The 139,253-nt window shown below is 52.7% G+C and overlaps 6 protein-coding genes across 6 annotated transcripts; 4 read left to right on the top strand and 2 right to left on the bottom strand.

Moving 5' to 3' along the window:
- Positions 1 to 12,088: 12,088 nt before the first annotated feature.
- On the bottom strand, positions 12,089 to 39,871 carry CHRDL2 (chordin like 2). The gene is made up of 11 exons (XM_075726916.1): positions 39,790 to 39,871; positions 30,620 to 30,732; positions 30,061 to 30,154; positions 29,083 to 29,225; positions 25,409 to 25,502; positions 24,221 to 24,276; positions 22,841 to 23,009; positions 21,727 to 21,921; positions 18,760 to 18,942; positions 14,006 to 14,098; positions 12,089 to 12,168 (listed from the first exon to the last, which is right to left on the bottom strand). The coding sequence occupies exons 1-11, from the start codon at positions 39,869 to 39,871 to the stop codon at positions 12,089 to 12,091; spliced, it is 1,302 nt and encodes a 433-aa protein (XP_075583031.1).
- A 16,701-nt stretch (positions 39,872 to 56,572) lies between these two features.
- On the top strand, positions 56,573 to 82,659 carry RNF169 (ring finger protein 169). The gene is made up of 6 exons (XM_075727622.1): positions 56,573 to 56,909; positions 69,910 to 69,986; positions 76,391 to 76,537; positions 77,470 to 77,582; positions 78,907 to 79,006; positions 81,424 to 82,659. The coding sequence occupies exons 1-6, from the start codon at positions 56,573 to 56,575 to the stop codon at positions 82,633 to 82,635; spliced, it is 1,986 nt and encodes a 661-aa protein (XP_075583737.1). The 3' UTR covers positions 82,636 to 82,659.
- Positions 82,660 to 88,513: 5,854 nt separating this feature from the next.
- XRRA1 (X-ray radiation resistance associated 1) lies at positions 88,514 to 106,854 on the bottom strand. Its single transcript, XM_075727752.1, has 17 exons — positions 106,746 to 106,854; positions 105,517 to 105,671; positions 104,473 to 104,544; positions 102,777 to 102,849; positions 101,960 to 102,057; positions 99,840 to 99,973; positions 99,122 to 99,220; positions 97,738 to 97,997; positions 95,809 to 95,849; positions 94,908 to 95,027; positions 93,968 to 94,061; positions 92,390 to 92,508; positions 91,284 to 91,544; positions 90,534 to 90,699; positions 90,300 to 90,412; positions 89,591 to 89,696; positions 88,514 to 88,755 (listed from the first exon to the last, which is right to left on the bottom strand). The coding sequence occupies exons 1-17, from the start codon at positions 106,852 to 106,854 to the stop codon at positions 88,514 to 88,516; spliced, it is 2,262 nt and encodes a 753-aa protein (XP_075583867.1).
- Positions 106,855 to 109,659: 2,805 nt separating this feature from the next.
- On the top strand, positions 109,660 to 121,939 carry SPCS2 (signal peptidase complex subunit 2). The gene is made up of 5 exons (XM_075717578.1): positions 109,660 to 109,698; positions 117,557 to 117,640; positions 117,981 to 118,141; positions 119,879 to 120,013; positions 121,636 to 121,939. Exons 1-5 carry the CDS (start codon positions 109,660 to 109,662, stop codon positions 121,820 to 121,822), a joined length of 606 nt encoding a protein of 201 aa, XP_075573693.1. The 3' UTR covers positions 121,823 to 121,939.
- Positions 121,940 to 125,061: 3,122 nt separating this feature from the next.
- Positions 125,062 to 127,266, top strand: NEU3 (neuraminidase 3). Its single transcript, XM_075723451.1, has 3 exons — positions 125,062 to 125,094; positions 125,203 to 125,436; positions 125,564 to 127,266. Exons 1-3 carry the CDS (start codon positions 125,068 to 125,070, stop codon positions 126,521 to 126,523), a joined length of 1,221 nt encoding a protein of 406 aa, XP_075579566.1. The 5' UTR covers positions 125,062 to 125,067; the 3' UTR covers positions 126,524 to 127,266.
- Positions 127,267 to 132,328: 5,062 nt separating this feature from the next.
- P4HA3 (prolyl 4-hydroxylase subunit alpha 3) lies at positions 132,329 to 138,811 on the top strand. Its single transcript, XM_075722406.1, has 13 exons — positions 132,329 to 132,534; positions 133,005 to 133,147; positions 133,535 to 133,755; positions 134,775 to 134,924; positions 135,021 to 135,072; positions 135,263 to 135,420; positions 135,506 to 135,682; positions 136,122 to 136,186; positions 136,368 to 136,527; positions 137,223 to 137,285; positions 137,572 to 137,640; positions 138,444 to 138,540; positions 138,741 to 138,811. The coding sequence occupies exons 1-13, from the start codon at positions 132,329 to 132,331 to the stop codon at positions 138,809 to 138,811; spliced, it is 1,632 nt and encodes a 543-aa protein (XP_075578521.1).
- Positions 138,812 to 139,253: the final 442 nt, after the last annotated feature.

Here is a 139,253-nt window from a genome sequence, read left to right as displayed (position 1 = left end):
CAGCCTGGAAGGGGATCAATGTTTCCGTTCATTATTTAGTACTGATCCTCCTGCCACGGAACGGGAGCCGGAAGCCTGACGGGGTTTGGAGGAACCTCAGCGGGTCCCTCTGCAGCCCCCTGCCAAACCCCACTTGCAAACCGCTGTCTCGGGCAGCCCACCGGTGAGCAAAACTCTGCTTTACAAGGTTTTCCTGTGCAAACTGCAGCCTGGAGCACTTGGCACCAAGCAAAAAACAGCCAGAGAGACAGGCAGGGGGAAAAAAAAAAAAAAAAAAAAAAAGACCTAAATTTGGCCTGTTTGGATGGACACTGACATGGTAGGTGTTGGCGGTGGGGGATGCTGGTGGGGGATACTTGCCTCCATTTCCCATTTAGATAGGTTTCATAGAATGATAGAATCACAGAATGCTTTGGGTTGGAAAGGACCCTTAGAGATCACCCAGCCCAACCCCTGCAGCGAGCAGGGACAGCTTTAACCAGAGCAGGGTGCTCAGAGCCCCGTCCAACCTGGCCTGGGATGTTGCCAGGGATGGGGCATCGACCACCTCTCTGGGCAACCTGTGCCACTGCCTCACCACCCTCAGTGTAAAACATTTCTTCCTTAGATCCAGTCTAAATCTATTCCTCTTTAGTTTAAATCCATTATTGCTTCTCCTGTCACAACAGGCCTTGCTAAAAAGATTGCCCCCACCCTTCCAATGGGCCCCCTTTCAGCACTGCAAGGCCGCACTAAGGTCTCCCCGCAGCCTTCTCCTCTCCAGGCTGAACAACCCCAACTCCCCCAGCCTGGCCTCGGAGCAGAGGGGCTCCAGCCCTCGGATCATGCTTGTGGCCCTCCTTTCTTGGAGACCTGCCTGTCCGTACCACTCTGGACCTTGGGGTTTAATATCTTGTAGTTCCCTTTGTTTGCACAAACACCTGGAGGTTGGAGGACTCGTTGCTGAGGTTGTCCTGGGGTTTAGTCCTTCCTGCATCCCCGACCCAACTCACCACAGCCATCCCCAGGGGAATAACCCTCTTGGGTCTCCAGCAGCCAGTGGCTGTGCTACCCAGTGTGGGAGAGATGTGGAGACAGGCAAGAAGGAGCTTCCAACAGTGGGAGTAGGGTCTCAGGACCTTCCTCCTCTGGGAAGAAAGCTGGGTTTGTGATTGGGAACAGGCGACAGGTTCCCACCTGGCAGGAGCCAGCATGCAAGCCCAAGTGATGTGTCCAGCTTTCTACAAGGAGGACAAAGTTCTAGAGGGCAACCGGATCAAATCCCTCCTAAAATGTGGGTGAAGGCCTTCATGTCATGCCAAAAAATGAAAAATGCATGGGATAGCAGCAACAGGACCAACTGACAAAAAACATTTCCCACCCAGTCCTCAGCAGCCATCGTGCTGCTTGGTGGGAGCCCCATGCCAAGAGCACAGCCCGTTCCGACCCCTAGGAGAGCCATTGCTGAGCACAATCACCTTAAAACATCTCATTTTCTGTTCCAAACAGGGACCACAGCCCCCGTTTCGGAGATGGACACACCCCCTCCTGGGGTGAGCAAGACTCCCACTGACATGGATCATTCACACACGTGTCCTTAGCATGGCCACTCTCTTAAAAGACAATCTTTTCCATCCCAAAGGAGAAGAGCTCCCTTGTGTTGCAGAGCAGCTCCAGGATGGTGCAAGAAGGACAAGGAGTTGGGAACGACATTGTTCATCCCCCTGCAGAGGAGAACAAGCTCATCCCAGGGCTGCTGGGTGAGGCTGGTGAGATGCGGTGCTATGGGGAGAGGAAGCCATCGGGACAGCTGTACCACGAGTTAGTGTCCAACGCACACTGCAGCATTCGCCCTGCTGCTCAGGACCGGGGAAGACCCTTGAGGCATGGGTCCCCTGCCTCACTGGGTTGTCTGGGACACCACGAGTGGGGTCATCCAGCCAAAAAACATGCCCAAATGCAATGTCCCCTCCCAAGCCTGTCACCTTGGCCTTCGCCAGTGACCTGCAGGGAGAAATGGTGCTGCAAGGGCAGAGCTCGTGCCACTGGATGGTCACATTTCACAGCAGCCCCTTCCATCACTTTGTTTCTGTCCCCTTTTGAACTCATATCTATGTTCTTGGCCATCATAAGAAGCCATGGTGCCCATTCCAGCCCATGGGTTGAACCTCACCACCCCAGCCCGGATGGGACCTGCACCTTCCCATAGCAGAGAAGGTTAGTTGTCTTCCTCTGACCACCCAAAATGCACCCCTCCGGGCCTCCAGACCAAAAATCTGTCAGACAGCCACATTTCAGGGCTGTCCAGTCAATCCCGAGCAGATGTATGGGTGTATGATCAGATCTGAGCATGAATCATGCTGCCATCCGGTCACGCAAGTGATTGCCCCGTTGATGAGAGGAGGCTGATGCATCCAGCTGGCAAAGCTCCTGGTGCAATTTGTGGTGGCCACAACAGTGCTCCAAGAAGGAAGATATGGCCCACATCAGTGCTCCTGTGGCTATGTCAGGGTGTAGAAAGCCGTGTGTCCTCTCTGCAGAAGACATGGTGGTGTCTATGCTTAGCATAGCCTCCACCAGGCATGGCCAGACATCCAGGTCCTGTGGGTACAGCGAGCGTGTTGCACAGCAGTGACTGCAGCAAAAACAGGGCTATAAATCCATGTGTTGTTCCTACCCAAGACCCCATGCACACCCAGAACCCCCCCAGCGTGGGGGAGATGGGGGCAGCGCACCTCACATGGCTGGTACGAGGTGGTGGTGATGGGGACACCAAAGCCCATGGTGCCACCACTGCTCCTCCCATGATGCAGGAAGGGGTTGATGCACCCTGAGGGTGCACACCCAGGCATGAGGATGGGGGAAGGTGCTGGAACCTCAAGGGAAGAACATTTGGGGACTGTAGAAGACAATGTTGAGGGGATGGACCAACGGTGGGCAAAGGCAGGGGGATGAAGGTGGTCTGGGGAGCAACAAGCATGTAAAAAAAGAGCGATAAGGGGATAAATGGGCTGATTCTGTCTAAGCAGGCGGGTGGTCACTGCACTTGTCCCCAGTCAGCGCAGTTTGTCTCATTAATTAGACTTCATTTCCTCATTAAGCTCCATTTCTAACCGTTTCCCTGGTTGAGGGGCTCTCTCCTGTATGTGCACACGTGTTTGGTGGTCTGGGTGCCAGCAACACAGTCAGACCATAGGTCACAGCCAGGTGTTGAAGAAGCCGTCAGTCTGGAACAGATACTGGAGAGACTTGGGGGGGGCTGCAATTTGGGACTGGTGGGACCAGGAGGTCCAAGACAGCTACTGGACAGACCACGGGACCTGGGTGTTGGCTGCTGGGAAGGGCATGCAGGTTGCACATAAGCTACCAGATGTGGCATCTCCTAACTTACACGACATGGGGAGACTCACTTCTCAGGTGGCCACCCAGAGATGACTCTGTCCTGAATTTCCAGCAGGCTCTGAGCCCCTTCTCAGTGCAGGTTTGGGCACGGTGAGCGACAATTCGCCCTTAAAAATCAACAGTGCTCCCCGCTACCCTCCCAGCTTGGGGAGCAACCCAACTTGGCAAACCTTCAAATCCATCTTCCAGCACGTACAGGAAACTGCCCAAACTCCAAAGTGGTCCAAGTCCTTCTGAGCACCAGCAGAGCCCTCTGCAAACCCCAGCATTTCCATGGGGATGGCTCAAGCTTCACCCGCTCAAACTCAACGCCCAAAGCCTAGAAGGAGCATGTCCAGGGCTCTTTGCTATTTGGACATGTGGCCAAGCTCTTCTCCCCTGCTCCCTCTAAGGCCACCACCTTCCCATTTGGGGACACCGACCTACAGCTCAGAGGGGCACAGTGAGATACGGGGTGACATTTGCTCCGCAGTCCCTCTCCCTGTGTCTAATGGGTCCATCAGGATTATTTTCATTGTCTGTGCAGCTGGGAGGCAAAAAGGGGTGTCCGGGCCAAGCAATCCTTCTTACTTCATTTTCAACTGTTTTCAAAGCCCCTGATCAGACGACCCAGATGGTGCTAAATGGCCATGAACAACCTTTAAACAGTGGGTTATTGTTGTGCTCATTGAGTTAGATAATTGTGATGGGCCTGAACTAATTAATTTCTACCCAAAAAAAAGCACTGAATCATGGTCTTTTGGCAATGCTGGTGAGAAGGACTTGTAAGCAGTTGCCTTTGGATTTAGCCAGCCCACACAAACCGGGATCTCCGCCGGGGGCTGCGTGCTCCCATGGGCAAAAAATAGGAGAGCAAGAACCACCCTGGAGCACTGGCAAGGGCAGCCGGAGGCAGCGTGGGCGACTCTCCTGCATCCCACGGGCCACCGAGCACGGACCACCGAGGATGACGAGCACCATGGGATGCTGCTGCAGCTCCTTTGTACCATCAGTCTGTCCTACCTTCCCTTTGGAAACCCCACATTTGGGGATGGTCACATAACATGTACAGGGCAGAGAGGCCAAGCATCATGCCGGACAAAAGAGCCCCCAGGGCTGCGGTCGTGTGGTGCCGATCATGTTTCCTCCACCTCCCATCCCTCCTTCGGCTCCAGCCCCACCAGCCACAGTCTCCAAGGATTTCCCTGTTTTTCTCATCACCCTTTTCTCGGCACCCGTTTTCCAGGCAGCCAGGGGCTTTTTCCAGTGTCCAGATAGTCCTGACTTGCTGGCAAAGCTTTCCTCTCTGGGATTTTTTTGTTCCCCAGTTTTGGGGGATGTCAAGCTTTGACAAAGCTGGAGGCAGGGAAATGTGATCTTGTTTCCCCAGCAGCTCAGACAACCCGCCAGATTAGGTACATCCTGAGCCACTCCGGCATCCAAAAAGGTGCAGAAACAGGGGAAAAGAGTGATTACAGACACATTTTATTGTCAGAAGAGACAGGAAATATTAGGACTGTTTAGTCTGGAGAGGAGACAGGTCCATGGTGGCATGAGAACAGCTTGTGAGCCGTGCTGCACGGACAGTCTTCTGGTTTCTCCATTTCTCATCTCTAAAAAAGAAAGGGATGTACAGGGGAGAGAGGATGTGGGGGAAATGCTTGCCCGGCGCAGTGTGTGCATCTCTACAGAGAGCTACAAGCACTGTTTTAAGACAAATCCCATCCCTCTGGGGAGAAATCCACCCACCCTTGGCTAAGGGAAGGTGATATGAGAACATCCCAATTCATTGGGAGATGCTTCATCTACAAGCCAAAAATTCAAACCATCTCCAGAGCCATGGGCTTCATACAGGACTTTCAAGGCAGCACAAAACCTTCCCTTATGTGACTTAATTTCCCCATGGCAGAGCACTTAGGGTGCAGTGACACCCCAAATTGAGCAGAGCAAGTAACCAGCCCCTGCTCTCCCATCTTGCCCAGTGGGGAATGAGGCTCCAGTGGATGTAGCCGAGAGGTATTGGCTTCCCCTTCGCTCCTGAGCTGCCTGCGGGGAAGGGGGGCTTCATGCAGACTAAGGTGAAAGTAGATATTTTGCATGACTGAAAATCCGATGCAATGGAAAACAGCAGGAGCCAAGGAAGTGAGTGTAGCTGGCAATTATATAGACATATAGTTTAGAGAAGTGTTTTGACTAACCTGATAATAGAGCATGAAATAGCATGGCTCTGACGTAAAAAAACCCTAAGACCCCGGAGGTAGAGCCAAGATTTCTGATGGTGACTTGCCATCCGTCCCGGAGCACACAGCCACAGGGTAATTCAGGTTGGACGGGACCCCAGGAGGTCCCTGGTCCAACCTCCAGCTCCAAGCAGGGATAGCTTTGAAGTTACATCAGGTTGCTCATGGCTGTGTCCAGGCAAGGGCTGAGTTTCTCCAAGGATGGAGATGCCCCCCCTTCCCTTGGTCCCTGTTCCAGCATTTGATCAGCCTGAAGTGGAAACTTTTTCAGCGTATCTTCCAGCTGGGCTGGGTCCAGCCTGTCACTGCCTGCCTGGTACTGGGGACCCAAACTGGACCCAGTGCCCAAATGCACTCTGCAGAGACCAAAGGTGTCTCAGCAGAGGTTGCACCAGCCATTGGAGATCTGATGCACTTATTGCATGCAAAATAGATCACAGCAAGAGGAGAGAGGGATTGCAGGGAGGCTGGCAGGAGATATGGGACCGATAGAAGAAGCAGCAGGAGATACGGGTCCTGCAGAAGTGGCAGGAGATGCTGGTCCTGCAGAAACAGCGGCAGCATGCAATTAGATCATGACATCTTCTCCCTGAGGGTTGAGAAGGGACTGGGGTGAGGAGACAACTGCCCCAGCCAGGGATGCTGCATTAAACACCCCTGTGTGTTGCTGTTGCCCCACAGAGACAAATCCCTTTTAACGGGAGAGATGCTGCCATAGTCCAATTGCATGGATGCACCTGCAGATACCCCGAGGAGCCCACAACAAGTTCAACGGAGGAGCTACCCAGCAGCACTCAGAATTAGAAGCATCTAAACCGCACGCAAAATGCTGGCAGAGGCCAGGGAGATGCAGGCAGGGTGGCAAAACCCATCGATGCCACCTCAGCCCTCATGCAAGAGCCCTTCTCCTTGCAGGGCTGGGCACGCTGATGTCCCCTGCTCCTCCTGGCTCAGGCCAGGGTTGGTGCCTGGGTCCCTGCCAGGTTCTCTTGGACAGGACGTTTGACATCCCAAAGCCCTCGGTGTCGTACAAGCTGCATTTGGGTGTTTGCTCTGTGTTTTTTTGCTCTCAAGACCTCAGGCAACCTCTGTGTGACAGCATCAAGACCCATGTTGCTCCTCCAGCTCGGTGGTGCCACCAATGGGTGCTAGCTTTCTGCTCACAGGTTTTATCCACACCAGAAAAGGTCCGAGCTGGTTGAATCTCCTCATGCTCTGTGGCTAATTCAAGAGAAACATGGGGAAGGCAGTCCAGAGCATGGGGACATCAGCCAGGTGATGCAGGGAGGTCTCAGACAGCTCCATCTTTCCCAAACCACGCATCACATCTGTGACCGCAAGCTGAGGTTTGTCCTTGCTCATAGATGTGCAAACATAGCCAGGATTGCAAGGTTTTTGTTCCCAACCCTTGAGCAGATCAGAAACGAGTCACAAACAGCACAATTGGACAATGACAGGGCTGCAAACCCTGTTAAGAAGCTGTAAGGAAGGTGGCCCAGCTGTAAAGAAAGACTACAAAGGTGCTGGGCTACCTCAGGGCAAGGGGAACAAATGCAAGCATCAGTGATGGGTCGTGGGCACTTGGCTCTATGCATGGCAGGGCAGGGTGGCCTCAGCCCGGCACACGCCAGGAAGGTCCCCAACCCCACTGGTCCTCCAGCCGTGGTGGGATGGGTGCCCACATGGTCAGGGCTGCAGCAGAAGTGGCAGTGAGACACGTGGGATGTCCCCAGGGAATGTTCCCTGCAGATCCTGGGAGCAGCCCCCTCAAACCCTCCACAGAAAGCCCAGCCCTGCCCTCCAAACTCGGTGTTGCAAGAGATTGAAAGGTCCCACAGCGCTGCGCCAGCTCTGCCCCCAAATCAACCCCGTCTTCACGGCTCGGGGTGGAAATGGGGTGATGCCTGCAGAGGCAAACGGACGCAGGGAGGAGGAGCAGGGCGAGGGAGGCGATGCCACCGACCGCGAAATGTTGGCTTCTGATCTGTGGCTGCTGATCCAATTAAAAGGGTTAATCCCCAGAGACGCCCCCGCGGGGAAAGCAGCCTCTAAGAGGTCCCCCGCGGGGAGGTATGGTCATTAGGGCAGGCTCCTGGGACGGACGGGTCTGGCGTATCACTGACACGATTGCAGGGGATTACCCACCGCTTGCAGCCCCGTCCAGCCCCACAGCAAGTCCCTCTGCCCCTCCTCAGCCACGCATCCCCAGGCAGTGCTACGTGCGGAGGTTGGTCACGAGCCCATGTGGCCCCGGTGCATGTCCCCAGCTCCTCTGGGATGGTTTTTTTACAGTCCTGGGAGAAATTAAGGTCTCTGACACTGGCCAGCATTCAGGGTAAACCAAGGTAAAGTTGCCTTCTCCCTCCCATACCACTGCAGGGAAGGAAAAGCCAGAGGGCCCAAAAGGTTATGGCTGGAGAAGGATGGATGGGAAAGGATGGATGGATGGATGGATGGATGGATGGAGAAGGATGGATGGGGAAGGATGGATGGGGAAGGATGGATGGATGGAGAAGGATGGATGGGGAAGGATGGATGAGGAAGAATGGATGGGGAAGGATGGATGGGGAAGGATGGATGAGGAAGGATGGATGGACAGATGGATAGATAGATAGATACATAGATAGATAGATAAATTGATGGCTGCGGAAGGGTGAGGAACCCACCTAAGAAACCCATGGTTGCAGCTCTGCCATCTGAAGGGAGAGCTGAGCCCACCCCTCATATCCCTGTTCATTCAGGGATCACTTTAGATGCGTAAGAGCCCTTCCTGCCTCACCGCAGCGAGCAGAGGGGAGGCTTTTGGGTCTCCTTGGGTGGAGACAAGCTGTTCTGTGCCACCTGTGGCTGTGTCCCTCGGACAGCAGACAGCGGTGCTGCTCCAGGACCAGTGAAAGGCGCAGTGCCTCCAGGCTTATTCCTCCAACCAAACCAGCAAAAAATCAAATCATCCTGGTTTTCTCTGCCAGGAGACGGCAGCCGAGATGCGGCGCTTGGCTCCTGCCTAACTGGAGCTCGCCCCTTTGGTCTGCGTTGCTGCAGCGAGTGAAGGGGAACAGCAGCCAAAGCGAAAATGTTTTACTGTTCAATATAAAATTTATGGGGTGCCTTTTATGACAGCGTCCCAAAGCAGGGCTGCAGTAAAGGGATAACTAAAAGGCAGCAGAAAGCCTGACTCACAACAACAGAGAGCTGGCAGTGGCGTAACGCCCGATGGCGGGGGAGAAGCTGACACCGGAGAAGATGAGATGCTGCTCGGAGGCAGCCAGGGCCTGGGGGTGCAATGGGTCTGGGAGACAAAGAAAGTTATAGGAGGATGGGACAGTCACATCATGCACATGGCATCTTTGGAGACTTCCACATCTTCCTTTCATGGTGAGTACGCTCAGCACCAAACCCTGTTTGCTGGGACCAACTTCAGTGCAAGGACCAGTGCAGCAGGAGCGGCAGAGCATACCCAATCCATCCCAGAGCATCTGCACCTGTGCAGCAACCAGCGCAATGCCCTCCGTGTTTCCTGGGAAAGGACCAGGCAGCAGCATCATCTCTTGGTGGGAAGCTCCTTGGGATGGGACTGCTTCATCTTGACCTTGCATCTCCATGAAACCTCTCTCCAAAGAGCCTTCCTCCTGTATATCACTGTTAACCTCCAAATCTCCCTGCCCAAGGTAAAGCTCAGCCAGAGGGCCAGGGCGACGCAGCACAGACAGGGGTGATGCAGCTCTGCAGGTACTTCAAACACACTTTTTAGAAGAAATATAATGCACCATGCTCTGGGTAGACATTACTCAGGGAGGGATGGCAGGGACCTCGCCTCAGGCTGGTTCCCCCATCGCTGCTCGCCAAAGGGTTTCTCCTGGCCGTGGAGCAGCCAGCACCATCCACCACCCTCCTGGAGATGGGAGAGGAGCTCTGTGTATGGCACTCAGTTGATTCGCACCCAAGAGGTCTCCTGCCTGTGTCTGGGCTCGGTATAACCTATATGGGCTCAGTATAACCTATACCAGGCTCAGTAACCTATAGATACCTGCAGAAAAGCCTCATCTGGGCTGGGCAGTGCAGGGTTTGTGCTGGTTTTCTCCAGGCCATAGAATCATAGAATCGTTTAGGTTGGAAAAGACCTTTAAGATCATCCAGTCCAACCAGTAACCTAACACTACCAAGTCCACACTAAACCAATTCAGGGGAGAGTAATCATTAACTCCATGTTTCCTGCCTTGGTGGCTGGATTATTTTTTAATTAAAGTAAAACTAGAATAGAATCATTAAGGTTGGAAAGGACCTCGAAGATCATCAACCCAACACCACCATGCCCACTAAACCATGGCCCAAAGTGCCACCTCTGCCCGTTTTTTGAACCCCTCCAGGGATGGGGACTCCACCACCTCTCTGGGCAGCCTGTTCCAATGCTTGACCACTCTTTCAGTAAAGAAATTTCTCCTAATATCCAATCTAAACCTCCCCTGATGCAACTTGAGGCCATTTCCTCTCATCTTAACTCTTGTTCCTTGGGAAAAGAGCCCAACACCCACCTCACTGCAACCTCCTTTCAGGCCATCCCTAGGAACCCAGCTGGGCAGCTTCATTTCAAATGCCTGCCGCTTCTGGTAAATGAGCGTAAATTGGGCCTCAGCTCTAGTTCAATTAGAGCACACAAGAGCAAGTTAATTAGGCTGACGAATGAAGGGTCAGGCTCTGCCTGGGGACTGGCAGCATCCTCCCTGCTGGGGCACGGCTGCAGTCATGCACACGGCCACAGGGTGAGAGGGTGGCTTTGCCCCTCTCCCTTTGCCCCACGCCACAGGGGTACATCCCCAATGCCCAAAGCATCACTGGGATTTTTTCCTGGCTAAATTTAACCAGATCAGCCCTGTCGCCTGGATCATCACTCGGCTCTGGTGAGCAGTGCCAGGTCAGTGCTCACCAGCTGCTCTGATTATCCCCGGTTGCTCCTTGCTGCAGGTCCGCTGGAGCTGCCGATGCTTTGCTCTCTGGCTTCTCTGTCCTTTGGCTGTGCACAAACCTGGTTTCCATCCACATCCTGAGCGTGTGGCAGCAACTGCTGTTTTTTGGGAGCATAACGAAGAGAGAAGGGGAAGGCACAGCCGTCCCCAGGGTAGGAGCTGCTCGTATTGATCCTTTTATAGCTCCACGTGAGCGGTTGCCTGTCCAAGAGCAAGCACCTGCACTCACTTAGCAGCTTGCTTGGGCACCCATCCAGCACGCCAGGACCTCCTGTTTCCTGGCCTGGGTTTGCCCCCAGCCTTCGCCTGACCCCCGTGCCCACCGCCAGCCCCAAGCTCCATTTTCAGCCCCGAACCAGCTGTGGACCGTAAGCAAGAGGGGCGGGATGATCCCCTGATGATGAGCAAAGCATCTGTGGGATGCTCTCTGCATGTCCCAATCCTGCATCCCAACCCTGAGGACTTTGCTTGAGTGAGTGCAAGGGGATCAGACCCCACTGAGGGGATGGGGGTCCCAATGAGGCCCCCCGAGTTGTAACACGGACCCTACAGGGAAAGGAGAGCCGGCACAGGAGGCTGAATCAAGAAGACGCTTTAATCAGATTTATCAGACAGATCTGGATCTCCAAATAAATAGATTTATCAAAACAGAATAAAACAAGAAACCAGGGATAAATACATGTACCAAAACAACCTGAAAATCCCCCAAAAGCTATTTCCAGACAGGGGGAGGGCGATGCTGCTGCACGCCCTCCTCCCCACGCTGCAGAAATGGTCCTGTTCACCCTTTGGGAGATGCCCCTCCTGTGAATACAGCCCAGTAAGATATTATGTAGGATATATATAAATATATAGCATAATAACATGCCTAGTAGCGACCTTAGTGCAGTGTTTGGGGTCTCAGACCCTGTCAGCAGGTGGGTCCTCCCAAAAACTACATCTTCAAGTGACCTGCAAAGAAGGTAAAAGAATCGTCCCAGCTGAAACAGAGGAGAAAAAAAAACCCCAAGATTTTTCAAGAACTACCCTTTGGAGAGTACTCAGCCAAAGAAACCCTTTGCAGATCACCGGGGCTCCAAGAAAGGAAATAAGGATGATTTTTCTCTCCTTGCAGGTCATCTTTATGCTGGTGGTGGTAAAAAGCATGGTCTTGTCCTGCTTTACTGCTAGCTCCTGATGCTCTTCAGAAATGCCAGGGTCTCAGGGACATATCCCACCTCACACCAGGTCTCACACCTCTGCCACCTCTCCTTCCTCCTTCTACACACCCGACATCTTCGGCAGCAGGAGATGACGGCCGGCCTCTTGCACTCTCCCGCTGGAGAGAGGCACCTCCACGGCTGTGGCTTCAACGCGGTTCAGTTTGGTTCGTTTGCTGGAATTTCTGTAATTTACACTAGTGTATCCTTTACTGCTGTGCCAGTCTATTTAATAATGCAACTTTTTTTTTTTCTTATATATGTGTATGTGTGTATGTGTGTGTGTGTAGATAAATCAATAGCTAGGTTAAAGTTTCTTTTTCCTTTACAAGCTCTTTGTTTCTTTCTCTGGGCTCTCTGTCATCCTCAGCTCTGACGTCTGGGCTCGGAAGATGTTCCAGTGACCTGGATGAGCAGAGACAGACACTCATCAGCAACAACCCTTGGAGCAGGAAAATTTACCCACACGTAGCACCCTCCACACTGGAGGACCCATGAGGACCATGCTGGGAGAGAGGTGGGGAGAGATGTCTGCCCGCAATGCTGGCCATGGCCAGAGCAGCTCATCAGGGGCCCTGTAATCTGGTCCTAGACTTTGCCATCTTGGAATTAAAATGGTATTTGAGGTCAAGAGGGGCCCTATATACCTTCTGCAATACAATTAACAGCACAATCAACGGCATTTCTGATGTTTTCCCTGGAAATCACTCACATGCTCTTAAAAGAGAAGGCGCTCAGTCTGAAACAGGGATAAATCCCCCTCTCTGCCTCCTCAAAGGATGCTTTAATGTGAGTGGTTAGGGCCATGCCCTCCCCAGGTGTCTGGGATTCAGGCTGACTCCCTGCCTTTTGGGGAGGCAGGCATTTTGCTTGTCCTCTGACTCATCAGCAGAAAGCCAAAATTCATGTTTCATGGGCCACGGGCAGGTATGCTTCTCTCCTCTCTTCTGTCAGCCCCATTTATTTGGGGTGGGTTGCTCAACCCATTTATACTCGTTTTTCTGCTGCTGCCCCAGCCTTTGCTCTTCGTGCAGGGCATTGCAACCACCTACGGTCAAGGAAGATCCTGCTGCAGAAGGAGAAGAAACCCCCCTGGGTCCCCCCACAGCCTCACCGGTGAGCTGCAGACTCTCTGCGAAGCAAATGAATCAGTGGGAGCTGGGCAACACCCCAAAAATGAGCACAAAGCTCCCCAATCTCTCTCCTTGCTCCCCCAAAACACCAGCATCCCTATACTTGCAGGAGGTGGCTGGAGGTGCTTTCCCTCTAGGTGGTCGCTTCCCCTGTAATCCCAGCAAGGATTATGCAGCCCTAATGTCGTCATCCCCAGGAGGGGCATATTTTCTAGCTGAATTAATCTCCTGTTGTGAAGAAATCACTGGCCAATGCTTTCCTAGAACTTGCAGCAACGGCAGAGGGATGGTTTCACAACAGGGTTATTTGTCAGGGGAAACTGAGGCAAGAAGAAGGTGGCAAGTGCCAGAGACCCGGTCAGGGTGTGAGACCTAACCTGCGAGCAGGGACTTTAAAATCCCCCAGGGTTTGGTCAAGAGGTGTTGTCTTGAATGGATTGGAGGTGAAAACAAATCTCCACCCTCCCTGGGGTACTGGGTGTGCTGGTATGCACTGGGCAGCAGTGCTGTTCCTGGCTGACCTGATGACCCATGGGTGCTGGACAATATGGGAATGGCTCCGATCCGAACCTAACCCATTAAACTCTAACCCAGCCCAGGCGAAGGGGCAGCCAGCGGGAAATAGCACAGCAGTTTCACTCCACACAGGCACTCTCGGCATGTGCACTGGCATTCCTGCTTTTTGTAACATTTACGCACATCCAAGAACATTAAGAATGATTTTTAAAAATATTTCAAGAGTTTATTTTTTTTCAAATCCCTCGCATCTTTTTTTTTTTTTTCCCCCCATAACGCCAGATGGATTAGATATAAAAATCAAACAGTTTTACAGGCTTTGGAGAGACAAAGCCTTTGGATTTCACAAGCATGCATCCACTTTTAGAAAGCTGGCTGCCCTTTCTGATACCATAAAGCGAAAATGTGACTGCTAACCAGGAGTGTTGCATATGTGTGTGAAGACAGGTCAGCACCGACCCGGCTATGTTTGCACAAGCCTTCTCCCTGCGGTTTGCTCCACACGCCATGCCAGGATTTATGCAGCAAAACACTGGGTTGTTTGGGGCAGGGTCTGCCAGAAGAGTGGGGAAATGGGATTTTTCTCTCCCTACCTTCGTTCGTCCTCGTAATCAGCCTGAAGTTCTGCGCTTCTTGCTTGAATTCCTGTTTGCTGATCTTCTTGGTCTGTATCAGATGAAATATCCCTGCAAAAACAGAGGGCATCAGACTCTGCGACGCTCGATTTAAGGCTCAGATGGGTTTGGATGCACACCTCTCTGTCCCCTCCTGAGATGCAAAAAGGGACACAGGCTGCACTGGATGCCCCAGGGTCCTGGTTTGGGGCAGGACCTGCTGCCGCTGAAGCCTGGTGGGAGTTTGGGAGCAAATCCAGGGCTGGCCAAGGACCAGGAGAAATCTCATTTGAAAACAGTAACTGCTTATTAAATCAGAACGCAGCAGGGACAACACTACAAAGTAGGTGAAAGCAATAAGATTTTGTTGCTCTGAAAAGCATCTCGCACTGGAGGAGGTCTGATCTCCCCCCAGACCATAATAGAAATAAAATGAGACCAACAGGATCCTGGGATCCCCATCCTCTCTGCTCACTCTTGACTACCTATCCTCCCCAACCGCAGATGCCCCTCCATCCTCGGATGCTTTCCTTTTCCTGGAAACAGCCGGGGACCAATGTTTTCCATCCCTCTGCCCCCAGCCCTGAAACTCCTCCAGGACAGAAAAAACCACAAATGACCTCAGCAGAGATTGATATTTCTGTCCGAGCCAGCATCGTCCCGTTAGTGGAGGTGCCTGACTCAGATGTTTGACCCAAGAAAACCAGAACCTGTATTTAGCAACGGAAGCGACCTTTCTGCAGGATTAGGGGTTACGATATTCATATTCGCCTGCAAAGCGTGACAAACCAGGCAAGTATGCCTAGCATATCCTTCCCCACCTCTCACCCAGGCTCCCCGTGCATCCAGCATCTCGCTGCCGGCAGATGTCAGAGGCAACATGGTCCCCCTTATTTGGTTAAGAGACTTTCCCTGATTCCCAGCAGCAATTACACATAAAAGAGTATGTAACGAATGGGAATAGGCTAGCAATCCATATAAATGAGATGTTATGGACTGTGGAAAATTAATACAGGAAGTCAAAGACACCCAGAGAAATATGTGGATATTTAGACTATTAATAAGTCCTTTAAATGGGTCAGGAAAAGAAGTCCTACCAGTAACAAAAGAAGATACTTGATGGAGATAATAAAACTGTTAATGACGCAAGAAATGCACAAGTGTTCAATAAATCCTTCTGGTCTATACTTAGAAAGGAGCAGGAGCGTGTGCTTATAGTCCCTGTGGCTGATGAAGCACTTTCCAGTACATTAGTAACCAAGAGGATATTTTAAACAAGAGCTACAAGAGATAAACATCTTTTAATCAACCGACCTAGATAATGTTCACCCAAGAGCCCTCGGAGAGTTGGCTGAGACCTTTGGCCCCCCGGACCGTCATTTCTGACACATGCCAGGAGCTGGGGAGCAGCAGAGGAATGCAGACGATGCTCTAGCACACACAAGCAGAGCATGAGGCGGCACAGATAAGAATAGCCCACTGCGCTTGCCATCCGCCGAAGGGGCAATACGGGATAGAGCGGGTAAAGGTTGATGCCATTTCCCAGCAAGCAAATCCTGTCCAACAGACAGGATCGTTCTTTGCAAAGTTTAGGATGAGATGGAGGGAGGTGGTGGGGCTGTTGGGTACTTACCACCTTTCTTGGTGCTTTAACGGGGGTTTATAAGATGAAGACAGACTTTTTAGTAGGGCTTGTAGGTACAGGACAAGGTGTTATGGCTTTAAACTGAAAGAGGGGAGATTCAGACTCGACATAAGGAAGAAATGTTTTACGCTGAGGGTGGTGAGGCACTGGCACAGGTTGCCCAGAGAGGTGGTCGATACCCCATCCCTGGAAACATCCCAGGCCAGGTTGGACAGGGCTCTGAGCAACCGGATCCGGTGGAAGATGTCCCTGCCCATGGCAGGGGGTTGGACCAGAACCACTGATCTAGTGGGTTGGATGAGATGGCCATTAAAGGTCCCTTCCAACCCAAACCCTTCTGAGATTCTATAATTCTATGCTTTAGGCACTGCCTCAGGACCGAAAACCAAGCGAGTCCAGTAGAGCACAAGGAATGAATTAAGGACCAGCCCCATCTCCAAGGGAGCAATTAATCTTTCCTAATTTTGGAGAGACAAGGGAGAGACAGGCTCTTCCACAGTGCCATTCTACCCATCCTAAAATGGGTGGACGGGACATATCGTAACTACTTCTCTCTGCTGACTATGTGGGGAACCAACATGACTCTTTAAATGTGGTATTTAACGCTGGGCTGGGGAGTGAGGAGAGTCTAATTCAAGAAACTGGTCTCAGGACTTGCTAAATCGTCTGCAAAATAAAGCCTCAGTGGGTGGATGGAGATGGGAACATGGGTGCACATGGGTGTATGAGACCCATCCCAGCAGGAGACAAGCATTGACCAGAGCCCCACACTCTGTTTTGGGCTCTGTACTTCAAGACAGACACAGACAGAGTCCAGAGCAGAGCTATGAGAAGGACCAAAGGACCAGAAATTTCTAACATCAAGGAAAGACTGAAAAAAACTCAACTGCTTAAACTGTGTAAGAGAGGACAGAGGCAGGAGCTGATGGCATCTTCAGAGGAAAGGAGTCTGCTCTTTGCACCCACAGTGGAGAGGATGAGAATGCATGAGCTCAAGCTGCAGGGAAGCTGCACATTGGGAAAAGTCTTCCCTTAGGAAGGGGTTTGTGGCTCTGGAAGCAATTAGATGGGCTGTAGAGTCTCCGTGGCAGGAGATCTTCAAGCACATACCAGAAGAGCATGGGGATGGCTGGTCCAGACCCCACAGGTCTCCTCCAGCCCAGGTGCGAGAGTATATCAGCATGGTAAACCACTGGGGATTGCTGAAGGTCCTGGAGCTGCAGGTTTTCAGGGTAGAAAGGAATATTTTGACCAATGTCTAATCAACAGCCTGGCAGGGTAAATGTGAGAAAGAGGTCCATGGGGGGACTGCACCTCCGAGTACAGCGCAGGCCTCCAGCGAGGCAGGGTGAAGGGCAGGTGTCAACAACAGCCTCCAAACCATGCTGCTCCCTCTCTGGTCCTGCCCGTTCCTCACTCCCCATGATAATTCCTGCTCTAAAATATCAGAAAGTCATTTAAAAACTCCTGAGGTGTTCAGACCCCTAAAAAAATGGGGAAGCCCCCACTGCCACTCATCTGGGGGCTGGTCATGCGCCACCAGCAAGCTGGGTAAAGCTTTTGGCTGGGTGTTGGCGCCGGTTTCTCCTGCCTCATGGAGGAAACCATCCCGGCACAGAAATAGATGAGGCCACGTAGGTATCGTAAGCCCATACAAAGGCAGATGGACGGGCTCCAGGCGTGACTTGCAGCCTCTTTTCTCCACACATGCTGCTCTGTTGGTACAGTGATGGACCATGGAGAGGTGGAATCCATATGTGACTGAGCTCATGCTCTTTCCCAATAGTAACACTTTGCTCTGCCAAGCAAAAGAGCTGTGTTGGCCTCGGGGACAAGGGCCTCCCCTGTCCTTGGCTGGCAGGGCTCGGGAGCTCCGTGCAGACGCGAAGCTCTTGGCCTCAGAAGGTGGCGAGAAGGTTTGGGTGGCGACCTCTGCCAAGGAGCGAGGAGAGGAAATGGTGGGGCCCAGACAGTGCAGGCTCAGAGCTGTCCTCCAGCTACAAGGTGCCATTGTGAAGGAGGCTTTGCCGAGGCGGGGTGGAGGATGGGGAGAGGGGCACTGTGGAGGATGGAGGATGGCAGGGGGAGGATGGAAACATGGTGGCAGTCAGGGCTCCATCTCTGGAGTTAATTTCTCTGGCTACTATCCAAGTATGCCTACCCTCAGCGGCTGGGAAGATCCAGCCCCAGGAGGGCTGAGGTCTCCTTAGGGACAGAGATGAGACACGAACATACCCAAGAGAGCAGAATATCTGCCTACAGATGTCCAGAAGACAGCCAGCTACACGGGCTGAAGGTCACTGTCTCCACAGGTGCGACCAACCTCAAGTGCTCAAGGCACAAGTTTTTGCAAGGGGTACAGTATGTCCAACAGAGACTCGGGGTTGGGGCCCTGTCATGCTTTCCTGAGCCCAAGAGAAACAAAACACAAATATCTACTGGACCAAGTGTCTCTAGTAGAGATAAGCTCCTCTGGTCCATAAGAGTGTTGCAAAGCTAAAGGTACAGGGACAGAGCAAGAGATTGGTGTCATTTGACAGTGTATTTGCTGTACTTTGACCTCTGGAGGACATACCAAGAGAAGCATCTAAATCTACCTGTCCAAAAAGTGGGCTGGGGGCAATCCATCCCCCCTGCATGCACCTTTGCAGCAGTTCTGCAAGTTTTGCTCCCAGTGATGAGTGGACAGGGGAAAAAAAAGAATAAAAACAAAAATATGGAATGACCAGAACAATTTTTTGTTTTGTTTCCCATGTGTGTTTGGCATGGACGCAGGCAGGTTTGGAGGAGCAGCTCCATGGCCTGTGCCTTGTTTGCCCACATACTGTGCCTCTGAATGGTGGTGTAGCTCATGGTGGGGTACACTGGGGCCAAAAGTGGTTTCCAGCCCCTGGTCTGCATGCAGCTGCAGCAAAAGAGTGCGAAAGGGGAGAGTTAGAAAAGCCAACCTGCTGTCAGCAGGTTTCAACTCACTACACAAGGTCTGGAGCACCACGAGAAAAGCCGGAGAAATTGAACAAAGCTTTGAAAGCACCAACTTTCCACACACACCTCCTCCATTGCTGGCTGGTTTTGTTACGGTACTCACCTTTAATCAGCTTCCAGTTGTAGATTTCCACCTCTTCCGCGGGCTCCTTCTCAATCGCAATCGTCCTGAGGATTTCCTTGGAGGTCTCCGAGCTTGGCGGCACGAACATGTACACCAGGACACGGTTGGGGTTCTTGCCACACCGGGTGGTGACTATTTCATCAGTGGGTTTGACTCTGGTTTCTGGGCAAAAACAAGGACAGAGTTCATTAAACAGGGGCAGGAAGGAGCTTGGAGGAGCTATTTCAGCACCCAAGGTGAGGAAAAGGCATCTCATGGGGTTTGATGCCATGTGGCATGGCCGCATCTCTGAATGGGACCTTGGCTCCCAGGGTCTGATCCCCAGCACCAAGATCAGCAGCAAAGGGAGGTGTTGATAAAGGATCTGTGAACCTGCTCATCCCCATATTTTCCATTCCTCTTGATTTTGGCAGCTTCTATGCCAGCAGGAATGGGGAAGTGGGATTTTCTCCACCTGGATCCCCCATACCCGCTGCAGGGACCTTGGTGCCATCATCACTGCAAAGCCCAGGCTGGATTCCCTGCTTCCCATCTTGCTCCCATTGCCTTCCCGGAGGAGCAACGTCAGCGAAGCAAAGGGATGAGCCCGCAGCACAGGAGCCAGCTCTGTGGCTGGGCAGCACGCCCGGCTGAGCCCCGCGGGTGGGCTCAGCCCCAGCCCAAGCCCCCTTCCCACATGGGGTGCAACGGTGGGGAGACCCACACCAAGGGCACCGGCGGGACCCTACGTGACTTTTTCAACATCCTTGGTAAAGAAGAGCTGCTAATTTTTTAATTTTTTTATGAATCTGGAGTAATTAAGAATCCCCCATGGTTTTGGAAGGAGATTTATTGCCTTTGGTTGTGGTCCTTGGAACGTAGAGGAGCCCAGCTCTGCTGAATTTAGCCTTGTTCTCTCCGTCATTTTGGATGCTGAAGCTTTTTACACTACTCGAAAGAAAGTTTGGCTATAAATAGACTCGTGGGGTTTATTTTAGTAGAACAGTTATTTTAGGCCTGATTCTGCTCTCCCCCGTGCTTTCTGGGGCAGTCCTGAGCTACTCTTCTCAGAGAGGGGATGGAAATCCTAATTTAAAGGGATGCAAAGCCAGGCTTTTTCAGCAATGGGAAGACAAGCGTTCAGCTCTGCAGGCTCAGTGTGACATGAAGAGGGACAACCACAGCCCACCACCCTCATCCCTGCCACCGCGGGGTCCCGGTGCAGGAAAAGCTCCATCCCAGACCATTAAACTTCACTCACTCCAGGGCTGCTCTTTGCATCGATTGAGGCAGCCCTACCTTCTCAACAGGGAAGGAACCACCCGTCCTCACAGGCACAACAGGTATTTAACAACCTCAGAGCTTCATGCTGGAGCCACTCAATGGCCAACAGCATTGGGAAGGAGGAGCAGGGACCCAGGGGTCCCAGCTGCTAGCTCTGGCCCCAGCAGCCGCAATGGTTTCCCCATCCGACCAATGCATCGCAGCAATTCCCCTTCGATCAGGATCCCTTTTGCAAATAGAAATCGCTCAGCGTTTCTCTCCAAGCTACTAGGTACAAAGGAGGAAGAGGACGACAGTCATGGAAACTGCCTGGAAAAAGAAGATGGGCAAAACCTCCGTGCAGTGAAACAGAGAACAAGCATGTAACTTGGCTGAGCAACGTGTGTGTGTGTGTGATTGCTATCTGTGAGTACTGGAAAGCAAGAAGAAAATAATTTTGGCTGGGTCAGAGTGTTTAACTGGAAATAAATGAAGACTGAACAGCAGACAAGAGATCCCAGCAGAGCAAGTTGTAGACTTTAAACCATAAAGACCCGCTATAATGGGAATGCAAGACTGGAAGGGCTCTGCTCAGTCATCACATCCCGTTCCCGCCAGGCACCACGTCATAAATCCTGCTCATAAACATATCAGAAACCTTATTAAAACAAGCTGAGCTTCTGCCCTTCGCTCCCCCGGGGAGGCCATCCCTGAACCTCCCTGCTCAGAGGCTAGAAAACCTTGAAAATCACAGATTAAATTATTTTGCAGCCTGTTTGCCCCCATTCTTAAATGTGGCAATGCCCCTTGCTTGTTCTCCCTGGTGGGGCCCCTCCACGAAACCACCTCAAAGACGCACATCAGAGGAGATCACACAGCAATTGCTGCATCCACAGTCAGGCTCAAAGAGACTCAGGTATCTTCAGTCTCTCTAGGGAAGCAGTGGGTGGTCCATCATCTAAACATCTACTGCTGAATGATAGTACAGAGAGGGATATCCTAGAAAACATTCTCCAGTGGGAACAGAAGAAGATCTCATGCACTGCCACATCTTTGCCAGGTCTGTGGTTTGAGCTAAACAGCTTTCCAAAGACCAAGAAGCAACTGAGAGACCCAAAATGCATTGAACGTGAAAAAAAAAGGTGTCTCTCCACCATGTCCCAGCCCCAGCACCAGCACAGTTCTACCTATACCACCCTAATAGTTGTGTGCCTAACCCTCCCCTTCCAGGGTCAGGGACCTCAACTCAAATTCAAACGAAACCATGAGTGCCACAGATAACCCCGCACTTGGAAAGCATCTTCCTAATCTCAACCCTACATTTCAGCTGCCACAATTTAACCCTATGACTTCTTGTTCCAGCTGGAGGTCTGGAGAACAGACTGTGCCCTCTCCCCAGAACGCATCTTCTACCTGTCTGAAGGCTCTTAGCATGTCCCTCCTTGGGCATCTTTTCTCCAGACTACACACACTGAACAGATGCAACCTTTTGGGATTGGTGCAGCTTCCTCACCTTGGGTCAGTCCTGCTGCCCTCCAAGACAGACCAACCCTTACATTAGTGCTTGCCCTGCTGAACTCATCTGGTGTGAATTCAAGTCACCAGCGATGTGAACCCCTACACATCTGTCTGCCCGGGGCTTTAAACCAAGGCTAAAGGAAGGAACTGGAAGGCAGCCGCAGGACCGGGTGGGATCCCACCTACCTGGACATATTTTACAGCATTTCCCATCTACTTTCTCTGGAGAGTCACAAGGATACTCCTTGGGGCATGTGATCTTCTGGCAGTCCTGGACACCGTCTCTGCAAGTGCAGAGGATGCAGGGCAGAAGGCCGTAGAGCCGGAAGACGGGGTGCCACACTTCCCCGTGGGAGTAGGTCTTCCCATTGTAAACACAAGCTGGAGGAGAGAGAGAAAAGAGTTGCTGGTGGAAATAAATCCTCCTCCTCTTTGTACACCCAGAGCTTGGTGGAGCTCAACACATTTCACCACCTTGCAAATGGGTGGCCCTGCTGTCTTGAGGAACATGGTCTTCTGGCAGCACATCCGGCAGCAGCGGACACAGGGGTATTGCAGCCACCCCACCCAGGAGGTGCTATGGGGCAGGGGGACCAGCTCCAGGAGATGGAGGCTGCTGGGGTCAACCACCCTGGTGGGGGTGAGTGGCAAGTGTGGGCAGGACCTCACCTGCCTCCAAGCCTCTGCAAGCCCAGGGTCTCTCCGAGGCTGTCACAGGCATGAAGCACAGTGAAGAGTGCCACCTGCTGACTCCTCCATGAAAATTTTTGGAGGTCCCAAAATTTCCTCCAGGGCTTCATCTCCAAGGACTGGAAAGAGCCCTTCTGGAGATACAGTGGTTGGAGAGCCCCCAAGAGGGGAAGGGACCTGTCTTTTCCCCTTTGGCTCCATGGGGTTGCCTCCTCATCTCTCTTTCCAACTCTCTCCTCCAGGAGGAAGACCACAGCACTGGGACAGACCCAGTACATGGTGGGCAGGTGCAAGGAGGAAGATCCTGTCCTTCTGCTGCACTGTCCTGGAAGGACCACATGGAGTCTTCCAGCTTAGCACCTCCCTTCCCAGGTCCCAGATCTCCAAAACACCCCAACGACCAATCTTCTTCCAACCCTTTTTGATTCATCCAGCCAAGGGGCTGTGGGACACCAGGGCTGAGATAGCCGGGTGAGGCTGGCTGTGGAGGAGAGGGAGGTGGGACTTGGTGGAGGAAAACTGCTGCTGAAACAGACTCCCTGGAGAATTCAAAGTCCTGGAGAAGTCATCTTAGGCCATGTACAGACTGCCTGACCCCTCTATCCCTTACCTTTCTTGTGCTTCTCTTTCAAGACGATCTTCACAGTGGTGCTACCTCCTCCCTTGGGTTTGAAGCTTCTGGGAATAAACTCCAGGGAAGAACTGAGAACAGTGGACACGGTGGCTCCGGGTGCCTTCCTGCCCATCGCTTCCCCCAAGCACTGGTCTTGTGAGTGCCTCTGTGAGGAGTCAGAGAAAAGAAGGGGACTCAGACCCAGGCAGTTGGGTTGTTCTCACTCCAAAGCATGCTGCAAAAAGCCATGCACACCTTCCATCAGGAGTGGAAGGTCCAGAAACCACAGGGATGAGCAATGACCTTGGAGCCATCTCGATTCCTGCCACCACCTAAGGGGTGCTGAGCAGTTTGTGTCAATGCCCCCACACTGATGTCTGCTGGGAAACTGAGGACCAGCATCCATGCAACCCAACCAGGATCAGAGAGGTAAGGACGGGCCGTATCCTGCCCTCTCACCTGGCTGGCACCAGGAGGGTTGGTGTGGGGCTGCCAGCCAGCAGGACTGAAACCCTGGGAACATATTGGGCTTCCAAGAGCAAACCGCTGGGACAAGACACGCAGCACAAAGGGTCCCCTTGTGTCTATTTTGGAGGTTTTATAGGTGGTGGAGGTGTGACGCTGGCATTTCACCCAGCAGTATGGAAAAGGGCAGGGTCAGGAGCTGTAAGTGACCTAATCCCACAGACCTGGCATGGGCCGCCCAGCTCTGAAATGTCACCGTGAATCAACCCTTGGCAGCCAAGGAGTCACTTTTTCCTTGCTGGGGCTGCCGATAAAAACAGCCTGGGGAAAGCATGCTGGTGGCCAGCTCCAGTGCTGGCTGCTCTGTGGGAGCTACGACTGGGAGGCAGGACACCTTTGAGCCCAGGGTGAAGAGAAGACACCATCTCCTGAAGCAAAAGACCCAAAGAGAGATTTGGGCCATCTGACTCTTGGGTAAGGGTCACGTCTGGCTGTCAGTCACCTCTGCGTCTGCTCTATCCATGTTCCTCAGCTGTTTTAACCTACTGGCCAACCTAAGCCAGGTTGGCCAACAAAGGAGAAGTGCCCAAGATTTCCAGTTCCCGCAGGTCTTTTGAGCTTCCAAAGACATCAGAGATGCTTCAGAGGAAGAGGACAAGAGTCTTTCCCTGGTGGTCTGAGGTCTCAGCCTATGCTGATAGCCCTCACCTAAAGTCAACTCCCAGACACGATTCATCTGCAAACCAGCTGTCTGTGGTTCTGCTATCCAAGGAACTGATTGCCCTCCTAGAGTTGCTGTGGGTCATTTCTTTGTAGAAGGCTATGGCCAAGGGCAAATGGCTTTCTTTGAGCTGTTTAATGGGGCTGTGCTAGAAGCAATAACCTGAGTTTTAAAATGCAAACGTCACGTACAACACCTCTGTTTAACTGCAGGGGCTCCTCTTCCGTGGACTTCTCGTATGAACCATCTGCAAGAAAAAAAACATTGTCCTGTGAAATGCTGCAGGGCTGAATGAGGTTTTGCTCTCTGGGGTCCAGCTGACTCAAAGCAGCTCTCTTCAGGGTGCTGGCCCACCTGCGAGATTTGGAGAGAGAAGAGCTTCAAATATGCAATTCATATCACCCAAAGCAAATGGGAGCCGTACCCCCAAAACCCTTTTATCCCCACTGACTATTAGCAAGAGCTCAGCTCCAAGAAAGATATGGCCTTGTAGCTTCTGAAGTTAGGTGACATGAAAACACCCCAGAGGTAGAGTATGAGGCGATGGGGATGATCTGGCATTCAAAAGAAATCCAAAGGCATTTCTCGCCGAGTCAGTGACATGCCCCAACTGCATCAAAGAAAACTAGGAGAGAGGAACAGAAATGGCAGAAGGGGAAAGTTTGGAGGATGCACCTGGAGGAGGTCATAATGTGGCCATGGCCAGGAGACCACCATGGCCTTTCAGCTGCATAAATATTTCTCATATTAAAGACTCATTTTATGCTGTAACTTCACTGTCAGCAAGGTGTGAACCTGCCCGTTCGCTCTTGAGTCTGTCTCATCTGGAGATACGGAGCTTGATTCTCTCCTCCCCCTCCCAGGTGTGAGTCAGGAGAAACAGCAGCAAATTCAAGAGTTTCTCCCCCACGGAGAGCTGTGGGAGTGAAACTCAGCCATGTTGTACTGGGGTGAAAGTGGGGAGAGGGGCAGTTCCCTGACTGTCCTGAAAACTTCCCTGGAGCAACAACAGCATGCACCATCTTTACGTGGTCCATACAACCATCTCCACCCTGGTGGCTGAGTGGTCTGGAGGACTTTGCCCTCCATGAAGGTCGCATCTCTTGCGTGATGCACCAGTGGCAGGGCAAAGAGCTCAGCCCTAGCCAGCGTATGGGCTACAGGGAGGCAGGACACAATTAGGTGTGGGAGGGGAAGCGTGCAAGAAAAAAACCTGAGCCCTTGTCTTCTGTTTTCCAGTGGGACCCAGACAGAGCAAGTGGTTTGATTTGCAATACAGGCTTCCAAAATCCTGCTAAAGTGGTTTGAAATGGCTCCTGCCAGCTAACACCTATGTCTCCCAGCCCTCACTCAGGAGCAGCTCCTGGGCCCCTCATTACCTTTGCAGACCTGGCAGCAGGAATCCGGCACGGCTAGGGGAGAAGAGCACAATAGCTCTGGGCAGGTCACCAAGCCGCAGTAAATCTGGCCTTCCTAGGAGGGCAGGAGATAAAAAAAACATTGTCAGCATTACCAAGGTCCAGACAGGGCTGTATGTCCTCCATGTTGGGGTGCCAGAACTGCAAATTGCAGATCTAGCATAAATCATAAGCACCCCAATAGTCCAACCTCAAATATCACCAGTCATCTAGCAACTGATGAAAGCTGAAAATCTGCCCCTGCTGTGCTCTCCATCCTGCAGGGTATAGCATGGTGGATGGTGTCCTCTCCTAGCATGGCTGGTTCACCGATTGCCAGTCCACAGGCTCATTCATGAGTGGAGTGGTCTTCCCCAAAAAGAGGGAGGCGGTGCCTTGCTCTCAGGCATCATTAGTGCTACCAGGTCTGAAACAGCCACCACGCACCTGTAAATGCTGCATAACACCCCTCAATTCAAAGTGGCACACAAACCTTTCTCTGACATCTCCCATGACAAGGACCTAGAGGAGAGAGGTGGAAAGGGGAAGCGTGATGCTGAACCCAGACCTAGGTCCAGGCTGCAGCTATGCCCTCCCTCTTTGTTGGGTTGTTCCATAACACCAGAGTCAAGCACGCAAAGACACTGGGTCAAGAGCTGTGGATGAATGTTCAGATGTAGACCTTCTTCCACTGGCTTGGTAGTTAGTTTGGAAAACATCATTGCTGTAGTGATTCAAGCTGAAAACCATGGGCCAAGACCAGTCTTGACCTTCGTGCATCGCAGTCCCACTTCAATGGATTTGCACCCATTTGCTGCACGGCTACGTTTTTGCTGCTTTGCAGAAGGGTAGAGAAGGATGTTGAGCAGCCCAGCAGCAGCCAGACCTCAACAGCAAGGTCCTCTTCTCCATGCAGCAATTTTCTCTGGGGTACCCCTAAGCTCTTAGTCAACCCAAACCAAGATGTTAACCAAGGATTTCCTTGGAAAACCAAACCTCAGCAGCTTCTACCATCAGGAAGCCAAGCTGGTGTGCAGGGGATGTGAAGAGGAGGAAGAAAGTTTGGTAAATGAGAGGATGTGGTGGAGGTCACTGCAGACCAAACCCTGCTCTCTACTTCAGGGACCTCCATGGGGTCCAGACCTGCAAGAAGCAGGGTTTGGCCATGGAGCCTCTTCCTTCTTTCTCCTTCTGACCAGCAGCTCACGGCGAAGACCTGCCTCAGGCAGGAAAAAGCAAATGTCATAAAAAGCCAGATTTATCCTGGAGGCTCTGGTCTCAGGGTGGTTTTCAAAGAGGTTTAGACCAGCTGTTCATGCAGCTGTTCTAGCAGCTGACAACATCAGACACAGCCCAGCGAGACCCTGCCACTGCAAGGCTCCACAACCATCCTTTTATTTTCCCCTTTGTATCCAAGGCATTATCCTGCCGAATAAACAGAGCCTGAGTGAGAGCCAGTGCCTCCGAGAAGGACACATAGGTCTGCAGGCGCCTGGGGACGGTGGCAGATGGGGTGGGAAAGCAGGGCCAGGTGAGTACGTACAGTCGGGTTCGAGGGCTCCTTCCTGGCGTTTGTCCCCAGCCTGGTGGGCTGGCATTCAGTTGGGGTCCATCAGAGAGGAACCAGCCTCAAAACCATATAATTTCTACATCTAAGCTATTCCTCTTGCCACCTAGCTCCAAGCCACCTAGCTCTGAGGCATGGTCAAGCACCAAAGGCTCAGACCAGCTATTCTGGTATCACAGACACTTCACTATCAAGCATCAGTGGATGGTAACCACCATGTTCATGCTCTTGGCATGAGAGAGAGAGGTGGTTTGGGCCCTCTCACCCCTTTTTCTTTCCTGGCCAAGCTTAGTCAAATTATTTGCTACAAGCAAAGCACAGACCAGTGGAGCCTGGTCCCATCCAAGGGCTCTGCACAATGGACAGTGAAAGCCAAGTCTGCAACCCTCTTCTTTTTTATGGCAGAGACTGTAGCCGCTGCAAGCAGTTCCCTGCAGCATCCATCTCCAGCGTCGGCACTTTCTGTCCCCCTTCCTCACTCCCTCTCGATGAGAAGGAGCTGCTCCATTTATCTCCCAACACACAGTTCCTGGCACATGTGACCCCACGCTCCACACACCTTCCCCGTTGCCGCCGGCCAGGCTGCCTCGTGTCTCCCAAGCAACGCGTCAGGACTCAGGTTTTGACAGTTTTTAGCAGGATCCCAGCCTGTGGGAGAGGGCTGGGCAGAGCAGAGCCAAGCCATGTCTCAGGGCATTGCTGGAGGCTCATGGAGAAAGAACATCCCTCTGGTGCTGCCAGTGTGGGGTGGATGGACAATCCATCATGGGGATACACGCTGAGGACCACACAGCACCCTGGCCGCTGTCGCAGCCCTCAGGTAGGGCAACCAGGACCATCAAGGAAGGTGGGCATGCAATGGTCCTGCAAAGGTCATTGCAACTCGGTGTGAAAGGCAGATGCTTCCTGCAAATGCTTTTTGTAGACAGCCTGGAAAGCACATGCACATCTCCAGGGCACAGCTCCGCACCTGATGGCCTGGAGGGCTGGTGAACACACCGCAGGAGTTTCCAGATGAAATTGGCTCCTGGTGCAGCCCAGCCACCCAGGTGCTCAAGCACATCTCAGCCCTGGGTTCAACTTCCACTTAAATCCAAGCAAGGGAGATGAAGATCACCAGGCACCTGCCCATTGCATTCCCCTGACAGCCAGGCTCTGCTGCGAATGTCCCCATCTCTCTGCCGTCGTCTCCCGGCTGTGTCAGGGGTGAGCTCCAGCCATGCAGGGCAGGAGCTGGCTGCTGGAGGCACCACGAGAGCCAGGCACCCAGCAGCAGTTGGGAGCCACCAAATCATTTCTGGAGCTCAGCTCAGTCCCATCAGCTCGACACTGGGCTCAATGTACCAAGAACATCTGAAGCCCAAGAGCTGGCATCTGCATTGCCTTGCAGGCACGCTGAGCTCTCCCAGGTCCTCTGGCTACAAACTCCACCTGCTTTGCAGCAAGCACGTATGGGAAAAGGCTCCCAGTTGTTCTCTCTGCCAGCTGTCTACCATACAATGCCTCAGTGGGGCAGGTGGGATAGCTGGATGCTGCGGGGACAGCACTGGTCCTTGCAGCAGGCAAATGCACTTATTGGCGTGCTCAGTGGGGACAGGGCTGTCCCCCTGCGCACCCCAAGGAGCCCCAGCTCCTTCTGGGACACAGATTCCTTCTGGGTCCACCCAGAACTGGCCCGTGGGATCTCCAGTGAATAACCCACCCTTGGAGCAGCTTGTTTGTGCTGTTCCCACTAGGGAAGCAGATGCAGGTGAGTGGTTTGTGCTCCGACCCCAGGGGCCCAGTGAACATTTGCAGCACACCTTGCTCTGGGTCAAGGCCAGATAACACACCCAGGCAGAGGGGGAAGCAGCCAGCTCTGCAGTGGTCCTTAGTCACTGGGCAGGGAGGACCCAACACCATTTCAGAGGAAGTTCAGAGGGAGATCAATCTCCTGCACTGATAACCTGATCCTGACAATAAACCATCCCACCATGGACTGGTACCAGCCAATGGTCCTCATCAGGTTTTTGACCTGGTGGGACACTGCTGCGGTGCCGGAGCAGACCCCAAGCCCTCCCCGCCTCCCATGGGCTTGCAGGTAGCTTACGGAGCAGCTGCACTGCACACACTGATTCGGCTGGCGGCTGGGAAAGAGCTCGCTGGTGGTGAACATCTCGCCTTGCTGGTAGGTCGTCCCATTGTACTGGCAGGACTTGACGGGTGCCCGGAGGCCAGAAGGGGAATGTGGCTCTGGAAAAGAAGATGAGAAAGCAACAGGATGAGAGCCAGCCTTTGCCTGGCCCTGATGTAGCACAGATGCTCAGCAGATTCCCCACCAGCCCAACCCAAAAGGACAAGGAGACCTTTGCACACTGCAGTTATCACAAAGAAGTGGCCGGAGCATTGCATGGCCCGTGGAGATTTATGTGCCCAAAAGCGTTTAGAGAACGGCGCTGCCCTGACTGTACTGAGCTCAGCACAAAGGTAAAACTGGAAGTCTGACCTTCTGGGGTCGTGTCCTCCCTGTGCTAGAGCGCTGGCAAACCTAGTAAAAAAACATCGACTATTTGGGAAATTAGGAAAAAAAAAAAAAAGAAAAAAAAAGTATTTTTAATTTTTAGCTAATTACCCATGGGAGAAGCCCTTTTTATGTGACTCCGTCTGATGTTGGAGGTCATCACATCCAGGGGAGGGAAAAATTCAAGAATTTTGCTAAAAATCTACAAATTTTTTTTTTTCCTGTATCCAACACATTTTGCTGGCAAATGATCTGAATAAAGTGCCAGCTCCTGGTTTGTCACTGAACTGTGAACTGACATTTTGTCCCTACAAGGCTTCTTGGGATGGGGTGGTAGTTGAAGAAAGTGGTCTGGTAGACAGCCCTTTTCCATCAAAATGACATTTTGGGGGGGAAAAAGCAACACAAGCAGCCCAAGCTGCCGTTGCTGCCCTGACCCTGTGAGCACGTCCAGACCCAGCATTGCTGCGCTGCCCCAGGCATGAGCATTCAAGCGATTGCAGTTGAGGTAGGCCCTACAGAACCACAGCCACCTTGTCACCACCTCCCCGTGGGATGTCCACCCACCGAGACACCGTGGGCAGCACTGCTGGGGGTCGGTGACAGGGCTGGCGCATTGCAGAGCTGGGCACTGGATCCGGTAGCACCTGATGTTGGCGTTCTGGGGAAAGAGAGAGAGAAAGATGGTTTGTTCAGCTACATGTTCACCCCTGCAAGAGGATGAAGATGTTGGATGATGGCCCCATTATCACAATAGATTGTGCTGGCGTAGCTCACCCAGTCAAGAATGTCTCCATCCCTGGCTTGGACCCCACTGTCAGCCAGCTCATGTTCTCATCTCTGATCATCAAAGACCACCCATGGTCCCACAGCAGCCCTGAGCCACCTCCACCCACAGCCCACCAACGCTACCGAAACAGCTCCCTCACAAGGTCAACCCAACACTCCCAGCGGGACGTGGGGCTTTTTCAAAAGGAGAGAGGTTAATCCAACATCCCTACAGGACTGGAAAGGGCTTCTCTGGTCAAATTAGACACCAGAACCGATCTGCTTAAAAGCTGCCAAAGCGATGCCCCAATGCAGCAGCATCCCCACCACCTCCCGCGGCCCCTCGCAGGGGACATGCCTCGGAGCAGCTGCAGCGGATGCAGTACATCAGCCCCTGCGGCTCCAGGTAGGGGTGCCAACTCTCTCCCGGGCTGTACTTCTTGCCGTTGAAGTCACAGAACATATCCGGCCCTGAAAGTCAACCAGGAGAAGTACGTGAGAGAAAGGGACGGTCCTTGGGAGAGCTCTCCTCCGTCCATGATGAGAAGAACAAGGACAGCTCTGTACCTTCATGCTGTCCCCCATGAGTAGCTGATGGCCACATCCCATCCACCAGACCCCAGACTGAACACGTTCCCCAAAAAGCCTTTTTTTTTTTTCATGATTTGTTTTTTTTAGACTGGGACCCATCTGACCAAATGGCAACTTCTCTGAGCAAGCTGGACTCAAGCAAGGAACAGAATGGGCATTTTTGAGGCAAAAATTAGAGTTGTCTTTCTAAAATAGGTCAGTAGAAGTGCTCGTTGGAAGACAGACAAGTGATTTCAGGGTGATGCTATAGGACTGAATTTTCCCCAGGGAGACCAGAAAGGCTGGGAGTGGTGGGGAAGATGGGAGAGCCTGGATTTAGGAGACATTTTCACTGTTACCCGAAAAAAGAAGAAAAAAAAAAAGACATTCTGGGGTAGAAACACATTCTGAAGGAAAACCTTTTGCTCCTCCTAAGAGCTTCACCTCATTCTCTCAAGGACCCCTGGACAAGCGCTATCAGCACACAGACAGCCAAGCATCAGCCCTAAGGAGCCGGACCATGCTGGCTTGCCCCATCCCACCAGGCTCAGCCCCTTGGCTTTTCCAGGTGTCGTGGCACTAGTCTGGCTGGAGTGGGTTGAACCATGCTCTTCATTTATGGGGCTGTCCATGGGGACAGCAAGTCCACCTCATCCTCTTTTTTGTCCCGAAAAGCACAAAAGCATGTATTTGACTATTCCTCTGATCCTATCACCCCAAGAAGAGCCAGTTTCCACTCGTGCTTCTGAACTGGAGGTGTCTGTCCCAGAAACAATATAGCTCTGCTTACACAGGCATGGGTTTAACCTTGCCTTAACCTTAACAGCACAGTGAGAGAGATGAGATGGTGCCCAGCATGACTGGTGAAGGAGATCCCCTTTGGTGATCCACCCTCTCCCCAGATTTATTAGGTCCCTATCAGCCCCCTCCATCTCCAAGCCCTTGGTTACACACCAACCCTTTGGCAGGATGAGGCCAGCCTGCAGCAGGACCTGTGGGACAAACCATGGCCATAATCACCAACAACAACCACTGGGCTGTGGCCAGAAAGCCCAATTCAGTCATCCTTAATGTTCACATCAAAAAGTATCCTGCAGGACCAAGCTCCAACCCCAGTCAGACCTGCAGGAACCTGGACCCTGTAAATCCCACCACAGCCTGTCGGCTGCTCCCGCTCTCCCGTGGCATGTCCCCAGGCCCCGACCAGCTGGAGGGACCGGCTGGGGCTTAAGCTTTTTCACAAATAAGCACACGTCTGCCCGCGTGTGTTATTAGTGGTTTAAGTGCTTACAGCCCCACTAAAAACTGAAGGTGACTTAAAAGGTTATGTCATCGAGGGGATTTCAGGTAGTTTGGACGATTACGTTGCTCGAAGGCAGCAGAGACATTTATGCTCCCTGAAGCATTTATGGGTCTTTTAAAACCTTGCGGTGCCCTAGGGATGCAGGGAGAGGGGAGAGGGTTGTTTTCTGAGGCATGGTGCCCAGCTCCCGCAGCCTGCTGCATGAAGTCAGGCAAGCTAGTGGGTGCTGACCCCGCTATGCTGCTGGAGGGACTCCTTGACAAATAGCAGAGGGTCCCCAAAATGAGCTTGGTGGCATTCACCACCCCAAAGATGCTAAAAGCCATCCCATGCTCCGCTCTGTCACCTGAGGTAAAGCAGTGGTTTAGAGAGCCTGGCTGGCGTTGTCCCACCTTGCCAAAGCTGGAGGTGCCACCTGCTTAATGCGAGTGTTTCTCCCATCAACCAGGCAAAACTCATATGAATACGCCATGGTGGGCTGCTGTCCCTCCTCCAGCTTCTGACCATCCTCAGGATGAACCTAAGTGATGCTCTACCACGGCCGGACTCTGTGGCCACCAGGAAGAGCAGCCCTACAGGTCTACAATGATCCTTATGGGTCCCTTCCAACTCAAGCCCTACAGGTCTGCCAGTGGCCCTGAGCTCCTCATTGAGTTAATGGCTTCAAGTACATGATTCTCCAAGTTGCATCTTCAAAGGAGGTGGCCACAAGCTGTCCAGGCTGCCTAGTCCAAGCACAGCAGTGTGGGACCAGCATTGCATCTGCAGAGGTGGAGATCTGCAATAATTCTGGGGCGGATGCCATCAGAGGGACAGGCAGGAGGCTTTTCCCTACTCAGGTCTTTACACCATGCCCATAGCTTGCTCCAAACCTCTGACAAGTCAGCAAACCCATATTCCTGGCCATGCACAACACAAGCTTATGGCAAAATACGCAAGAATGGGGAGTGTGCGGCTGGAAACTGCAGAAACCTGAGAGAAAGGGGAGGGGGGAAGAAAAAAAAATAATCATTTTGCAAAAGGGTGAGAAAATGACTTCATTTTTCCCTGCTTGCAGCATCTTCATGAATTACGCTGAGGGAGAAGAAATTAAGTTGCCTTCGTGTGACGCGTCTCCGCTCAGCTTGCAGGCTCCCATGCCAGTTGGCTGCTTTGTTCAAACATTTAATCACTTGCCTTTCACAAGTGGAGCCCTGGTTTGGGTCCAGCCCTCGAAAGCAGCCTGATTCATGTCTGCAAAGGGCCCGCTGGTAAAATTAAAGCCGACTGGCAGCACTGGGCAGCAGCAGACACTTGTCCGCATCTCAGTAGCACTATGCCGCGTATTTGGCAAGAGGTGCCGGCACGTTTGGTTAAAAGCAAGCTGGGGATGGATGGAAGGAGGAGGCTTAAAAGCTGGAGGCTCTGGATCATTTTTTCCCATGCCAGGCTAATAATTTCATTTTCAGAGGTCAAACTTTGGATATCTTCCCAATTCACTCGAAGTGAAAAGCCATTTGTGGCAGTAAATTGCTCCCGTGCCATTCAGTCTCCCTATTTATTGCGTCTTCGGCAACAGCATGCTCACAAAAGTCACTTTGTTTTAGTTTTCGTTTTCCAGAGAAGGCTCCTGAGCTGTGGAGCATTTTCAAGGCTGCAGTACCAAAAATCCAGATGAAGCCATCACCTTGTTTTCCTTCCCGAGGACCATGCAGTCCCTGGGTGAAGAAGACAGCAGGCGAGGCTGGTCCATGCCACCTTGGAGACACAACCAGAGCTTGCTGATTGCAAGCCAGAAGCTCCAAGCTTGGAGGTGGCCCTATGGGACCTCGAAGCAGGAGCAGAGGTGGGAAGGGGCAAACACCTCCCATTGCAAACCCAAGAACAGGTCCCAACTAAACAGTTTCTTCCCAAATACAAGAAGCCCCTGATACAAGACCCTGCTCTTCAGTGTACCATTATGTGTTGTATGAGCCAGGAAAAACAGCTGAAGGATGTGGAAATGATTCCTCTGCTGCCCAGCAGCAAGTCATAGAATCATAGAATCATAGAATCATTTAGGTTGGAAAAGACCTTTAAGATCATCCAGTCCAACCATTAACCTCACACTACCAACTCCACCACTAAACCAATTCAGGGGAGAGTAATCATTTAACTCCATGTTTCCTGCCTTGGTGGCTGGATTATTTTTTAATGAAAGTAAAACTAGAATAGAATCATTAAGGTTGGAAAGGATCTCTAAGATCATCAGTCCAACCATCAACCCAACACCCCCATGCCCACTAAACCATGTCCCCAAGTGCCACGTCTACCCGTTTTTTGAACACCTCCAGGGATGGGGACTCCACCACCTCTCTGGGCAGCCTGGTCCAATGCTTGACCACTCTTTCCGTGAGGGAAATTTTTCCTAATATCCAATCTAAACCTCCCCTGACACAGCTTGAGCCCATTTCCTCTCATCCTATCACTTGTTCCTTGGGAGAAGAGACCAACACCCCCCTCCCTGCCCCCTCCTGTCAGGAGCTGCAGAGCGATCAGGTCTCCCCTCAGCCTCCTCTTCTCCAGGCTGAACACCCCCAGCTCCCCCAGCTGCTCCCCATCAGCCCTGTGCTCCAGAACCTTCCCCAGCTTCATTGCCCTTCTCTGGACACGCTCCAGCACCCCAATGTCCTTCTTGTAGTGAGGGGCCCAGAACTGGACACAGCATTCCAGGTGCGGCCTCCCCAGTGCTGAGTACAGGGGAACAATCCCTGCCCTGCTCCGGCTGGCCCCGCTATTCCTGATACAAGCCAGGATGCTACCGGCCTTCTTGGCCACCTGGGCACACTGCCTCGTGCAGTGGCCTGTGCAAGCCCTATGGCCTCGTGCCCAGAGGCATGGTAGGAGATGCTGCAGAGAGTGACTCCTCCACTTGGGAGCTGCTCTGCCTTGCCCACCTTGAAGGGCTCTGAATGGGACATCATGGAGGAGGAAGGTTTCTCCCTGCCTCCCCGTCCAACAGCCATTTTCTGCCGTGGCTCCAGTGTTTTCTTCGGTGAAGACAACCTGGTTACCTCCAAATCACTGAATAGCCCAGGCCAGGGTCTGGGGCCAGTGGCCTGGCCCAGCTTTTGTCCATACCCGCTTGCTGGAACTGCCCTGGCCCATCTGTCCCCAGGTATTTGGCGAAGACCAAGCTGGCACCAGCCAACACCATGCTGGGGAGCACACCCGCAACAAGAGTCTGGATACCCCTGAACAATGCTCAAGGCTGTGGCCAGGCCCTGGTTTACTTTGATTATCATTAATTGTCATTAATTATCATTAATTGCATCCTGGATGGCAAGGAGGGTATGTAACATGAGATGGAAAATGCAAGGGGGAGGACAAGGCAAGAGAGCGCTGTTTCAAAGACAAGGGTGATGTCTGGCCATGGCAGGGACAAGAAGAGGCAATCAGTTTGGGGCAAAGCCTGGAAGATTTAGGACAGGTATTGCAGGAAGCTTTCCAGCTACCAGGAGATTTAAATCCCAGAAGAGGCTATCACGGAGGCTCTTAGACACTCTATGAACCTTCTAGAGCAGCATCCTCATGAGATGGTCTAGAGAAATCAGTCCAGGGTGGCAACTGAATGGTGTGGAGAAATCCGTCCTGAGCTGCATTCAGTGACTGCTGACGTCTCTCTCACACCACGAGAATGGCCTCGATGCCTCTTTAGGATGTATCTCAACAGCTTCATATACCAGCCACCAACAAGATGCCATCCTATGTCTTCATGACCTGCTCTAGATCCAGTGAGAGACCATGAACAGAGGGGAGATGGGCAAGACCCCACAGCCTCTTTGTTGAACCATCAAACTGGCCAATGTTGGTCAGACCACACCCGGACATCTGGCCTCAGATGCAGACAAGTCCCCTCGGGCCAGCATATCCATGAGACCTGTCCCCTGAAGCTCTCCCACCCGCTGACACAGCCCATTTGAACCAGTTCCTTGCACCCCTCCACATTTGCAGTGGGCTGTGAGGACAAGGATGTCCCCAGGGTTTCTCAGCATGGTGTGACTCGCCCCACTGCCTGGACACTTTGACCATGGCTGAACTAGGGGCCAATACAGGTCAGATGTTCTCCTGCACCGATCCCGAGCATGGCAGCAGGAACAAAGGTGAGCTATTAAACTTGCACACATGATGGCTACTGAAATACTATGTTTTGCTGCCAAATCCTCCTTTGGCTCAGGCTCAGCCATGCTCACTTCATCTCCCTCTGGATATAGGGACTGATGCTCAACAAAGTCAAGCCACGTACACACACACGCGTGCAAGACCCTGCCCCTACATCTCCCACTCCCACGTCGGGGTTTCCCAGACCTGAGCAGAGCATCCTGATGGGTCACGGGAGGTTTAAAGCTGCTTTTACACCACTGCTGCATCAGCCTGGGGAACGGCTTCCATTCACACACCCATTACCCAGCCAGGTCTCTGCATGCGTGGGATCACCGTACATCAATCCTGATTCACACTGGAGCTCCTCTACGCTACAGGACACCAAGGAATCCCCAGAGGCGAGTCCCTGCGGCAGGTAAAGCCTTGACCGGTGGCTAGGGAGGGGCTAATGCACCCGCGAGACCCCAAAGCATGGAAAGCCCCTTGCCTCAGTTTCCCTAGCAGGGACTTTCACTCCAGGTACCAAACTGGCTCTAACAAGGACGCTACCAAAACACCCCGCAGGTCTCACCCCACTTCTCTCTCGTTTCATCTCATCGCACAGGGGTTTCTCCCATGTCTGCGTCCCTGGGAGATCCACCAGCAGCTCTCCCCCGAGCAGGGCACATCTGAGCCGGGCTCCCGGCCCCGACAGCTTTTTCGGAGGTCATGCACCTGCCAAACAGTGCCGCACCGGGCATCCAGGGGTGCATTTATGCAAACCAGTTTGTGAGTTTTATGAGGAGCCATAAATAAAGTGTAAAAAGCACTACCTGGTATAGAAAGTCCAGGCACTCCTATGACAGCCCTGTATTTATGAAGGGCTTAAAATGTAACTTAGTTGAGAAGGGACTGATTAAAACACACAGGGCCCTTGACATGTGGCATCCTAACGACTCTGCTCACGTCCAGATCGCTTCCCATGCACTTGCCTCACTCAGTCCTGGGCTGGAAATTTCTTCTCGGGACTTTGGGAGCCTGGAAAACTCTGCAGCTCTGCAAATGCAGCCTCATGAAGTACTGTCAAGCTCCCCAGGGTGGAGAAGCCAAGCAAACTCCTGAACCCAGAGCATCACCACAGGCTCTGCAAGAAGCAGATAGTGCCCCATTTCCCTCCTCTCCTTCCCAGGGGGATGCTCTGTTGTCTAAAGCTGGGTGTGCAGCCCTTGCCTCTCCCTTACCGTGGCTACCAGCAGGATTTGCTTTCCATCCCCATCCTTCCCATCTTAGACCGTTCCTTCCCATCTTGGACCATTCTGTCCCTCGTCACACTGGATCCAAACTTGTAGGACAGACAGATCCCATGAACCCCCTTTTCTCCAGGGACCACATTAAAAAGAAATGAAATGGCAATTCCCAAGCTCCTGGGGAAAACCACTGCCCTGCGCTCTCCAGAGATGCTGGTGTTTAAATGCCTCCAGCCAAAACATCATTGTGTTCAACTATTGCCACTGAATTTCTCACAGCGGCCGGGCCACAGCACATCGGCCCAGTAACCTGTGCCTCTGATATTTTTTCAGCTGAGACTGTAAATCCCCTAAAATAGCCTGTTTCTGTGGGCAAATTCTTCTTTTCTGACTTGCCTTCAAGCCCGAGTATTTCTGCTTCTCACCTATTTTTAGCCATGACACTGTAGGTCTCTTGGCTGATGAGCCTGCTTGTAACTAATTTATTCCCATCTTCATTCTCCCTGAGTGCTCGGCCCTGAGAAAAATGTGAGGCAGCGAGCTGCAGAGGTGGATGGCAGAGAAAAGTCCACAATTTGATGAGGACCTTGTCACCCAGACCCCCCTGCCTTCGACCGTGGGGCACCTGGACCCCCAGCCAAGCCCCCCACACCATGGGATGTGCCCGGCAGCGGAGCTAAAGCGATGCGGAGCTGGGGGCAATCCCGGACCTCCCTGCTCCAATCCTGCCCCTGTCCCACAGTCCCCAGGTCTTTATCATCATTATAAATCACACAAACAGACCCCAGCGCTTCCTCCCAATGCAAAGCCATACCATCCCCATTCATCCTGATTTGTGCCCAATTTAGGGGCTCTGCTACCCTCAGCCTGAAGAGCAAACACCTCACCTAGCATCTGTTTCTCCTTCTGGAGATGTCTCCATCTTCCTCCTAACGTGGGCACCATGGTTAACGCAGCCCTGGCAGAGGCACTTCCCTCGTGCAAGAAACGGATGCCGTGGTCTGAGCAAAGCGGCTTTCGATGAGCCCCAGGGAAGGGAAAGCAGCCAAACTCACACAGATTTCGCTCTCCAAGGCTCTGCACAGCCCCATCCATCCACCTGCCTTTCCCGCCCCCAGCTCACCCCACCGCCGGGACAAGCAATCCAGCACTCACTTTTTGGGTCGGCGCTCCAGGAGGACAATTATTTGCCGGGTGCCTAATGCACTGCTGGCAGCGGGCAAGTCATAAATCACCCTAATGCAGCCACCGACAGACTCTGCCGGGATTTCGGGAGATTAAAGGAAAGAATAAATGTAGGGACACAACAAGTCCTGCTCTGGTTTGCTCAGCGTTCGGGTGGCTTTGCGATGTTGTAGGGGTGCCCAGCACCCGCTGGTGGGGTCCCAGTGCTTTGCCCAAGCCCAACTCACCTCCTGGCCCCGACTAACCCCTCCAGCACCCTCCAAGCTGCTAAACAGCCCTGGCCAAGTCCTTCAAGCTTTTTTGTACCAGTGCTGAACCTCCCTTCCCTTCCCCATCCCAAATCTTATCTGCCCTAGTCGGCCAGCTGGGAGCAGGAGCAAGGAGAAAAGAAGGGATGGACATGGAGACGGACAAAGGATGGACATGGAGGTGGACAAGGGATGGACATGGAGATGGACAAGGGATGGAGACGGGGATGGACATGGTGATGGACAAGGGATGGACATGGAGAGGGACAAGGGATGGAGATGGACAAGGGATGGAGACGGAGATGGACAAGGGATGGACATGGTGATGGACAAGGGATGGACGTGGAGATGGACAAAGGATGGACATGGAGAAAAGCCCCCAGCTTTGGTTTGGGGGAGGTCATTTCCCCAAATTTCCCAGTTCCCCATCCACCCTTGGAGGGGAGATGCACTCAGGTGGGGTGGGAACTGCGCAGGGGACAGGCTGTAATTCAACCTCCTGCCCTACGTGATTTCTAGCCCACGGGAGGAGAGTCCCACACTTTCAACACATCCCTGCCAGCCCACGGAACCCCACAGCCCCCTCGCCAGCACGCAGCAGCGTGCTCGGCGCTGTATGTCCCCACAAAGCAGCCGGGGACAGCAGCAGGTGGAGGGGGGACACAGCCACGTCCCCAACAGTGCAGGATGGGGGACCCAGCTTGCTGCATGGCCTGGGACATCCTGGCCATGGAGGGAGGACCAGCACCTGCCATGGCAAGGAGCCTCCCTGTGTTCCTCACCATGCCCACAAAGCCCCCACCCCGCAAATTCTTGGGGACCCTGGCAATGGGGAAACTGAGGCACGGAGGGACCCGGTGCAGGGGGGACTTACGAGCCCGGGCTCGGCTCTCGGAGGCAAAGAGGAGCAGCAGGCACCGGAGGAGGAAGGCGAGGGGACCCGCCCCGGGAAGCATCGCAGCCCGGTGATCGGTGCCTGGGGGCTTCGGTCCCGGTGCCCGGGGGTGCCACTGCCCGCTGTCCCGGTGCTGGTCCCGATGCGGTACCCGGTGATGTCTCAGTCCCGGTGCCGGGGGGCTTCGCTCTCCCTACCGGTGCCCAGCGGTGCCGCGGTCCTGGTGCCGGATGCTTCGGGGCCAGTGCCGGCGCCCGGGGGTGCCGCTGCCCGGGGGTGCTGCGGTGCCGGTGCCCGGGGGTGCCGGTGCTCGGGGGTACCGGTGCCCGGGGATGCTCCCGTGCCGGTGCCTGGGGTACCGGTGCCCGGGGGTGCTGCGGTGCCGGGGGTGCCGGTGCTCGGGGGTGCCGGTGCTCGGGGGTGCCGGTGCTCGGGGGTACCGGTGCCTGGGGGTGCTGGTGCCCGGGGGAGCCGCGGTGCCGGGGGTGCCGGTGCTCAGGGGTGCCGGTGCTCGGGGGTGCCGGTGTCCGGGGGTGCTGCGGTGCCGGTGCCCGGGGGTGCGGGTGCCCGGCGGGGCTGGTCCCGCTCCGATCAAAGGCGCCTCCTCCAGGGAGAGCCGAGGAGTTTGTTTGTTGGTATTAAAGGCGGAGATGGAGCGGGGGGGTGGGGGGGAGATCCGCAGGGTGGGGTTTTTGGGTTTGGGGGTTGTTTTTTTTTTAATTATTATTATTTTCCCACTTTTTTTGGGTGTTTTAGGAAATTCCTCGGCAGCGGGAGGGCGGAGGGAGGGCGGGCGGGGAGGGGGTGCAGGAGCCGCAGGGTTAACCCCTGCCTCCCTGCAGCCTGGCCGGGGCTCTGCGGGGGCACAGCCCGGGGAGCGGCGGGACGGAGGGGGGCTGGACCCCATCCTGGGGTGCTACGAGCCGGGAGGTGAGACTAAAGAGGTATGTCACCCCCCAAACAAGGCCCGGCTGCACCTCTTCTCCCTATTAAACCCCACCTGGCTCTGAGATGCTTGAGTCCCATGTGTGTCCCCCCGACCCGGGAGGGGCTGAAGCCCCCACGCAGGGGCTGAGCCCACGCAGACGCGGCTTATCCCACCCTGGGGCGAAGCCAGCCCTGGCCGAGCCCCGAGCATCCCACACTCCAAGCAGGGCAAAGCAGGAATCCCGGCTGAAGCTTCGCCTCCCAAGGCTCTGTTCCACCACCGAGTTCCCCACAGTGCCCTGACTCCCTTCCCAGTAAAGCCCAGTTCCCTTCCCAGTAAACCCCAGTTCCCTTCCCGGGGCAGCGGGGTGCAGCTATCCCCCCTGTACCCGCAGCACGCAGAGGTTTCAGCGAGACAAAGCGGTCAAGCTCACTCTCCCCACCAGCTGCTTTACATTCCTCCAGCTGCATAAAGCCATCTTAAATGACCAGTGTAGCCCTTGCCCGCAGGACAGGCCCCCCCCCGGCCCCCAGCTACGATCCCAAATCCTCCTCCCGCCATCCCAGCAGAGCGGAGAGCAACGCTCACATCTCAGTTGCCCTTCATCTCTGCAGCACGGAGCTGCTGGGCATGAAACGCCGGCAGTTGGAAAGCTACCAGTCACGCTGTCACCCCTGGAGAAGCCACCTCGCCTCCAGACACGTTGCTCCTGTTCCCGCTGCTCCCCAAATCCTGCATGAAGTGGTCCAGCTCTGCCTGACTGTGGGGCTCAGTCAGAGCTTCTGCTCTCCAGGACCCTTCATGGAGAAGTTGGGCAGCGCTGGATCCTCCCTGAGCAGCCACGTCCACTCAACAGCGCTGCTTCCCATGGCCAGTGTAACCCAGAGCCACCAGTCCATCATGGAGATGGGTTCCTGCAGCTTTCTCAGACCCTCAAGGCCAGATTTTGTGTGGGTTTTTTTACCCAATTCTCCTGCTCCACCTTCACAGCTCGCACTTCCAGGGGTGCTTAGAGCAAGACACCTCATTAGCACAAGAAATACAGGCTTCAACGCAGTGCTGAACACCTTCATGACCACGTTCCCCACCTTGGGAAGGCTTGGACTGAGGTCCCAGACCTTGCAGGAGCCCTGGGCTTCTCCTTTGCAAATGGCTTCATCTCTACACCACAGGGTCACTCTCTTCCCCTCATCTTCTGATTCTTCCCACCACTGGCCAAGGAGAGACTGTCATCACCTGCGATCCTTTTGGCACCAGGTGATCAGAGATCTCCTCCATCAGCCAAGTTATTTATTTTCCTCCATTAATTCAAGCTCAGGATTGGGCTTTCCAGGTTGTGAGATCTTTGTGTCCAATGCCAACCCACTTGAGAGTGGCACCAAGCCACCAGCCTGCCAACAACTCCAAGGTGGCCCCACACTCCTAATCCTGGTCACAGCAGCCACGTTCCCCGTTTGGCTCAGAGAGGAAAGCAATCAAGGAGAACTTCTGCAGGAAAACCTTGTCTTTCCATCCATCTCTTCTTTCTGTCTGTCTCTAGCCCTGCCCCAGGAGCCAAACACATTCCTCTGTACCAAACCATGTCTGTAGGTGCCTGCTCTTGGAGCTGGATATGAGAGAGGGAAATCGCCTTTGTAATAAGAAACCTGTTTTAAGAACAGTTTAAATCATCATCTTTGTTATTTTTCTCTTTACGTTGCTGAGCGCAAGAAGTCAAGATGCATTTCTGCACCCGCACGGGCTGGACACATCTTTTGGGAAGAAGGTGGCAATCACCGAACCACGGCTAGCAAATGCAGGCGAGTCCTCACCCCACCTTGACTCTCCCGTACGGGAATATCTGTGATCCTCAAAGAGCACAGCCCTGTGCGCAGAGCAGGAGACAGAGCTGGGTCATCTGCAGGGATTGTCACAGGTCTACTTGTTTACAAGCTCTAAAAATAATTCTACCGCCCGGCGCCCTCCCCTGAGAATTGCAAGCATGATTCTCCTGAAGGACCAAGTCACTACAGGGGAACGTACAAGCCCAGAACCCAGGGCTGCTCTGCACATCATCTGGCACCCACCCTCTACAGAAAGCACAAGCAGTGCCGTTGCTGTTGCATCTCAGGGCTAAGCGGAGCAATCCTGACATGACCACACACCTTCAAGACAAACTACAAAGCTGGTTTTTAGAGAAGGCAGCAACATGCCTTGTGGATTACAGCATCTGATGTGTCAGAGCAACCCAGAGCCCGGGATGGTCCACACTGCCCACTCCTCCTCTGAATGATGGGTCGGCACCTCTGCAGCCTCCATGTAGGTCTGGGCCGGGGATGTCCCATGCTGTGGTTGGAGGACCCACATTTTTTCCCCGTCTTACTGTCCCCCATCCATTATCTGTGCACTGGCAGGTCCATGCCTCCATGCAGTGCAGATTCACACCGGCCAGGTTCAACTCACCCAACGGTCCCCAACCCATCTAACGGTGATGGTACCATCTAACCCAGCTTCCCTTCTTTCACCACTCCACTCATTTCCAGCTCCCTCCAAATTTTTCTAGCAATGCCCCTCTATTTCTTCCTATGCCTCGATAAAGATTAAAAAATTCTGAGTAACCAGCAGGCTCCTTCCAGCTCCCACCAGGAACAGCCGGTACCTCCTCTCCCAGCTCTTCCCTTGCACAGGGCAGACTTGAAAAGCCCATTTGTAGCGTAGGTCTGTGGGCAAGTTATGAAAGTGCTTAGAAAAATGGGGACGCGAAGCCCAAGTCAATGAAGTTATTTTGTGTCTCTGCTGCAACAGCAACAGCTGAATTCAGGACTGTAGATCCTGGCCCCACATCAGGGCTAAAACTTATGGGAAAGTTCATCCATGTCTTAAGTGCAGACCCAGGAAATAAAGGCCAGCCTTGTCAGGAGCAAGGTGCTGAGTTACATCTCTGTTGCATCTCATAAAGAAAACATTCACCCTTTGGCAAAAACGAGGCTCTTTATCTTCATCTGTGAAGGAATCCGGTTGACAGTTCGATACTGCCAACATCAATCCATCTGCGATCATGAATCAGGCTGCAAAAACCATGGGATTGGCTTGCAAATAATAAAACTTGGGTCCTTTATATTTGCCTTCTGGTTCCTGAGCCTTTAGGTCAAACTTGCTTCATGTTTTCTGGGCAATCGAGAAGATGAGATGATTTCTTTTTTTATTTTTTTTTTCGAATGAAAACTGAGATTCTCCTACAAACTACTGAATAAACAGCGTGGGCTCCAATAACATCCCCCGCCACGCAAGCCTCGTGGCAGGATCATGAGCTGGCCAGACTGCAGGCTGGAGGAGCTGGCTGCACACCGCCCCTTTCCCTGGAAGTTTGCAGCCCAGCATCCCCAACGTTTGATCCAGCGCGTGCCTGTGGGCCAGGAGAAATGCACACATGAGGGCTGCCAGCTGCAGGCGACAGAGCTGGAAACCTGTAGGACCGTGAACCATTGCAAGCCCGACTAAAGAAATCTGGCTGTAGGAGTGAGTCCTGTCCCGGGGATGGAGGAGCTGCTGCCTCACTTGATATCGGGCTGCAAAAATATGTAGTCTGATGTGGTTTCTTCTGCTTGGGCGTGAGGGATGCCCATCCTGGGGAACGCAGGAGTAAATCCTGATTATCAGTCATCCTGCAGTGAAAAACCACAGTCCCTGTTCAAGCCCCACAGCCAGCCCACCCCACTGAGCCTCAGCCAGCTACACAATCCAAGCTGGCACCAATCTCCTTTCATCAAGCAGGGAAAATCACCTCCCCTGAGTGGATTCTGCTGCTTTTTTTTTTTTTTTAGCACAGGCTGGGACATGAGACCCTGAGCAAAACTGTCACAGCCTCATGGGAACTGTGGCCGGCAGGAGGGCAGATGCCCTGGCACCTGAATTTGGGGTTGGCCAAAGCAGAAGCGAGATTCCTGTTGTAACTCCATAGTCTTCTTCCATACCTGTTGATGAATAGTGACTATGTCCTTTATTTTTGGCGTGCATTCAAGGAGGAGTCGATGCATCCCACATCAGCGTGCCAGAGGTCCAAGCTAGAGTTAGTGAAGATGGAGATGGAGCCCTCCCATCCCAGCAAGATGGACATGAAATGGGATGACATCTCTCTGCCATACTCTGTGGGGTACCACTAAATTGAGCAAAATCCAAATTTTCTTCATACCACAACTTCACAAAACTCCCATCCTACACCTGGAGCCTCATGGGTTTCCTCTCCTCACCTGGGGGTTTGAAAGCTTGTTCATGCCACTTCTGCAGAGGGACACAAGCTCACAGTACCTCCCCAGCTCCAGCCCAGCCTCCCAGGAAGGCAAGAGTCATATCTTCAAAGACCCCAAGAGCAGAAGACATGCCACCAATGCTGGCAGCCCAGCCTGAGCCTTGCTGCAGAGTTCAAACAGGGCTGAGGCACAGCCCCGACTGATCCCCTCCATCTGCTTTCCCACACCACCTTGTTTCAGTGGGCTTTATCCCTCCCTCCCACTGCCCTCCTCGAGGAGGGCTCTTGTCACTTCTGTCACTTCTACGTTGCGCTGCCGTGCTCTCTCTGCAGAAGGATGAGGTCCTGCAAAGTCCTGCTTGGAGAGCATCAGCCACAAGTTGGATACCCTGGAAATGCTTCCTATCAGTCCTTTTCCTATTTGTCTCTCTTTTTGGCCTTTCCAGCAGACAGCAGCTATGAATTCTCCTCCATATCCAAGAGTGGCCACCACAGAGAAGTCGGTCTCCTCCACCTCTCAAACCCTTGAGCCCACACATGGGTTGGGCAGGAGTCTAAGACTCCTACTCCTGGCCCATTCTGCTTGACAGCCCTCCTCCCTATAGGCACAGAAGCCACCAGGAGGTAGAGAGGGATATTTGGATAATTAGGGCTGATGGCTTGGGTGGCTCTGGTCCCCACTGGTCCCTCAGGGCACCATGCAGAGATGGACAGCTGGATGGGAAGGCAAAACATCTCTCTCCAAGCTGCAGAGTCAATCTTGCCTCCCTGCACGATGCCCTAGGAGCTTCTCTCACCACTGCCTTTGCAGCTCCGGTCAGGGTGGGAAAAGGAGAGCTGCCAAGGATCCTTCGGGCTCAGCCTTGGCCTGTTTTTATCCTGTTCCTTCTCATGCATTAAACCAGCAGTGGAGTAATGCTGTAATTCACAGCAGTGAAACCATGGGAGAGGAGCTACCTCCTTCCCATGACTGACAGTGTAACCCTTGAACTCCTCGGTGGGCTCGTTGCAGCCACCTCTGCAGATGGTCTCCTGTGCCGCCTTGACCCAGGGCCTGGTTTTGGTTCAGTGATGGCAGGAGATGTGGCTCCAAGCTGGAAGTCAGCACTGAATGTCTCCTGGAGCTGCAAGGAGACACCTTGCCTGCAAGCAATCAGCACCTCCTTGTGACGCAGCAGCTCAGGGAAGCTGCCTCCGGCTGCAATTCTAATACAGACATCACCTCACACAACATCCGATTTCCTACTCCCATCCTGATGAGTGATTAACACCCGCGAGAGCTCCTCCTGAAGGTCTCTTGAAGGCAACTGTGTTCGGGGGATGTTCAAGCAGAGCGTTCACCGTGGAGCAGTCCCGGAGATTGCTCTGCCCAATGGACCACGCGTGAAACTCAGCCTCGCTCGGGAGCTTTATCATGTCTCGTACCACACCTTGAGCTACAAAGACTGCCTACAGAGGACATCACCCTACTTCTCCTGACTCATGCTGCAGGGAAAAGGAGGAGCAGCACTTACATCTATCATCCTACAGCGATCTAATGACCTGCAGGAGTCGTGCTGGAGGCAACATAATTTGTTACAGCACCTTGAATGCAAAGCATGTTCCCAAGGGCTTACGGAGCTGCAACAGGATCCAGTCAATCGCTGCGAGAGCACATGCCAGCTCTGGGTTGCCAGCATCTGAGAGCATCTGTTCCCCATGCAAACAGCCATAACTACTGCAGGCATGCAGTTTTTGCATGAATCTGAGTGCTGGAGGACTTTCAAGAGCTCTAAGGCTGTACATTTTGGGGGTTTAAGGCAGTAAATGACTGATGAGGCTTAAAAAGATAATTTACCAATGGAATCACATAGTCCAACCTGGAATGGGAAATCCAGTAATTTTTTTAGTGTCTGAGCATGTTGCCAGGCACAAGACCAATGCATGGTAAATAGTTTATACTCAGCGACATAGAGGGGACTGTGAGTAAGAGATCCCCCTCCAGGAATCATAGAATGCTTTGGGTTGGAAGGGACCTTTAGAGATCATCCAGCCCAACCCCCTGCAGTGAGCAGGGACAGCTTTAACCAGACCAGGGTGCTCAGAGCCCCGTCCAACCTGGACTGGAATGTTTCCAGGGATGGGGCCTCCACTGCCTCTCTGGGCAACCTGTGCCAGTGCTTGACCACCCTCAGCGTAAAACATTTCTTCCTTAGATCCAGTCTAAATCTATTCCTCTTTAGTTTAAATCCATTATTGCTTCTCCTGTCACAACAGGCCTTGCTAAAAAGATTGTCCCCATCCTTCCTATGGGCCCCCTTTCAGTACTGAAAGACCATACTAAGGTCTCCCTGCATCCTTCTCTTCTCCAGGGATGGAGATCAGCAACCAAGTACAGAGAGGCGAAGAGAAGCTGGGCAAAGCAAGGGGGAAGGACAGAGAGGAAAAATGGGGGAGCACAGTGCCCTGGGCCTGTCCATATCTCCTGTCTCCACTGTGACACATCCCCGCCTGCACCTCATGACAAGTGTCTGGCCAGGGCCGTCATCATCACTGGGAGGGCCACAAAGAGAAACAGCTGTGGCAAAGCCCTGCCAGCTCCTCGGGAGAGGTGAGAAGCAGAGAAATGTTCCCCAGCAGGCTGGGCAAGGCAGAAGTTTTGGCTTGGGTTGGCGGGATGCGAGGCTGGAGCCTTGCACGGGCTTAGGATACCCTCTGCAGGCCGGCGCTGAGCTCCGCACGTCCCAAACCGTACTGTCACAGGAGGGTTTGGGTTGGAAGGGACCTTCAAAAATCATCTAGTCCAACCCCCCTGCCATGGGCAGGGACATCTTCCACTACATTGGGTTGCTCACAGCCCCGTCCGACCTGACCTCGAATGTTCCCAGGGATGGAGCATCCACAACTGCTCTGGGCAACCTGTGTCAGTGTCTCACCTCCCTCATCGTAAAATATTTCTTCTTTATGTCCAATCTAAACCTGCCCTCCTTCAGTTTAAAACCATTGCCCCTTGCAGGGGTTTGCGTTGGAAGACAATCTGGAGACACAGAAATCAAGTTCTGTCCAGGATGGGCTGGATGTACAGGAGTAATTTGGCAGAATATCAGCAGAGATCCCTTTCCAAATCCGCTGTCGCTAGGACTTCTGCAGAGGGCGAAAGTTCTGCATGGTGGCTTGTCCCACGAGTGGCTTTGGTGGGGAACTGTCTCCTCTTCCCATGTTCTCTGTCCCTCCACGAGGGCTCCCCAGATCCCAGCTCCAAGGTCAGGGTGATCCCAGGGAGCAGGCAGCTTTGTCGGGGGCCAGGGCATCTGTGGGAATAACGGGCCCCATCTGACTCTGTCTAGCAGCAGCATCTACAGGACAGGCACCCGAGTTGCTGGACTAAGTCCAGACCTGGCACCAAACCGCAGCCTCCTTCAGGTCGTCATTTGTCTTAATAAAGTCACTACACTTTTTTTTGTTTCCTGGAAATTAGCTTTTTTGCCAACCGGCATTTTGTGGATCCCCAGAACAGGAAGGATCGATGCATGGATATCCTTTTAGTCATTTGACAGCTCAACTAGAGACAACTAAAGATAAAAGTGTGGGTGAGATAGCAAGTAAATTATAACCTCTAGCAAGCTCCTGGCACACATTTAGAGGCTGTTTCTTGGGCACAGATCTTCCCTTCCTCTCTCCAGCCGTGGGTCTTTCAAGGAAGCCCAAAGATGTAGAGCTTCACCTCCGTCTCTGCCGCCACATTTTTCTCTGCTACCAAGCCAATGTCTAGGGTAGCCGAGAGCCTTCATCAGAGAGGGACCTGACACTAAAATATGGTGAAAAGACAGATTGTTTTAGTGCCCCAGTAAATAGATGAAAAGCAGAAGAGAAGCACAAGAGATTTCCATAGCAACAAGAGCAGAGGCTCTGCCTCCTCTGATTTTTCTCTGATTTACCTTCCCTGCACATAGATAATCCAGCGGTGCTGGTATGATCGCTGACCCCACTGGAAAGGGATGGCCTTAAAGGAGATGCGGTGAGCACATGATGGAGCTGGGCAGACAGAAATCTCCTACACCGGCTCCTTCGCCAAAGGAAGAACCAAGTTCCTCTGGAGGGAGATTCTGAACCTAAGGCTGGCTTAAAAATGCCCCAAAATATCAGTTCTTCAAGCTGATTCAAGCCCCTGAATGTAGAAACCTGCAAAGCCAAGTCACGCTCTCAGAGGCCTGAGTACAATTGCCATCGCGGTGACATCCAGCCCGAGCGCTACTAACATATGCGTTTCAGGCAATACACAGGAAGATGAGAGCTCTGTTTGATGTTAAAATAAAGCCACACAGAGACTCAATGTACCTTTGGTCTTCCCAGGAAAAGTTAAAAAAGAAAAAAAAAGCTAAAGTCACCCTGGCCAAGCCGAGGAAGAAAGAAATTCTTGCACACCTGAAGATGAACTTGGTAGGAAGCAGTGTCCTGGGGGAAGCTGATGAAGCAGCTGGGCTGGAGAGCACAGAGAGCAGAGGGGCAGCAACCGAGGGCATGGAAGCAGGACCATGGCTGCGGCAGCCCTGTGAGAAGAAACACGTCTTCTGAGCCACGCTGGCTGTGGTGGGCTGACCCTGGCTGGATGCCAAGTGCCCACCAAAGCCGCCCTTCTCAACTGGACAGGGGAGAGAAAACATAACGAAAAAGCTCGTGGGTTGGGATAAGGACAGGGAGATCACTAAGCAATTACCATCACAGGCAAAACAGATTCGACTTGGGGAAAATCAGTTTAATTTATTACCAGGCAAATCAGAGTAGGATAATGACAAATAAAGACTAAATCTTAAAACACCTTCCCCCTACCCCTCCCTTCTTCCCAGGCTTGACTTCACTCCTCATTTTCTCTCCCTCCTCCTCGCCAGCAGTGCAGGGGGACAGGGAATGGGGGTTGCGGTCAGTTCATCACACATCATCTCTGCCGCTCCTTCCTCCTCAGGGAAGGACTCCTCACACTCCTCCCCTGCTCCAGCGTGGGGTCCCTCCCATGGCAGGCAGTCCTCCACCAGCTTCTCCAACATGGGTCCTTCCCACAGGGTGCAGCTCTTCACGAACTGCTCCAGCGTGGATCCCCCACAGGGTCCCAAGCCCTGCCAGCAAACCTGCTCCAGCCTGGGCTCCTCTCTCCACGGGGCCACAGCTCCTGCCAGGAGCCTGCTCCAGCATGGGCTTCCCACAGGGTCACAGCCTCCTTGGGGCACATCCCCTGCTCCGGCGTGGGCTCCTCCCCGGGTGCAGGGGGATCTCTGCTCCCCTGTGGGCCTCCATGGGTGCAGGGCACAGCTGCCTCGCCATGGGCTGCACCAGGGATGCAGGGGAATTTCTGCTCCAGCACCTGGAGCACCTCCTGCCCTCCTTCTGCACTGATCTAGGGGTCTGCAGAGTTGTTCCTCTCACATATTCTCACTCCCCATTCCAGCTGCAGTTTGCGTCTCGGTGGTTTTTTTGTTTCCCCTTCTTAAATACGTTATCCCAGAGGCGCTACCACCGTCGCTGATGCCTCGGCCTTGGCCAGCGGCGGGTCCGTTTTGGAGCCGGCTGGCATTGGCTCTATCATACAGAGGGGAAGCTTCTGGCAGCTTCTCACAGAAGCCACCCCTATAGCTCCCCTGCTACCAAAACCTTGCCATACAAAACCAATAAACTGGCATTTGACATTTCTTCCCCTACTTATCACAGAGATATGTAAGAGAAACAAATACTTGTTCACACAGGATGGCAGGTAGGGGGAGACACCCCAGCAGCATGGGACAAATCCCAGGCTTAATTTCAATATGACAAATTCAGGTAAAAGAGTGAGAAATTAAAAGATTGGGACTGATCATTTGGGAAGGCTTCAGGGTCCCCACTGCTGGAGATCTTTGAGAAGATCTTTGGGACATGGTTTAGTGGGCATGGTGGTGTTGGGTTGATGGTTGGACTGATGATCTTAGAGGTCCTTTCCAGCCTTAATGATTCCTAGTTTTTACTTTCATTCAAAAATAATCCAGCCACCAAGCCAGGAAACATGAAATTACGACTCTCCCCTGAATTGGTTTAGTGGTGGCCTTGGTAGTGTTGGGTTAATGGTTGGACTAGATGATCTTAAAGGTCTTTTCCAACCTAAACAATTAGATGATTCTAAGATGCTGAACATACCTGTCAGCGATGACATACACAGAGCTGATCTCACCTTGCACTGACGTGTAGGAGCAATCTGGACCGCCGTGTCCAGCCCTCTGGTAGAAGGCCACCAAGCAGTAGAGGTTTAGTTCCCATGGTCATCCGCACCATGTGCCGTGCTGGGACACAAAACACCTCCCAACATCCCGCCTAACAGACAGATTAACACACCAGAGGAGTGCCTCAGCTCAAAGACTTCTCCTGCACCTACAGCCCTGAAGCAGCAGGGAGTTTGAGTAAAAAAATCAATCTAGCACCCCTGGTTGTTTGGACTGGGGTGAAATTCCCTTAAACACGTTTGCTGCTGGTTGTTAAGGGCGTTAGGCATTGGAAAGCAGGATGCACAAACCCAAGGCATGGCTTTCCTGTGCTCTGTCCTGCTCAGCACACAGCTTTGCAAGAAAAAAAAACCTCCCCAAGCAGATGCCCCAAAAACACACGCACGAGCTGATGGTTTGATGGTTTGGTGGCATTTACTGATACTTCATGCATGTCCCATCCAAACCCTCTGCCCTGCCCCTCCACGATGGCTTCCTGAAGCCTTTGAATGTCCCTGTGTGAGCAGGTGTCTCTCCCACTAGCATTGTCTCAGCATTGTAGAGGTCCCTGGAGGCTCTCCCACCCTTGACCCAAAACCTGAGCGCTCTGCTCAGCTGCAGATAAATAAACTCCAACTATAGAGCAGAGATGAGGAACTACTGGAGGTATCAGAAGGATGGAGAGGCACCAGAGAGATCTGGTGGCCACAGTGACCTAAAACCAAGAGAGAACAGATCTCCTGAAAAAAATCCCTAAATCTCCATTATACCCATCTTCCCCTCATTCCCAGGGCTCATGAAAACAGTCAAACCCATGGCAGATGACTGACAGAGTCCAGATTGTCCCACGTCCCCCTTCCCTAGTCTGGCAGAAGCAGCAGCTTCTCCTGCTCCCTGTGTGAGTCCTAACACCCCAACCTCAGCCCCCACAGCTGATGCAGGAAAGAGCAAACTCACCCCAGGAGAAGTTTCAGGGCAACATGACCAGGATGGTTTATCCCCCTCTTCCTTCCCTGCTAACTCATCTCCCAGGATGACGGGATGTTACCAAGCATCCTGCACATTTGGTGCTGCACAAATATTGAAGCAGGGGTCCAGGATCAACTTAAGCAGAGAGACAAGACACCTTCCTGACCCAGCACATGCGATAATCTGGAAAGCAGAAGAGCTGGTGAGGTGGCCAGGCCTCCTGCCTGCACAGGAGCTGTGCATCTCCCACACCTCACATTCATAGAATCATAGAATCATTTAGGTTGGAAAAGACCTTTAGGATCATCCAGTCCAACCATTAACCTAACACTACCACACACACTACCACATCCACCACTAAACCAATTAAGGGCAGAGTAGCAATTTCATGTTTCCTGCCTTGGTGGCTGAATTATTTTTAATCAAAGTAAAAACTAGGAATCACTAAGATCATAAAATCATAGAATGCTTTGGGTTGGAAGGGACCTTTAGAGGTCATCCAGCCCAACCCCCTGCAGTGAGCAGGGACAGCTTTAACCAGATCAGGGTGCTCAGAGCCCCGTCCAACCTGACCTGGAATGTTTCCAGAGATGGGGCCTCCACCACCCTCTTTGGGCAACCTGTGCCAGTGCTTGACCACCCTCATTGTAAAAAATTTCTTTCTAATGTCTAGTCTAAATCTATTCTTCTTTAGTTTAAATCCGTTATTCCTTGTCCTTGATTGGAAAGGACCTCTAAGATCATCAGTCCAACCATCAACCCAACACCACCATGCCCACTAAACCATGTCCCAAAGTGCCACATCTACACGTTTTTTGAACACCTCCACAGATGGGGACTCCACCCCCTCCCTGGGCAGCCTGGTCCAATGCTTGACTACCCTTTCTGTGAAGACATTTTTCCTAATATCCAATCTAAACCTCCCCTGGTGCAGCTTGAGCCCATTTCCTCTCATCCTATCGCTAACTACATGGGAGAAGAGACCAACACCCACCTCACTACAACCTCCTTTCAGGTAGTTGTAGAGGGACAACAGCCTGACAAGCCATGACCCAACCTCACGAGCCTGCACGCGGCCTCGCTCATGCGAGGCCATCTTGGAGGCCTGCTGGTGGGCTCTCCAAGCAGATATCCCTCTCAGACTCATCACGAGGGGCACAGATTTTGAAGAAATTTAGGTGTCTGGAGAGGGATTTTGACAGCATGGAGGCAATGGCAGCAAGGTGCCCAGCATGGTCACCCTCGCCAACCCACCCCTTCAAGTGGTGCCACGCTGTTTGTGGTATGTGTCACAGAAATTCCTGGCTCCGCAGATGGAGCCTGTAGCTGCTGACAAATTAAATAGTCCTTATCCAGGCTAAAGCCATGCTATTAAGTGCTTTCTTCCTTCCCAAACAGGGTGGCTGTATCTGAACTACTTTTGAAGAACAACCTGTGGCCCCAGTAACCCCAAAACCATGCCTGGGGATGGGCTGGGTTAGGATGGGGCTAGTTGTTCAAGGCCAAAACTGTGCCAAGGCTCTTTCTAACAATTCACTGGGGACGTTTTGGGGTGTAACCCAAACCCCTTCCCTGGAATCTGGACTCACCCCCCAATCCCAGCGCTTCAATTCAGGGAGCTGTTGTGCCAAGGTAGCTCCTAGTCTAGACTCCTCCATTAGCAGCCTGAGGCAGGAGGAAGGGGTGCGGGTTAACAGGGCCAGCAAGGGCACCAAGACAAGAATTATGGATGATTTATGCCTGACAATGGAAAAATAGCTTTCTGGTGACTGGGATAGGCTCAGCCAGTGGCTGCAGGGCAGGTGGGTTGCCAGCGCTGGAGGTCTTTAAGAACAGGATGAACAAGCATTCCTCAGGAGTGACTCAAGCTGAGCTGATCCCACTGCAGGGAAAGGGGGTGACCGAATAATCCCTTGGGAACCTTGCCAGCCCGATTTTCCATGAGTCCTGCACCCCCTTGGGCAATGCCAGGGCGTGATATCACACAGATCTGAAACTCCACATAGCATTTGCCTTTAATAACCAGGCAGCTTAGTCCCCTGTCACCAGCAACATGGCACAGAGGTTTGCATTCCCCCAATTCCTGACAAAAGCCACGTGCATGGATGCCACAGCTCCTCTCCTCATCCTTTCCCTCCTAGAAGAACGTCCCTCTGCAAACCCTACCCAGAGGAGGAAGGGGAAAAGGGGAGCTACCACGAAACAGACCCCAGGAATCTGTTCCTAAGGTAGCCTATAACCCCATGGGGACAGAGCTAGGGTTTGCTGTATACACCGAGTTCATCCCGGCCGGCAGCCATCACCCCTTGCTCACACCCACGCCTCGCTGTCTTGCTTATTTTCAAAGCCTGTTTGCCTGGCTGTTCGCAGCCTCCTTTTCCCTGCTCACCCCACTCTGGATGCACATCCCCTCTACGCCAGCTCTGTTTTGCAACCTCTTTCCCACACCCTCCCTTCCCTCCAAAAAAACCCACGATGATTATATGTGATTTTGCATCTCTTCCTCCGAGGCTCCCCCATAGGAAACGGCACCTCTCAGGAGGAGAATAGTTCAAAGCCTTTCTCTCTCAGTAAAAGCTGTTTGTTAAATTGTGAGTCTGTTCCATGAGCATTGAAGCTCTCCTCGTCATTTGCTAATCGCTTAATGCTGCAGGCCAAATGCTGTCAGTCTTCCTTCAGCAGTGACTGTTCCTCATATTAAACCTCTGAGGAGTATTTGTTAAATGTTGTTAATGAAAATAATCCACCCCGCATCGCTAAACCTTCAAACGCTGACAGCAGTGGATGTACAGCAGCACTGTCCCTGCAGCTGCAAGGCTTCATATGGCGCCATAGGTAGGAGTGCAGCTTCGTAAGATTTCTAGCCTGGTGTCTTAGCTTGGGCTAAGGAGGCCTTGCAGGTCTAATCACTTCTTAATCAGCAGGACCTTTCAGCCTGACAGAGATATGGAAATCTCAAGGGTATTGCACATCAAAATATTCCATGCAAAGAGGAGCCGAGTATCGAAAAGAAACGCGAATTAGCGCCCTGCACTAATTTGGGTACACTAGGAGACACTAGAGAATCCACAAGGAGCAGGGCTTCGTGGGCTCTGTGTGGAAGTGCACCATCAAAATAATGTGATTTACTCAGCCTCCCTGCTCCTCACCTCCCAGCAGCTCACATCCTAATTAGGCAAGAGTAGGACCTGCCCCATCACCCCTTTTACCCCTCCTCAACAAGTTATTTACCAGACGTGGAAGACTTGTGATGAATTTCAAGTCCCTGTTTCAAGCAGCAATAGAAAACAATGGGTTGGGGGTGACCTGGAATTTTTGGGACATGGGTGCGGGGTTGAGAGGGAGGGGTTAGCCTGAGGCTGCAAGTTGGGGATTTGGGTTCCTCCAAACCCTGTGGCCACGGAACTGTGCACTGCGGTCACCAACAAAAAATGCTGAGATATTAATTACCCAGAAAGGGTTAAACTAAAGGGTTGGTGCAGTACTGACCCCTTCGAGCTGCCAGTTAATGGCAGCAGAGAGTTTATAACCTGATAATCTCTTCTGTGAAGCTCCTGGACCTTTACAGCTAGCCAAAGAGCCAAACAGGTGTTCTCCACAGCTTGGCCTGTTGACATCCGAGTCAAGCCGTGCTCAACAAGCACTGAGGAGTCCAAAGAGGACCATGCGCTGTGGATGTAAGGGAGAAAAGCCGTTAAGTAACAAGAAATCAAGATAGAAAAGGATTGTTAGTCCATGGGGATTTTGCGGTGTCATTTTGAAGACCCACCACTGGATCTTGAAGGAAGAGGGCCGAAGGGGGAGCAGGAGGCGGGCTGTGTCATGCCCACAGACGCTCTGGGGCTGCCCAGAGCCCCCATCTCCAAGAGGGAAGGTCCTAAACCCTCCAAGCAACCACAGGGATTTGAAGCAGCTCCACGAAACTCAGGAACAATCTGAGAGCACACCCTTCACCAAGGCATCCGGCAAGGCTGAAAGAAAAGATATCCAACCCTGACAAACAACCGCAGGGAGCCTTCACTATGGCGGGCCATAAAGAGCAGCAGTTTGCTGAAGGAGCGCGCAGCCACCATGCCCTACGCCCTCCCCGGGGCAATGGAGGGGGGTACAGGCCTCCTCCAGGGCCAGCGCCCCTCCGCAGGGAGCCCCTCACACCGGGCCCCCTGAGGGGAGCCGCCAGCTGCCGGGCGCGCACAGACCGCAGAGGCCTCACTGCTACTGAGGGAGCCGGGAAGCGGCCCTCGCTTTATACAGCCAGGCGTCATGAATATTCATTAAGAAGGCGTGGCCGATGCGGAGGCGGGGCTTGTGGGTACAGACGCGCCGCGGTGCTCATGAATATGAAGCGTGGAGGGGGCGGGCTCCCTTATGAATTATGCGGGCGGTGGGCGGGGCCTCCCGCCCCAACGTTCTGTCCCTTCAAAGTGTGAGAAGATGGCGGCGGCGGGGCCCGGCGGCCGGGCCGCGGTACCGGCGCGGCGGGGGCGGCGGCGGCGGGGGCGGGCCGGGGCGGCGGCGGAGGAGGACGAGGTGGTGCTGGCGGTGGCGGAGTGCCCGGTGTGCCGCCAGGCGCTGGTGGAAGCGGTGACGCCGCCCTGCCGCCACTCGTTCTGCCTCGCCTGCTTCCAGCGCTGCCTGCAGGGCCCGGGCCTCTGCTGCCCGCTCTGCCGCAGCCGTCTCTCCACCTGGGCCCGCCGCCAGCAGGCCCGCACCGAGCCCGCCGCGACGACGGCCGCCGGAGGAGGCGGGGAGCAGCGGCCGCCGGACCAAGGTGCGGCGGCGGCGGCGGCGGCGGCGGGCGGCTGCCCCTCCCCCCCTCCCCTCAACCGGCGCGGGGGGGGGGGGGGGGGGGTCGGCCCCGAGGGGGCGGGGCCGGCGGGCGGGAGGTGCGAGGAGTTTGCGGGGGCTCAGCCCCGAGGGGGCGGGGCCTGCCAGGAGGGTGCGAGGAGTTTGCGGGGGCTCAGCCCCCCCTCCCCCGTCCTGCGGGGTGGGGGAGGGATGAGGGGGTTGGGGGGGGGGGGGGGCGTTGGGGCTGAGCCCACCCCTCTTTGCAGTGGTGGGAGATGAGCCTTGGAGGGGTAGCCCGGCGACGCACACACACACAGAGGTTTCCCCACCTCGCCGTACCCGGATTAACGTCTGCTCCGTGCACCGAGCGCACCCGGGCTCAGCCATCGGGCTCCCCGCGCCGCCGGCATTTGCCATGGGGAGAGGGGTGGGCAGCAGGACGGTGCCCCCCTCCTTGGTGGGCTGGGGAGGTGTGAAGGCTGGGTGGGAGCGGGTTGCCGGCAGCACCTCGCCCCACGTTCTCAGCCCCGCGCTCGTCCACGGGTTTTAACAAAACGCCCCGCGCGGGGCAGGTCTGGCTTCTCCTTCGAGCGCGTGCCTGAACCCCGAAACGGTGAACGGCCAATTATTTTTATCATAATGTTGCCCAAAGAGCGAACGGTTACGACGGTGCTGCCCGTCAGAAGGGTTTCTGCTGCATCGAGGGAGGAAAGCTTTTGCGCTGTGGGAAGTCCCAGTCCCTTGTTGACATAAAAAAAAGTCCATCGTTTCTGAGTTCATGGCTTTTTGTCACGCGTTTCCTCCCCGTCTCGAAAGCCGGCAGCCTTCCTCAACTCCTAGAAAACTCTTCCTTGCCTTTTGTTTAAAATAAATCCTCGTTTGAGCCGGCGGCGTTGCTCTTTCCCAGTGGGAGCCGAGGCGCTGCAGAAGATGCCCACCTTGCTGCTGTCGAAACTCCCGGTGCATCGGGATCTTTGGCCAGCGCTGCGGTGCGTCTTGGTTGGAGAGGTGATGCGGCAGCGCTGGCAGAGATCGGTTGCCTACGCTGCACCTACACAAATGCTTCGCCAACGTAGCAGTGCCGGTGGGAGCCCTATAGAGCAGACAAGGCTTCAAGCTATGGATAAACATCCTTTTAGCCATCCAGCCGTGCCCTAACCGTTCCTTTTCAAGCGTGTTACTGGTCTCCCGCTTCATGCTTGTGTCAGCACCCTCTTAATTTGTTGCGGGAAAAGTTGGCAGGGTGAGCTTAAACAGCTTAAATTGGTGGTTTGAAGTAACCCCGCTAACCTTTGCTGGAAGCAAATTGGGAAGCCTTCGCACAGAAGGATTTGCTGAATCAATGAACAAACGGGCTTGTCCGGAGGGAGCCGAGCCAAACGGCTGGGAGCGGTTCCTCCTCCCTGGCCCAGCCGGAGGAAGGACAACAGAATCTCCCCGAGTCGATCTCTGCTCCAAGGCAATGGTGTCAGTCATGCTTAAATATACTCGGCTTGGTCCAGCCTAGCTTGAATGAGAATATCCAGCCATGCTGCAGGAATGCTTATGCGGTACCTTGGCTGTTTTTTTTTTTATAAAAAATTAATTTTAATTCTCTGCTTGTCTTGAATGTTCTGAGATACGTATCTTTTGCAGCAAGGCACGCGGTCAGCATGTTGGTTGCCATCTTCTGCCTTCCCAAACTTCCTAAAGCTGTGGAAGTATCTTTGAGAGAATAGTGGAGGGTCTTAGCACTGAGAAATGTGGGGCGTGCCCCCCAAACACGGATGGACACCTGCACCTGAGTGTCACCTTGTACACCTTGAGTGTGGCTTTGTCCCGGGCACTCTAAATTGGGCTAGACTAAGCCCTACTCACGCTGTACTCTGATCGCGTTTCATACCATAGACCTCGCCACTGTGAAACTGCACTTAAAGCTGTAGAGCGGTTGAGTTAACGGTTGATGAGGTGAGCGAAAATGAGCTGTAATCTTCAACGGCATTTCTGCTGCATTTCCAGCCTAGGCTCAAGCTTGTCCTTAAGCAGCACCAGACGGCTGCGTCGGGCTAAAAGCTGTGAAGGTGATTGGCCACTTATGTTGTAAGTTGGGCTAATAGTGTGGAAATCAAAGGTAGTTGATCCATTACAAATGGTAACCTACTACACGCAGAGAGCGAGCGGTGGATGTGGTTTATCTTGACATTAGTGAGGCTTATTGGAGAATCACAGCATGGCTGAGGTTGGCAGGGACCTCTGGAGACCCAACTCCTGCTCAAAGCAGGGTCACCAGGAGCAGGTTGCCCAGGACCCTGTCCAGTTGGGTTTTGACTGTCTCCAAGGTTGGAGACTCTGCAGCTTCTCTGGGCAACCTGTCTCAGCGCTTGACCACCCTGACAGTAAAAAAGTGTTTTCCTGTGTTAAGTGGAACTTCTTGTATTTCAATTTGTGTCCATTTCCTCTTGTCCTGTCACTGGGCACCACTGAGCAGAGCCTGGCTCTGTCTTCTCTACTGTCTCTACCACCGGGTATTTAAACAGATAGGTAAGGTCCCCCCAAGCCTTCTCTTCTCCAGGCTGAACAGTCCCAGCTTTCTCAGCCTTCTCTTGTATGCCAGATACTCCAGTCATTTAATGATCTTCATGGCCCATTCGCTGATCAGGATAAACAACATCCACTGCTCTCCACTCATCCACTGAGTCAGTCATCTCATCATGGAAGACTACTAAATTGGTTAAGCACGTTTCCTTTTCATAAATCCAAGCTGACTACCTCCCGAACACCTCCTTGTCCTTGTCTAGAAGTGGTTTCCAGGAATAGTTGCTCCCTCACCTTCCCAGGGATTGAGGTGGGGCTGGCCCTGTCGTTCCTCCTCCTTGCCCTTTTTGAAGGGAGGAGTGACATTTGCTTTCTTCCAGGCCTCAAGAACCTCTCCCGATCACCATGACCTTTCAAAGATAATCAAGAGTGGCCTCATGATGATGCTGGCCAGCTCCCTCAGCACTCATGGGTGCCACCCATTAAGTCCCATGGGCTTGTGTATGTCTAGTTTGTTTAAATGTTCCCTAACCTGATCCTCCCTCCAACGAGGGTGGGTCTTCCTTGCTCCAGACTTTCTCCCTGGTCTCAGGGGCATGGGATTCCTGAAGCTGGCCTTAGAATCACAGAATGGTTTTGGTTGGAAGGGACCTTCAAAGATTGTCTAGTCCAACCCCCCTGCCATGGGCAGAGACATCTTCCTCTAGATCAGCCTCACCTTGAACACTTCCAACGATGGGGCATCCACAAGCTCTCACGACAACCTGTGCCAGTGTCTTGCCTCCCTCATTCTAAAACATTTCTTCCTTACGTCCAATCTAAACCTACCCTCTTTCAGTTTAAAACCATTGCCCCTTGTCCTGTCACTACAGGCCTTGGTAAAAAGTCTCTCTCCATCTGTTTTACAAGCCCCCTTTAAGTACTGAAAGGCCCCAATAAGGTCTCCCCGCAGCCTTCTCTTCTCCAGGCTGAACAACCCCAACTCTCTCAGCCTTTCTCCACAGGAGAGGTGCTCCAGCCCTCTGGCCCTTTTCGTGGCCCTCCTCTGGACCCACTCTAGCCATAAAGGCATTGAACTCATCTCAGCCTTTTCTGTGTCCTTTAGCATCGTGCCCCCTGCCCCACCCAGCATCAGACCCACAGTGTCCTTTTGCTGCTGATGTAGATGCCTTTCCTGTTGCCCATCGTGTCCATTTGCTTTTCACCCTTTTGACTCTTGTCTCCCATAACATCCGCACTGACATACTGGTAGAGACCTGGGAGGACCTTATCAATATATATAGATCCCTGAGAGGAGGCAGTAAAGGCAGCAGAGACAGGCTCTTCTCAGTGGTGCCCAGTGACAGAAGTCAATGGGCACAAACTGAGAGACAAGAAGTTTCACTTACTGTAAGAAAAAAACCTTTTACTGTGAGGGTGACCAAGCGCTGGCACAGGTTGCCCAGAGAGGCTGTGGAGTCTCCATCTTTGGAGTTAGTCAAAACCCAACTGGACATGGACCTGGCCAGCCTGCTCCTGGTGACCCTGCTTGAGCAGAGGGGTTTGGTCTCCAGATGTCTTTGCCAACCTCAACTATTCTGTGATTCTGTTATCAAACACTGAATAAGCTGATGTATTTAATTAAATCGCTTAAAATCTGCAAAATCTTAAAAACTACTTGGTGTGACCTCTTGACATACCTTGATTATTCCAGCTTAAGTTAGCTGATTAGTCACAGTTTCAAGTCTCAATTTTTGTCCTTCACTTTGGGGTTCGTACATAATAGAGGACTTAAGGAGCTCTCAGCCCTTGGCTGAGATTGGGGATTCTGCATTAGGTGCTATACAAATACATATGAAGACAAAGTCCTTGTCATGACACTTGTCAAAAACTGCATGGAAGTAAGCGGAGACAACGCATACTCACTGCCTGTGTTGTGTCTTGGCGTGGGCTGGCTTTGCTTGCCTGCTCCTGGCCATCTGATGCCCTTCAAGCTGCCCTGCTGCCTTCAGCCTGGCCTCCAGCGGCTGCTCCAGAAGTGTGCAGGTGGCCCATAGGTCCCACATCCTCTCTGCCTGCTCTGTGGGCATCTCTAAGTACCATGTAGCACCTGGAAAGGCACCCTAGATGCTGTTGTAAACCCAAATTTTGAGCTAAAGATGCAGTACTGGCTGTAATAGTTTGCTAAGTAAGGTTTCTTCTATTAATACAGTTGCCTGGTGAAAGTCTTGGAAGGCAGATAGGTGCAGCAGATGGGAGGCTTGGAGACTGCGGGTGTGTGTTTGAGGATTCAGCTAGCCAAGAAGAAGAAAGAACATAATATGTTCATGGCGAGATGCTCAGCCTGATTTGTAAGAAAATAAGTACGTTCGCATTTCTGCCACAGAAGATGGAATACCCTATGAATCAAGACAAAAGAAAAGGATTTCATGAAAAAGGACAAGCAGATGAGATCGTAGCTGTGTCTTCTCAGACAGCAGGCACAAGGCCCACCTTCAGTATCAGATACTCACCCACATTGATAGTTTTTTGCCTGTCATAGAATCATAGAATGCTTTGGGTTGGAAGGGACCTTTAGAGATCATCCAGCCCAACCCCCTGCAGTGAGCAATCCTGACACTACCGTCCCAGATTATAGATGACTTCCAGGAGCTTGGAAAATTGCTGAAGGACAACTGTTCCCCTATGAACGGGGAGACAGAAATACAATTTTCCAAGGAAAGGGCTTGTTAAGCTGGTCAAGAGCTTTAAACTCCTAACATGAAGGTGGTCTGGGAGGGGGAGAATAAATGACTGCTAGGGGAAGTCTGCTCCCCTGCGCCGAGGTAAGATCGAGTGTACCTAAACCATTCCTCATAGACATCCGAGTCATCTGTTCATACACAGATGGCCGAAGGGGATCCCACGGCTGCCTTTGTTTCAGCCTCTGAACACTTGGAAAATTTTGCCTAATATCTAATCAAAATCTCCTTTGTTATAAAGGCAGCTGATTTCTTTTGTTTCTCTTCTGCCCGGTAGCTATGCAGAACAATTAATAACTGATGCTTTTATGAGAGGGGTGGAGTGTTTTTGCCAGACTTCTAACACGACTTCCCCCTCCTTCCTCCAAGTCTTTTTTTGGCTGTGGTTTCCCTCTTTCCCAGCTGGACCAGACCGGTCTAGTTCTTGAGCGTTTCCTGGTGATTCCTTAATTTCCTGTCATTTCTGTTGTTCTGTAGCCTGTCGCCAGGGTTTTTGTCTCAAGACCACAGTACTAAGAGTTTAGAAACGGCAATCCTGATGAAGCCTTTCCCTGCTACATGAAAAGCAGTGATTTATTCCCCACACCAAACTGATTAAAGTCGACACCACCTCTTTTTTCCTCCTTGTCGCAGCATTGGTGTTGTATGGCTATTCAATGGGATGGGTTAAATTTAAGATTGCCCAGGAAAAGAAATAAGATAGGGGTGCCTCTTCAGGGGTAGTAACAACTGTGCCGTGAGACTGCCAGAGTGCTTGTACCTCCGTCTACTCTCTCGCTGTCCTCTCTCCAGTCATCCACGATACTTAAATTATTTTTAATCTATCATTCAAGCCGTTAATGAAGAGAATGATTAGGACCAGACCCAGAGCTAGCCCCAGTGGCCAATGTGAGAGGCTGTCATGGCATGGCAGTGGATCATTAACTCTTGAAAAATAATTTTTCAGCTAGTTGTGCATCCATCTGAATAGTGGTTATACCCCGAGTAGCTTTTTTTTCCTCACTGTGCTTCTAAGAATGTTTTTTTAATGTGCTTCCAAATGACAAAGACAAAAAATTTTTGGCATACTGTTGCTCAGGGTGCTGAGGACAGGGTTATCCTGCAAAACAGGGATACATCCAGACAATACAGGAACTAGAGGGTGAACTGGGAATCGGCATGCAAGGAAACCTCATGGAATGAGCCTGCGTCTGCTGGAATTTCAGCTCCGTCTTGGGACCAGCCCTGCTGTACCCAACCTGGCAGCTCTGCAGGGTTGCATGTGTGTCTCTGGCAGCTCCAGGAGAGCACATGAGCTTTTGTGTTTGTGCAACACTGTGCCTGAGCTGAAATGGTCTCCATGAGCCCAAAGGGTGTTGGCACTAAACCTTATCTAGCAAAATTTATTAACCTGTCTTCATGAGGTTAAGAGCTATCACTCCTTGCCCCACTCCCACTCCTCACAGATTCTCCATCTAGGACTCTGAGCTTCTTCCCTCCGATGCCTTCGTACAATTCTCTTACCTCCCCAGCCAGCTCTTTTCCTCCTTTCTCCACAGAGGCATAAGGGCAGTATTTCGAGTTCCTTTGCGTTCCTACTCTCATATTTTCTTGCTTTATTTCCTTACGCATTTCTGTCCAGAGCAAGTTTTGGACAGTGCAGGAGGCAGTTCCTGTGTGGGCTGCTCAAAAGTACATGGGTGACCCCTAACGCAACGCATCCTGCTAGTCCTTAACTTACTCTGTAAAGAAAAATTGTGGCTATCTTGGTCTCTACAGCAGGTAAAATACCCTCTCACCCCCAAGAGATGAACTCATGTTACTTGTTTCCCCCTCATTCCCTAATTATCCCATCAACGGAGGAGATTGGATTGCATTACTGAGAGTTGTTCTTACAGAGTTGGTGTTAGTTTGCCGTCTGCCTGTTACCTTGTAGATGCTTGCTAATGAACTAACAATTGGTTGTAGTACCCGTTCGCATATTGAAACTAAGCCTGCTGTTCTATGGTTTCCAAGTAGCTGCTTCCCCTCTCATTCCCCTACTTCTCCATGACCTTAAAGAAAACCCCTTTGCTGCAGAAAGCCTTGAAGACAACCACAAAGAATTCAGAACTTACCAAGGGGGACTTCACCAGCTTTCTAAAGCCACCTCTTTCTCTCTCCATCTCGCATCCCCAGACAGCCTCTCCATCTTCTGTCTTGCTTTATTCAAAGCCTCTTCCCGGGGGTTGCTGCCAGCAGGAACACATCTTTTGGATTTATACCCAATATGGCTCGAACAACTCCCATCTTCGCCGAGACTGGCTCTCAGCACACCATGCAGAGGCATTGACCGGTTCTTGGCCACGTCCCTGGAGAGGTCCTTCCGTTTACAGTCTGTTGTATTCTTGAACTTGGTACATTCCTTTTAGCTTAAATGGCCTTTCACCTATTTATACCGCTGTACAACTCACAAATTTTATAAATCCTATCGTAAGATCTATTTACTGTACGTGCATCGTGTGAAACCCTCAGCCTTGCATTCACTGTTAGCTGTCCATAGAAACCAGGCAAGACAGGTCATTCGTATGGATGAGAAACAGTATTCAAGAAAGTTCTTCTGAAATACCTTTCCTTTGCACTTTTTGTGCCATCTTTATTTGCTTCTTGCTTCTGTACTCCTGTTTCTTAAATTACCTGATCAGAGTGAGTTTTTGGTAAACACCAAAGCATCACTCTGCTGAACACTTAACCTTTCACTGTGTCCATTATTTCTCTGCCCTCTTCCCATTAAGTGATGGATTTTTTTGTTTTCTGTCTTGCTTTTAATGCGTGTCTAGCTCCACTTTTAGGTGGCTTTGTGCACCTTTTCCCAGCTCCCCAAGCCAAGCTTTCGAAAAGAAACGGAAAAAGAGGTGCCGGGGAAAGCAATGCTTTCTGTGCCCTGGCATCAGTGCTAGGGGAGCCAGGTCGCTCAGTTTGGAACAGAAATCAAGCAAAATTAGGTAATTCCCCCCTCTGCTCTGCTCTGGTGAGACCCCACCTGCAGCCTTGCGTCCAGCTCTGGGGTCCTCAGCACAAGGAGGACACGGAGCTGTTGGAGCGGGTCCAGAGGAGGCCACAAAAATGATCCGAGGGCTGGAGCCCCTCTGCTCCGAGGCCAGGCTGGGGGAGTTGGGGTTGTTCAGCCTGGAGAAGAGAAGGCTCCAGAGAGACCTTATTGCGGCCTTTTTACCAAGGCCTGTAGTGACAGGACAGGTGGCAAGAGCTTTAAACTGAGAGAGGGTAGGTTTAGACCGGGCATAAGGAGGAAATTCTTTACGATGAGAGTGGTGAGGCACTGGCACAGGTTGCCCAGAGACCTTGTGGATGCCCCATCATTGGAAGTGTTCAAGGTGAGGTTGGATGGGGCTTTGAGCAACCTGATCTAGGGGAAGATCATAGAATCATGGAATCATTTAGGTTGGAAAAGACCTTTACGATCATCAAGTCCAACCAAAAACCTAACACTGCCAAGCCCACCACTACATGTCCTTGCCCATGGCAGAGGGGTTGGACTAGATGATCTTCAAAAGTCCCTTCCCTCCCAAACCCTTCTGTGATTCTATGAAAATCTGTTGGGAAGTCTTGTCTCAGGGAGATTATTGAAATTATTGGTACTAGCCTATTTAGGATGAAGGAAGTGAGGGAGAAATGACAGTATTTTAATAGCTGTCAACCACATTAATGTTCTTCTAGTGTCATCTCCTGCTTCAGCTGGAACTCGGGGCTCAGAACTAGATTAAATCTATTTTTGTCCCATTTGTCTGTGCACGAGAACTGGTCTGGAGCCTGTTGTGGTGCTGGAGCTGCTTTGGGGTGAAAAAACTTTTTTGGAGGGTTGCATTTTTTTGCAGTAGATTGGTCTTAGCTTGACTAAGTGTGGTGAGGCACTTGCACAGGTTGCCCAGAGACCTTGTGGATGCCCCATCATTGGAAGTGTTCAAGGCCAGGTTGGACGGGGCTTTGAGCAACCTGATCTAGGGGAAGGTGTCCCTGCCCGTGGCAGGGGGCTTGGAACTAGATAGTCTTTAAGGTCCCTTCCAACCCAAACCATTCTGTGATTCTATGACTCGGTTTCTGTCTCCCGTTTGCTGTGACCACGGATGCCCACGGCAGGGCAGGAGAAGGGGGCTGGCGATGCCGCTTGTTGTCCTACCGGTATGTGACAGCCCTAAGTCTTCCTACAGCTCCAACCTTTGTGATTCTTCCACTTAACGAAAAAGTTGCAGATTTGCAGTTGAAATGTTTTTGAGATTTAATTTCTTGTTTCCAAATATGTCTTGATCCACCGATGCCGAAGTGTATATATATAAGAAGTATGCCATTAGCGTATCTTCATGTAGTTTAGTTAACACCCTTTTAAAGTAACTACTCTTGTTGGAAAACTGTTTCCAAACTTCTCCGTAATCAGAAAACTTCTAACTTCTTGTTTTGTGTTTTGAAAACATTAAGATCTCATCTTCATCTGCAAGTATAAACACTAACTGCTGGAAGTTAAAAGGAAAAACGGCGAAAACCTCAAGGTTTTGATTATCCCTGCCAGGAATAAGGGAAGCTACAAAGTCTGCTGAAAGTTTCCATGGAAGCTGGGAGTGAGGGGGATTTGCCGCTGCAGGAGGCAGAGCTTTAACTTGCCGGATGGCATTGGTTTGGTAAAACCCAGGAGCCTCTGAACGACAGACAGGGAACCGAAGGGTTTCTGAATTGAGTTCAACTTATTTTTATTCAACCCCTGTGGCTGAATTCACCAGATGGATGTTTCTGAATCTTACGCCAGTAAATATAAAATCTTCTGGTCAGGAGCATGGATTAATGGTGACAGTGTGTAATGCACACTTCTGTGTGCTGACGTTGAAAGGATGGAGCCATTCAAGGGGATTGAGGCTACAAGTCAAATGCCTCTTATAAGGAGAACCAGCGTTAAATAACTAGAAAATCTTTTGTCCTCTCAAATAGTGTAGAAATCAGTTGTTTTTTCCAAGATTGAGCACAATAGGATGAAACTCTTGTCTGCCAGCATAAAAGAGCAGGATGCTGGGTTTGATCCTGCCACTGCGACTGTTTCGGTGCTATCACCCTGCTTGGAAGGAGCATCCCAGTGCCAGCCTTCCCAACAGCCCTTCCAAGTCAGCTTCATTCAGAAACCGTTTCTGTTGACCCACAACTTGCTCAAGAGGAAGAGCGAGCAGGAGCTTTGCTGCAAAATCAAGTAAAAGGCCATTTCTTCCATTATCTGACCCATTTCCGTTGTTCTCCTAGGCCATAGCACACATCGAAACAGCTGAGCAGCCTTGTCCTGGATCTGAACATCCAGAATTAGCACGCGGAGATGTGCTGGAGGAACATGCGTGATGATCTGATCATCTTGCCTTCCTCCCCAGCTGCATCCTGGTGCGAGGACCAGTCTGGTTCGATTTGCAGTGGTTCTGTGCCAATGGGAGCATCCTTGGCTGGGGGCAGCCGCCGTGCAGCATCACTCTAACCCAGGAACTGTGATGGGGTGTTGTAAATGTAGATATATAGTTGTGCATACATTTTTGTTTTCATCTCTTCTACACAGTTAGAAATTTGGGGTCTCTCTCTCTCGACCCATCTATAAAATACACAAGTTGGTGCAGGAAGATGCTGTAGATAAAATCGCCTCCACCTGGTGTTGGACCACTTTAGCTAACCCAGCACAACTTTATAGATAAATGTTGTTTCATTATTTAAAATCTCTTCTGGCTTGCTGAACCCCTGTAAGCAGCAAAACAATTTATGTGGCTTGTCTTTACTGCGGCATGTTTCCCTCAGGTTAGCTCATACGCTTTTATTACCCTGGAGGGAAAAAATACACCTTTTTAGCTATGAAGATAAGGTCTGAGACAAGCCTGAAACATTCAGAAGTAATTGAAGGTTGCTGCGGGCATGTTACAGATTGCTGCTGCTCTTGGGACTGTCTCCGTGGAAGTTCAGCTTGATAAAATTCACAAAGAACTGGAACTGCTCAAGGACACAATTGAAAAAACATTTTGAGAAGCCGGTGGAAGGTTTCCAGCGCGGCCGGTTGCAGGCGCAGAAGCAGGAGCGAGGAATGCAGCCTGGCCTCCCCAGCATTGCCACCGCTCGGGATTTTTATCACACGTGTTGGGACATTTTGGATGTTTTCCTTCAAAAACAAGCTTAGCTCGCGCAGGCGTGCGAGTAAGAGGGAAGAGCAGCTCTTTTTTTTTTTTTTTTTTAAAAAAAAAGCCTTATAATCTATATGCTTGATGTTCGATTGCAGGAGATTTTTTTTCTACCCCCTTCTAAAGCAAGTATTAAAGAAATACTTTGTGATTTGTTCAGCTCTGGCATTGGCAGCATTCCCTCTCCGCAGCTCCTCGAGCAGGAAGCTCCGGAGTTTGCACTCACGCTCACCGGTGGGGAGGGCCTGAAGTTATGGGGCCTTCCTCTAAAAACTTTAAAAGCAAACTGGTGGAAGGCAGGACAGGTGAAAACAGGATTGAGCCAGTCTTTAAATGGCGTGTTTCGGCCCCAGGGCTTTGACCTGTCTCCAGGGAGGAGGTGAATGCAGCCGTGAACTGGAGGATGCCTGCCAGGGCAGTCGTCCGCTGGCCGCGGGGTGTTTGATTTACCTACCCCACCATGAACTTTTCATTTCGGGCCAATGTGTTTGAGGAATAACAATGCTTCCTAAACAAAACATGCGATGGAGCTGCCGGTTTATATCGCTTAATTTTAGCGAGCTGGGAGAAGGAAATACCACTGACGGTTCCTCCTTGCTTGTACCCGTTTCGTCCTGAGCATAGCACATTGGGACGATGAGCTGTGCTGCACCCTGCCTGGAGTAGACACAGGCTGAGCCAGGACAGTTGTTCAGGGACTGTTGTTTTATTCCGGTTGTTCCCTTTTCCATCCACGCTCTTCCGACTGCAGTGCAACTTGCCCAGACTTGTGCTGCACAGAATCAGGAGGGAGCTTTGAGGCCGACAGAAAGGAGTCATTTGGGGAGTAACAAACTCCAGGGATGGAGGTTAAACTATAACCCCATGCCAATATGCTTGTGGTTTCTGAATTCCCGAGGGGGAAGGGAGGAAGCAGGAGCAGGACGGGGAATTCCTGCCGGATGGAGCAGCCCGCCCGCCCGGCTTTGAAATATTGACCTCGGGGAGCGCATTGCAAGCGGAGTAAAAGCTGTGCTTGCTCCGGGCTGGCGGGCAGCACTGCAAACGGCTGCGAAGGTGAAGGGGACTTGGAGGAGTAAAAACACCATTTATATAGAAAATAGAGAGCGTTCTCGATGTGTTCGTTTGAATGGCAGAAGGGCACGGGTGTGAATTCGGGGTGTTGTGCTGCTGCTGTCAGCCTGTGTTGCTTGGGTGTCTGGCCGGAGCAGACGCTTAAAGCCTGGTTTTATTTCTAGGCTTCGGATTCCCTGTGATATCTCAGGGCTGTTACTTAACCTCTGTGTTTACATCCTCCTAATACTCCCCTGACTGCTTAACTGCTTGTCAAGAACTCTTGAGAATCTCAAAAGAAACTATAGACATGCAAAATGGTATTACTTGGCCATCCTTCCCCAAATGTTTCTATATGTTAAACAGAGCTTTGATAGCAGCGTCGTAATATAAACATATGTGCTCGAAAAAATGCTGCAGAACCTCTTGTGCAGTCCCCGGAGAGCTTACCCTTTTTGGGAAATAATGGACAACCCCAGTCATAGTACACTAAAAAGTGTTTCCTTTTTTTTTTTCCTTCTCTTTCCAGACTTTATATTCAGAGCACCCATTAAATTAAGCAAACCAGGGGAACTCCGAGAAGAATATGAAAGCCAGCTAAGGAAGGTACGGTATTCTGTGTAACTGCGGTTTTTCTTCGAGAATAACTTGGATTTCCTGCAGGAATGCCATCCTACCTATAAGGAAACTTGAAGGGCTTTTTATTCCTCCTCTGTAACAAAGGTCATTTATTTCCTTTATGCTGTTCAGGCAATTCAGGAAAATGCTGGCGGTAATCGAGCATGTAGAAGCCAGATTTTGCTGTCTTAGGCTGCCTTCCAGAACATGGAAATGTACCTTCCTTGGTGGACCTCGAGCAACTGTTCGGTTGTACAGGGTTTGTTAGAGCATCAGTATTTGTGGATGTAATTCCATAAAGGCGCTTGCAGCATAAGGCATCTCCTGCAGTAACATCCTTCTCAGAAACAATCTATTCCAAACTAGAGCTCTCTGTCTATTTTTAGGCAAGAAAAAAAAAAGTCATTTAAAGACAAAAAACTGAGAAGGGAAGAAAAGCTTTTCAGCTGTTTTGGAGCTAAAGTCTGGGAAAATATTTTCTACATTTAAAAAGGGATTTTTTTCTTAATCTAAATCATTGAAATATCTCCAGTGGCTAGTAATTTATGGAAGCTGGCTGCTTTTTAAGTGAGAAACATTACAGTGAAAGCAATGACTGTTGTAGCCCAGCGGATAATGATTTCCATTGCAACCCCTCTCGTGAGAGTTGCCCGTAACTTGCTGAAACATTCACGCTGCCGCTCATAGCTCCTGCGTCCCATCGTCCCCTCCTCTGCCTAGACCTGCCGAAACAACGTGGACTCTGCCCCGCTGCTGGTGGCTCTGTCAATAGATTTAATCGCTGTCCCGGGGCCTTGATCTCTGTGATGGTGTTTTGCTTTGAGATGGGTCCAACCTCTCGCTGATGAGTTTACCTGCTGGGGAAAAGGAACATCACTGAAGAATTTTCTTTGGGTTTTCACGTGAAGATCTCAACAACCGTAGAAGTGGCTGGGAAGCTGATGCTTAGTTAGAAAAATAGCCTTGTCCACTGAGTGATGCTAAGTAGGGAAATACTGCTTAGATGATATTTAAGGTAAATAATTCATTTGGGAAATGCATATATGTGAGGAGACAATTAAAAATACGGAAGGGTCTTCTCTCCTGCTTCTCTGTGCGTGGAATTAGCAGTGACACTGATGGGCAGGGTCACTACAGGTTATTAGGATAACTTTGGCTGACTATGACCTTTTGTTAAGTGATCTTAAGAAATGCACACTCTTCTCCGGTCCAGGTGACTTTTGCTAGGTAGGCAAGCATGCTTTGTGCGTCAAGTCTTGTGGCTTGCGGCATTTTTAGCAAGTGAGAAGCAGTTGGTTTAGGCAGCAGTGTAAGACTTAAGTGCACAGAAATCGTATTCATATAAAAACCTAGTTTATTAATTAACTTAAATGTGCATCACTCTATTTGGCAATTTAATTTTTTTTCACTGTAACCTTTAGGATGAGTATCCTCAGGGTATCTTTGGCTTAAAGAAGAAATAAAGCTTTTTATGTAGGTATTATCTGTAAACCTTGCCAGAGTTTTATAAATCTCTCCGTAACAGTGAGTGGGAGTGACTTTCCATGATGATATTGGAGCTAACTCCTCATTGATCCTGCCAGACTTGTTGCTTGATGTCTTCAATCCAGCTGCAAGGCCAGAATTTCCCGGGTGTCCAGAGGAACAGGAGCTGCCTGAGTTCATTGAGGCAGGATCTTAGCTCTGCAGTTCTTCCAAGTGCCTCCGGACTGATGCGTATCTGGATCTTTGGGAAGGATTAAACCATCTTCTTTCCCATGGTCCATAAAACTTTGATAGGAGGATTGCATCCGTGCAGGACAAAGTGGGTACTTTGTCACCACTTGTTAATCCTGATCACTCCATTACCGACTTTAAATATTACATATGAAGTTCAAGTAAGCACATTTGAAGTGTAGTCAGACTGCAGCTGAAGAGGTTTTTGCATCTACCGCTTGACTTCAGCAAAAAGACACCACGTGCAGTCCAGTGCCAACACTTCTTACTTCCCCACCAGTCAAAAGGAAATACTTGAACATGTTTCTGGCATTTTGGGCATGTTTTTGTCTCGTTTCTGTTCAGCCTGCTGGCTTCCCCTTTTTGCTCACTGGCAGATGGGAGAGAGGTATCTTTCCCCTGCTGACTTAAACTCACTTTTTATGACCTTTGTCTGAAAGAGCTGGTGCGTGGGGGGGGATTCTCTGAATCATCATCTAAGAGGAAAGGGCAATGTAATTTTGCTGACAAAATGGCAACCGATGATGCACTCGTGCTTTGTGCTTTTTCCTTTTTCCAGGTAAAATTGTGACTGTTGCCACTTAGTGAGAGTTTCTTGGTGTCTCTGATTTCTGAATTAGGCAGGGAGGGGACAGGAACTCAGATTTGGGAATCGAACCTTGTGTATAACTGGGCTTCCCTCTGTGTCTCGAGGCAGGAGATTTCATCTTGGCTTCCCTGCCTGTCAAACGGGGATAACGCATGCTGGCTTTCCTCCTGAGGGAGGGAGAGGAGCGTTCAAAAGCTTTTACATCTCCCAGGTGTGAGTTGTTTTATAAATCCTAGCTCTTGACCTGCTTCCCAGCCTTTTGCAGTTGAAAACAAAGTAGTTACCATAATTATGTACTGAAGAATTTTTATTTGAAGTGGATAATCCCATAGTGTAATTTTCTCAACTGGCTTTCAGAGTGAGATGAAATGTTTGCTGTCTGTGCAGGATAGCAAGATTTTTTTTCCCCTCTTTTACGCAGCACACTTGGTGCTCCTCTATTTTATACTTTTCCAAAGGAGGATATCGTTTCTGTGTACTAAAACCGTAACTCATCCTGTTAAACTGTCTGTCTATCACAAGCAGTCTTGCTTGTAATCACACGCCATCAGGAGGGAAACTCCTACCTGAGGCATGTGCTGACATGCAGCTTTCCAGCAGCATGGGTAGACGCAGCAGGCTCAGGGAGTGAACAAGCAAACCCGGACAGTTTATGGAGTGAAAAGAAGATGTCAAACGTGAGTTTACCAAACTTTTGGAAGTCAGTGTTAGCATCAAGAATGATGTTCCTGAAATTCTTATTTCTTGAGCAATTCTTGAGCAAAAAAATTAGCGATTGCTTGTACAGTAATTTTTCCTGCAGTTTCGAACGGGATATCCGACAGGGCTACAGACAGGTTAAAATGCGTTTTCGGATAACCATGCTGCTCATAGCAGCTGACGGTCCTGCATCCAGTATTTCAAAGATGCTGCTCAGATAACATAAGATACTTCACCCAGGGTAGATGTTTCACACCGGCTTGTTTCAGTTTCTAGTCCTCATGTCCCAGCACGGTATTGCCACGTTTGTAAGTAAATTCTCTGGGATGTAATTTATGTTAGGCTACTTAAAAATATTTTTTTTAATTTGTACAAATTTTGTCGTTAAAATTTGCTTTTGTTTGCAACCTAACCTGAATGCTGGACCTGAATTCCTTTTTGTATCCCGTTAATTAGGATTAGGATCCTGCTGTTGCTTTTTTCACTGTTCACTGTCAGCGGAGCTTGTGCTTGCACCTCCCATTAACTATGCCATGGGTTGGCCTAAAATCCTTAGATATTCCTGTGTGTTGTTACATATGCTTGTGGCTTTAGATTTGGAAATTGAGTATAATTTTAAAAAGTAGGCAAAAAAAGTGAATAGTTCCATACAGCGTTTTTCCATGTGAGAAATACGGAAGGGACACAAGTGTTGCGTAGCATTTCAGCTGGCCAAAAAGAGGCATCTTTATGATAAATCTTGATGTGAACTTGTTTTTCAAATACTTTAAAAAGGCTCCTTACAGTGCAGAAATATTGCTCATGAAATGTACAGCAGACTATTCGTCATGTCTCCATCATGTGACCATAATCTTTATTAGTCAGACACTGTGCTGTAGCTATTGCTTGAGATTATTAATAGATCAGGAATTTAAAGATACATCTTAAACCAACTGTAAACGAGAAGTCAGACCAGTCTTTGAAAACATTTGCTAAACACCCACAGCAGCCAAACAAGGGGGGGGTTCCTGGTTTCTACCTTCTCTCCTCCTACCTCTCTCTTCCTCATCTCTCGGGGTTCAGATTCAGGAGGATTTGTGTCCTTCCCAGGCTGAAAATCATAATGTGCTTTTCATGTAATGTGTCGTGAACTCTGTTTTCTTTGTCACCTGCATGTCCATGCTTTTCCCCCCCACCCCCTGTGGCAGGGAAGAAAAACACTAAATATTTTTGGAAGAATGAGGAGTTGTTGCAACGTCGCCTACCGCCTTTACGTGCAGTGCTGCAGGATCAGTGCTCGAGCTGCCCGTGGATGCCTTCAGCTTTACTGGAGGGCACCGGGTCCCACAGCACTGCTCTCTGGGGAGGCGAGGGGCAAATTGCAGCTGTGTGAGAAGATAGGAGGGGACCTAACAGGGCAGCTTCTTAAGCATCTGAGATACCTACACCCAAATATGAGGAATAAACAGAAGTATTTGATTTCCTAGTGCTTAGCCATAGCTGTGATTCATTGGCGTGATGGAGACCTGTCAGTCGAAGGTCAGGCTTGTTGTCCCAGATGAGGATAACTTATGCACAGAGGTTGGGTGGAGGAAGAAGGAAGAACCTGGTATATATGCATACAGATGTAGACTATTCATGGCCTACGTGTAAGCCTGAAGTTGAGGAAGAGGTGAGAGACGAGCTGGGTGAATGGCTGAGTAATGAGTGAGAAGGGAGCTGGGTGATGTTATGTTGGGCAGGGATGGTCAGACGGGGCTATCTGAAGTACATACTGCAGAGCCTGTTCATCAGGAAAAGGTGGCGGAAAGGAGGAGAAAAGGGGGTTTGTTGGTTTTGAGCAGCAAGTCTGCAGAAAAGAGGTGCTGACAGATATGGGGAGTTTGATTCCTTAGGTAAGGGGGAGCAAAATAATGCAGCAGAACAGGCAGCCCATCGGAGTCGTGGACTGCGCTGGGCATAATCCTTTGGCTCAGGAAGAAAGAAGTCTCTGTAAGGAGAGCCTGGCTGGGAGGAGCTTGTGGACACTAAAGGTTGACCTTGGTTGGTTAAAAGGGATCACTAAGTGATGGATTGTGCTTTTTGGAGGGAGGGAAGGAAGGAAAGTGTTTGCACTTCTCTGAAATCCACTTTTCTTATTACCCACCTTCCTTATTACTGGACTTCCACAAGCTCAAGAATGGGTAGGGGATCTTCTGGGAAAATAAAGGAGTATATGGGGACTGGCAGTTAATGGAAGAGGCACGCTTTAGAAAGCACAGCGAAAAAGCCTTCAGTGCAGAAAAAGCACGGGAAGCGCAGCAAGATGTAGCTTGGGGCTGCCCTGGCAGTTCTGTAGGATTTCTTGTGCAGCCTTCAGGTTTGTGAAATGCGGTAGTGCAGCATGTGGATAAAATAAAGTCGCATCGTAACCTTTTTGAATTGCCAGGGTGGTAAAAAGTAGCAAGAAAACATCTAAGAATGCATTGGAATTAGAGAGAAACAAAAGGGAATACAGGGGAAGTATTCCTCATAGGAGGTGATACCAAAAAGGTTGAAAGTGCTCGGTGCCTTCTTTGGATCAGACTTCTTAGATTGCAGGAATGTATTAAAAAAGCAAGGGGATTTCAATAAGGGGTTACCTACGCAGGGCAGAGTAGGAAGCCAGGAGGTAAAAGCAAGTGTGTCCAGCGTGATGCACAGGCAACGGCTGTTTGATGTGCAGCAGGCAGGATCCCATGGATCCGTGTACCTTGTGTCCTAGATCCTGGCATTCACTTGCACTTGTCATCTGGGTTTGCACTTCAGCTGATAAAATGAATTTAAGCTTTGGGCCTCTGGTTGGCCGTCGGAGGGTTAGGTAATCTCTCTGGATCTTCTCCGTCCCAACACGTCAATGAAACAATAGGATTTCCTATAGCGTTTAGGTTTCGACATGGAATTGCTGTACCTAACCAGTTTTAATTTAGGTGATGCTGTCTGTATGTCTGTCAAATTGTACGTACTGTGTTGCAGTCCATTTGAAGACTAAAATTGAAACGTCATAGCTTGCATGAAACTGCTGTTTTGCACGTTTTTATTTGTAGTGTGATTATGTACAGTAGATGAAAGCTTTTGTCTCTCTATTTTAGAAGATGGTGTGGCAGAGAAGTCTTTGTCAAACCCTGGACCTAACAGCGCCTTTGCTGTTTTGCAAAGAAGACAATATCCATGGTATTTGTGTAGAGTGCATGAATGTGAAAGCACTGTAGAAACAAACCAATCTTCACATTATTGCTAGTGAGGGAGGCAGTGGCTCTACTCTAGAGTAGAAAAATGAAGACACAACGTTAAGTGATGTGGCCAGACTCTTGCAAAAATCACTTGTTGGCAACCAGGTATAGGACTTAAGACATTTCAAATACGCTGTCTCTTTTGTCATTATTTCCAGCTGAGAGAAGAAAAACTACAAGAAGAAAAAGCTTCTGAGGATCTGATTCACAAGTTCATTCTAGATGACATGGACGTAGGAAAAAGAAAAGTGGAAGAACAGCAGAAAAAAGATGAATCTTTAGTGCTTAAAGTGAACCAAGAGTGTGTAAGTAAGCTTGTGCTTCTCTTTCCTATCCACATCATAGACACTGACTGGTAGGTGAAATGCTGCTAAGACTCAGTTTGGGAACAAGAACTAGTTTCTTTAAGAGCTTGACTAGTTGAGCATCTCCTGTTCCTGCCCATTAAAACTGGGAGCTTTCATCCTTTGACACAGGGAGCTTTCCAGGATTAGTTGATTGACATCTTTACAGCCCTTGAAGGCTATGAGCTAACGGACTATAAAGAACCATGTTAATGAGAGCTGTCTTCTAAGGTTTGTTATGACTACAGATGTTCTGGAGGTTTCTGTCCCCCTTTTCACCCACCTTACGACTGAAGGTGCAGCTCTTCCAAACGTGTCAGTTAGAGGTGGAGGTAGATTGTTACCTGTAGAGGTAACCGCTCTGCTTTGTGTGCCTTTGGTCTTCAGGCATATAACCATTTCCATGAAAATTTCTCCATGAATCTTCAACAGTGTAGGCGTACGATACCGTAGTCCAACAGATTCTTCATGCTGAGTTTTGCCTATTTCTCATTGCAGTTGCAAGACTCCGCAGGAAATGCTCTTGAGATTTAAAGACTGATAGGCTGATACTGAATAACGTCCCGTAGTACCTCTCTTGTAGGATTTTCTCACGTTTCCTTGATCAATAAATTAACTTTCTTCAATGACTGACAGCTATACGTAGGAGCTGTGTGCTTATTTTTTCATTATTTATACTTTTGGGGACAGCCTCTGAGCTGTTACAGCTCCAGTGAAGAGAGCCGCACGAGGATGTGTATCTGCTGGCAGGTTGCATTCTCGGTTTATGTCCTCTAGGTGTAATCAGAACGGGGGCTTTTGGAATCTTTAATATCTTTGCAAGAAAGAGCTTTATTTTCCAAGTGATTCTTTTTGTTGTACATGTCAGCTAACTCTTCCTTGATTGGCTTCAGTTTCCTGAACGTCTCTCGGATTCAGAGAATGAAGAACCATTCCAGGGCAAGCAAACACATCGGTCGGCTTTTGTTTCCAAGACCAGTGCATACTCCTTTGCTTTCCTTTCAGGGTAAGATGCTGAGACTTGATACAAGCTGATTAATGTTCATTAGAGATGGAAATCTCATGTTCTTTTGACTGTTGTTCTAAACATACCCAAGATGCTCTAAATTTAATTAAAATGGTTGTTCCAATCCAAAATAAGTAATAATTTTTCTGAAGTTTTAGAACAGACTAATTGGTAGAATGTAGTTTCTGTCTGATTACCTCCTACCTATTATAAAATCCTGGGGGTTAACGAAGTTAGTGTTGATCCCACAAAGGAGAAGAATCATTGCCTGTAGGTTTAAATGACAGAAGCTGGGGAAGGGTCTGGAGCACAAGGCTGATGGGGAGCGGCTGAGGGAGCTGGGGTTGTTCAGCCTGGAGAAGAGGAGGCTGAGGGGAGACCTGATCGCTCTGCAGCTCCTGACAGGAGGGGGCAGGGAGGGGGGTGTTGGGCTCTTCTCCCAAGTAACAAGCGATAAGACAAGAGGAAATGGCCTCAAGTTGCGTCAGGGGAGGTTTAGATTGGATATTAGGAGAAAGGTCTTCACGGAAAGAGTGGTCAAGCATTGGACCAGGCTGCCCAGAGAGGTGGTGGAGTCCCCCTCCCTGGCAGTGTTCAAAAAACGGGCAGAGGTGGCACTTTGGGACATGGTTTAGTGGGCATGGTGGTGTTGGGTTGATGGTGGACTGATGATCTTAGAGGTCCTTTCCAACCTTAATGACTCCTAGTTTTTACTGTCATTAAAAAATAATCCAGCCACCAAGGCAGGAAACATGAAATTGCTGCTCTGCCCTTAATTGGTTTAGTGGTGGCCATGGTAGTATTAGGTTACTGGTTGGACTGGATGATCTTAAAAGTCTTTTCCAATGTAAACGATTCTGTGATTCTATGAAATCATTAAAGTACAGAATTCTGCATGATGAACTCAAAAAGAGTGCCGGATCCTTCTCCAGCACAGATATTAAGAGATAGCATCAGCCTCAAACAGCTTATCAGTGAAAGCTGTTGCACGATGCAGTGGAAGCAGCTGAGTAACTAAATGGGTTTTCACACGAAGCAGCACAGAGGTTTCCATAGCATCATCATTAGCTCTGACCTCAATTAGTTATAAGCCGTAGGTGGAGGTATCAGCGCGTTTAGCGTGGAGCCCTTGAACACAGCCCAGGGCTCTGCAGCAGATCCAAGATTCCTGGATCCCTTTATCCCGAGGGCGTAGGAGGCATCTTGAACAGCCGGGTGCTGCCAAGGCTGATGCCTCCCCCACAGATAGCTGCTGCCAGGGCTGTTGGGCTGGTTGTTCCTAAGGTCATGAACGATCTCCTCGTTTCACACATCTGCTTTTCAGGAACCTAACCGCCAAGGTGGAAAGGAGTCGGAGCTGCAACGACACCATTCAGGAGAGATCAAAGAGCAGGCAGAGATCAGCCCCAGCCAACAAAACAAAGGTACCGGCTGTGTCTGGAAACATAGGGTTTCTATGTGTAAATGTTCTTATCTGAGGTTACACGGCGCCAGTAATCTGGAGATACAAAATACCGTGTTTATGGTGCCGCTAGTGCTGTGTTATCGCCACGGGGCCAATTGCTTCCTTGCAGCTCACAATAAAAACCTGCTAGGTTAGAAATTACTAAGCAGAAAAGCAGACAGCTTACAGAGTTGTTTGTTAGCACTGGAGGATAATTGGAAGTTGGAAGGGTATTCACCATGCTTTTGTTTTATAATTAATTTTCTTTTCAAGGCTGAATCCCCAGCCGATTAAAGAAAAATCTTTTAGAAGTTTAGGAAAAAATCCTCTCTTCCTCCCCCTTTCTCTCCTGTTCTTTCCAAAGCTGTTTAAACAGAGCAAAATTCATTGCTCTCCTGATGTTAGGATACTTTCTTTTGCACTTCCACACTATGGGAAGAGCTGGCCTGGTCTTGCTTCCCCTCACATCCAGCAGCCCAAGTGAATTAACCCTATCTGTTACCCTGTGCAGCAGGCCTGGCTTTTCAGTGGACCGCAGTGCTTCAAAATGAGCGGTGATCACAAAGCACCGCTGAAAATCTGAGCTGGAGGTTTTTCAGGCTCTTCCAGCAGTAATCGCTGGGTACCTTCCACTCATTGGCGATGACCTTTGCAAACACCTTTCCTTGCGCCGTGCCTGGCAGCACGGCTGATCCCTCTGTTTGGCCCCGCCAGCGGATGCAAATTTGGCATGCTCGCTCTTGTACTAATCTCTGTCTCTGAGGCCGTACTCTGCCTCCTTTCCGACGTGCCTCTCTGGCCTGTGGGATCCTGCTGGCTGGCAGCAGCAGCTTAAATCCCGAGAGCTGTGAGTTCTCAGCCTGGAACAGCTCCAGCGCTGCTCCGCTGGGGCCGTTTGCTAGGACGTTCCACCTCCTCGTGCTGACACCCCTCCTTCTTGGGCTCAGTTTCATCCCAGATGGAGAAGGGGACGGTTCAATTCCAGAGATCCCATAGGGAACAGAAACCTCTGCAGTCCTTTGGAAGGTCAGTTTGGTTGGGGGATGTTGCTTGGAAAATGGTAAAATCCCCACTGGGCACGCTAAATTAACCCCAGTGATCACCTGGCTGCGCGTCTCTGCGGTTATGAGTGTGGACCATGGTCCAGTTCTCATCTGAGCTGATGGGAGCCGGACTGAGCTCAAAGCAAGGGTCTGTAACTGCCCTTCCCTCCCAGGACTTTTTTTTTTTTTTTAAGTAGATGGTTTATGGACCTGACCCATTAAGAGTTGCACTACAAGGGTGTTCCGCAAACTTCTTTTGACCTCAGAAGAAGCTAGTAGAAACAACTCTCTTTTGGGCTAAGCAGGGAAAGGCTATCATTGTTCAAACTAGCTGCTAGATAAAATCATTTCGTCTTAGAGAAGAATAATCAGCAGTTGTGTATGTGCAGCTTTTATTTCTGATTTATTTGTGGGTGGATTCTCTCACATTCCAAATGTAGCAGCATTAAGGGGTGGTTCTGAGATGACAAGATGACAAGACATGCTGTTCTTAAGCTCTGCTAGAGGCTGTCTCAGGCAGTGTCCAGTGTGGTGGCCGTGGTGTGGTGTGGGACCACTCATCAAGGTTGTTCTACCAATCTGCCTCAGGCACGTACATGCCTTTTCTCATGACGTTTTGCAGCGCAGTGCGTTAAACCTGGGCCAAGTATTTATTTTTTCTCTCCTATGGCTTGTTAGGGAGCCTTGACAGGACAAGGAGTAATGGTTTTAAACTAAAGAAGAATAGATTTAGACTGGATATAAGGAAGTAATTTTTTACAGTGAGGGTGGTGAAGCACTGGAACAGGTTGCCCAGAGAGGCGGTGGAGGCCCCATCCCTGGAAACATCCCAGGCCAGGTTGGATGGGGCTCTGAGCACCCTGATCTGGTTAAAGCTGTCCCTGCTCACTGTAGGGGGTTGGGCTGGATGACCTCTAAAGGTCCCTTCCAACCCAAAGCATTCTGTGATTCTAAAAAAACCTTTGGAGATGATTTCCCTTGAAGAGCATGGCTTCCTTCAGCCAGGGTGGTGCAGTGCTCTCGGTTTCTTCTTGTCTTGCCTTGCTTCAAGCTTTTTGCCATCAGAGTGGTTGCCACTTGCCCTATCCCAGCAGCAAGAACAGCTCTTACACTGAAATAAATTTGAGACCCAGATCATGCTGGACACCAGTATCCCCTGCTCATGTTATGTATCGGCCATGAAAGATGCCATGGCCAACAGAGGCTGCCACGGCTGTTCCAGAGAGCTCTCCAGCTGGCCTGATGCAGGAGCTGAGCGTGGTAGCCTCCTCACGTTCTCCTGTTCCCCTCTCTCATGCTTGTCCGTACTCTTCTCCACGACAATCTTTTTGAGCTGTGGTGCCTTGCCTTGCAGGTACCACCCGTCACCAGCACGTCGACGCCTCTGATTGGAGTTTTGTCGTCCACCCAAAACAACCGCTGCCTCTCCGCTCCAGACCTGACGGCAGAGAAACGCCTGGTTCTCAACCCTGTTTCGTCCCTCTCGGCCCTGCACAAGCCAGAGCGATCCATCAGCCCCGAGAGCAATGACAGCATCTCGGAAGAGCTCAACCACTTTAAGCCTATCGTCTGCTCCCCGTGTACTCCTCCAAAGAGGCTTCCTGACGGCAGAGTCCTGAGCCCTCTCATTATCAAGTCCACCCCGAGAAATCTGAGCCGGAGCCTGCAGAAGCCGACCACCTACGAGGCCAGTCCTAGGATACTGAAAAAATGGGAGCAGATATTTCAGGAGCGCCAGATCAAAAAGACTCTCTCTAAAGCGACCCTTACGTCCTTGGCTTCAGAGCCTGGGGAAGATGTTATAGTTCCTGACATCACCAACTCCAGCAGTTGCACTAAAGAGCAGCCGCAAGTGCAGGATGATCACCTTCCACCTGACACAACGGGAGACCCTCGCCCCGAGCTGGATTTCTTTCCTTCCATCAGTGAAACGAAGCCGGGAAGAGGGAGTGAGAAGAACAGAGATTCACAAGCCTTAACAACAGATGACAGCGCTGCCGAACCAGATGCGAGATCAAATGTCACCTCCCTAAACACACGAGTGTCCGAAGTCCCTGACCTAAAAGTGACTGCGTTCATGGACAAATCCTGTCTTAATCTTGGCCCAAAAATGCTGAGCAGAAGACTCATGGGCGTCAATGCATCGCTGCCTGACAACAGCACACTAGGAGTCCCCGTCAAGACATCGGGAAAAAAGCAGCTGAAATACCTGAACAACAGCGAATTGATCAACGTGCAGAACAGCACCTGCAATTCCGTTGAGAACATCATCGGGGAACAGCACCCGTCGCTGAGACGGGGCCGGAAGAGACACTGCAAAACGAAGCACTTGGAGCACAACGGCTCCGTCAAAAGACTGAGGCACGCGGCAGGGGAGGTGGGCTTGCCTCCAGAGGATCACTTGGTACGGGAGATGGAGCAGAAGCTCCAGCAAGAGGAGGAGGACAGGAGGTTGGCCCTGCATCTGCAGCGGATTTTCGACAGCGAGAATAGGACAGTGGATAGGCGGAAAGTCAGAGTCGATCGGTATCTGCTGCGGTCGAAGAGCACTCTGGGTGCTAAGTAGCACTGGTGGACGATGTTGCCTTTCTAGAGGACGATGAGGTTTATCAGATTATCTTATAGGAAAACTATTTTTTGTCATACTTCCACCCACAACAATTGTTTTTTCATTTTGGTGGTAAGACATTTGTAGGTCCAGTTCAGAGAGTAGCCAGAGTCCTTTCAGATTAACAAAAAAAAAAAAAGAGAGAGAAAAAAAAAATCCTCCAGCTTTCTGGTCCATTGGTCTGAAAGAAGTGTCCATCATCCCCGTGAATACACTGCAACGCCTCTACACGCAGTCGGTGACATTTGGGTTCCCCAGCTGGGAGGGTTGTGTGAGCAGTACGTGGGGTATGGGATAAGGACCTTGTCCGTTCCTTGCCTTGTCGCTTCACTATGCCACGAGAAATCAGAGCTCTCCTCACGGAAAGCAGGCTTTTTCTGTCCTAGAAACAGTCTTCTCCTCTCTTCCTGCCCCGTTTTCTTCCTTATGCTGCAGCTGGCTGTGGTTATCAGACTGTTACCGATGTCAGCGTGTTCGAATGACCTGACTTGAGGGCTGTTGGGAAGGGAGGCTGATCCGTATTTCTGCTAGGAAATACCGAATAGATCCACCCGTAGTACTTAAAATGAACGTATCTCACTGTCTGCACCAGCAGTACAGCTCATAGGTTACTTTCTTCATATAGGAAGCCAAATGCAGCGAAGAAAGATGTGAAATAAGGATTTTACTGAAAAGCAGTATAGGAACTTGTACATTCATGTTAGTGACCCAGCAGAGAGCTCGGGTAGCGCGGCTGGGAGCTGTGACCCAGGGAACAAATGCAGCTTTTCTCCTGGTCCCTGCCTCTTCTGAGGCAAGAGGGTTTCATGTTTTTCCCACTAACATTGAAATCTGGAAAGGGAAACGCTGGCCGAGTGATTTCGGGAAGAACCTTCTCCCTGCTGACATGTACCCCGCAGGTTCTTGCTCAGTTAAGAGATCTCTCAGAACACCTAAGACCTGCTTTACATGTCCATGAACGGCCTGAGGAGACATCCCAAGGTATCTGACGCATCGCCGTCCTCTCCCAGGCACCCGATGGCTTGGTGGTAGAGTTGGGACAGGAGCCCAGCCCTCCCGGCCCGTGGGCACACGGACGCGGGTGCTCAGGGCGATGCAAGCCTGCCCTGCCCCTGCTCCGAGCTAGCTGTCTTCAGGTTCAAACCACTAAGAAAGCTCAGGTGAGCGATGCACTAAAAATTTCCGCTTAAAGGCACGAAGTCGGGCACGGCAGCCTGGACCAGAGCTAGCTCGGAGCCTGGGTTTGGTGGAGCCTGTGTTGTCTGCCCAGATGTGGTCTTCAGTGGCAGCCCACCCTCTGAGCTCTTCGTGTTTCTAACGTTCTTCCCCGTCATCCATTAACAGCACAATAATTTTGTTGATGATTTCCAGTAATTGGGCTCAAAACCCATCAGTTCAACTTGACACTTGAAAGCTGCCTTGCAGAGTATTCACTGGGGACCCTCGGTGCCCACAGGGACCTTCGTCCAGGGCGGAGGCTGCGGCATTAACCATCTTGCTGACCTGTGTGCCGGATGACGAGTGGTATTTTCAGGACATAACTGAAGCACAGTGCTGGGGCAAACTTAGCGTGACCCATGGCATGAAGGGAGGTCAGCCAATGCATTTAAACAGATGGATCTGATCTAAGAGAACGGCCCAATTTCCTCTGTCTAAAAAAAAATGGTTGAATTTCTCCCTCCATCTTAAATGGTTAAAAAACCAACCCAGGAGCTGGTTTTCTTTTTCTCTTCTGGCATACTTGCATAACTGCAAGGACCCTGGCGCTTTTTTTCCTAATTGAACTGGATTTTTTTTTTTAAAAAGAAATCTTATATTTTAATGGATAAAATTTATATATTTTAAATACTATATTTCAACAGATTGACACTTTTGTTTTGAGAAATCTTATAGCAATGATTCCGTAATATATATATCCATCTCTGTATCTCCTTAACACACAAACTACTGGATGTTTAAAGTCGTAGCTAGGGCCGGCTAGACCTGGCCTGCTCTGCCTACCCGCTGCGGCTCACGAGTGATGGCTTTCCATGCCCTCTCATGCGCCGCAGCCTCGTTAGGTGCTGATTGAAGCAGGCGCCTTTGACCCAAACCGAATCCTGCTCCTTTACCCAGCTGTGAATTGGAAGGAAATTAAGTAATTGGAGCCTTGACCGGACCTAGAAGAGCAGCGCAGAGAGACGTAGCGGTGGCCTGGATCTGCTCTTTGCAGTGAAATAAGCTCAGCAGGGAAACCCACAGCTTCTAGTCAGAATTCATGCCGTTTTTTTCCCAACATTTTGAGTTAAAGCATGCACTTCTCGAGATTTATAATTATTTTTACAGGCCCCCTTCTCCCTGCCCCTTCCCCGCGGTTAATCCCTTGAGCCCGGATCAAACTTCCCTAAATGGTTTCCTTCTTTCTCACAGCACTTGTGTGGGTTTCAGCCAGGCTTGGGCTGCCGGACGCTCTCTGGGCAAGCCTATACCACAAAAAACTAGATTTACATGCTGAATGTATCCTTTCTTTCCCCTCTTAAAATAGATTTCGCAGTCCAACGCACCAGGCCAGTGTCTTAAATATCTTCTTTTTAAAAGATAATATAAATATTTAGTTTTTTGTGTGTTAATTTCCTCTTTCTAAATCCAAGCTGGGCGGAGGTGCGGGAGGCAGTGCCTGAGCTGGAGCTTGTCCCCAACCAAAAAAAGCTTAACGGGACCCGTCGCACCCCCGGCTTCCCAAACCTCGCTTTCACCAGGCAGCCAGCTGCCCCCGAAACAGAGAGCCCACGTCCCGGCAGCGCTGCTCGGCTCCCTAAGCATCACGCACGGTCCATTGTATCTGCGTTGAAGGAGACCTTTGGACATGGCGTTGCAATCATGTCACGGAAGGGCTGCGGTCGCAGCAGCTTTCAGTAAAAGCATCAGGGTGGGATTGATCTTCTCTCATGAGGTTGTGCGCCCACAGGTTTTTAGCCCGATGAAGCTGCTGGCTGCATTTCTACGTTCGCTTCGCCATCTTGTTGCTTAAGGACTGGGGAAAACATGGGTCATTTTTCCAGCTGGCTCACCCAGACCCTCTCGCCTTCTTCCTGAGCTAGCAAGAGCGCGCCTGCCCTCGGCAGCAATCCACCCGAGGCGGTGTCGGGTTCAAGACTTGAGGCGACGTGAAGCTAGGATGAATGTTTTATTAATTTAACACTCTGTAAGTTTGTGTAAGCTTGCACAAAAAAAAATAATTGTATATAATTACACTTAAAAGAGCAGGAATTCCCAGCCTCCACCCTTTAAAGGTCAGGTATGATGCTACCTTTGCCACAGATAATGCCAGCTGAGAAGTAAAAATACCTCTTGCTGAACGGTGGATGCAGCACAAGATCTGCAGAGGCTCTAAGATGAAACCAAGTATTTATTTACGCTTCTATGAAAGTCATTTCTAACGCTCTTCCTTTTTGCAGCCACCTTCTCTCCGGGATGAAGGCAGTCCTTGCCGGCTGTGGGACAGCGCGGGCATATGAGCATCCTCCCAAAATGTGAAGCTGTCTTCTCTTGTGAGAAAAAAAAAAAAACAGGTCAAGAGATTGCACTGCCGGTAGCACTGGAGGGGCTGGGGTTGGCTTGATGACAGAAGGACCGTGTCTGCCAAAGATGCCACCGACTCCGGAAAGTTGCTTTCTGACCCTCCGGAGCTCTGCCCGGGAAAAGCCGTACGGAAAGGTCCGTGTTTGGAGTCAGTGAGATCAGATAAATGAAGGAAAAGTGCCAAAAGAAGGGGTCATGCCAGATGATTGTATAATGTTGTTCTATATTGTCAGTATTTTTCTTCAAATGCTATTGTACATGCAGTGCACAGTAGTCATGAAGTGTAGCTTGAACAAGCGCTTCTTTGTATTTTCTCAATGAAAGCAAAGGGGGAGGTTGAAGCCTTAAAGACTATCAGTGATTTTAAAAACAAGCCTTTAGCAATGCTCCGAGGACAGACCCCAGGGCTCCACCTGGACCCTCCGACAGCCCTGTGCCATCTCCCAGTTGTCCGGCGAAAGGTTGACAAGGAGCTTGTCCTGCACACGGGGGGGGAAGCGTTTGACGAAAATCCAACCACTCTCGCCCGTTGGGGGACCGGAGACAAACACTTAACGACTGTTGGACGCGATGGTCTCGCGTGGCACCGTGACGGAGACCCGCGGCGCGTCCCCGCGGATGGCAGCTGGGTGGAACTGGGACATGCCGCCGGTTTGAACTACAGCGCGGAAGCTGGGATGATCCCCACGTGTCACACGCGTCGGACACAAACCTTTCTCTTCCCCGTGTCTGTAAAACACCGCGAAGCATCAGCTCGAGAATTAGCTCTTCACTATGCAAACAGAAAAACCTTCAGCTGGTTACAAAGGGGGTTTGTGTATGCCTGGTTTCCTTGGTGTTTACTGTCAAACTGTTTAAAACAAATCTAGATGTTGCTACACCTTTTTTCCCCGATAATGCTTTAAATCGTTGTGCTTTCGTGTTCTCCTCAGCTCGCCAGCGGAGCACCGGGGTGGTAAAAGACTTAACAGTCGTTTTGGGTCTCAGCTGAACCAACCGTGGCTTCATCCGAATGTTTTAAAAAAGCAGTGGAAGTTACTGAAGGACTGTTGACTTGCATGTGTAAAATGTGTGGGTAAAATGACATGCAGGCGTCTGTCATGTTGTGGCTTCTGTTATTTGGAACAGAGTAAATCCTGCTTGTGAAAAAAATTGTCACAAACCAGAAATACGCCAACTGTGTACAAATAATGTGTACATTTTAACAGCAACGAGGACTTTTTAACTGGCAGGACAAAGGCCAAGGTTAAAACAGAATAAAACCAGGTTCTGACAGTGAGCTAACCTGTTTCTGATGAAGTTGCTGCGCTTGGAAACAAGCAGGATCCTACTGCTGCCTATCCCCGATGGGTTACAGTTGCCCCTGGCTGAACGAGGTTGTTGATTAATGTTTTGCAGAGGGGGAAAAAAAAAGTGAAGGTGAATATAGTGACATATTTTTCACATAGGTAAGCAGCCAGTGGGAAGCAAGTATCCTCCATCACTCCCCATCGCTTGTCCCAACCCCTCCAGTTGCACTGACGCAGCTGTTTTTAGGGGTGCCAGCCCAGAGGATGGATTTGGGTTTTTAATAACTATTTTGTGCCCAGCTCAGCTCCCCAAGCACGCTCGGGTCCGGCCGGTCGGGCGCGTTACCTGTAGCGGGATGGGGCTCTGTGCTCAGAGCTGCCATGAGCAGCACTGGCAGCACCACCCTGGCGTGGGATGGATTTTCCCCAGCACAGAGAGACCGATGCTGGGACGGCGGGCGAGAGCTGAGAGAACCGGGGAACTCGTATTAGCTTGCCACTCTTAACTACACTACTAACAGTAGCAGTGTTGCTGCTTGCCCACGAGAATCCTCGTACAACGCATCAGCGCAGGCAGAGCCCCATCGTGAGCCGTGCTCATCATGGGACGGGGCAGTCACGGCGCTCTCCGCCCTGTTCCTTTCTGGCCAAAACCTCTGCAATGTCCAGGGGGTGCAGCAGTTTCTCTTAAAAGTCCGTTTTTTGCACAGGAATGGGTGAGCACACGCCTTATTTTCCAGGAACTGCAGAGCACAACAGTGAGCAGACATGATTTTCATGTGCTGTCACGGCAGTGTTGTGGCTGTATCGGTGCTTTCAAGCTGGAAGTCGCTGCCTGAAAGCCTGAGATGAATCTTGTCACTGCACTCGATTTTCCAACCTCGGGAGGGGAAAAATGGCTCCAAACAAGTTATAAAATAACGTACATTTTATCCAAGAGGACCAAGGTGTGAGATGCTTTATTTAACCCCTGGCTACACTGCGGACTAAACTTTGGGCACCTTCTTGGCCGCTCTCTTTCCTGGCAGCTGTAGCTGTTTGGGGCTCCCTTGCTTGGATGTTGCCTCTGCGAGAAGGGCCTTTACCACCTGCACTTCCTGCGACAGCTTGGCCGTCTCCTCGCCGACAGTTGCAGGGGGGATCTCCAACACCACCTGGAATTCCTCCATCAGCCTCCGTGCATCCCGGTACATCTTGGGGTTGGATTTCTTCTTTCGCAAAACAGACGCTGGAAAAGGCCAGGGGTGTGAGCAGAGCGATGGGACAGCTCCTTGGCTGCAATAGTTCATCTTCCTTCTCACGCCTCCGCCCGCCAGCGGCTCCATCCCTCCCATCCCCGGAGCATGGGGCATGTCACCGTGCAGGGACACAAAGGTGGCTGCTGGGATCCAGCTCCTGTCCTGGCACCCACACGAAACACAGGAGCCCCAAAAGCAAAGGCACCGGTGGCCTTGAGTAACTCAAGAGTGAAGACAGATGTTCTGGGTTCAAGCCTGGGCAGTGGCTCTTACTGTAGGTGGCAGAAAGTGCCTTAATTTCTTGCCTCTCTTCCTCCGCTCTTCCCTGGTCAGTGCAGGGAAAAGAAAAAGCACCGGGGAATAGCCAGATCCTGCTTGCACTGGCAGTTCAGGATTGTACCACCATCGGGGCTGGGATGGAGATAAAACACGGCCAATGCTCGGAGACCCAAGTCCTGCTTCATCTCGGGGGGCAAAACCACTTTTACTCCAAGGCCGTTCTCCCACCAGCCAGGTTTGGGGTCAGGTTAACCCAGCTGTGGATCCAAGGGACCCCAGCAGTGTCTGCGTTGCTTTTACCCCTCTGTTTAGCAGTAGGCAGAGCACTGGCGTCCAACCTCGGGGGGGGCTGAGGGCATTCAGCAGGCGAAGCCCCTGTCCTCTCCGCAGGGACACGAGGGGAGGCTGCTGCAATGGCAGGGACCCTCCATTCCCAACTCGGCCACACCCCAGGACCCTGCCAGCTCAGGGACACCTTTGTGTTCAGATCCTGCCCCTGCCTCCACGGCGCCGTCAACAGAAGAGACTGGGAATGCAGGAACGTACCCAAGGGGATTTCGGTGATGGTTGAGGTGTTTCTCATGGCCATCAGGATTCCTTCCAGGACTTCCGCTCTTGTCTTTCGGGCAGGAGGGCCAGGCATCCTCCCATGCTGCAAGGAAGAGCAGGAGGCTGCAGCGTGCCTCCCCTCCAGGCTGATGATCCTCCACCTCCCTTTCCTGCCCTCTCTCCTAAACTAACATGGGCCCGTGCTTCTGCATGAGGTAGGTGAGACGGTCTCTTTTTTTTTTTTTTTATTTGGACAAAGCTGGTCCAGTTTAGACACCAACTTAAAATTATTGAGTAACAATGGATCAGCTTTCCGCAACCCCTGAGCAGCGCAGTGGATTCAGGGACCGTAGTTCTGCTACAACCCACTCTGCAGACCCAGCTCAGAGGCCATTTCCTCCACCTCCCCTGGGATGGGGCTGGCTTTCTCCAGGGCGTTGGTGACAAGCGCTTCCCCCCGCGCTGCCCAGGGGGCTAGCACAGCTCTTGGCTGTTTACCAGCCCTGGTGTGCTGAGCTGCCCCATCCCTGCAGGTCAGTTCCCATGGGGGCTGCATGCACCACGCCACGAGGGAGAGAGAACAGGGAGGCACCAGGATTGGGAACCGGGGCCAAGCCCACGCTCAGGCTCTCAGCATCCATCCAGACATGTGGGTTGATCCAGATGCAGACGCAACCATTCTCCCTTCAGAGCTTCGGCTCTTTACCTTTTTCTGAGGCACGTAGGGCTTCTGTACGCTGTCCAGTCGTGGCTTTGTGTCTTGGTAAACCAGGGGGTGTTTCAGGATGTAGTACAGCGCCTGCACATTCTTCTGTATCCCTGTGAACCAGGGGGAAAATGGAACAAAAGCCTTTGCTGCTTCATCTTGGTCAGTGGACAATACTGGTTATCAACCTGCCAAGGCTTTTCTGAGCAAAAGCCTTCTGCCATCCTCACTCACCGACTGGCTCAGCAAAATCTGGGTCCGTGTCTCCACTGAGCAGCTCCTCGTAGCCTTTGTATTGCTCTGGAACCACCTGGGAGCTTCCATCCTGACTCTGCTCGCTCCTTTTCTCCAGCCTGCCCTCTGCCACGGGTCTCAGCAGGGGTCTGGACACATCCTCCACCTCAAAGCAGCAAAATAAAGGAATTTACAGAGGCCCTTTCTTACCAGTCAAGGTGATGGAGTCAGCCAGAGCCTGTTCTGCTGTAGCCAGAGGTCTCTCCCGGTGGCACTGAGCCACGCAGCCACCACCTCATCCCATCTCTGCTCAGCGGGACCGGGCACAGAAGAGAGAGGGGCCATCCCCATCCCAGTGAAGACTTTTTTTTTTCCCTGATAATCCCAAGATTTTTAGGGAAATTCAGTAAAAACAGCTGCCCTGGTGAGCTCTAGGAGGGAGTTTTCCAGCAGATGCTGCAGGGACGATGCTGGACTGATGAGTTCCTGCAGTTGGGGCTACCCAACAAGCCAGCACAGCCCCACGTCACCCTGTGAAATAGGCCACCAATTCTTGTTCTTGGTCACAACATTGCATTTATGCTTCTTTCTAGTGCTTGCTTCCTTAAATCCCTTGCAATCAAAGGAGGGTTATAACCACTGGTACCCACAGCACGTGCACAAAGTTCATTCACTTAGGAAATGAAGATCCATCTATGGACCATTTCTGGACAAGCCCTGCAGTCCTGAACACTTAAAGCCCAGCCTTACCTGTGTCATGAAGAAGGGTGCAACGTCCTCCTCAGCTGAGCCAGGAGAAGGCCTGGGGTCACCTTCCCCTTCCTCCAGCACCGTCCGCCGGTTGCCGGCTGGGGTCACAGAGCTGATGGGGGGCAGCGGCTGGGCCGGACTTGGAGCTGCAGCGTCTCTCGCAGCCTCCACCGCAGCTGGGAGCTGTTTCCACAGAAAGGTCTTGACAGAAGCTTCCAGCATCAGTGGCCGCTTCGTGACTTTGGGGAGATGTGACGTGACCTGGGGGGACACAACAGACATCCATGCACACTGCCACGAGTGTCAGCGTGGGGTTGGGTCTGGCAGCTGGAGGCTGATCCTTATGGGACAGGGAGTGCCAGGGCAGCCCTGTATCCAGGGACACGCTGGCAGTGGCTTCAGTCCCATACGATCATGGAATCATAGAATCGTTTAGGTTGGAAAAGACCTTTAAGATCATCCAGTCCAACCACTAACCTAACACTACCAAGTCCACCACTAAACCAGTTAAGGGGAGAGTAGCAATTTCATGTTTCCTGCCTTGGTGGCTGGATTATTTTTTGATGACAGTAAAAACTAGGAGTCATTAAGGTTGGAAAGGACCTCTAAGATCATCAGTCCAACCATCAACCCAACACCACCGTGCCCACTAAACCATGTCCCACAGTGCCACATCTACCTGTTTTTTGAACACTTCCATGGATGGGGACTCCCCCACCTCTCTGGGCAGTCTGTTCCAATGCCTGACCACTCTTTCAGTAAAGAAATTTTTCCTAATACCCAATCCAAACCTATCTAACCTAGGATCCCTCAGCCAAGGCCAATGGGCAGGACCGAACCCAAGAACCCAGTGACAAACCCTGCCTGGGGCAGCAGTAAGGGGGTGGTTGGACTCCCCAGCCTCACCCCGAGCAAAATACCTCCAATACTTCCCACCCTTCCCTCCATTCTTCCAACCCCGCTGGGATCCGTGTGTCCCACCAGCTCTTCCCATGCTTCCCAGCAAGTCGGTTCCTGGGCAATCCTGCCCTGAGTATTGCAGCAAGGGTTTTGTCCCCGCCTTAGGCAGGAAAAACCCCACGCTCCTGAGGCGTGTCTCTCCTTACCTTGCGGCTGGCTTTGAGAGGGATGGAGAAGTGCCACCTCTCCACGGCTGGGCTCTTCTGTCGGACAAGTTTAATCCCCAGATTGTGCTGGAGGAGCCGGGTCAGCAGAGGTGGCTGCCCTGGAAGAGCAGAGGTTCAGCAGAGCTGCAGGCAGCTGGTGGAGAGCCCATGCCCTGCTCCTTCACTTGGCAACGCACCATGCCAGCTAACCCCAGGCTCAGCTCAGAGCACGGCACTGGCCAGGGACGAGAATAAGAAGCCACCCTGTTTTGTAGGGAGATGCTTTAGCCCTAAGGACACACACCAGACTGGGCTACATGCCACCAAGGCCAGAGGAGCAGTCCTGACCGGTTTTATTTACCAGTCTACACATAGCTTGTGCAGGGAACACCACCATTGCAATGTTTCATCACTGTCCTTCTGGCTACCTTTAAACGTTGCCTTTTCTATCAGGAATAGTGTGGGCAGCAGGAGCAGGGCAGGGATTGTCCCCCTGTACTCGGCACTGGGGAGGCTGCACCTCGAATACCATGTCCAGTTTTGGGCCCCTCAGTGGAAGAAGGACATTGGGGTGCTGGAGCGTGTCCAGAGAAGGGCAATGGAGCTGGGGAAGGGTCTGGAGCACAGGGCTGATGGGGAACGGCTGAGGGAGCTGGGGGTGTTCAGCCTGGAGAAGAGGAGGCTGAGGGGAGACCTTACCGCTCTGCAGCTCCTGACAGGAGGGGGCAGGGAGGGGGGTGTTGGTCTCTTCTCCCAAGTAACAAGCGATAGGACAAGAGGAAATGGCCTCAAGCTGCATCAGGGGAGGTTTAGATTGGATATTGGGAGAAATTTCTTCACAGAAAGAGTGGTCAAGTATTGGACCAGGCTGCCCAGAGAGGTGGTGGAGTCCCCATCCCTGGAGGGGTTCAAAAAACGGGCAGACGTGGCACTTTGGGACATGGTTTATTGGGCATGAGGGTGTTGGGTTGATGGTGGACTGATGATCTTAGAGGTCCTTTCCAACCTTAGTGATTCCTAGTTTTTACTGTCATTAAAAAATAATCCAGCCACCAAGCCAGGAAACATGGAATTATGACTCTCCCCTTAATTGGTTTAGTGGTGGCCTTGGTAGTGTAGGTTACTGGTTGGACTGGATGATCTTCAAGGTCTTTTCCAACCTAAACGATTCGATGATTCTGTGATTCTATCAAGGCCACAGGCATGTTTGGGGTTTATCCCCCCTGCCCAAAAAGCTGCTACAGGAGGAAACCTGGACCAGCTTCAGACAAGCCCTTTGTGGGGTAAACACCATTTGGGGAGCAAAATTTAGCCTGAGCCTGCACTGCTGCAGTCACGGATGGGCTGTTACTGACTTTGATGGGGCCAGGAATGGCAGCACGGCATTAACAGCGTTTGCAAGAGCAGTGTGCATCTGCATTGCTCTTTAGAGAGCACCTTCTTGGGGGCCGGGGCCAGGGCCAGCATGGCAGGAGTGTCATGTCACACCAAAAGGCAACGTGGTCCCTGTCCCAGAGAGCTAACCGTGAAGGAGAGACAAAGCAGGAGTCCCCCCACAGAGCCAGGCTCATACTGTACCGCTCCGGGTGGTGGTAAGAGGGTTGTTGTGAAACGTCAGCTCCTTCAGGCACGGGAAGAAAGCCACGGGTAAGAGAGCCATCTCATCTGCAATCTGCAAGATAAAATAGTTTACTGTTTGCTCTAAGCACCAAGTCATGACGGAGGCTATAGAGTTTTATCCCAACCCTCCCAGCAAAGCGCATCCTTGCAACTCATGGCGACCCTGGCACTGGGCAGGTGCGTGCAGTGGGGAGGAGGAGGAGGGAGATGGTTGAGAGATCCCTTAACCAGCGATGCCCAGGAATTCTGCTGCCTGCAAGTATTGAGGGCAGAGGTAGCGCTCCTCTCTCCCCGCTGCCTGCTGCAGCCAGAGGACTGGTGCCTCCAACGCTCAGAAGAGCTGCAAGGTAGAGAGGCAGGACTTTTTTCCTGCTCCTTCCTCTTCTGAGCAGGAAAAAAGTCCTGCCTCTCCACCCTGCAGTCCAAACCACAACCTGGGCAGGAGCCAAAAACACCAGGAAGAGGAGCTTAAATGTTGTGGTGTGTTACTTGTCCGTTGGGGCACACTGAGAACCCAATGTGGCTCAGAGGACAGGTATAACCTGGCGCTAAACCAGCAAAGTCCTCGGTGAGACATCACCATCCACCGGGCAGCTCCATCAAAGGATCAGACCAGGGGGACGGCAATCCTTCATATATTCTCTGATGAAATCCCCAAATTTGCAGGGGTTTAGACAAGCTGAGTGCAATTCAGCTGCCTAAATAGGCATCCTGTCCCACCTGAGAGATCCTGGATATCTGGCACATCTCCGTGGGCTGGCAGATGGACACAGGAGCCGGGGAGAGCTGTGCCCTTCTGCAGTGGCAGCTAAAGGCCAAGGGTGTCTCCCAGGGATCTAAGGCCAGGCTCAAGCAGCCGAATCTTTACGCTTATCCGGAGCCACAGGACCCAAATCACCTTGTTGAAGGCCAGGCTGAGACGCTTCAGTTCAGGAAAGGCAGCACAAACGTCCCTGGGCATGGAGGGAGCCAGCAGAGTCCTCAAGGCAGATGGTTCTCCCTCCTCCCTGGGAACAACCTTAAAGAAAGGAGGAAGAGTGTGAGCAGAAACACCACACCAGAGGCTCCAGTTGCAGGAGACACCTCCAGTGGCAGGATACCACCCTCCTGAGCCCTAACACAGCTATAATTTGAAGATTTTTCAGTTCAGACCCGTTTCGGAGGTTGTCTCGTAGCACCTTGCTTTGGCCTCTGCATTACTGTGGGACCCCTCCAGGGAGTCACGTCAAATGCACCGAACTCCATCATCCAGCACTGAAAATGTGCACGGGCCCGGGGGAAAGCAGCTGTGCTCTTGGGGAGTGTGCGTGTGCATGCATCTGTGTGTTAGGCTAGAATACGCTGCGAGTGTTTGGCATCTCTGAAGCTCAGCCCCTTATTCAAGTTCTAATAAAAATCAGGGTCTTTGGCTTCAAACATCTGATTCTGAAGAGCATCATGTCAATAAATGTGGGGGAAAAGATTACAGTGCTAAGAGTGAATGAACTCCCAGCTCCTGAGCTTCAGCCCCGACCTGAGCCACAGAACACATTTCCCCGTGCAGGGAGGGCACACAGTCACGAGCAAACAAGCAACCCAGCTTTTATTTGAAAGTGATATAAGTTTAAGCTCTGGTGTCCCTTGATTATGGGAAAATTTGCTCCTGATCTCCCTGATGAGAGATGATACTCACTGCAAGTCTTGTAGGCACCCAGAGTCCCGGCTGTAGTCACGGGCTTATTGAAACTAGGCTGAGAGGCTTGGGGAAGGGAAGTTTTGAAGCTCACACCCCAAATCACAGATCAGCCAATGGTTCTTACCGGGCCTGGGTGTTCCTGAGAGCCAGAATTAAAAACAGCTTCTGCAACAAAACACAAGGAAAGTGAGGGTTTCTCTGTGAAGCTGAGCGCTGGGCCAGCCCCAGCCACAGCTAGGCTGGAATTACCCTGGAAAAGCAAATCAACATCAGGCAGGGTCTGGCTCAAAGGCAAGATGTGCCCAGGGTGAGGGGCGGATCAGGCCCACTGTAGCAGGCTTGCTGATAGGTGAGGTCCACATCTCTCAAACACAGCCGAAACCCAGCCAGGAGGTCCCCGCAGGAAGATTTTGGTGTGGAGTCTCACCCATGAGCACGAGGCCTTTCCCACGCCATGCTGCTACCGCCAGGCCAGCACCAGAAGTTGCACCTTTGCCTGCTCCACAAATACCTAACAACAGGGACTGCTGCAGCAAGCCAGGGGACAGGAGAAGTGCTTGGAGGAGCCCCACGGGCAGCCTCCATCACAGCCCGATCCACACAGGTGACGCCAGGCAGCCTCTGGATCCATCCCATCGCGTGGTCCAGCACGGTGTGTGCATCGCACTTCAGTAAGGACATCCAGAGGGGAGAGCTGACCTACCCCAGGAATGCAGTCCTTTGCATGGGCTACCTGCTCACACAACCTTCCTGCCCTCTGCCTGGCCAGGATCCACAGTAATCCACTTCCCAACTGGAATTTTTTCCCTGTTTTTGCCAGTTTTCCTCCCAGCCAGCACGCAATGTCTCCTTTGGAGCAAGATACCCTGGAGAAGTCCAGGAGAAAGAAAGGGGCACTTCTCTCTGAACCATGGGAGATGTCTGCTTTAGGGTCATTCATGTCCAGTAAGTTCCTAGTAATTATAGAGTGACCGTACAGGTTAGCTGAGAAGTCTAAAATCATAGGATCATAGAATCGTTTAGGTTGGAAAAGATCATCCAGTCCAACCATTAACCTAACACTACCAAGGCCACCACTAAACCTGTTAAGGGGAGAGTAATCATTAACTCCATGCTTCCTGCCTTGGTGGCTGGATTATTTTTTAATTAAAGTAAAACTAGGAATCACTAAGGTTGGAAAGGACCTGGTTTAGTCTAGTCAGGACATGGTTTAGTCTAGTCTACCCTTGATTGGCTTAGAGTAGACTTGGTAGTGTAGGTTAATGGTTGGACTGGATGATCTTAAAGGTCTTTTCCAACCTAAACGATTCTATGATTCTATGACCTCGAAGATCATCAGTCCAACCGTCAACCCAACACCCTCATGCCCACTAAACCATGTCCCAAAGTGCCACCTCTGCCCGTTTTTTGAACCCCTCCAGGGATGGGGACTCCACCACCTCTCTGGGCAGCCTGGTCCAAGGCTTGACCACTCTTTCTGGGAAGAAATTTCTCCCAATATCCAATCTAAACCTCCCCTGATGCAGCTTGAGGCCATTTCCTCTTGTCCTATCGCTTGTTACTTGGGAGAAGAGACCAACACCCCCCTCCCTGCACTCTCCTGTCAGGCAGCTGTAGAGAGCGATCAGGTCTCCCCTCAGCCTCCTCTTCTCCAGGCTGAACACCCCCAGCTCCCTCAGCCGTTCCCCATCAGCCCTGTGCTCCAGAACCTTCCCCAGCTTCGTTGCCCTTCTCTGGCCACGCTCCAGCACCCCAATGTCCTTCCTGTAGTGAGGGGCCCAAAACTGGACACAGCATTCCAGGTGCGGCCTCCCCAGTGCCGAGTACAGGGGGACAATCGCTGCCCTGCTCCTCCTGACCACGCTATTCCTGACACAAGCCAGGATGCTGTTGGCATGGTGCCACATATCCCTCCCTCACCGTTTTAATTTTGTCAAGCTGCTTCACTCGCTAGTAAACATCCAGCAGATCCTCACCCTGACATAACTGAACCCTCTCCCACTGAAATACCCCACAGTTTCAGTGTGGGCAGGGAGAGGCAGGCGCTGCTCACCCGTCCTGTCCAGATCCCCATCGTTCTGTAACATGACATATTCAAGCTGTCCTTTCTTCGCTTCCAGCTCTGCTGGCACCTCCACATCCTCCTGCTGCGGCAGCCGGGGCTGCTGCCAGAGGCTGCTCAGGGACTTGTACCACTCTGCCCTGAAGCTGTCACCGTCCAGCGCGGGGTGGAGGAAGAACTGCCTGCTCTCTGCTTGGTGCAGGTAGGGGACAGCCGAAATCCTGTTCCTGTCCAGATTCAGCTCCCTCAGGCTATCGGAAGAGGCAATGCATGAGAAACTCCATAATTGCCCATATGCACCCGGCCATCTGTTTGCCCCGGTGCCCACAGGGTAGGGAGCTGGACCTCGGATCTGCCTCCTCACTGAGCTTCCCAGCACCAGTGCGGAGGCATCCGTGACAGCCGCATCTCTCTGTGCTGTTCCCCCTCCCCTCCAAACCCCAACCACAGGCTGAGTTCTTGGCACAGCCCGGCGTTGCCCCTGAAGCCCATGACTTTGGTCCCCCACACCAGCCCAAGGGTCACCTAGCTCTAAGTTCACCTTTTGATGAGAATTTAATGGACAAGGAGACATCCTGGCAGTTCATTAAATCACCCCGGGCTCCAATGAGCTGCATTCCTACTGGGATTCCCTAACAATGTTCCACCTTCCTGTGGAAGTATAACATCACCAATGTTCTTGCCCAAGGCCACAAGACAGCTTAGGCAAGAGCAGAAACCCAAACTTCTGCACTCCAGACCTGCAGTCTTGTGCCTAAACCTCACCCGCTCCCGCTCCTCTCACGAACACTGCGGACAATGTGCAGTTTCCTTCGGGAACGTCTTGGCAGAGCCGGGGCAGCAAGCCAGACCTAATTCCCACCTCCAGTTCAAAGCACTGGAAGCACCAGGGGAACATCAGAAGGTCTCTGCGCTGTCCCCAAACCCAGCACAGCCCAGCTGAGGGGCATGTGAGCTGCTCCCCTTCCTAGTGACTCCTCTCTAGCTGAATCATGAAAGCCCACATTAAACAGAGGGAGCTGATCCGCAGCCTTTCCTAGTGCTGCTGCGCTGAAATAATGATGAATCTGGGGCGAAGAAGGGAAAATGGAGAAAGCGACTGCCATTTCTCAAATCAGACTTGGAGCTCAGCAAACACCCAGGGCGGGAGCTGAATTACCAGCCACCTGCCGGGTTTGGCCAGCTTGTGCTTTGCAGCAGGCTGTTTGCTTCCGTTCAGTCCCATTTGCAATACTAAAGAGACTAAACAGGGAAGTATCCGAGTGAATCGCAAAGATTTGGGTTTTCATTTTCAGCCTGCTACTGTGCAACAGCTGATGGAGGCAGCTGCCAGCCCCCAAAAGTCAGAGCTGTCTGCTGCCAGGTGCTTCCTTACCTGCAGAGATGAGACAGGCTCACAAAGACGCTCGGGTCTGACAGACGATTGTCATCCAGCAACAAGACCTCCAGAGATGGAAACCTTAAATGAGCAGAGCTACAGATACAAAGAGGCTCATTAATAACATGCTTAAGGAAAGACAAGTGAAAAACACATCATTTGCTGTCACCACGGGAAGATGTGCCCACCGGGAGACTGGACTGGGGCTGTTTTCATTCATTTAACAGAAAACTGATATCCTGCCTCAAAGCAGCTAAATTGAATCAGTTCGAATGACCATCTAGCTCAGCGTCTTATCTCAACAACGGCAAACAGTGGATACCTTGGCATGGCAACTGTGGCTAAGCTATACGTGAAGGGTCTAATTAACAACGAATAAATAGCATCTTACTCACGTGGCTCGGCCACCCGACAGGGCTGCTGAATCACTGCCCAGAGGTTCCTCTCTAGCTGCTGGTGACAGCAGATACCCTGGGTCATCTGGGGCTGAGCTGGGATAACACTTCCCTGCCACCCAGCACCGCCCAGTAGGTTATTTGATCTTCCAGTTTGCAAGGGAAGTCCAGCTCTGCTGCCCGGACTGATAAATCCCAGGCTGCCCACCCTCACCGCTCACCACTGCCTTGCCATCGCCCTGCCTGCCTGCGCGGCGCGTCCCACCGGCACGCCAGCAGCTCCCCACCAAACCAAAACATCCCTTGCTGTGTGCGCTTACTCCCACGAGCCTGCCAGGTCCGGAGGCAGAGAACGAAGCCCGTTGGCTGTCAAGCGAAGGATTTTGAGCTGGGACAAGTCTCCCAATGTCCAAATGTCCTGGGGCGACAAGTTATTGTAGGAGAGATCCAGATCCTGAAGGAAACAGAAGAAACAATCCCCTGGAGCAAAGAACAATCACTGTTGGCTTTCCCCAGGTAGATATTAAATATTTACAGGAGACTTTCCATCATGCTACCATACGCCCTAGAGTGATGCTGTCTCTCACTTGCAGGGACTTCACTTACAGTGGTGGGACACGTGTGACTCACGGGACAACAGCCAGCAGAAAGCCAGGGAGCAGACCCTGCTGGGAGCAAGGACAAGGGTTTCTAGGATACGTGAACAGGAATAGCTTTGCTGGAGCATTACAATAGGCCGCATTTCTTCAGGAGGAGCTCAAAGCACTTTTCAAATCAATTTAATATGAATTTCCAATCAGCCTTCCCAGGGCTGTTTTCTCCAGGCTGTCAGCAAACAAGATCCTGGACGTTGGTCATGGATGAAGCTGGGATCCACAGGGGCATGGCAGGAAGGGGAGTTTAGCTGGGTCCCATCCCCACCTTTCGTAGCCGATGCCAGTGACAGGGCTGCTCACACAGAGGCACACAGGGATGCACAGGATCAACCCTGGCCTCAAGAGCCTTAGACCTTATTTGGTTCCCCATCAGCTGGGCACATGCCCACAGTGTCAAACCCTGAGCGGGTTACCAACAGCGCATGGGAGAAACATCGGAGAGCTTCATGGATTTGGGGGCCTTCCAAAGCCTGCCGGCAGGAGGGAGGCCAGGATCCAAGCGTACAGAGCTGAGAGATGAGCCACCAACAATTCTTTGAATGAGACAAGAAGAAAGAAGCCTTTTAAGATAAAACTTTATCTCCAGCAGCAATCAGAAATCGTGTGTAGAGTGAGAGAGAAAAATCCAGGCAAGGACACCTGTCAAAGCAAGCAAACCTAGATAAGGTCAGTAGAGCTAAGCCAGAGCCTGAGCTCTCTGTAGCAGAGACCCACTCCAAGCTGGATGGCGAGGATGATTAGAGCCATCATCCCACAGTTGCTTGTTCTCAGGATCCACTTTGTCTCTTTTTTAAAGAAAAAACAACCTGATCCCTTCACTGTGTTAGAAAGGCATCCCGTGAGTTGGGGAAACTGCAGACACCTATGTGGAGAGGAGGAGGGTGGGACACAGAGAGGTGGAGCACAGTGTGGAGGAGGATGGGGATCTGCCGGGGACCACACAGCATCAGGGAGATGAAGGATTCCACGGGTGACTGACAGGCTGCAGGGAGAGGATCCTACAGCAAAGTGGGTGGCCCATCACAGGGGAAACAAGGAGTCCTGTGGCAAGGGGCTGAGCAATGGGGATCTGTGAGGAATTGCTCTGCGGGAGGAAGCAAGATGTGAAAGGCCTTGAGGGACACAGCAGAAAGGACAACCCAGAGCAACAAGGAAGCAGGAAGAGAGAATGACCCTGCAGTTTCAGAGAACTCACACTGCAGGGACAGACGTCAACGCTACGTGTAGGCTTCAGCGTGACAGTTGGGAGGAGATGAACCATAGAATCATCGAATCATAGAATGCTTTGGGTTGGAAGGGACCTTTAGAGGTCATCCAGCCCAACCCCTGCAGTGAGCAGGGACAGCTTTAACCAGATCAGGGTACTCAGAGCCCCGTCCAACCTGGCCTGGGATGTTTCCAGGGATGGGGCCTCCACTGCCTCTCTGGGCAACCTGTGCCAGTGCTTCACCACCCTCACTGTAAAAAATTTCTTCCTTATATCCAGTCTAAATCTATTCTTCTTTAGTTTAAAGCCATTACTCCTTGTCCTGTCACAACAGGCCTTACTAAAAAGATTGTCCCCATCCTTCCTACAGGCCCCCTTTCAGCACTGCAAGGCCGCACAAAGGTCTCCCCGCAGCCTTCTCCTCTCCAGGCTGAACAACCCCAACTCCCCCAGCCTGGCCTCGGAGCAGAGGGGCTCCAGCCCTCGGATCATTTTGGTGGCCTCCTCTGGCCCCGCTCCAACAGCTCCGTGTCCTCCTTGTGCTGAGGAATAAGGTCTCAGATCCCCCTCATCTTACTTCCAAATGCAGGAATTCTCTAGCGGTGATTTTCAGATTTCTTAGTCTGTTCAAGGAAAGTTCCAGTTCCCGCAGTCCTGGAAACTTCCGAAATGGCTCTGCAAGGGTGGAAAAGGAAACGCGCCAGCGAGTGAGGAACAGTAATAACAGAACAAGCCATGTCTCACCTGGGTCTGGAATGGACCAAAACCAGCAAGAAGGAGAGCACTAGTATTATCAGTGGGCATGTTTGAAAGAAAATGCCAGCTGAGTTAGATGGTTGTCTGCACAATACATGATGCCCTACCAGCCTACTCCTTAGATGTCTGGTTTGCTTTCATGCATTTGCTCCCACCCCAAACTGGATTATTACTTGAAGCCACTGATGGCACATTTAGCTTATATGTTCTACCAGTTATAAACAGATTTTCTTTTTTCTTCTTCTTCAAATTAACTGAGCCCACGACACTGGATTTGGATTCACCTCCCAGCTCTACCATTAACCTTCTGAGCCTTTGGGACAAGTCATTTCATTATTCCACGCTTCTATGTATTAAATGGGGATTTTCTTTGTAAAGAGCTTTGTTTGAGGATACCACAATGAAATATTGTGGTATATAATGAAAAGGATACCACCATGGCGGCATACAATGATTGTTACAATAAAGGGAATTAGCACAAGGATTTCAGTTCAGTAGCAGGAAGGAAGCAATTCTGCCTTGAAGTGCTGCATGTGTATCTTAAACTTCTTTGTAAAGCTCTAGACCTGTGTTCAGACAAGCATAAGCTTCCCCAGGTTGAAAAGTGGCATCTATTTTTTGGTAATGTAATCCCTTACCTAGCGTCAGCAGGTTCTCAGCAGCATTTATAAAAGCAACACAGTCAAATTTCTCAAAATCATCTTCTTTAGCCTGAAAAATACAGGAAAAAAAAAAAAAATCATTCCACTCCAGCCCTAAATGCATCTGAAACAACTGGATCTCTCCTTTTCTCAGAATGCCTAAATTATAGCATTTCCCATAATTAGGTCTTCATTTGTTTTTCTGACTATGGAGAGCACCCCTCAGAGTCTGTGTTTAACACACAGCTGCCTCAGTGACCAACATCCAGAAGACTCGGATTAGTTGAGCCCGAAAGCAAAGCCCCCTCTGTGTCCCTCTGCTGACCTTGCTCCCCTGCGTGTGCTGCAGGGCTCCCAGGCCATATCTCATACCTACATGTATGAGGCCATATTCATGGCCTCATATTCAGGCCAACTGGATGAGGTTCAACAAGGCCAAGTGCCGGGTCCTGCACTTGGGTCACAACAACCCCACGCAACGCTGCAAGCTTGGGGAAGAGTGGCTGGAAAGCTGCCTGGCCGAAAAGGACCTGGGGGTGTTGGTCGACAGCGGCTGAACATGAGCCAGCAGTGTGCCCAGGTGGCCAAGGCGGCCAACAGCATCCTGGCTTGTGTCAGGAATGGTGTGGCCAGCAGGAGCAGGGCAGGGATCGTCTCCCTGTACTCGGCGCTGGGGAGGCCGCACCTGGAATGCTGTGTCCAGTTTTGGGCCCCTCACTACAGGAAGGACATTGGGGTGCTGGAGCGTGGCCAGAGAAGGGCAACGGAGCTGGGGAAGGGTCTGGAGCACAGGGCTGGTGGGGAGCGGCTGAGGGAGCTGGGGGTGTTCAGCCTGGAGAAGAGGAGGCTGAGGGGAGACCTTATCGCTCTCTGCAGCTGCCTGACAGGAGGGTGCAGTGAGGTGGGGGTTGGTCTCTTCTCCCAAGTAGATAACGATAGGATGAGAGGAAATGGGCTCAAGCTGTGCCGGGGGAGGTTTAGATTGGATATTAGGAAAAATTTCTTCATGGAAAAGGTAGCAAATATTGGACCAGGCTGCCCAGAGAGGTGGTGGAGTCCCCATCCCTGGCAGTGTTCAAAAAATGTGCAGACGTGGCACTTTGGGACATGGTTTAGTCTAGTCTACCCTGAATTGGTTTCGTGTGGACTTGGTAATGTTAGATTAATGGTTGGACTGGATGATATTAAAGGTCTTTTCCAACCTAAACGATTCTATAATTCTATGTGACCCAGCAAACGTAGCCACCGTACGATTTAGTACATCTGTCCTTCACAGCACCAGGAGGGAACCCTAAAAAGACACTGAAGACCTATCAGGACCTCAGCAAATTTTCTCTTTGCATTGCAAGTTAGTCATAAACCCAAATAAAAGTTGCTTCTCAAGCTGAACTCCTACTATAGTTGAGATGAACACCCCTAAACCCAAAGAACAGCATTTTGTGAGGGGGTGTAAGTGGGGAAGGGTCTACAACCGATGAAGACCAAGTTAATTTGGTTATGAAGACAAGATCCAAAAGTTTGTAGGACAAACCTCCAAGCCTGTTCACAGCTGGCTGGCTCACCTCCCTGTGCAGAAAATACGCCTGCTTCTAATGTGTGTCTTCTCTGATCTCTGGACACTCATGTGCTAATGTGGTAAAGTTTTTGACTTTTAAGACAGTTCCCTAATACTTCTTGAGTCTCTGATACTCACAGAGACCAGATTTTGGCTGCTTATGTTCACAGAGCACAGGTCAGAGGGGTTCTTCAAACAGTGGTGCTTCATCTGGGGGGGGGAAAAAAAACAAACCACAAATGGTTAGTCCTACAGCAATCCTGTATGTCATGTCCTGGGACCTGAGCCCCAAAACCAGACCTCAGCTGCCCTCAGGTGAGGGGGGCACCTGGTGCCTTGGGTCATGGGAAGCGGGGAGAAGGTACGGTACTCAGCACTGGGGAGGCCGCACCTGGAATGCTGTATCCAGTTGTGGGCCCCTCACTACAGGAAGGACATTGGGGTGCCGGAGCGTGTCCAGAGAAGGGCAGCGGAGCTGGGGAAGGGTCTGGAGCACAGGGCTGATGGGGAGCGGCTGAGGGAGCTGGGGGTGTTCAGCCTGGAGAAGAGGAGGCTGAGGGGAGACCTGATCGCTCTCTACAGCTGCCTGACAGGAGAGTGCAGGGAGGGGGGTGTTGGTCTCTTCTCCCAAGTAACAAGCGATAGGATGAGAGGAAATGGCTTCAAGCTGCACCAGGGGAGGTTTAGATTGGATATCAGGAGAAATTTCTTCACAGGAGTGGTCAAGCATTGGACCAGGCTGCCCAGAGAGGTGGTGGAGTCCCCATCCCTGGAGGGGTTCAAAAAACGGGCAGACGTGGCACTTTGGGAGATGGTTTAGTGGGCATGGTGGTGTTGGGTTGACGGTTGGACTGATGATCTTAGAGATCCTTTCCAACCTTAGTGATTCCTAGTTTTACTTTAATTAAAATATAATCCAGCCACCAAGCCAGGAAACATGACATTTATTCCCCTCCCCTTAATTGGTGTAGTGGTGGCCTTGGTAGTATTAGGTTACTGGTTGGACTGGATGATCTTAAAGGTCTTTTCCAACCTAAACGATTCTATGGTTTGATGATGCTAAGGTAGCACGGACATGGAGAGGGAGAGGCAGCTACAGAGTCTGTCCACCAGCAGGATCTCCCCAACTCCACAAAGTATTATCAGAAAGTTTAGGCAATAACAGAAGAAATCTGCACTCACCAGAAATGGCTCATCTAGGACATTGTCTTCATTATTTTCTTCCATGAAGGCACATTCTGGGGGCTTTCTTCTCTGCTGTGGTGACTTCCCGGTGGTCCCCTTCTCAGTCCGAGCCCTCGGGGTAGCTCTGCATGCCAGCACCCAGCGCCCAGACCCTGGCATGATGATGGACCAAGGCAGAGGAGATGGCAAGGTAAGCATGCAACCCTCCAAATGCTCCCTCCTCAAAGTAGCTACACTCTGCCTGGTGTTTCAGCCCGGCAGTGAAAGCCATCATATTAAAATCCCCTATACGGAGAAATACTGAAGTATAAAATGTTCAAGGACCATGAATTTAAGACAGGAGCATTACAGCTACAGCCAGAGCCATGGAAGAAGAGAAACATGCTACTTGATAGATGCTAATGGAGCCATAAGGTGGCAGACATGTAAACGTGGGCTGGAAAAGCCTTCTGGAGATCTCCAATCCAACCTCCCACCCAAAGCAGGACCATCAGCAACGTTCGATCCGTCAGTCGTGGCTTTGTCTAGCGATTCCGCCACCTCCCAGGCTAACCTGACCCAGAGCTACACCTCCTCCCAGGCAAAGAAGTTCCTCCTAATGTCCAACATAAAGCTCCCAAGGTGAAATTTTTGGCTCAGTTATGCCATCTGCCGCTGTTAAGAGTGTGTAGCTGTCCTTCAGGGAGCTGTAAGCCACGATCTCCCCTTGGACTCCTCTTGGCCAGATAAAAAACAAGCTCAGCACCCTCAACCTCTCCTAGAAGGTCCTGTGCTCCAGACCCCTGACCAGCCTAGTAGACCTCTCCACCACTTCTCAAACGTTAGAATACATTTCTGCCATTTCTAAGCTTTTCACAGATGTGACTCTCACAGGCCAGAGAAAAAGGAGAAGGTCTAGCTCAGAACAGCCACTGGAGAACCACACTGTGCTATCCACGTGCCTGCCTGAATCTTCCCTCCTGCCACCACGCAGAGATGCCTGCTGGAGCCCTCATTTAATAGGTGCCTTAGATATCCTGCCCTCCTCATTTCAATGGAGTTTTAAATGATTTTAAGACCTTCTGGGCACTGTTTTAAGTTCAGTTATCAACTGTTATCTGTGTTATCAGCTGTCATGTTGATACAGGAAACCACAGCTGAATGTACCCTCTATCTGGCCCAACAGGTTGGTGGACCTGCCCCTACAGACACGACATTATTCTGCAGGGAGGCTTCACCAGCAGCACTCGAAGAAGTGTCACCTTCTTTACTTGCACGTAAAATGTTCCTGGCAGGGAAGCAGTTAGTTGCATAGTTGCTTCCATCACCCATTTTATACAGTCCTGTCGTAGCCATCTTGACTGCAACATTCCTGGGGAGAGTGGGAAACAAATAAATGGGTTAAAATTTTCATTGGCTCTAACGAGACTTTGCTTTAAACAGCTCTTCCCAAGGGTAGCCACAAATGAAGTGTCCGCCTGTAGGCAAAGGAATGCTGTCAAGGAGACATGAGGAGCATTGCCTCCTAAAAGAGAGAAGTAAATGAGGTGTCAGGAGTACGCAAATTATTTTCCAGCTCAAGATAGCAAAACGCAGACACCAGCGTGTGTGTGAGTCGGACTGTGTGGACAACGACTCACGGGATTTCTGCTTTACCCCTCATTCCTCCTTCCCCCCATCTCCTTTCCCTTGTCACTTGTGGAGGCTCCGGGAAAAGAACCACAGCAGTCACTGCTCCCCAAACCTCGGAAATAAACTTCAAGGGTGCTGCATCGCTCTCACCCTGTGCCCCTGTAGCAGGAGATGGTCTCCCAGTGCCATCTGATGGTGTCTCCACACTCGGACACCGCTCTGACATACTACGGCACGGTTTGACTACAGCGTTCATGCACGGTGCCAGTATTTGGGGTAGCTCTCCCCTGCAACAGGCGCACACTGTGCGTTCGTGCACCGATATAAGCAGGAAGGCAGCTGTGTGCAACGTTGTCACTGGCACCAGCCAGGCAAGATGCTGCTTCACCACCACGCAGCGATGCTCAGTGCAATGCGGATGCTGGCACTGCCAGCACACCGAGATGGCAGTGGCACAGGGTACACGAGGACACCGGCCAGGGTACGCAGCTGCACGTCCTGGTACGCACTCTGACACACACACAGATCTACAGCCATCCGTACAACTCCTACACACACGCTCCCCACACATACCCCACTCAGACGCACACCTCATCGTGAACGCACACCACCCTCACTCCTCACACACACCCGAGTACCTGTTCCCTTACACCAACGCACACAACTACCACACATACACACATACACCCTCCCGTGAACACCCATGCGCGTGCCACTGGCACACAGCCCTGCACACGCTGGACACACCCCCACATGTGAGCCCATACACCCATGCACCCAATACACACACTCCTATAACTACAGCTCCCCAACAGGCACCCATACACCCCAGATACCCACCAACACCCTCACATACCCCGCTCCCACCCGTACTCCCACTCATCCCATCATGTAACACACGCAAACGCTTTAACACACACCCTCCTGACGTGTACCCCTACATACACACCCACACCACCACCCCAAGAGCCCACACAAAAACACCCACGAACACCCTCACATGCCCCATTCACACACACACATACACCCCGCACACACCCAACACATAAACACCCCCACACCCCTCTCGTTACATCTCCTAAGGTCAGGAATAGCATGGCCAGCAGCAGCAGGGCAGGGATCGTCCCCCTGTACTCGGCACTGGGGAGGCCGCACCTGGAATGCTGCGTCCAGTTTTGGGCCCCTCACTACAAGAAGGACATTGGGGTGCTGGAGTGTGGCCAGAGAAGGGCAACAGAGCTGGGGAAGGGTCTGGAGCACAGGGCTGATGGGGAGCGGCTGAGGGAGCTGGGGGTGTTCAGCCTGGAGAAGAGGAGGCTGAGGGGAGACCTGATCGCTCTGCAGCTCCTGACAGGAGGGGGCAGGGAGGGGGTGTTGGTCTCTTCTCCCAAGGAACAAGTGATAGGACAAGAGGAAGTGGGCTCAAGCTGCGCCAGGGGAGGTTTAGATTGGATATTGGGGGAAATTTCTTTACTGAAGGAGTGGTCAAGCATTGGACCAGGCTGCCCAGAGAGGTGGTGGAGTCCCCATCCCTGGAGGGGTTCAAAAAACGGGCAGAGGTGGCACTTTGGGACATGGTTTAGTGGGCATGGGGGTGTTGGGTTGATGGTGGACTGATGCTCTTAAGAGGTCCTTTCCAACCTTAGTGATTCTATTCTAGTTTTACTTTCATTCAAAACTAATCCAGCCACCGAGGCAGGAAACATGAACTTAATTATGACTCTGCCCTTAATTGGTTTAGTGGTGGCCTTGGTAGTGTAGGTTAATGGTTGGACTGGATGATCTTAAAGGTGTTTTCCAACCTAAACAATTCGATGATCCTAAATACACCCCAGCACGCACACAGCCCACGTCCTTAGCACCCCAAAACACCGACACCCACGCACACCCCACGCAAACACACACACGAACAGCCTCACACCCCCACGTCCACCCCGCACACACTCCCCACGCCAGCAGACACCCACGGTACACCCACACAAACACCCTCACGCACCCCACGCCCACCCAACCCTCACATACACCCCACGCAGACACCCGTGGACACCCTCCCACCCCCCCCCCCCCCCCCCGCACACACACCCCACAGCCCCCCCCCCCCAACTCCTCGCACCCCCCCCTCCCCCTCACAGCCACCCCCCCACCCCCCCACCGACAACCATAGAGTTCACGGTCCTCCACGGCCCAGAGCGGGCCCGCACGCCTCTCCCCCTCACCCTCCCCGTGCCCCAGACCCAGGCCGGGCGCTGCCCGCCTCTCACCCCGCGGGCCGGGGGTCGCCGCAGCCACTCGCCCGTCCCCGCTCCCCGAGCGGGCCCGGCACCGCCGCCGCCTCCCCTCCGCGCCGCCCCATCGCCGTAGCAACGGAGGACGCGGGCATGGCGGACTACACATCCCAGCATGCAGCGCGGCGGGGGGCGGTGCAGAGGGGCCCTTTTCCGCCCGCCCGCTCCCGTCGGCCCCCGCGCGCAGCCAATCAGGAGCGAACAGCTCCGCGCGGCGAGGGCGGGGGCGGAGGGCGGCGAGAAGATGGCGGCCAAAGGCGGCAGGAACGGGCTGCTCGACAAGGTACCGTGCGGCTTCGGCCGCCCGCGGCTCCCCTTCCCGGCGCCGCCGCCGCTCCCCGCCTCAGCGAGTGTCTCTAGAGCTGACCCGCCGCTGGGCCGAGCCGCAGCCACCCCCGGCTCGGGCCTCCGTGCCCCCCTCGCCTCGCTGAGGGGTACCCCCCCGCCTCAGCCCTGGGGCCGCGGGGAGCTCTTCCGCGACCGCCCGCTTGCTGCTTCCTTGTAGGAGCCGGGCGGTAAATGGCAGAAGAGGCCCCGGGGGGGAGCGGGGAGGGAGGAAGCGGCCGGCGGGCAGGCTGTGGTGAGGCACCGGGCGAGCACGTCCGGCCGTGAAAGCAGCAGTCGCCTGCGAGACGGCTTCTTCGTGGTGGTTCTTTTTTTTTTTTTTTTTCTGCCAGCGTGGCCGGTTTTAGCCCAACCGTCCTGACAAAAACCTGGCTAGCGGTACAGCTGCGCTGCTCCCGGTGGGTGTTTTGCCAGGAAAGTAACGCTGGACATGGCAGAGGGGTCAGGGGGAGCAGAGCGTACCCTAAAAGTCTGCTGCCGAGCCCAGTTTTGTCTCAGTAGTTTAAAGGAACTTCTTTGTAGAGTGGCTTTGATCTCGGCTCAGTTTTAAAGTGGTCAGGTGTTTGTGTCACGGCTCTTTGTGGTATTTGGCAGTCTGGTAGCTGAAATTAAAGGCCCGGAGGCTTTCCCCCCCCCCCCCCCCCCCATAAGGAGATGGAAACAGTTGTGTCTGTATCTCTGGGTGCAAGAGGGTGTATCTTCAGAGTGGTGTATTTGGCATCTTTCATTGAACTTCAAAATACAGATGACTGCAACTGAAAACGCTGATTTTCATTGATATACTCACAATTTCTAAAGGGTATAGTTTTCTTGCGTGTCTTTGAGATGATGTTATCCTTACTATCCCTAAGAACTCGGTGTTTTTCCTTTAGAACAGTAGACTAAGCTGTCGAGCGAATGTTTTTAGGGGAAGGTGTGCTAATGAAATATTTCTGGATAACTTCTGCAAATGTGTTCAGCTTTCGGTTTGAAATGACGGCGCTTTGCGGTTAACCTTCAAGAATTCTGGAAAGCATCATGTTCTCGAGGCGTTCCTGCTCCTCCTGCTGCGTTCTGTGGATGCTGAGGTGTAGTTGTTTTGGAAAGAAAAGGAGTTGTTGGTAAGAGAAACACGCTGTTGGTGTGGGAGCTGAATCCTTTTGTGAGAAACTGTTGGATAGTTTCAGCAGGGCTTCTACCTGAAGTACGTACACACGATTGATAACGTTCTATCTTCCTTTCCCTCTCTCCCCCATGCTGATCTGTGTGCCTTCATTTCTTCCCCATGGATGACTTAAATGAAATCTGGTCATTTCTGTGAACTGGTGTGTATATTGCTGAGGTACGGTCTGGAGAGTTGTGGTCTTAGGTCCATAATTAGCTCAAATATTTCTCAAATGGAAAAGTAATGGGTTATCACCGAGGCTTTAAAGTCTTGGGACGGGTTGCACGTTTAGCGTATCTTTTGGTACTTTGCTAGGAAGCTAAATCAGGGTGAGTTTAGGGAGATTTGTGTGTTAACTATCCCATTTTTTTGTCCTTCTCATGTTCTTTCAGTGTTTGTGAAAATCAGGGAGCCCCTCCTGACCTCTTCCCACTTAGAATCATAGAATCATTTAGGTTGGAAAAGACCTTGAAGATCATCCAGTCCAACCAGTAACCTACACTACCAAGGCCACCACTAAACCAATTAAGGGGAGAGTCATAATTCCATGTTTCCTGCCTTGGTGGCTGTGTTATTTCTTAATGAAAGTAAAAACTAGGAATCACTAAGGTTGGAAAGGATCTCTAAGATCATCAGTCCAACCATCAACCCAACACCCCCATGCCCACTAAACCATGTCCCAAAGTGCCACATCTGCCCGTTTTTTGAACCCCTCCAGGGATGGGGACTCCACCACCTCTCTGGGCAGCCTGGTCCAATACTTGACCACTCTTTCCATGAGGGAAATTTCTCCTAATATCCAATCTAAACCTCCCCTGGTGCAGCTTGAGCCCATCACTAGTTACTTGGGAGAAGAGACCAACACCCCCTCCCTGCCCCCTCCTGTCAGGAGCTGCAGAGCGATCAGGTCTCCCCTCAGCCTCCTCTTCTCCAGGCTGAACACCCCCAGCTCCCTCAGCCGCTCCCCACCAGCCCTGTGCTCCAGACCCTTCCCCAGCTCCGTTGCCCTTCTCTGGCCACGCTCCAGCACCCCAATGTCCTTCTTGTAGTGAGGGGCCCAAAACTGGACACAGCATTCCAGGTGCGGCCTCCCCAGTGCCGAGTACAGGGGGACGATCCCTGCCCTGCTCCTGCTGGCCACACTATTCCTGACACAAGCCAGGATGCTGTTGGCCGCCTTGGCCACCTGGGCACACTGCTGGCTCATGTTCAGCCGCTGTCGACCAACACCCCCAGGTCCTTTTCGGCCAGGCAGCTTCCCAGCCACTCTTCCCCCAGCCTGCAGTGTTGCATGGGGTTGTTGTGACCCAAGTGCAGGACCCAGCACTTAACCAGGACCACCTAAGAGTCCACACTCACTCACTTCAAAATGGCGTGCAGCAGTGGCTACAGTCCTCTCGAACACCTAGAGATTTCACCCATTTAGCACAAAACTAAGTTATTAACCACCCTCTGTCCTTACTAGAGCAAAACCGTCTAAGGTTTTGCAAGCTCCAGGACTAAAACCACTTCCTGAATGCCAACTGCCACAACTGCTTTCTGCTCCTGGGCCCCAGAAGGAGCTCTCTGGTACAAGGGGATGTTGACTCTGCGTACAGTCGGGCAGCACTGTTATTTTGGGGAGAGTGAGGTCTGGAATTCCTGCCTCCCAAGGCAGAGGCTGAGCTAGCTGGAGTTTGGTACAACTCTTCCTTCAAGAGGAAGAGGAAGGAACTGATGTGCAGCGAGGTGTCCCTGGACTCTCCCACTCACAAATCCTGCTTCTGCCGGGCTCATGGTGTGCAGCGTCACCATTATTTTAGAATTTATGTGGAGGGGTGGGTTCCTGCGGTTTGGGGCTCGCTGCTCTGTCAGCTGCAGCCCTGCCTACAGGAAAAGGCAATCAGCTGTGGTGTCGGCTGTGTCTTGAGGGAGCCGGTGTGCATCATCTGCTGAGACTCTTCCAACCTCCCTTGGCTGCGGCGTTGCAGGTCCTGGTTTGAAGAGTTTCTGATTTTAGGTTTGGGAAGGGGAGGTTACTTTCTTTTCATCCTTGTAATAGAAAACACGGATTAGATGCAGAAACGTTACTCCCCTTGAAGAGTTTATATGGTCTACACTGGTGCTCCTCTTGCAGTAGCAACAGATCTTTTTTTACTTTACAACGTGATTATTTATGTTTCTCATACTCAGAGTGCGCCATAAACTTCAGAGCAATATTTGAAGAGACAAGCTAGCTACCCAGAAGATTTGCAGGCTAAAATTGGACGTGATGTAAATAAGGCTGACAGTAGGGACAGAAGGAATAAGGTGGTTGGGGGGGGAAAGTTAAGTTTGTGCTGTGTCTTTCTTCTGAGATACGAACATCTTGAAATTTCTCCCGTAGGATTTTTCCGTGCCTCCTGCTTATGAGGGAGTCTTGTGAAGGGATTTAAATGAAGGTAGGTGATAGCTTGACAAACGAGCCTTGCGAGCGCTCAGATCCTGCGGTGATCTGTGAAAGCAAGCACTTGTTTTGCTGTCCCCCTTTTTTTTTTTTTTTTTTTTTTTTTTGGAGCGAAGAACAGAATGCTCCCCTGCTGCTGTGCTGTGATCCAGCTGCAGGCAGCATCTTTACTTGGGTGGGAACAGCTGGGGCCTTTGTGTGCTTCCAGTGTCAGATTGGTTTTGCGGCTTTCTGAAATTGCAGTTCTGATTTTATTCTTCGTTTTTTAAGTAAGGGAACCCCCTGGCTATGTTTCAGACTTTGCTCTGAAGCCCTGCTTGTACATGGGTACGCTTTCAGGTACCAAATCCACCTCCTAGCTGTGCCTGGCTGTAGAACACCGTGTTTACTTGCTATTCATAGTTAGGATGTGTTCAGGACAAGTACGATAACCTTCCACTTGGTTTTTAAAATGAAGGAGTCAAATGACACCCAGACTAAAAAACTGTTTTGAACTGGTTGGGTTTTTCTTTTCCTCCGTCAGACTGGAAGCTTTTCTTTTGAAGCCTTTGGAGCTTGCACCGGAAATGCTTAAAATGAGTAAGTGGTTGAAAAATACCATCCAGTAGCTGGAGGAGCGGATGTGTATGCATCTGTCGGGCTCCTCAGGGCATCGGTGCAGCTTCGCCTTCCCTCCCCAACCTGTGCAGGCAAGGCAGGGCTGTTCTGCAGACCCGAGAGGGGAAGAAGGCTTTCCCCTGCCCTGTTTGAGGACGAGCACTTGGTGGTAGGGACTGAATCTCTGGCTCTCTTCCAAGCCGAACGTGGGGACGGCCATCAATCGAAGGTTTTGCCCAAGCTTGCACTGCTATATAGACATCAGTGTACAGATGTGCATCTGTTTCTGTGCACATCTGGACACAGAGGTAACGTGGAGGTTGATTGTTTCCTTTGAGCACCTCCTTCTGCTCCTCTTCCACAGCACTGGCATTCCGGATGCCAGCGCAGTGCATCCCAACTTCTCCCTAGCTCTTTGGTCCTGCAGATCGGCCTGGAAGAATTAAGACAAGCAGCAGCAGCACCGTGGTTCTGTACCGTGCTAGAACTGACCTCGTGGGAACATCAAGACCAAGGTAAAGGGAGGGCTAAAGCTTCTCCCTGGCTGAAGTCCCAAACTCCAGATGCGTCCCCGTTACAAGGTCCCTTCTGACATGAACCGCTTTGGGATTATCCAGCTGTTACTGTCTTGAAGCAGGACAGCCTCAGTCACAGGGAAGCCTGAACACGAACTGAAGAACGGCTGGTTCAGCTCATTGCTTTAAACAATCTAAGATTAGAATTATTTCCCCAGTAACAGCTTTATTTCAAAAACGATGTCATGTGGGCTTTATATCTACCCCTGAAAGTGCCGGTTTTCTGTTCGAGATCGGTATCAGTTAAATTTCACTGATACTCTCTGGCAACTCCAGTGTCAGGTAGTTCAGGACAGAGAGCGAGAAGCGAGAATCCAGTTCTTGCTCTGTCACGGGCTTCCTGGCTATACGTTATGGCAGTGCCTCGACTCGTTTTATGTACAATTATTCCCCTCCGTGCAAATCCCTTCTCCAAGTGTTAGCAGTCCTGTGCCTCCAGGGCTGGTTTCCAGGGTGCCTATAAAATAGCTTTAAAATCTTGAGTTTTTTTTTAAAAAATAGCCTTGGGCTTTATTTTCATTTATTTCTTGATTCCTGAGCTTTTATCATTAGTGTTTTCCAGCTGTTCTGTCTTCAAGTATATCTAGAAAGCTGTTGGTATTATTTGGGAGGAGAAGAGAAGAAATTTTGGCATAAGCCTTGATTCCATCCTCGCAGGCTTTAGGAAGAAAAAGCAGACATAATAAGATTGATTAAAAACTTGAGCGTTGACGATGGGATAGATGCATTGTGCTTTGATACCAGGTAAACCATGCTGTTGCCAAAAGCAGAGATTCCGGTATTAAATATTTAATTGTAAAACATATCACAAAAATATCATTCGAGTGACATCTTCCCAGGTATGTCTGGATTCTTGCTCTCCCTTAGGAACAAGCTGGAGAACGCTGTCATATTTTATACTAAGGATTGTCTTGTTTTAGCCCTGGAAATGTGGAAAACCATTATGCAAAATATTTGCTCAGATATATTTTTTTACTTCTTCAAAACGATTCCTTTAGTGGCCTTTGGAAAAAAAAAAAAACTTCACAATTGTACTTAAACACAGATCTGGTCTGAAGGAAGGCTTCAAATGGCCTGCTGAGGTTCCTTGTGGTGTTTAAAAACTTCTCATTCATTTTATTCTTTATTATTTGTAAAAAGTAGCGGGGGGAAGGGGTGACCAGCTGTAAAGACTGAGCCTTTGCAGGGAGTTTTATCAATAACGAAAATAAACTCTGCAGAGGCTGAACGACGCCGTCCCTCCTGGGTAAGGCTTGCCTTCACTCCAGCTGCACAAATACAATAAAGGACAAAATATTTCGCCGCAGTCACATCCGAGTTCAGCGTTGAGTTATTGGGCGCATCCAGTAGCGAATCCAGCTGTGCTGCATCTTGCGCGTGCCTTACTAGTCGGTATTTTTGTCTTTAAACTAACAGGGCTTTTCTGCACCCTACAAGAATAATTCTGTAGTGGAAGCAGCTGGTGCTGTTTCGGGAAAGTGCTTGCGTTTTAGGGTTTTGCTCAGCGGCGTACATTTCCACGGCCGCAGGCTCGTTGGCTTTCCTTCCTCTCCCTTGCAAGAAATGGAGGGCGCACCTGGGAGCGGTGAGGTCAAGCCCGAATGGGTTTCTTCAAAGCTTTTTCGATTTATCTGTGGGATAAGGAAAGAGGGACTGGGTGTTGGTGTTGTTGCTTAGAGACTTCTGACTTCCAGTTCGTTAATTAGGAAAAAAGGTTTTGATTTTTTTTCTCTCCCTAGTCTAGCTCTTGGTACTTTAATCTTTGGGAATCCCAAAAGGCAAGAAATAAAACTGTTGTAGATGCTTTTATAAGGAAAAAATAAATAGTTGAAAGAATTCTTCTGTATTCTTTCATGGCAAAGGGTTTGGCTTTCAATTGTCGTGTGTGCTAATTAACCTTTAGGAACAACTGGTGGCTACAAAAAAGTAACCACCTAAAATATTTTGCAACTTACACTGATGTGAGAGCTGTTTCCCAGTTATCCGTGACTTTTAAATGCTTTCTGGCTGTTTCTTTTGTCCCTCGTAAACCGGTTACTGCATGTGCACGCACAAAGTGACGTTTACTCTGCACCTAATAATTCGTACCTGCAGAGTCCAAAGGAGAACCAGGCTTTTCCCTGTGCGAGCGTAGGGGAAGTAGGTCAGGTTCTACATCTTACTTTAAAATGGTTTCATTCCTGCCAGAGAAAGGAAATGAGCTCTTCTGACAGGTAATTAATAAATCCAACTTGTGAGCTGCAGGAGCAGGAAATAACACGAGCGAAGCTGCGAATTGCTTCTAATGGCAGCTAAAATTTGAGCTGAAGTCACTCCGCTGTTTGAAATAATTGATGACTTCAAATACACAGGGCTCAAACTCATGTGTGCGTCTGAGGCTCAAAGGAATAGTGTCAGCAAAAAATGATATCGTTCGGAGGAAAATTAACCCCTGTGAAAAGCTGAGCCCGTGTATCTGAGATTTGTTATTGATGAAGGAAGAGATTATGAGGAAAAGCGGAATGTAGAAGAGTGATGGAATCCTTTGGTTTCGTTCTGGAGGGTGGTCTGACTGAAACGTTTTCTTGTTCGTGCCTTCATGTTCTCCCCTTGTACCCGGATTGTTAAGGGTGCCTTGAAATTTTCCTCTTCTTGTCAGCCCCCAAAGAGTCCGTTTGTAACGACTTGGCTGAAAAGTGTGAATACCTTCGAAGGCAAGAATTAAATCCCAACTGAGACTTTCTGTGCATGGCAGCGGGAGCAGCAAACGCAGAATCAGAATTAGAATAAAACCAATGTAAAAAGTCGCTTCACCAAATATCTGCGGTACCCGTGACAAGGTGTATAAGCTTAAATCTGCAAGGGTAATGGGTGCGTTGGTGCTGAGGTGACTTTTGGTGCGCTACAGCTGTGTTAACAGGCCCCGGATTCCCTCCATCTCTGGTCAGGTTTTCCCGAACAGGTAGGTGTTTTCTGGGTTGCCTCCTATCTTTGTGCTTACAACAGGAACAAGCGTGTTAAAACGAAAGGCTAAACCGTGGCAAATTTTCTTAACTCCGTTTGGTTTCCATTGCAGTGGAAGATCGATGACAAGCCGGTAAAAATTGATAAATGGGACGGTTCAGCTGTGAAAAATTCTTTGGACGATTCTGCCAAAAAGGTATGTTCTGCAACTGCCGATTTCTCCCTCTTGGGAAACGCTCTGTTTTCTTAGCTTTCTATATTTAGTTTAAAAACTCTGGAAACTTTTTTGGTTTGATTGTGAAGTGCCCATATCCGTGCTGGTTCTGTAGCATCTCTTGTGATTCCCGTGGCTAAGGCAGCGTTTGTGCTTCGGTGTCAGCAATTATTACGATGACTGATGCAGACGTTAATTCTGTGTAAAGTTTCTGCTCAGTTTACCCACATAATCGAGGTTGGTTTATCTAAATAGTCTCAGAAGCAGTTTGTAAAATGTACGAAAAGCACAAAATAAACTCAGTTGCGTGTTTCTCCCACAGGTTCTCCTGGAGAAATACAAGTACGTCGAAAATTTCCGTTTGATCGATGGCCGCCTCATCATCTGCACAATCTCTTGTCTCTTCGCGATCGTAGCTTTGATTTGGGATTACCTGCACCCCTTTCCTGAATCCAAACCTGTTCTTGCCTTTTGTGTTGTATCATATCCTTTACAGATGTTGTCTCATTTATACCAAAAAAGATTTTATTTTCCCCGTGAAGCGCAAGAAAAGCCTTCTCTGTATTCTCATTTTCAAGCCTGTGGGAATTTTACTTCCCATGGTGTGGCGATCAGCTGGTAATCAAATAGTTTTCATGTGATGGCAAAATTCCTGCCTGCCTGGGTGTAACACGCCTAAATTTGGGTGATCTCGGGGGGGGCAGCCTTCCCCTGCGGCGGTGTGGAAGCCTGGACAGCAATTTGGCTGACGTCAAAGGAGTCGGCAGCTGATCTGCGCTCCAGGCTCCCGACTGCCTTGAGGTGATTTCCCAGATTCCAGACACCGACTGCGCAGAGGCTCCTCTGCTTCGCGTGTTAATCTCAAAGTTCAGCCCTTGAAAGCTTTGTGGGTTTGGTTTGTGTTTTGGCTATTTTTTTTTGTTGTTTTCTTTTTCATTCTACCTATTGCCTGGTTACAGAGACATCTGCTCTTTCCTAATGTGACAGATCGGTTACCAAGAGCGAGTAGTAAAACGGAGGTAATTCTTGCCAGCACCTCCGCCAAAGAGGAGCAGACCCTGTATTTAGGAGGGTAACGCTACAAATCAGGGTTTAAATCATAGAATCATAGAATCATTTAGGTTGGAAAAGCCCTTTAAGATCATCCAGTCCAACCTAACACTACCAAGGCCACCACTAAACCAATTCAGGGGAGAGTAGCAACCCCACGCCTCCTGGCTTGGTGGCTGGATCTTTTATAATGAAAGTAAAAACTAGGAATCATTAAGATTGGAGAGGACCTCTAAGATCATCAGTCCAACCATCAACCCAACACCACCATGCCCACTAAACCATGTCACGTTCAGATGTCAACTCTGTTTAGAACTCAACTGTAAGATTTTCAATATTACAGCACCACTGGGTGTTTGGGTTTTTTGTTTTTTATCCCCCTGTTTGGGCTCAGAGGGTCAGCGTGACAGTGATTTCCCTGCAGCTCCTCTAGCGAGATAGACGCCCGCAGAGGTTTTACAACCTAAATATATGTGAGGGATGAGCGGTGCCTCCCAAGAGCGGCCGACGGGCCCGCTTTCAAGGGCAGTTTTGATGGTACCAGCGAGGCAGCGTGAACCGGTAGCCTGGAAGCTTATTGCTGGCCCGTACCGCTAACGGCTGCGTGAGCTTGGGCGAGTCGTTTCGTCGTTCCAGGCTACGGTTCTCCTGGTTGGCTTTCAGCACAAACGTTGAGATAATTCGTCCTGCGGCGCTTAAAATTATTTAATTCTGAAAATGAGAATGATTAATTGCTTGAGCTGAGCTTAGGAATTAATATTCTGTGGCACGTTTGGTCTCATGTATTCCCCGCTATCTCCTGACAGACGTTGCTCCAAAAATTTAGCAAAGTAATTGAAATCACTGTTTCCTTGTGATTCCCGCTTTACTTCATGGTTTCACGAACAAACTGTTTTATGAGGCTGGAGAAATCCCTTTCAGGAAAGCGCATTAGGGAATTGTCCCTTGCCCCACCACTTCCCAGCATTGATTAATGCTCTTGTGCAACGGCAAAGATTTAAAGCGTCCCAATTATTTAATTTCTCATGCTAACGAGGCCAAGCGTCCTGTTTGGAATGAGAATTTTGTGAGAGGTGGTTAAACAGCGGTGTCTGAGGGGATCCAAGCAATTTCTCTGCCTAATTTCTACTTCTAGTTGCAGCTTGTTCATTTCCTTAACTTTTTTTGCACATATTTTGTGATGATGGGAATCCTGACTATCTATACCTCATACAAAGAAAAGAGTATTTTCCTCGTAGCTCACAGAAAAGACCCTGCAGGGATGGACCCCGACGACGTTTGGCAGCTCTCCTCCAGTCTCAAACGGTATCATTTGCTCCGGCAACATGGTTTTTAGCGAGTGGGAGCGCAGTGGTGCTGTACCAGCACGCCTTCAGTTTGTGTGCGCCTGTAGCTACTGAAGAAAACACAGAAAAGCTGCGTTTCGGATAACTCGTAAACAAAATGGGGGAAAATATTGGGGTCTTTGCAATATTAGAATCATAGAATCATTTAGGTTGGAAAAGACCTTTAAGATCATCCAGTCCAACCATTAACCTCACACTACCAACTCCACCACTAAACCAGTTCAGGGGAGAGGAATAATTTCATGTTTCCTGCCTTGGTGGCTGTGTTATTTCTTAATGAAAGTAAAAACTGGGAATCACTGAGGTTGGAAAGGATCTCTAAGATCATCAGTCCAACCATCAACCCAACACCCCCATGCCCACTAAACCATCTCCCAAAGTGCCACCTCTGCCCATTTTTTTGAACCCCTCCAGGGATGGGGACTCCACCACCTCTCTGGGCAGCCTGGTCCAAGGCTTGACCACTCTTTCCATGAAGAAATTTCTCCTAATATCCAATCTAAACCTCCCCTGGTGCAGCTTGAGCCCATCACTAGTTACTTGGGAGAAGAGCCCAACCCCCACCTCCCTGCCCCCTCCTGTCAGGAGCTGCAGAGCGATCAGGTCTCCCCTCAGCCTCCTCTTCTCCAGGCTGAACACCCCCAGCTCCCTCAGCCGCTCCCCACCAGCCCTGTGCTCCAGACCCTTCCCCAGCTTCGTTGCCCTTCTCTGGCCACGCTCCAGCACCCCAATGTCCTTCTTGTAGTGAGGGGCCCAAAACTGGACACAGCATTCCAGGTGCAGCCTCCCCAGCGCCGAGTACAGGGGGACGATCCCTGCCCTGCTCCTGCTGGCCACACTATTCCTGACACAAGCCAGGATGCTGTTGGCCGCCTTGGCCACCTGGGCACACTGCTGGCTCATGTTCAGCTGCTGTCGACCAACACCCCCAGGTCTTTTTCGGCCAGGCAGCTTTCCAGCCACTCTTCCCCAAGCCTGCAGCGTTGCGTGGGGTTGTTGTGACCCAAGTGCAGGACCCGGCACTTGGCCTTGTTGAACCTCAGAACAAGGTTATGGTGGGGGTCTCTGCACCGGGACATGAGCTTTCTGCCAGGGATCGGCTACTCTGCCGTGATCTTTGTGGCTTCCTGGGCAACTCGTGATTAATATTCACTGCAGAATATTATTACTCAGAAGTAATCTGTGACGGGCTCCCTGCGTGCACCGTTTCCATCCGTCTGTCTCCGTAGGATCACCCTAAATATTTTCCTTTCTACCTACAAATCTGTTTCACTCATCAAAACCGACATCCCAATCTAGAGACGGGAGCAGTGCCAAGCGGTTATCTGCCGCAAATGCTCCCGGTTTGCTTCTTTTTAAATGAGGAGTGGGGTGAAATTAATCATGAGGAGTATAAAAAAAATCTTTAATTGTGTTATAATTAACGCCTGCGTATTGCGGCTGTTTGCGTCCGTGTGGGGACCTCCACTCCGGGAGGGCTTTGCCCTTAGCGAGGATGAGGATTTCTCATCGGCTTTTTGTTGGTGGCTCGGCTGAGCCAGATTTAAATCCCGCTCTGAAATCCCTCTGCCCCTCCCGCAGGTTTGACGACAAGTACACCCTGAAGCTGACTTTCATCAGTGGGAAAACCAAACAGCAGAGGGAAGCCGAGTTCACCAAATCCATCGCGAAATTCTTCGATAACAACGGGACGTTAGTCATGGAGGCCTACGAGCCGGAGGTGTCCAAGCTGCATGATAGTCTGGCCGTGGGGAGGAAAACAAAATGATTTCTGACGCTGCCTGCCTCCTGGGAACGCGCTACATTAAGACCAATAAAGTGAAGTAACAAAGAAAATGAATCATTGCCTCTGTTTTTGTCCTGAAATCCTATTCCCTTTTGGATAAGTGGGAGTTTTTTAATCTTGGATCTAAGATTTTTTTTTTTTTTTAAGGTTTTTTTTTTTTTTGAAGCTGCTCTGTGTGCCTGCCTTTCCTGGTTCTGCCACCTCTGGGGCAGACCTTGGAGGAGGATTTGCTCGTGGGGACCCTCAGGAGGGGGAAAACTTGTCCCCCATGCTACCCCGGCTTCCTCCCTTTTTACCTGGCAGCGCTTTATCCAATGGCTCCATGCTGCATCCGGGGCTTTTATCGTTCGCATTTCGCTAATGCCACGTTTCCCTTTTGTGTTAGGAATTCAGGACAAAATCCTTCTGTAAAACGATTGTCCGCTCGCAAACACCTTTTCTTTTATTTTTGTATTTATCGAATTGGGGGGCTAGGGGATTGTTTTATATAAAAGCCTTTTTTTTGGGGGGGGGGGAGATAAATATGCTACTTCTGTACGTTCAGCCACAAAATTTATCTGTAAGGTGAAAAAAAAAAGAGAGCGAAGGGCTTTTCCGAGCTGTGACTGTCCCTGTGTGTTTGCTGCCTGTTTCCTATCGACATCTCTCCCGTCCCACGCGTCCCTTCTATAAAATGGCATTTTCTACAAAAAAAAAAAAGAAAAAAAAATAGATTTTTGGTTTTGCTGTTTTTTTTTTTTTAAATAAAAGGGAAGAACAGACGTCAAACGTGTTCCCGAGCTTCTCTGGGGCGTTTCGCGGCTCAGGGCAAGGGGAGGGATCCCCCGAAACCGCTCCCCCCCACCCCCACCCCCCCACGCCGCGGGGGGCGGGGCCGGAGCCGCCGGGAAGGGGCGGGGCGGGGGCGGGGCCTGAGCGGGGCGGCCCCGGCGGCGGCGGCGGCTGCGGAGGGGTGCGGGGCGGGGGGGGAAGGGGATTGGGGGGTCCAGGGGGTGCGGGGGGGGTGCTGGGCATGGGGGGGTGCAGGGAAAGGGGGTGCGGGGGGGGGGAAGGAGATGGGAGTGCGGGGGGGGGGTGCTGGGCATGCGGGGGTGTAGGGAAGGGGGGTGCGGGGGGGGGGAAGGGGATTGGGGGGGTCCGGGGGGTGCGGGGGGGTGCTGGGCATGGGGGGGGTGTAGGGAAAGGGGGTGCGGGGGGGGGGGAAGGAGATGGGAGTGCGGGGGGGGGTGCTGGGCATGCGGGGGTGTAGGGAAAGGGGGGTGCGGGGGGGGGAAGGGGATTGGGGGGGTCCGGGGGGTGCGGGGGGGTGCTGGGCATGGGGGGGGTGTAGGGAAAGGGGGTGCGGGGGGGGAAAAAAGGGGATGGGGTGTGCGGGGGGGGTGCTGGGCATGGGGGGTGTAGGGAAAGGGGGGTGCGGGGGGGGAAGGGGATTGGGGGGGTCCAGGGGGTGCGGGGGGGGTGCTGGGCATGGGGTGGTGTAGGGAAAGGGGGTGCGGGGGGGGGAAGGGGATTGGGGGGGTCCAGGGCTGGTGGGGGGAAGGGGATGGGGGGTGCGGGGGGGTGCTGGGCATGGGGGGGGTGTAGGAAAAGGGGGTGCGGGGAGGGGGAAGGGGATTGGGGGGGTCCGGGTGTGCGGGGGGGTGCTGGGCATGTGGGGGTGTAGGGAGAGGGGGTGCGGGGGGGGCCGGGCATGGCGGGGGGGGAGCAGCGCATGCGCCGAGTCGGGCCGGGGGGTGCAGGGGGGTGCAGGGGGGGGTCCGCGTACGGGGGGGTCACGGGGGGAGCGGTGCATGGAGGGAGTCGGGCTATGGGGGTGCAGGGGAGGGTGCAGGGGGGGTCCGGGCATGAGGGGGGCACGGGGGGGATCGGTGCATGGAGGGGTGTAGGGGGGTCGGGCTCGGGGGGGGCAGGGGGGGCACGGGGGGATTGGTGCATGGAGGGAGTCGGGATATGGGGGTATGGGGGGGGTGCAGGGGGTGTACGGGGGGGTCCGGGCATGGGGGGGACACGGGGGAATCGGTGCATGGAGGGAGTTGGGCTGTGGGGGTGCAGGGGGATGTATGGGGGGGTCTGGGCTTGGGGGGGCTACGGGGGGAGCGGGGGATGCAGGGGGGTAGGGGGGGACAGGACATGAGGGGTGCAGGGGGGTGCAGGGACATGGAGGGTGCAGGGGGGGATCCAGGCGGGAGGGAGTGAAGGGGGGTCAGGGAATGGGGGTGCAGGGGGAGGATCAGCGCATTGGGGGTGCAGGGGGGTCGGGGAATGGGGGTGCAGGGGGTATCAGGGCATTGGGGGTGCAGGGGAGGGTCAGGGAATGGGGGTGCAGGGGGAGGATCAGCGCATTGGGGGTGCAGGGGGGTCGGGGAATGGGGGTGCAGGGGGGGATCAGGGCATTGGGGGTGCAGGGGGGTCGGGGAATGGGGGTGCAGGGGGGGATCAGGGCATTGGGGGTGCAGGGGGGTCGGGGAATGGGGGTGCAGGGGGGGATCAGGGCATTGGGGGTGCAGGGGGGTCGGGGAATGGGGGTGCAGGGGGGGTCAGGGCATTGGGGGTGCAGGGGGGTCGGGCATTGGGGGTGCAGGGGGGTCGGGGAATGGGAGTGCAGGGGGGTCAGGGCATTGGGGGTGCAGGGGAGGGTCAGGGAATGGGGGTGCAGGGGGTATCAGGGCATTGGGGGTGCATGGGGGGGTTAGGGAATGGGGGTGCAGGGGGGGATCAGGGCATTGGGGGTGCAGGGGGGTCGGGGAATGGGAGTGCAGGGGGGGTCAGGGCATTGGGGGTGCAGGGGGGTCGGGGAATGGGGGTGCAGGGGGTATCAGGGCATTGGGGGTGCAGGGGAGGGTCAGGGAATGGGGGTGCAGGGGGTATCAGGGCATTGGGGGTGCATGGGGGGGTTAGGGAATGGGGGTGCAGGGAGGGATCAGGGCATTGGGGGTGCAGGGGGGTCGGGGAATGGGGGTGCAGGGGGGGATCGGGGCGTGCTCGGGCACAGGGACTCTGGGCTGTGGACACCGGGGATGCTACAGGGGATGGGGGCTCGGGGGTCCCAGGGGTGCAGAGCCCTTGGGGACAGCCTAGGGGCGGGTGGCACTGGGGGGGGATGTAGGGTCAAGGGCAGAGGGGAGCCCCTGTGGTGCAGACGGACATGGGGACACAGCAGGGTCCCCTCTCACCCCCCTCCCCCTCCACCCCACCCAGGCCCCAGCGGGGACCTCGGGGAGGCCGCCATGTCCCAGGCCATCCCCTGCCTCAAGGTGAGTCCTCTTCCCTATCCCCCCATCTTGGGGGGCCTGAGGGCCACCCCCACACACTCTTTTTGCAAGCATTTAACCCTTTACCGTCTGTCCGTCCCACCCTGCCAGCAGCAGGGGGGTGGTGGGGAGAGCCCCCCCCCGCCACCGGCATCCCCGCTCGTCTTCCTGCGGGAGACGTTGTTTCGGCAGGCGAGCGGGGTCACCTACCGCATCCCGGCTCTGCTCTACGTCCCCCCCGCCGACACCTTCCTGGCCTTCGCCGAGAAGCGCTCCTCGGCCAGGGACGAGGACGCCAAGTACCTGGTGCTGCGGCGGGGCCGCCGGCACGGCTGCTCAGTCAAGGTAAAAACCAGCCCGGGCTGTGGGAACATCTGCAACCCCCACCCCCGGGAGCGATGCCGGGTGGTTTCGGGGTGCGGCGACACCGGTGCATCCCACGGCTGAGCCCCATTTTCCTCCTCGCCGGCAGTGGGGTCCGCTGGAGGAGCTGTCGGCGTTGGCGCTGCCCGGCCGCCGCACCATGAACCCCTGTCCCCTCTACGATGCGACGAGCGGCACCGTCTTCCTCTTCTGCATCTGCGTCGAGCGGGGAAAGACGGAGCGATGGCAAATCCGGAGGGGCTGCAGCGCCGCTCGCCTCTGCTACTCCACCAGCGCCGACGGCGGCCGTGGCTGGACCCCGCTGCGGGACGTGACGGACGAAGCCGTCGGCGCCGACCTGGCACGTTGGGCCACCTTCGCCGTGGGGCCGGGCCACGGGGTACAGCTGGATTCGGGGCGCCTGGTCGTGCCGGCGTACGCCTACTACGTGCACGGGTGCTTGTGCGGGGTTGTGCCGCTGCCTTGCTACACCCGGCAGCACGCCCTCGTCTTCTACAGCGACGACGGCGGGCGCAGCTGGCACAAGGGTGCCCTGGTCGCCGGCGGGCAGACGGGCGAGTGCCAGGTAGCCGAAATCGGTGGGAGCGACGCCCGCCAGCCCTTGCTCTACTGCAACGCCCGAGCGCTGTGGGGTTGCCGGGCGGTGGCATTCAGCACCGACCGCGGGCTGCGGTTCGAGCGCTCGGCGCGGTGCAAGGCACTGGGCGAACCGCCGCGGGGATGCCAGGGCAGCGTGGTGAGCTTCGCCGCGCCAACCGGCACCGGGGACGCGCCGACTTGGTTACTCTACTCCCACCCCACCGACCGGCACCGCCGCCGCAATTTGGGCATTTATCTCAACCCCTCGCCGCTGGATGGGGCGAGCTGGAGGCACCCATGGGTGCTGCACCCAGGGCCGTCCGGTTATTCCGACCTGGCCGTCTGCCCCGGCGGCGTTTTCGGCTGCTTGTTCGAGTGCGGCACAACCAGCGCCTGCGAGGAAATCGCCTTCTGCCTCTTTACCCTGGACACTTCTGACTGCGGCGAGCAGAACCTCAAAGCTTTTTAAAATGGACCCATTTTGGGAGGGGGGGCCAATCCCAACCACCGGCATCCGGAGCCGGCGAGCGCGGCGATGCCGGGACCTCACCGGGGACGTTTCAGATATGCAGGAGGCTCAGCATTATGTAGTTTTTATTTAATTTAACGCTTGGCTTTTTAATCACCCATCAGATGGATGTTGCTGGTGACCTGGGGCGGGTGGAGGACCTGCTGTGGGTTGGCCAGGGGGGATGCCGGCCTGGCACCCAAAATGCCGCTGCTTCACCAAAAACGAACATTTTTCACCTGGTAGCAGCAAAAAACTAGAAGGTGCCACTGAGAGCAGCCAGTCCCCGGGGGAAAAATCCCCCAAAATGGTGGTTTAGTTAAAAATATCAGCAATTTCTGCCTTCCCCCCATGTGGCAGAGAGAGAATTCCCCTTTTTTACCATTTTTTTAATCCCGTTTTCTTCACTTTCCTGGTTCAGGCTGTTTCGCCCTGTATTCCCATGGGAAAAAGCACTCAAAACTCGGGGCTGGGGGGGGAGTTTTTTCTGCTCCATAGGGGACAGGTTGTGGCATCCCGATGGTGACAGCGACCTCGTGTCCCTGTGCTGCTGCCAGATCCTCCCAAACCGGGTGAAATCCAGCCAATATTGGGGAAAAATCCCAAGGGAGATGACCCTGGGGAAGGATGCGGGATGGCCACAAGCGTCGCTGCTTCCCGGTCCATCCTGCTGCTACATTTCAGGCACGCAGCACCTGGAAAAGAAGAACCCCCCACCCAAGGTCATGGGGTTAGCGGGTTTTTTTGGGGAGAGGGTGGTGCTGGCGTCCCCGTCTTACCGGTAGCACCGAGGACAACCGAAATGTCCCCGCTGGGTCTCATGGGTGAAGCGGCGGCAGCAGCCGGTGCGCTGGGCACGAGGGCGGGCACCGGTGGGGACGGCATCGCCGGGGGGTCCCTGGGTGACGCCGGCGGTGGGGTGCTGGGGGTCAGGCGCGGGACAGGCATGGCGTGGGGACATGGGTGTCACCTGGGGTTGTATTTATGGGGTTCGGCACCGGGGAGGTGGGGTTTGGCGGTGGAGGGTGCTGCTGGATGGGGTTTAGCGATGGGTGACGGCTTGGCCTGCTCCGGCGGCTGCCAGCGGGGACCCAAGGAACCCAGGGGACAGGGAAGGGCCCCGTCTGAAGGTGGGCAGGGGGTGGGGGGGTGAGGAAAGTGCTGGAGTTTGGGGGGGGGGTCTGGCAGGGGGGGACAAGAATGGGGGGGTGATGTGGCGATGTGGGACATGGCTGAGTGATGGGGACATGGGACATGGAGTGAGGAGACATAGAATCATCAAATCATTTAGGTTGGAGAAGACCTTTAAGATCACCCAGTCCAACCGGTAACCCAACAGTGCCAAGGCCACCACTGAACCAGTTCAGGGCAGAGTCATAATTAAGTTCATGTTTCCTGCCTTGGGGGCTGGATTATTTTATAATGAAAGTAAAAACTAGGAATCATTAAGGTTGGAAAAGACCTCTAAGATCATCAGTCCAACCATCAACCCAACACCACCGTGCCTACTAAATCATGTCCCAAAGTGCCACCTCTGCCCGTTTGTTGAACCCCTCCAGGGATGGGGACTCCACCACCTCTCTGGGCAGCCTGGTCCAATGCTTGACCACCCTTCCCCTGAAGAAATTTCTCCCAATATCCAATCTAAACCTCCCCTGGTGCAGCTTGAGCCCACTTCCTCTTGTCCTATCGCTTGTTCCTTGGGAGAAGAGACCAACCCCCACCTCCTTGCCCCCTCCTGTCAGGAGGCTGTAGAGAGCGATCAGGTCTCCCCTCAGCCTCCTCTTCTCCAGGCTGAACACCCCCAGCTCCCTCAGCCGCTCCCCACCAGCCCTGTGCTCCAGACCCTTCCCCAGCTCCGTTGCCCTTCTCTGGCCACTCTCCAGCACCCCAATGTCCTTCCTGTACTGAGGGGCCCAAAACTGGACACAGTATTCCAGGTGCAGCCTAACATGGGACATGGCTGAGCGATGGGGACATGGAGTGATGGGATGTGAGACACATCTGAGTGACGGGGGCATGCAGTGCGGAGTGAGTGATGGGGCTGCGGGACATGGCTGAGTGATGGGGACACAGGACATGGAGTGATGGGGAAAAGGGACACAGCAGAGTGGTGGGGACCTGCAACATGTAATGATGGGGATGTGGGACAGCTGCGTGACAGGGACATGGAATGATGGGGACATGGGATGTGGCGAGTGATGGGGATGTGTGACATGGAGTGAGGGGGACATGAGACACGAGTGATGGGGACATGGGACACAGCTGCACAAAGGGGCTTTGGGACACGTCTGAGTGACGGGGGCGTGCAACATAGAGCAATGGGGATGTGGGACATGGCTGAGCAATGGACGTGGGACACGGCGGAGTGATGGGGACATGGAACGTGGCTGAGTGATGGGAATGTGGGACATGGAATGATGGGGGCATGGGATGTGGCTGAGTGATGGGGACATGTGATGGAGTGAGGGGAACATGGCTGAGTGATGGGAACGTGGGATATGGCTGCGTGATGGGGATATGGGACACGGAGTGATGAGGACATTGGACATGGAGTGATGGGGACATGGGACAGCTGTGCAATGGGATGTGGGACATGGCTGAGTGATGGGGATGTGCGATGTGGAGTGATGGGGCCATGGGACACGGCTGAGCAGTGGGGCTTTGGGACACGGATGAGTGTTGAGGATGTGGGACACTGAGTGATGGGGACTTGGAACATGGCTGAGTGATGGAGATGTGGGACACGGCTGAGCCACGGGGACCTGGGACATGGAATGATGGGGACAAAGGACATGGTGGAGTGATAGGGACGTGGGACATGGCTGAGCGATGGAACATGGTACCCAGACCCTGGAGCGGAAGATCTCAGAGCAACGTTCACACCAAGCTCTGCACCCACCATGCTCTTGCACCCACCACGCCCTTGCACCCATCACTCCCACCATGGTGCAGGACAGGGCTGGCCCCTCCCGGCCCCTTGGTGCAGGCACAACCGCCATGGAAGAAACCCACATTTCCAACCTCTCTTGGTCTTTCCTTTGGGAATTCAGCCGGTTCTGGTCCATTTTCCCCAGGAGGCTCCAGGAGGCTGGGGGTGCTTGGCCAGTGGGGGTATTTTGGGGTGCCATCGTGGTGCTGTCCCCACAGACGGGGCACCTGAGCTCCTGCTCCAATGAGGTTTTCTGCAAAAAAAAGGGGTTTTCCAGGGTGAGAAAGTGTCCACAGTGCTGGTGGGAACCCAGCGGGACGTCCCTGATCCACCACCTCACCCCACTGGGACAGGACGGGATGGGGACGGGATGGGATGGGGACGGGATGGGATGGGATGGGATGGGGACAGGACAGGATGGGATTATTATGGGACAAAGTGGGGACAGGCAGCAGGGGACACACAGGATGGGGCCAGGGCACGATGGGGCCAGGGAAGATGAGGCCAGGATGGGATGGGTACAGACAGGAGTGGGCCAATGTCCCCAGGACGGGGACAGCATGGAATTAGGGACTGGGAGGATGGGGACAGGATGGGGACAGTCAGGAGGGGGCAGCATGGAATTAGGGACAGGGAGAATGGGGACAGAAGTGGGACAGGCAGGAGGGGGACAGCATGGAAATAGAGACAGCATGGAATTAGGGACAGAGAGGATGGGGGCAGGATGGGGCCAGGCAGGATGGGGACAGCATGGAATTAGGGACAGGATGGGACAGTGCCAGGCCAGGGCAGGATGGGGCCAGGCAGCATGGGGACCAGGCAAGATGGGGACAGGCAGGAGGGGGCAGCATGGAATTAGGGACAGGGAGAATGGAGACAGGGAGGAGGAGGATAGTGGGGAGGGGGACTATGGAATTAGGGACAGGGAGGATGGGGGCAGGATGGGGCCAGGCAGGATGGGGACAGCATGGAAATAGGGAGAGGGAGAATGGGGGCAGGATGGAGACAGGCAAGATGGGGCCAGGCAGGGTGGGGACACTTGGGAGGGGGACAGCATGGAATTAGGGACAGGGAGGATGAGGACAGGCAAGATGGGGACAGTCAGGAGGGGACAACATGGAATTAGGGACAGGGACAAGCAGGATGAGGCCAGGGCAGGATGGGGACAGGCAGGAGGGGACCAGGCAAGATGGGGACAGGTAGGAGGGGACCAGCATGGAATTAGGGAGAGGGAGAATGGGAGCAGGATGGGGACAGTCAGGAGGGGGCAGCATGGAATAAGGGAGAGGGAGAATGGGGACAAGCAGGAGGTGGACAGGCAGGAGGGGGACAGCGGGGAGGGGGACAGCGGGGAGGGGGACAGCATGGAATTAGGGACAGGGACAAGCAGGATGAGGCCAGGGTGGGATAGGGACAGGCAGCATGGGGACCAGGCAAGGTGGGGACAGGCAGGAGGGGACCAGCATGGAATTAGGGGGAGGGAGGATGGGGGCAGGATGGGGCCAGTCAGGATGAGGACAGGCAGGAGGGGACAGCATGGGAATAGGGACAGGAAGGATGGGGGCAGGATGGGGACAGTGGGGAGGGGGACAGCATGGAATTCAGAACAGGATGGGGACAGGGACAGGCAGGATGAGGCCAGGGCGGGACAGGGACAGGCGGGACAGGGACAGGCAGGACAGGGACAGGCAGGATGGGGACGGGCAGGACAGGGACAGGCAGGACAGGGACAGGCAGGATGGGGACAGGCAGGACAGGGACGGGCAGGACAGGGACAGGCAGGATGGGGACAGGCAGGACAGGGACGGGCAGGACAGGGCCAGGCAGGACAGGGCCAGGCAGGACAGGCAGGGCAGGCAGGACAGGGACAGGCAGGACAGGCAGGACAGGGCCAGGCAGGATGGGGACAGGCAGGACAGGGCCAGGCAGGACAGGGCCAGGCAGGATGGGGCCAGGCAGGACGGGGACAGGCAGGACAGGGATGGGCAGGACAGGGACGGGCAGGACAGGGCCAGGCAGGACAGGGCCAGGCAGGACAGGCAGGGCAGGCAGGACAGGGCCAGGCAGGATGGGGCCAGGCAGGACGGGGACAGTCAGGATGGGGACAGTCAGGACGGGGACAGTCAGGATGGGGACGGGCAGGACAGGCAGGACAGGGCCAGGCAGGATGGGGACAGTCAGGATGGGGCCAGGCAGGACGGGGACAGTCAGGATGGGGACAGGCAGGACAGGGCCAGGCAGGACGGGGACAGTCAGGATGGGGACGGGCAGGACGGGGACGGGCAGGACGGGGACAGGCAGGACGGGGACAGTCAGGATGGGGACGGGCAGGACAGGGCCAGGCAGGACGGGGACAGTCAGGATGGGGACGGGCAGGACGGGGACAGGCAGGACAGGGCCAGGCAGGACGGGGACAGTCAGGATGGGGACAGGCAGGACAGGGCCAGGCAGGACAGGCAGGGCAGGCAGGACAGGGCCAGGCAGGACGGGGCCAGGCAGGATGGGGACAGTCAGGATGGGGACAGGCAGGACGGGGCCAGGCAGGACAGGCAGGGCAGGCAGGACAGGGCCAGGCAGGACAGGCAGGGCAGGCAGGGCAGGCAGGACGGGGCCAGGCAGGATGGGGACAGTCAGGATGGGGACGGGCAGGACGGGGCCAGGCAGGACGGGGAGCAGCAGCACCGCGCCCGCCCCCCTCCCCCAGCCAGCGTGGCGGACCCGGGGCACCCCCCACCCCCAACCCCACCCCCCCTCCCCCCCCAGGCGGGGCCTCCCCGCCCCTCCCCCTCCGCCCTCCCCCGGCCGCTCCGGGCGGCGGCGGCGGCGGCTGCTGGATGCGGGGCCCGGGGGCTCGGGGGGTTTTGGGGGTTTTGGGGGTTTGGGGGATTCTTTTGATGCTTTTGTGTCCCCCTCCAGCCCCGGCCGAGACCTACACGGCCATGCTGAGCATCCGGAGGGTGCTGGGTGCCGAGGGCCGCCTGCTCCGCCGGCTCCGAGCCTACCTGCGGGAGGAGAGCGCCCGCCTCCGCCGCCTCGCCAGGTACCGGCCCCCCCGGGCCCCCCACCCCACGGCTGGGTGCTGCCCACCTGCAGCAGGTAGGGTAACATAGCCCCCCTTCCCCCCCCCCCCCCCCCAGCACCCAATTTTGATGGGGGTGCCCCTAAATAGGAGCTTGGGGGGATGGGGAGCACAGCCCGGACACTGCCCCCCCCAAAAAAAAAAGTCCCAAGAGGGGGACGTGGTCCTCCCCAACCCTGGGCTGGGGAGCGGGGATGTGGGTCACGGCGTTCCACAAGGCATGGGGCCATCCCCACGTACCCACCAGGGATTGGGGGGGGGGGGGGGGGGTCTACCAACCTGGATGGGGTTTCCAAACCCCAAACCATTGGGTTTGGCCAAAAAGTGGACGCTGGGGCAAAGCTGCCCCAACTATGGATGCCAGATCCCACCCTGGGGGTGTCACCACCCAGGAGCATCGCTCCAAGTGTCACCCAGTGGGTGCTTTGTAGGTTTTATGAGAAGGTCCAGGCGCTGCACCAGGACCCCGAGGCCTCGGTGGACAACCCCTTGCTGGCCTTCAGCCTCATCAAGCGTCTCCACTCCGACTGGCCCAACGTCATCTACAGCGACGAGGCCACCGAGAACACCCAGGGTAACGGGGGGGGGAACGGATGCTCATCCATGTGTCCTCTCTGTCACCTGAGGAGAGCCGGGAGGTGACGCGGACTGGGTGGAGGAGCAGGGAAATGGATGGAGGAGCAGGAGAATGGGTGGAGGAGCAGGGAAACGGATGAAGGAGCAGGAGAACGGGTGGAGGAGCAGGGAAATGAATGGAGGAGCAGGAGGATGGGTGGAGGAGCAGGGAAACGGATGGAGGAGCAGGAGAATGGGTGAAGGAGCAGGAGAATGGGTGGAGGAGCAGGAGAATGGGTGGAGGAGCAACATGTGGGGTCCCCAGGGATGGAGAAGGGCAGAGAAGGGCGATTGCACCCCAAAAGCTCATTAATGCCCCTCTGTGCACCCCATTACCCACCCTCAGAACTCCATGCCGGCTTCAAGGAGGTGGAACAGGAGCTGCCTGGAGCTGAGGACCTGGACGGGGCTGCCCGGGCACTGATGCGGCTGCAGGACGTCTACGCGCTCAGCGTAAAGGGCATGGCCAAAGGCGTCTTCGAGCAAGACGGCGCCGGCCGCCCGCCCCTCTACAGACCCGGCAGGCGCATCTCCCTCTCTGCCGATGACTGCTTCCACGTGGGCAAGGTGAGGGCAAACCCCGTCAGCCCCCCCACCAAAAGCTTTTCCAGCCCAGGATGTTGCTTCCGTAGGATAGACGTTGGGTTTTCTTCCCACATGGATGCGGAGGGGCCCCTCTGACTCAGCCCACAGGCATCCGCCCTCCTGCCGTTGCCTCTCGGCTCTTGCCCAAATAATGGGGCTTCTTGCTGCTTCGTGGCTTGGGGAAGGGAAGAGCCAAGCCGGTGGCCTGGGGGAGCCCCAGCATCCCGGTTGGGTACGGGGTTGGCCCCCGCCCAGGGGTAAAAGCGGTTCTGTAAATCCCTGGGAGGGGATTTGGGTGTTTTGATAGAGGTTTTTGTTCAGGGCAGAGTCCTCTGAGTGTCACTGCAGAGCTGGGATGGAGTGTTAGAGCGTGGGATGGGATGGGACAGGGTGGGGTGGGATGGGACAGGATGGGATGAGATGGGACAGGATGGGATGGGATGGCACGGCATGGGGTGAGATGGAGGTGGAGATGGGGATGGAGATGGAGATGATGGAGATGGAGATGATGGAGATAGAGATGGGGATGGAAATGGGGATGGAAATGGGGATGGTGATGGGGTTGGGACAGGAAAGGAAGGGATGGGACAGGATGGGGATGGCAGAGAGAACGGGGCTGGGAATGGGAAAGCGACAGGATGTGGTGGGACAGGATGGATGGGAATTGCAATGGGATGGGATGACATGGCGTGGGGATGGGATGGGGACGGCATAGAATGAGATGCGATGGGATGAGACAGGACAGGAGGGTAGGAGGGGATAGGGGTGGGATTGGGATGATGATGGTCATGGGGATAGGATGGGATGAGAAGGGGATGGGATGGGTCAGGACGGGATGAGGATGGGGCTGAGGATGTGGTGGGATGGGATGGGATGGTAAGGTATGGAGGGGATGGCATGGCATGGCATGGCATGGCATGGCATGGCATGGGACAGGGTGGGGACGGGGTGCAGGCCAGGCTGGCCCAGCCGGCGGGTCCGGGCGGTGCGTTGCCTCACAGGTGGCCTATGACACGGGCGACTACTACCACTCCATCGCATGGCTGGAGGAGGCCGTCAGCCTCTTCCGCCTCTCCTACGGCAGCTGGAACCCCGAGGACCGGAGCAGTCTGGAGGATGCTCTGGACCATCTTGCCTTCTCCTACTTCATGGTATGGCCGCGAGTCCCAGCCCCATCACCCTGGTGCCTGGTGGAGCCGAAACATGGGCAGGAGGACGCTCACGGGTTCTCTGCTCCCCCGATCCAGGCTGGAAACATCTCCCATGCCTTGAGCCTCTCCAGGGAGTTTCTCTACTATGGTACGTGGGGCAACCTTGGATGCAGCAGGAAGAGGGGAGAGGTTTTGGGGTGTCCCCATCACCTCGGCATGGCACCAGCCTCCTTCACCCCATTTCCTGCCCCCACATGGATGTAATTCTCCAGGGACCGATGCCAGGGAAGGGGGGTGATGGGGACATGGCGATTCGGGTGACACCACCTCTCCGGCAGACCCCAGTAACCAAAGGGTGACGAAGAACGTGGCCAAGTACGAGAAGCTGCTGGAGATGGGGACGATGGCGAGTGCCGGACCCCTGCGACGCCCCAACGGCACCCACCTGCAGAGCCGCGACGCCTACGAGGAGCTGTGCCAGCGCCCATGGGGGCAGGTGGGGCTGGCAGGGGGGGTGCCATGGTCTCCCACCCCACCGCTCTCCCGCCTCTCATGCCCTCCTTGGTCCTTTCTCTCCCCAGCCAGCCCCAGAGCGTCTCCCACACCTCAGCTGCTCCTACGAGACCAACAGCAGCCCCTACCTCCTTCTCCAGCCTGCCAAGAAGGAGATCGTCTGGATCCGCCCCTACGTGGCTTTGTACCATGATTTCATCAGCGACGCTGAGGCCGAGACCATCAAGGGGTTGGCAGGGCCCTGGGTGAGCCGTCCCCGTCCCCAGGGATGTCCCTCTCCTGAAGAAGGGTGCCCCAAGAGCTGGTGGTCCAGGGTGGCCCACCCTGAGCATGCAGAGATAGGAGAGGTTTTAAGCCAGGGCTTAGCCAAAACCTTCTGCAGCGAGACCCTGGGTGGGGGATGAGCCCAGCTTAGCTCCATCTGAGCACCCCAAAAGATTTTGGGGAGAAACCAGGTCCATGCATGCACCTAAACCCCTTCCCAGCCACGCTTGACTTGGTGACACCCAGCTGCGTTGGATCCAACTGCTATCACCGCTTCCATCACCCCGGTGGGACACCTTGGGGTGGGGATGTTTGGCAACCAGCTGGTCTAAACCCCCCAGTTTGGACCCCAACTGGGGTCCCTGCTTGGTGTGGGGGTCCCCATCTGCAGCAACATCCCCCCCACCATGTGTCCTCCAGCTGCAGAGGTCCGTGGTCGCGTCTGGGGAGAAGCAGCAGAAAGCCGAGTACCGGATAAGCAAGAGGTAGAAGCCACCCCCCCCCGCCCCATCCCTTGTCCTCCAGCCAGCGGGACCACCATGGCCCCATTGCCACCACCAAGGTGGCAGTGAAGCCATGCTGGGGAGGCCTGGGACCTCCACACCCAGCAGTGCCACGAGGGTTAAGCCCAGCCACGCGTGAATTTGGGTGGGGGTGCTCCCGCAGTGCCTGGCTGAAGGACACCGCTGACCCCGTGGTGCGGGCGTTGGAGCAGCGCATCGCTGCCGTCACCGGCCTGGACCTGCGGCCACCCTATGCCGAGTACCTGCAGGTGGTCAACTATGGGTTGGGAGGCCACTACGAGCCACACTTCGACCATGCCACGGTCAGGGAGCTGCCTGGGTGGTCTGTGGGGTGGTCATGGGTGGGGTGGTGCCCAAAATGTTTCCTGTGGTGCTCTTGGGATGGTCCTTGGGGTGCTCCTGGGATGGCTTCTGGGGTGGTCCCTGGGATGTTCCTGGAGGTGGGCCACAGGGTGGTCTTTGGGGTGGGCCATGGGGTGGTCCCTGGGATGTTCCTGAAGGTCGGCCACAGGGTGGTCCATGGGGTGGTCCCTGGGATGTTCCTGGAGGTGGGCCCTGGGTTGGTCCATGGTGTGGTCCCTGGGATGTTCCTGGAGATGGCACCTGGGGTGCTCCCCATGGTGTGCTCCTGGGATGGTGCCCAGGGGAGGTCCCTGGATGGGCCCTGGGGGTGTCCCCATGGTGATCCCTGGGAGGTTCCTGGAGATGTTCCTGGGGGTAGTCCCCGGGATGGGCCCTCAGATGTTCCTGGAGGTGGGTCCTGGGATTGTCCTGGGGGTGGGGGCGGTCCCGGGATGGTGATCCCGGGGTTGGTGCCTGGGCTATTCCTGCGAAGGGAGGGAGGAAGGAGGTGAGGGAAGGAGGGAGGGAGAGAAAAGAAGGGAGAGGGAGGGATTTCCATGGGGGGCAGCTTGGAGCTGTTAGGGCGTGAGGTGCCTCCAGGCCGAGCCGCATCAGCGCGGGACTGACCGTCCCCACCGCCTCGCTCTTGGGGCAGTCCAGGAAGAGCCCCCTTTACAGAATGAAGTCGGGCAACAGGATCGCCACGGTCATGATCTACGTGAGTCCTCCCTCATTTCCAGGCCTAGAGAAGCTGCACTTGCTTGGTCATCAGTAGGGTTCAGAGTGAACAGGGTTTGAGATGGGTGAGGGCAGCCCTAAATCAGACTGCGGTGGGTGTCAAATGATAACGTCTGCAGAGTATTTAAGAGCTTGTGCCATGTCATAGTGAGGGAAAACGCGGTGGGGGACCAAGGGAGGTTTCGTGCCTCAGTTTCCCCAGGCAAAGCAGCTGTATCACAGGGGGAGGGGGGCAGCCATGGCTCATATTTTTGCTCCTTTTCCAGCTGAGCGCGGTGGAGGCCGGCGGCTCCACTGCCTTCATCTACGCCAACTTCAGCGTGCCCGTGGTTAAGGTGAGGGGGACCCGCACGAGCCTCCCAGGAGCGGGGAAGGGGGGGATGCTGCTCTCTTGCATCTCGTCTCTCGCAGGGAGTTGTGGCCGAGCCTGTCCCGATGCCAAATCCCAACCCCGGGGCTCCCTGATCTGTTTTGGGGTGCCAAACCCCAACCCTAGAGCTGCAGACTCTGTTTTGGGGTGCCAAGCCCTAAGCCTGGGGCTCCCATCTGTGCTTTGGGATGCCAAAATCCAATCTCAGCGATCCCGGCTCTGTTTTGGGGGGCCAAAACCTCAACCCCAGGGCTCCCAGTTCTGTTTTCAGGGTGTCACACCCCAGCCCTTGGGCTCCTGGCTCTGTTTTGGGGTGCCAATCCCAATTCTGGAGCTCCCGGCTCTGTTTTGGGGTGCCAAGCCCTAAGCCTGGGGCTCCCATCTGTGCTTTGGGATGCCAAAATCCAATCTCAGCGATCCCGGCTCTGTTTTGGGGGGCCAAAACCTCAACCCCAGGGCTCCCAGTTCTGTTTTCAGGGTGTCACACCCCAGCCCTTGGGCTCCTGGCTCTGTTTTGGGGTGCCAATCCCAATTCTGGAGCTCCCGGCTCTGTTTTGGGGGGCCAAAACCTCAACTCCAGGGCTCCAAGCTCTGTTTTAGGGATGTCACACCCCAGCCCTTGGGCTCCCAGCTCTGTTTTGGGGTGCCAAACCCCAACCCCAGGGCTCTCAGCTCTATTTTGGGGTTCGAAACCCCAACTCCGGGGCTCCCAGCTCTGGTTTTGGGGTGCCAAACCCCCGGGGCTCCCACTCCCTCTCTGCTCCGCAGAACGCAGCTCTCTTCTGGTGGAACCTGCGGAGGAACGGGGACGGTGACGGGGACACGCTGCACGCCGGCTGCCCCGTCCTGGCTGGGGACAAGTGGGGTGAGAGAGGGTGCCCGGTGTCACCCTGGGGTGACATGGGGTTAGAGGGGCAGCTCTGCCGGCGGGGAGGTGAGAAATGCTGGGAAGCCAGAAAAATCCTGGATAATAGGGAAAAAAATACATCACTGATACCGGAGCGGGGTCGGAGAGGGGTGTGGGGGCGGACAGAGGCAGACGGGGATTGTCCTTGTCCCTTCCAGTGGCGAATAAGTGGATCCACGAGCATGGGCAGGAATTTCGGCGGCCGTGCAGTGCCGACCCACAAGACTGAGCCGCCGTGGGCTTAAGGACGTGGCAGACCCATGGGTGGCAAAGCCACCCCGGCGCGGCGTGTCCCCAAGGCTGCGGCAAGAGGAGGGAGGGGAGGGGGTGGCAGCAGCACAGGGTGCTATCGGGGGCGGTGGCACTTGCTCAACCGTGGCCGAATCCGGAGAAAATAAAGTCTAAAGACACTAAACTGGAGTCTGGGGGAAATACCTTGGTGTGGTACCTGATGGGATGATGGGGGGGGGTGTCTGCGTCCCCCCACCCCTGATTCCAGCCTGGACCCTAAATGTACCCTCGAGCCTCCTCCTCCAGCCCTGGATGAAAAGTCTCTCTGCTAACAAGATTGGAAGTTCATGATGTGGCATTTCTCTGGGAATCATAGAATCATCGAATTGTTTAGGTTGGAAAACACCTTTAAGATCATCCAGTCCAACCATTAACCTACA

Source organism: Pelecanus crispus, chromosome 1, assembly GCF_030463565.1.
Source record: "Pelecanus crispus isolate bPelCri1 chromosome 1, bPelCri1.pri, whole genome shotgun sequence".
NCBI classification, from domain to species: Eukaryota; Metazoa; Chordata; class Aves; order Pelecaniformes; family Pelecanidae; genus Pelecanus; species Pelecanus crispus.
The sequence above is the reverse complement of the archived record's forward strand: the minus strand, read 5'-3'. Positions and strand labels throughout refer to the sequence as shown.

Excerpts from the sequence above, each read along its gene's own strand:
- CHRDL2 (XM_075726916.1), bottom strand. The coding sequence starts at position 39,871 with ATGCTTCCCGGGGCGGGTCCCCTCGCCTTCCTCCTCCGGTGCCTGCTG. Across the intron at positions 21,922-22,840 it reads GAAAGAGAAGCACAAGAAAG|CTTGTGTTTACAATGGGAAG; the intron begins GTAAGGGATAGA and ends TCTCTCCTCCAG. Across the intron at positions 18,943-21,726 it reads ATGCTGTAAAATATGTCCAG|AAACCAGAGTCAAACCCACT; the intron begins GTAGGTGGGATC and ends GTTTTTGCCCAG.
- RNF169 (XM_075727622.1), top strand. The coding sequence starts at position 56,573 with ATGGCGGCGGCGGGGCCCGGCGGCCGGGCCGCGGTACCGGCGCGGCGG. Across the intron at positions 56,910-69,909 it reads GCAGCGGCCGCCGGACCAAG|ACTTTATATTCAGAGCACCC; the intron begins GTGCGGCGGCGG and ends TTCTCTTTCCAG. Across the intron at positions 77,583-78,906 it reads TCCTTTGCTTTCCTTTCAGG|GAACCTAACCGCCAAGGTGG; the intron begins GTAAGATGCTGA and ends TCTGCTTTTCAG.
- P4HA3 (XM_075722406.1), top strand. The coding sequence starts at position 132,329 with ATGCGGGGCCCGGGGGCTCGGGGGGTTTTGGGGGTTTTGGGGGTTTGG. Across the intron at positions 134,925-135,020 it reads TTGCCTTCTCCTACTTCATG|GCTGGAAACATCTCCCATGC; the intron begins GTATGGCCGCGA and ends CCCCCGATCCAG. Across the intron at positions 137,286-137,571 it reads TCGCCACGGTCATGATCTAC|CTGAGCGCGGTGGAGGCCGG; the intron begins GTGAGTCCTCCC and ends CTCCTTTTCCAG.
- NEU3 (XM_075723451.1), top strand. The coding sequence starts at position 125,068 with ATGTCCCAGGCCATCCCCTGCCTCAAG. Across the intron at positions 125,095-125,202 it reads AGGCCATCCCCTGCCTCAAG|CAGCAGGGGGGTGGTGGGGA; the intron begins GTGAGTCCTCTT and ends CCACCCTGCCAG. Across the intron at positions 125,437-125,563 it reads GGCACGGCTGCTCAGTCAAG|TGGGGTCCGCTGGAGGAGCT; the intron begins GTAAAAACCAGC and ends CCTCGCCGGCAG.
- SPCS2 (XM_075717578.1), top strand. The coding sequence starts at position 109,660 with ATGGCGGCCAAAGGCGGCAGGAACGGGCTGCTCGACAAG. Across the intron at positions 117,641-117,980 it reads TGGACGATTCTGCCAAAAAG|GTTCTCCTGGAGAAATACAA; the intron begins GTATGTTCTGCA and ends TTTCTCCCACAG. Across the intron at positions 120,014-121,635 it reads CTCTCCTCCAGTCTCAAACG|GTTTGACGACAAGTACACCC; the intron begins GTATCATTTGCT and ends CCCCTCCCGCAG.
- XRRA1 (XM_075727752.1), bottom strand. The coding sequence starts at position 106,854 with ATGGCTACGACAGGACTGTATAAAATGGGTGATGGAAGCAACTATGCA. Across the intron at positions 91,545-92,389 it reads CTCTCAAAGCCAGCCGCAAG|GTCACGTCACATCTCCCCAA; the intron begins GTAAGGAGAGAC and ends GTGTCCCCCCAG. Across the intron at positions 90,700-91,283 it reads CACCCTTCTTCATGACACAG|GTGGAGGATGTGTCCAGACC; the intron begins GTAAGGCTGGGC and ends TGCTGCTTTGAG.